Raw genomic sequence first — 144,179 nt, 5'->3', positions numbered from 1 at the left:
GTATCTGTCGTTGTCCCCCTGAAGTCCAGATTTGCCCATGGGTGCCAGTATATATATTGCACATTCATTGTAAAGCGCTTATATTATATTTTTTCCAGGGAAACCTTAAAGGAATGGGTACAAGACACACCGTATTTTGCGTACGCGTTACTGTGAGTATTTGGAAGATGCGTTGTCGAATCTAAGGCATATTAACCCTTCATTTTATCTATGTGAATGACACTAAATCCATTGATACTAGTAACAGTAACGTATATGTGAAACAGCTTATACAGCAATTAGATATAGGTGTATTATTATTATTATTTATTGTTTTATATAGCGCCATCAAATTCCGTAGCGCTGTACAATGGGTAGACAGGACATAACAAGAAGTATGTAACATAACAAATTGACTAACAGGTGAGCATGTCCCTAATCCCTCAGGTGTATGGAGTGTACGTCCCTCATCGGTTTTTATTACGTCTGCATCAATAAAATGTAATTTGGCAAAAGAATAATTATAATAAACACCTAATGAATAACCCAGCCCAGTACACTGACCCATTTAAAGCTGGGCCGGGAAACGGTCCTCCAAGTTGATGTCTGATTACAGACAGAAGTGAAATAATACCTGCAATCCACAAACCGCCATGTTTTTGCAATGCATTTTACTCCATGATGTATACATTACATTTTTATTTGTTGGAAAAATGTAACTTCTGTCTGTCTTTCCTCTTCCCCTTGTCTGGTTCTACAGAATCAGGAAACTTATTTAGAAATGTCTCTCACGTGCAGATACCATACAGCTTCCAGTAGGGTCTTTTATTGAAAGTAATATAGTATGATATTTAAGGATATTGGTGCTTTTACAGACCTGCCGTCCTCATCCTGATTATGGTGCTTCTCTGCTGTGAGAATGCTCGTCGGAAAGTTCCATTTAACTTCATACTTCTTGGGATATTTGTAAGTCTCTTGCATTGTATCGTATACAGGCAACCTATTTCGTTTCTTACTATGCATTAATCAGCGCAACCATGCATTCTGTCACTACACACCCTGTAGTCTGCATATTTTATGCAATTTGTGGAAAGTAACAAATAATGATGAGAATTAACTGATTATAATAGTAATTCTGCCTGGGCTGTGTGTCATCATAGTCACCATTGACAGGATATAAGAGATCTCTAGCTTTGTATTAAAATGATCTGATGTGATGTTTTCTAGCTTTGTATTAAAATGATCTGATGTGATGTTTTCTAGCTTTGTATTAAAATGATCTGATGTGATGTTTTCAAGTAAACATGAATGGAGATTTTTTTAAATTAAATGTATAAAATCCCTATTTATTTACCCCTGTGATCACACTGGACTGAGAAACTGGTCGATAAAATGTTCCATCAAACTAAAACATGACATCACACAGTGGAGCAACAGTCTGGCCGCTTTTTGAGTCTTGTCAAGCGTGAACTGAGATAAAGCAGCCCTTCTAGAAACTGTGTGTTCCAACCATATCATTAGGACATTTGTCTGTGACCTCCTGTGATAGCACCAACTTGCCATCAATGGAACATGGAAAAGGTTTATTACTATGCAGTATATTAATTCTTTTTTGTTTGTAATGCATTAATACAGGGGGTATTAAGTTCATCAGTCCATCATCTGGTAGGTTACTGGGCATGACTCCCCTCCTGATCTGAGATAACCATGAGTATATATTTCTTTGTGTTGTAGACGATTGTTGAAGGTTGCATGCTTGGAGCCATTTCAGCGTAAGTGAGCAAGACATCTTTTCATGTAATAATAAGAATGTTTGTGCAAGTTTATTGTCTACTTGAGGCTAGCCTTAGGCACTTACTCTACATTTCTTTCAGACTTTATGATGTGGATGCTGTGATGTGGGCAGGCGGGGCAACAGTTGTAGTCACCTTGGGGCTGACTCTATTTGCTTTGCAGTCCAAGGTAAGGAAGAACAAAAGCAAAATGATAAACTGGTATGATGACTGGTATGATGGCTGAACCCCTTCAATGGAAGCCATCTAAGAGGTGGATTAAGAATTTACATAGCAAATACGATCAGTGGTGATTTCTAAAAGCACCATAGGACAGTTCCCTGACCAAGAACTTGGCTGTTATAGTTAAATGCCATAACCACAATAGGTGTCATTAACAAAACCTCTTCCAGACAGATGGAGCCATATTCACAAACTGTCTCTGGTGGTCTGGTCACACCACCAACCCACCTTACATTCCAGTTTGATGTAAACTCCCTTCCAACGTCTCCACCCCACAAATTTAACTTAAGGGAATGGAGGGTGTGAATCCATAATGTCAATTGACCCGAAGGAAGGTTTGCAGTTGAACATTTAGACCCTTTAAATACTGCATGCTATTCGGGCCCTAATAATGAGGGTGGTCTGGCATGCACCAAAAAAGAAGTACCATATCTCTACTTCCTAAAGTCGGATGGATACATAAAAGCAGTTTGTATCTGTTGATACCCCATACCTGCCAAGACCTCTTTCCTTCCCCAGACCTCTATGTTTTGCGCCACACTCCGGTGTCCCGACTAGGTGATCAAAACAAGGACCAAAAGAGCGAAGCAACTTGGCCAAATCTGATCAGCTTTATGAAAATATCCAAAAGACAGAGGAGCAAAACTACCTATTGGCATAGAAGCCTGAGTCATACTAAAAGATCAATCTCCTTATATTAAGTGTTTATAATGGTTTGTTGAAGTTTCAGTCCAACAAATGAACTTTTCTTTTGTATAAGTATTCGCAGATACAGCTAAGTCATCAGATATTCTTTTTTCAACCCTAATTTGACATGTCCTTACCTCCTCCAGTGGGACTTCACAATAATGTCTGGTGGACTGTGTTGTGCTTTGCTGGTTTTGTTGTGTTTCGGAATGCTTTGTGCCATCCTGAGGTCATTCGTAAGTACTTCATTTAAAATGGTTTGCAAATGCTGAATATAAAATTATTTACCGTGAGTACATTTTGGGGCACAGTTAAAATAGCTTGTTTATTTCTGTAGTGATTATTGCTTCACTTTCTACCTTCCTCCCTAACTAATAAACTGATATTTGTAGTTGATACGATAATCAGCTTATATTTCCCCATTCCCCCATAACTAATAAACTGATATTTGTAGTTGATACGATAATCAGCTTATATTTCCCCAATGACTTTAGACCAATGACATATCCGTATCTTTTGTTGCAGTGGTTAAACATAGTGTATGCCTGCATTGGAACTTTCATCTTTGGAATGGTGAGTGATCATCTCTGTATGTTCTGATGTATGGTAAATGTTGTTAGAGAAAGGTCAGCTGTTTCTCAAAAGGAAAAAAAATACCCCACACTAAAAATCACATGGGGATAGACTTGCATGGCGAAAGGAGACATTCAAGAGACATTTCAAGTGAAGGCAGCAGGATTTTGGGCTGAATGAGAAGGGTAAAGCAGGGAGTCTCGTTGGAGAGGCATGATATGAGTCCGGATGGGCTGTGTCACGGGTGTCATAAAAACAACAGGTTTCCAGGAGAAAGCGCTCAACATGTTAAAGGCTGAAAAGAGGTCCAAGATGATAAGTGACCTTTTGTGTAAGTGGTAACAAGATTGTTGGTATCTTTTATGAGGGGTTATCTCAGTAATCTCATGCAAGATTTGTTTTTCTACTGAGGCGCTGTACTACCAGGCTAGGTTTATTCTCACGCACATTAATACGGTCGTATCACACTAAACCCAAAGGGGACTCTAATCTGCTACCTCCACTCTCTTCCTACATTTTCAATGAATGGCACTGAACGCTGATTTTCTTTGCAGTACTTGGTTGTGGATACGCAGTTAATCCTCGGTGGAAAGCACCGCTATTCAGTAAGCCCTGAGGAGTACATCTTTGCTGCTCTTAATATTTATCTGGACATCGTGAACCTCTTCCTGCTTCTCCTGCAACTTTTTGGGTTGTGCCGCTAAAGCTTTGAACTGCGAACGACCAAAGCTCAAGGTTTATAAATGTGTTCAGGATGTGAAGAAGGAGCGGAAACTGCAAGTTTCAAGAGGCAAACCTTTATTAACGTCAGCACTGCAAACGTGGAACATCCTGAATCTCCACTTAATAAAGCACTGTGGAACATACTTACACCCGTATCCTCACCTAATACTTTTTAATGATGTTGTGATCTGCACTTTTAACTTATTTTTTATTTCACAACGGATGGACATTTAAAACTGCTGTGAATAGCTTGATCAGAAATAATTTGTCTATATAGTTTGATCTATTAACACGCAACTACCATTTAACTCTGCAGAACAACAAATCTTAATTTTACGAATATGATTATGAAGCTGGGGGGGGTCTCTATTCAGTGCACTTAAATAGGATTTGGCAAAATGACATCTTGACGATGCTGTATTAAATATTCGGCGTTTATAATTTAACATTAAAGTACGTTACAATCCAAATGCTATCAGTTAAATGGTAACCAAAAATGTGAATAATTGTATGTATGCCAAAAAATGATGCAGTGACCCAGCTCAGAGGAGCAGGGTCACCGGAGGGAAATACCTAAAGTTCCATTTGGGTATTTAAATCCCTGTTGAATGGGATGGAACTCAGAGTCCTGTCACGTTTGATCTGACAGCTCAGGATCACAAATCTTGGCCCCAACTTTCAAAGAAGAGACCAGGCTGTCAGGGGATTTATTCCTGCTGGTGAAAAAAAAAGAACCTAAAATCTTGGAACCTAAAAGCTGGGCTTCCTGTGGCCAAAGGCATTAAGTTCCCAGGTATGGTCATTGGAATGATTATGTGGGGCCAACTCAGCACTTCTTGAAGGAGATGTTTGTTAAAGCCAGCCCTTCATAGGTCACATTAAAGTCATGGAGTTGAAGTGTCATGTGATGTTTGTATAAGCTGTAATAGTTAAATAACATCTGTACCCCTGCCCAAATGTATATTTAGTAGACTTGGGCACCAGGGGGCTCTTCGTGTTCGTCTTCGTGCTCGTCTTCGGGGAAAAAAAAATCTTCGTATTCCGCGAATATTCGCCCGTTCCTGTCTTCTCTTCGGGCGAATATTCGCGGACATTCTTCGTGCTCGTTTAATCTTCGTTTTCCTCCTGGTTGCCTAGCAGGGGTTAATACGGGGTTAATAACACATCACAGCAGCAGCAGCTGCCGTGAAGGTACGTGTGTGCAGCTCTATTGGTCGTTTCGGCAGGGGGCTGGTCTGGCATCAACGAGTGAATTGCAGAACTGCAGAATGCACTTCATTCGTTGATGGCAGGCGAGCCCCCTGCCGAAACGACCAATAGAGTTGCACACACATACCGAGGTGTACTGTCCATAGATGTTTAATAAAAGAATAGGGAATATTTTACATTTTTAAATTGATTTTGGACCACTTTACATGCCTAACATTTGCTACCTATTTACAATGGCATACTTTGCAACAACCCAACTTACTTATTGGACAGGACTGGAAAATAGCAGGACTGTCCACCAAAATCTTGGGTGTGTTGGCAGGTATGCTGATGGAAAAATGTTGGACAAGAACTAAAAAATAGCTTAGGGTTAATGTACGGTTATGTTTAAGATTAGTAGCAGTGCACTGGTTTGGTTAAAGATGGATTATGTCTAAATAATAATAATTTAATTTTAATGTTTTTTTTAAAAAAAAAAATAGGGGTTTATTTAAATGTATTTTAAAGTTAGATTTATTATTTAGTACTTGATTATATTTATTAAATGTTTATAGTAGCGTTACCTACCAAGCTATAACTACCTATGTGTATTTGCATTTTGCATACCTAGTTTAGCTAAATTAGATGGGACAGGACTGGAAAAAAGCAGGACTGTCCCTGAAAAAGTTGGGTCTGTTGGCAGGTATGTGGATGGAAAAATGTTATAGGGTGAAGTGTGAGTTATAGTGTTAATGTAATGCTATTAGTGAGTGAAGGCCAGGGCAAATAACAAGGAAAACGTCCTTGTGTTTTGTGCATTGTAAGTGTGTGTGTATGTGTGTTATGTGTGATGTCACTGTGTGTTATATGTGTTATATGTGTTATTGTGTGTGTTATGTTTGGTTGGTTGTGTATCAGAAGGAAAATAATGAAATGGAAAAGGAAATGGGAAAGGCAAATGAGTGGGCAATTGGCGACCCGCTCACCTGTTTCACCCCAGGGCAAAGCACCCAAACACTGTCAGTCTTAGACGTTTGGCAGCAGACTTCCAGAGCTCAGACACAAGGCCCTAGCGTAAGCTGGCCACTCCGGCGGAGGTAGCAGGCGTTGCCACACCGCAAACAGAGGCAGCCAGGGGGGAGAAACTGCCCTTACCATTAGGGACATTTTGGGCATGACTCTAGCCAGGAAGCGAACTGGCAGAGAAGAGATGCTGGCACCACCACCAGCAGCAGCATTGAAAAGGCGAATGAGTGGGCAATTGGCGACCCACTCACCTGTTTCACCCCAGGGCAAAGCACCCAAACACTGTCAGTCTTAGACGTTTGGCAGCAGACTTCCAGAGCTCAGACACAAGGCCCTAGCGTAAGCTGGCCACTCCGGCGGAGGTAGCAGGCGTTGCCACACCGCAGACAGAGGCAGCCAGGGGGGAGAAACTGCCCTTACCATTAGGGACATTTGATTCATGACACTAGCCAGGAAGCGAACTGGCATCGAAGAGACACTGGCACCACCAGCAGCAGCAGCAGCAGCAGAATTGGGAAAGGCGAATGAGTGGGCAATTGGCGACCCACTCACCTGTTTCACCCCAGGGCAAAGCACCCAAACACTGTCAGTCTTAAACGTTTGGCAGCAGACTTCCAGAGCTCAGACACAAGGCCCTAGCGTAAGCTGGCCACTCCGGCGGAGGTAGCAGGCGTTGCCACACCGCAGACAGAGGCAGCCAGGGGGGAGAAACTGCCCTTACCATTAGGGACATTTGATTCATGACACTAGCCAGGAAGCGAACTGGCATCGAAGAGACACTGGCACCACCAGCAGCAGCAGCAGCAGCAGAATTGGGAAAGGCGAATGAGTGGGCAATTGGCGACCCACTCACCTGTTTCACCCCAGGGCAAAGCACCCAAACACTGTCAGTCTTAAACGTTTGGCAGCAGACTTCCAGAGCTCAGACACAAGGCCCTAGCGTAAGCTGGCCACTCCGGCGGAGGTAGCAGGCGTTGCCACACCGCAGACAGAGGCAGCCAGGGGGGAGAAACTGCCCTTACCATTAGGGACATTTGATTCATGACACTAGCCAGGAAGCGAACTGGCATCGAAGAGACACTGGCACCACCAGCAGCAGCAGCAGCAGCAGAATTGGGAAAGGCGAATGAGTGGGCAATTGGCGACCCACTCACCTGTTTCACCCCAGGGCAAAGCACCCAAACACTGTCAGTCTTAAACGTTTGGCAGCAGACTTCCAGAGCTCAGACACAAGGCCCTAGCGTAAGCTGGCCACTCCGGCGGAGGTAGCAGGCGTTGCCACACCGCAGACAGAGGCAGCCAGGGGGGAGAAACTGCCCTTACCATTAGGGACATTTGATTCATGACACTAGCCAGGAAGCGAACTGGCAGAGAAGAGACACTGGCACCACCACCAGCAGCAGCAGCAGAATTGGGAAAGGCGAATGAGTGGGCAATTGGCGACCCACTCACCTGTTTCACCCCAGGGCAAAGCACCCAAACACTGTCAGTCTTAGACGTTTGGCAGCAGACTTCCAGAGCTCAGACACAAGGCCCTAGCGTAAGCTGGTCACTCCGGCGGAGGTAGCAGGCGTTGCCACACCGCAGACAGAGGCAGCCAGGGGGGAGAAACTGCCCTTACAATTAGGGACATTTTGGGCATGACTCTAGCCAGGAAGCGAACTGGCAGAGAAGAGATGCTGGCACCACCACCACCACCAGCAGCATTGAAAAATTGGAAAGGCGAATGAGTGGGCAATTGGCGACCCACTCACCTGTTTCACCCCAGGGCAAAGCACCCAAACACTGTCAGTCTTAGACGTTTGGCAGCAGACTTCCAGAGCTCAGACACTAGGCCCTAGCGTAAGCTGGCCACTCCGGCGGAGGTAGCAGGCGTTGCCACACCGCAGACAGAGGCAGCCAGGGGGGAGAAACTGCCCTTACCATTAGGGACATTTGATTCATGACACTAGCCAGGAAGCGAACTGGCATCGAAGAGACACTGGCACCACCATCAGCAGCAGCAGCAGCAGAATTGGGAAAGGCGAATGAGTGGGCAATTGGCGACCCACTCACCTGTTTCACCCCAGGGCAAAGCACCCAAACACTGTCAGTCTTAGACGTTTGGCAGCAGACTTCCAGAGCTCAGACACTAGGCCCTAGCGTAAGCTGGCCACTCCGGCGGAGGTAGCAGGCGTTGCCACACCGCAGACAGACGCAGCCAGAGGGGAGAAACTGCCCTTACCACTAGGGACATTTTGGGCATGACTCTAGCCAGGAAGCGAACTGGCAGAGAAGAGATGCTGGCACCACCACCAGCAGCAGCATTGAAAAGGCGAATGAGTGGGCAATTGGCGACCCACTCACCTGTTTCACCCCAGGGCAAAGCATCCAAACACTGTCAGTCCTTGGCGTTTGGGAGCGGACTTCCAGAGCTCAGACACAAGGCCCTAGCGTAAGCTGGCTACATTGGCGGAGGTAGCAGGCGTTGCCACACCGCAGCAAGTGCAACCAGGGGGGAGAAACTGCCCTTACCATAAGGGACAATTAAGGCATGACACTAGCCAGGAAGCGAACTGGCAGAGAAGAGATGCTGGCACCACCAGCAGCAGCAGCAGCAGCAGCAGCAGCAGCAGCATTGGAAAAGGCAAATGAGTGGGCAATTGACGACCCGCTCACCTGTTTCACCCCAGGGCAAAGCATCCAAAGACTGTCAGTCCTTGGCGTTTGGGAGCGGACTTCCAGAGCTCAGACACAAGGCCCTAGCGTAAGCTGGCTACATTGGCGGAGGTAGCAGGCGTTGCCACACCGCAGCAAGTGCAACCAGGGGGGAGAAACTGCCCTTACCATAAGGGACAATTAAGGCATGACACTAGCCAGGAAGCGAACTGGCAGAGAAGAGATGCTGGCACCACCAGCAGCAGCAGCAGCAGCAGCAGCAGCAGCATTGGAAAAGGCAAATGAGTGGGCAATTGACGACCCGCTCACCTGTTTCACCCCAGGGCAAAGCATCCAAAGACTGTCAGTCCTTGGCGTTTGGGAGCGGACTTCCAGAGCTCAGACACAAGGCCCTAGCGTAAGCTGGCTACATTGGCGGAGGTAGCAGGCGTTGCCACACCGCAGCAAGTGCAACCAGGGGGGAGAAACTGCCCTTACCATAAGGGACAATTAAGGCATGACACTAGCCAGGAAGCGAACTGGCAGAGAAGAGATGCTGGCACCACCAGCAGCAGCAGCAGCAGCAGCAGCAGCATTGGAAAAGGCAAATGAGTGGGCAATTGACGACCCGCTCACCTGTTTCACCCCAGGGCAAAGCATCCAAAGACTGTCAGTCCTTGGCGTTTGGGAGCGGACTTCCAGAACTCAGACACAAGGCCCTAGCGTAAGCTGGCTACATTGGCGGAGGTAGCAGGCGTTGCCACACCGCAGCAAGTGCAACCAGGGGGGAGAAACTGCCCTTACCATAAGGGACAATTAAGGCATGACACTAGCCAGGAAGCGAACTGGCAGAGAAGAGATGCTGGCACCACCAGCAGCAGCAGCAGCAGCAGCAGCAGCAGCATTGGAAAAGGCAAATGAGTGGGCAATTGACGACCCGCTCACCTGTTTCACCCCAGGGCAAAGCATCCAAAGACTGTCAGTCCTTGGCGTTTGGGAGCGGACTTCCAGAACTCAGACACAAGGCCCTAGCGTAAGCTGGCTACATTGGCGGAGGTAGCAGGCGTTGCCACACCGCAGCAAGTGCAACCAGGGGGGAGAAACTGCCCTTACCATAAGGGACATTTGAGGCATGACACTAGCCAGGAAGCGAACTGGCAGAGAAGAGACACTGGCACCACCACCAGCAGCAGCATTGGAAAAGGCGAATGAGTGGGCAATTGACGACCCGCTCACCTGTTTCACCCCAGGGCAAAGCATCCAAAGACTGTCAGTCCTTGGCGTTTGGGAGCGGACTTCCAGAACTCAGACACAAGGCCCTAGCGTAAGCTGGCTACACCGGCGGAGGTAGCAGGCGTTGCCACACCGCAGCAAGTGCAACCAGGGGGGAGAAACTACCCTCACCATCAGGGACATTCGAGGCATGACACTAGCCAGGAAGCGAACTGGCATTGAAGAGAGACACTGGCACCACCACCAGCAGCAGCAGAATTGGGAAAGGCGAATGAGTGGGCAATTGACGACCCGCTCACCTGTTTCACCCCAGGGCAAAGCATCCAAGCACTGTCAGTCCTTGGCGTTTGGGAGCAGACCTACAGAACTCAGACACAAGGCCCTAGCGTAAGCTGGCTACACCGGCGGAGGTAGCAGGCGTTGCCACACCGCAGCAAGTGCAACCAGGGGGGAGAAACTACCCTTACCATCAGGGACATTCGAGGCATGACACTAGCCAGGAAGCGAACTGGCATTGAAGAGAGACACTGGCACCACCACCAGCAGCAGCAGAATTGGGAAAGGCGAATGAGTGGGCAATTGACGACCCGCTCACCTGTTTCACCCCAGGGCAAAGCATCCAAGCACTGTCAGTCCTTGGCGTTTGGGAGCAGACCTACAGAACTCAGACACAAGGCCCTAGCATAAGCTAGCTACACCGGCGGAGGTAGCAGGCGTTGCCACACCGCAGCAAGTGCAACCAGGGGGGAGAAACTACCCTTTCCATTAGGGACATCTGAGGCATGATTTCAGCCAGGAAGCGAACTGGCAAAAGATACTGGCACCACCACCAGCAGCAGCGTTGGAAACGGAAAAAGGTGAATGAGTGGGCAATTGACGACCCACTCACCTGTTTCACCCCAGGGCAAAGCATCCAAAGACTGTCAGTCCTAGGCGTTTGGGAGCGGACTTACAGAGCTCAGACACTAGGCCCTAGCGTAAATTGGCTACACCAGCGGAGGTAGCAGGCATTGCCACACCGCAGCAAGTGCAACCAGGGGGAGAAACTACCTTAAACATTAGAGAGAAAAAATTTAACTTTCCAAGCTAAGAGCTGGGTAACCCAATTTGGGCAGATTGAATTTAAGAAAGGCAATCTGCTCCATCAGATGAGGTGCCATGCGTGAGCGCTGTGGACTCAGTATGTTTCCAGTCATAGAAAACACGCGCTCACTTTGAACAGTGGTTGGCGGACATGATAGAAGCTGCTGCGCAACCCATGAGAGTGCAGGCCACACACTCTTCTTTTCATCCCAGTAGCTAAGAGGATCAACATTAGGAGCAGAAGGAACTTCACAGAGGTAAAGTTTGACCATTTCAGCAGCACTACTCTCCTTTCTGCTGCTAGCTCTGTCAGATGGTCCAACTATACTGCCAAGTGCCTCTTCCCAAAACGCAGCTGCTCCACTCAGCTGTGTTGTGCTGCTTGTGGCACTGCTGCTGATGCTGCTGCTAGGGGTAGCAGACCACATCATCTCTTCCTCCTCCTGCACCTCACCCTCCTCGGACAGCATTCCCATTTTACGCTGCCAGTCACGCACCTTGTTGACCAATTGCTCCCGGTAGCTACTGAGAACATTGAATTTCAAAGCTAGCTTTCCCTTAATTCTTGGATCACAAAGGCACGCTAGCATCATTTCGGGACTCTCTTCCATTCGCTTGCGAAGGTGTACTTTTAGCAGATCCTTCAGCTTCCTGACTATGGCTGCTACGTCAGGATGTAGAGTGCCACCTTGAACAGCCTCACGGTTTCCAAGGAACACATCCATCTTGCTGCCTAGATGGGAGAACACTGGGATTACCTGGGCCAGACTGGCAGTGTTTGAGCTTAAATTTTCTGTGGCATCCCTGAATGGTTTAAGGACTGCCACTAGCTGGGCGATCACTGTCCAATCCTCCCTATTCAATGGAGAGGTAATCCCAATATTGTGCTCTGAGGCAAGATTATGGATTGCCCTCTGCTGCTCCAAAATCCTCTCTAGCATGTCTAACGTGGAGTTCCACCGTGTACTGACATCCTGACGTAGGCAGTGTACGGGAAGACCTGACCTCTCTTGCTCTTCCCTCAAAAGTTGGCTAGCCTTAACACTATGGTGAAAGTGCCCAGCGATCTTTCTGCAGCGGGACAGAACTACTGCTGCCACATTAGTTCCTTCTGACATTGCTGCCTTCACTACAAGATGGATGATGTGGGCTGCACAGCGCACACCAACAATATGACCATCTCGCAGCGCTTTCACCATATTGGCACCTCCGTCAGTTACCACAAAACCAACTTCAACATTGGTGCCCGCCTCTGCTCCCACCCAAAGGCTAAACATTTTCCTAATCGCATGCAGAATATTTTGGGAAGTGTGCTTTTCATCCATCACTTCTGCATGGAGAAGGAATGATCGGTAGCCTGCTGCAGCAACTTCCTTAGACACACCGGGCTGCCACCAGTGTGCTGTCAAAGAAAGAAAGGCATGCTGGGCGCTAGGTGCACTCCACAAATCTGTAGTGAAATGAACACACTGACCAGCAGCCTTGGAAAGCTCCTCTTTCACTGCTGCAACACAGGACCGATACAGCGAGGGGACAATGTTCCTGCTGAAAGTGGAACGTGACGGAACTGTGTATTGTGGAGCCACAGCCGCCATCAATTGTTTGAAAGGCTCCCCTTCAATCATGGAGAAGGATGCCCCTCCAACAGCAATGAACTGACCAATAAGTCGCGTTACTTTATTGGCCTGCTGTTTGGGCATCGTTCTCTTGGAGTGGAATGCCCCAAATTCTTCCAGGGTGGGCTGGGCATGCAGTGCTCCAACCTGCCTTGGTCTCTGGCTGCCAGCACTAGTTGCTGCTGCTGCTGCTGCTGCTGCTGCTATTGGCTCAGAAGAAGAAGCTGTTGGGGTTTTTCCACGGCCACCAGCTATGCTGCCTGCACTAAGTTTTACCTCTGCATCTTTCCCCAATAGCACAGCGTTGTGTTGAGTGCTGAGGTGATGCTTCATGCTAGCACTGGTAAAATGGCCAGACACTTTCCCTCTGCTTATTAGCTTCCCACAATGTTTGCACTTTCCATAGCGCCCTTCTTCAACATTTTCAAAGTGCTCCCAAATTGGGGCGCGCATAGCCTTGGAGTGTGCCTTGGGTGCTGCTCTTACTGCTCGGGGTGGATGAACAGAGGCAGAACTAGTGGTGGTGGGACTGGTGGTAACAGTACTGGCCATAGTGGGACTGCTAATTGCTTTAGATTTGCTAGGTTTTGCTGCTGCTGCTGCTGCTGGTGGTGGTGATGGTGATGATCGTAGCGGAGAAGGTGGAGGCTCAGGGGAAAATTGTGCACTAGTCATTTGGACACTGCTCCCTGAGGAATCTGATTCCTGACCACTCATCTCCTCTACTTCCTCTGGCTCATAGTCTAGCTCTTCATTAGCCAGATCGAATGGAATTCCTGCTAGGCTGGAGCTAAGACTGATATCGTCGTGAGACTCGTGACTAGTAGTAGTGCGAGCAGGAAGAATAGACTCTGCACTTGGCCTCTCAGTCTCAGGCTCCTCTGCTACCTCGCTAGGTGGAGTTCCACTATGTGTAGCCCTCTCTCTAACTGTCTTTACAAAAATTTTGTAAGGACTTGGTGGCTTGCTAGAGGTACTAGGAGGACATGGCGTGGCGGTACCAGTGGGAACAGTAGGCGCAGCACTAGTGGTGGTAGAGGCGGTAGAGGTGGGGGTGGTGGTGGTGGTTTTCCCTACAAAGGAATGAGATCGCTTTGGTTTGGGACCCCTCTGAGTCTTGCTGCTAATTTGGCTCTGCTTGGTACCTTGCATGCTGCTGGTGGATGGGGAAGATGCTGCTTGGGGCAAAAGGCACTTCTTTTTAGTCACTGGGCTGGTACTACTTGTGCTACCCTTTAACTTTGAACGTGCTTCTGGTGCTTTAGGCTTTCCGTAAAAAACCATAGAGCTTGTGGGCCTAGCCGCACTACTACTGCCTGCTTTTGGTGCCTTTCCTTTACTTGATGATCCTTCAAGCAATGCTTCCCCAAATGATAAGCGAGAGCTTGGCCTACTTGGCCGACTAGACTGACGCAAAGGCTGCATCTTAGAACTGGTGGTGGTGCTGGTGGTGGTGCTGGTGGTGGTGGTGGTAGATGGAGCTTGTCCCTCCTTAGTCCCAAAAGGAGGATCCATTTCAAATTTTGTGTTGTGTGTGTAGTGTAGTGTAGTGTAGTGTAGTGTAGTGTTTAAAAAACTATAAAAAAAAAATAAAAAAATAAAAATAAAAAAAAAGGAAAAACGAATTAAAGACAAAAAAATTAGAGGAAGTTCTCTTCAGTGCTACTGCTTAAAAAGTAAAACTATGCACTACTGCACTGTGCTGTGTGCAATCTGCCAAAATCCTAAAGTTATTTAAATTATTAACTCAAGATTAACTATTTAATAACTAGCAGTATTTTATTTTTAATTTGAATTTACACGGGCCTAAGAGCTTAGCCTACTACTATACTAGCCTAAAGCTATATTTCCTTACTATAAGTCTACCTCTAGGCAGACGCTCTCAAACCCACTAAGCTAAAGTGAGGTTAAATCAGATTCAGTATATGATTTATTAATTAATATTAAGTTATATAATATTAATAGATTAGAACTAATTTACTTATATATTATGTATTATAGATAGAAGAATATAGATTATGAATTAGAATTTAGAATTAGAATTACTTATATTATAGATTATGAATTAGAATATTATTTATAATATATTATAGATTAAGATTAAAGAAGATTAGAATTATTTTAGTACTACAGCTAGTAGCTTGAAGCTTTGCTTAGTACAGCTCGTCACAGTCAATTTTTCTTGAAAAGAATTAGAAATAAAATAAAATGTCACAGCAAAACAGTTATCTTCACTGCTTGCTGCACTCACTAGCCCAACAAGTTCACTTCACTGATGGACTGAGGTGAGCAAAACACTAAGGGTACTTTTAATAAAATTGAAATAAAATGTAAAATAAATGAGAAAATCTTTGCAAAACAGTTAACGTCACTGCTTGCTGATCAAAAAAAAACACAGCACTTATGCGGCTGCACTCACTAGCCCAACAAGTTCACTTCACTGATGGACTGAGGTGAGCAAAACAAATGAAATAAAATGAAAGATTAATTAAGAAAAATTGACTTGGTCTCTTACTGTTGCTAAAACAAAACACAAACTATAGAGCTGCAGCACCAGTACTAATAAGATTAGCTGAACTATACGCTAGTAGTAATTAATTAATATTATTACTTTTATTTATAGCTAATTTAATTAACTATTAAGATAAGAAAGAATTAGAGAATTATTGATATTACTGATTTTAGATTAGACACTAGTAGATGTTCTGAATGTCTACAGTACACTCTACACTAGTATACTATTACTAACTATAACTGACAAATATATATATTTTATAATGAATTCAATTATTAATTATATTAATTAATATTACTGATTTTAAATTAGACACTAGTAGATGAATGTCTACAGTACACTCTACACTAGTATACTATAGTATATATATATATATGACTGACAAATATATATATATATATAATATTATAATGAACTATTAAATTATAGATTCTATTAAATTGTAATTTATAAATTCTATTTAATTTATTTAAGCAGGACAGGCAATAGGCACTAGTGCCAGCCCAGGGCAAGGGCACCCCAGTGCCACTGAGGCACTGGGTGCACTGTCAACTCAACAGCACTTACACTAAAGTTGATGACAAATTAATTTTAAAAAAATTAAATTAATCAAATTATTATTAAATATATTAATTAAGTAGCACTGAAGTGAGGATGAAGTACACAGTGAGAAATGGCAGGCTAAGGCTTACCAGTCTCACACAGAACAGAACAATCTCTCTCTGTAACGCTCGGATGCAGCACAGCAGTGTTGCCAAAGCAGTCACAGCGAAAAATGAATGGATCTCTCAGGCAAGCTCTGGTCTTATAAAGGCGCCTTCAGAATTCAAAAAACAGCAGCACAGGCATTGGACGAGACCCTTAGCGTTACGTCACAAGAGTGAGCTGATTGGACAGACGAGGATCAGCTCACTCCTGTTTGAAATTTTGGCGGTTGCGCGGCAAAAACGAAGACGATCACGAAGAATCTTCGATTCTTCGTGATTGTGAGTCTTCGTCTTCGCCTACGGTTTGCCGGCACTGTATTCTGTTCTACGTTCCTTCGGAACGAACAAAAAAACGGCCTCTTCGTGCTCGTTTTCATGTTCGCCCGAAGACGAATGCACAAGTCTAATATTTAGCACCAATACCAAGTATTATGGAAAAATATGCCTAATTTTCCTTTTTCTTGCATTTTTAGAAGAGAAACAAGTGCCTGTCGTGTTCATTCTAAATAAAAATTAAACTTCTGTATTATTTACTCCTCCCCTTGATACCGCTACTGAAAGCAGAAAATATTTGTATATACACGTGTTGCACATGCTTATCAGCACTCCCACTTAAGTCAACGAAAGTTGTCTTTAGTTTTTTTGAGCAACCATGGAGTTCAATGCTACGGAGTCTATGCCAGAGAACGATTACACTTCCTACTTTCAGTAGAAAAGCCAGGGGAGGAGTGAAGTAATAAAAGTAAAACAACCAATAAACATGTTAAGTCTTAATACAAAAGGGTCTGCAGACTGTCGCAACACCTCATGTGAATTGTGTCCACCTCATTTATTGACCAAGTTACATCATTTAACCTAGAACGCACATTTTAGGTCCACACAAGCTTGGAAGCACACTTCCTGAAATAAAAAATTCTCCCAGCACTGTAAGTGGCAAAAAACAAGGAGGGATTGTTAGAGTTTTTCCTGTAATGCTAGTGAGTGGTCTCCACGTGCATCATGGTTTAGCCTAGAGTTGGTACACAGGTTCAGTATTTCTTTGGCACCCCTCTCATAACTTAAACACACGTACATACCAACACACAAACCCACTCTAACACCCACCATCTCCCTCCTCTCTAGGCTCACCCCTTACGATCTAACACCATACATTAAAACATACAATATGCACTGATACACAATCATGTTAACACCATTCACTAAACCTCCCCCAATCTTCAGAGAAACACATGTACATACCAGTATGCATTCACTTACTGTGATACGAACGCTGCCAACAGGTGGTTGGATGAAATCACAGATATCCTAAACTGAGAAGAGTTGGAAAGAAAAGATTCTCAGAAATGTATATGTTACATCTCATTTTTAATCTCAGAGAAGTCTTTTGTATAACACTACTTGGCATACTTACCTCAATGTATCATAAAATATTTCATTATTCAACTATGAAATAAAAGGTAAAGCGTTAGAAGCCAATTAGATTACATATACTTTTATATACGTTTTTATACATATATACACACAAAATGCTGTACATAATACATTTCACACAGTATAAAACCATCAGTCAGTTAAAATCACAGCACGTCATTTTGTGATTTAGATATCAGTGTTGAGTCATAACACTGTTAACATGCCTGACGTCACCCCTTTTCCATCATCAGCTCGCAAGCCTATCTGTCATGTGTCCATGATGAGTGCTGCTGGATTGAGTGCTCAGTTTAGAGAGCAAATGAAATATGAGTGCATCCATGTCCAGCAATCATGAACAGCTTCAGTAAATGCACCAGCTGTGCAATCAGGACACAGGGACTTGAGTTACTGAATTGAAATGCCATCCAGGAATTGAACATTTGGCCCCAAAAGCACACAACAAGAGTAGACAAGAACCACCTAGCTAAAAGTGATTGGCAAGACAGTCTTTTATATTGATTGCAGGAGTAGGGCCAATACGAGTCCAAATGTACCCCTTTTCAGGTCTGGTGGGAATGGTGGGGAAAGGTGAAGAGCGAGACTTAAAGTATTCTGAAGGTGCGTGACATACAAACTCCAGACACTCCATCTTCCTGGGAAGGTCTTCATCTGGTCCTGGAAAAACAGAACCAATAAATCCTTGTTACACATTACAAAGAACACCAACTTGTCACTCTGCAAAAACAAACAAACAAAAAAAACTACTTCTAGTTACATTTAGTTGGAAAAGTCTCCTTAAGCCTGTTCCATGATGCAGCTATCCATCAATACTAAATAGAGCAAAGCTAGGGCTGCACTCCAAAAGTTATGTAGAACTGAGATTCTTGAATCAACCAATTACTGTCAGGAAAACAGCGCAAAGATAAGTGGGAGTTCTTTCTATGCAAAAAGGTGGCATTTAAGTGACTATGAAGGATAGCGTGTCCCTTTAATATTTTCAAATATTCTCAACAAGCATTTGATTTCATAGTATACTGTAAGAAACTGCCGCCCTCCCCAAATAAAAAACAAACAAATCTAACCTATAATGTAAGATGCTGGATCAAAGCAGTCCTGTGGGCTGGCTATTGTAGGTATTAGCCATGTGAGAGCAGCACTTTTTTCACAATACTGATCCTGAATGAAGCCTCGGATTTGTGCATAATACGTTTTACCATCGTCCTCATCGACAACAGAAACCACATCTCCAATCTGATAGAACAATCCCTAGGACAAAAGAAAAAGGAAGGTTAAGCAGAGTAAAACAATGTATTGCTCTATATTTGTGCATGTAATCAATTTAACCTCCCACACTTTTATTTTTTTTTTGTTTTATTTTTTTGTTTTATTTTTTTATATATATACACTTTTATATTCACTTAGCATACCGGCACTATATGTTCAGCATGTCATGGTGACATTACACATCATTTATGATCTGAATTCATCAAGGGTGAACCAAAGGTTACACCAAAGCTTTAAAAGTGGGCAACATTCACCATGTAACAAAAACCAAGATTGTAGCTTTCACAGAAAACAATTTTATTTTATCTATTACTTTGAAAACAAACTACATCAAACCAGTAACACTAAAACTTACCTTATGGAAGATGGACTCGCTAGTTACTATTGTAGATACAGCTTCAGGTGCTTTAACGGGCTAGAAGGAAAAAAACGGTGAGATTTTTTCTCTTTTCTTAAACATGGGTTCTTTGTTAAAACACATTTTGGGTGATATACGCAATGGTATACGTTTTAAACCAATGTTGGCTATAAAAGCCCTATTTCAGATCTGTCACTACAGATTAGGAACATACTGTTTTTCCAAGCGTGAATCTCTAAACACATCTGATGTTACAATATACTTATGATGCCAGGAAAGCAAACATAGTGAAGGATAGGGTGCGCATTTAAGAGATTGCCAGGGAAAGAGTACGTCGTGGTAACATACTGCAGGCTCCATTCAGTGATGGTTGTAAAATATCAGTACATGGTGTCTCTTGCACAACTGAATATCCTGACTTGGCGACATTCATAAGATTTTTCGATTTAGGACTTCACCCAAAAATCTGCAGCTGTCTTAAGACCTGCTGTTTTGAGCATTTGAAATTTTCAGTGGATTTGTCTTACACTGCAGGCGCCTGTGTTAATGAACGTTTTCTGTTTTTGGGTTGGGGACCATGGTTGCACATTTTGGGTTGATTAGCCTTTACGGGTATCCTGCATGCTGATTGAGAATGATTATGTAATCACACTTAGAAGGAATTACCTTTTACATTATTGATACACATTATCTAATTCTGATTATACTGTACAGATGCTTTTGTATTAATATGTTATTCTCGAATATACAACCTTTAATATAAAGTGACCTCTGGTTGTTGGCTGATATAAACTCCCATTTGTATATGCAGCATGACAAGCTATTTAATATAAACATATACCATAACAAGATTTGAGGCACAAAGTTACACAAAATGTAGCTGTATCTTAAAACTAGATGTGGTGAGTTTTGTGTTTTTAATATTTAACACATAATATAGTCAGGAGTCATTTCCCACCTTCACAAAAAATACACAGTTGGTCCTGAGACAGCTATCTTCATAGAAAAAAAAAAATAAGATGCAAACGTACATTTTTCAGCTTAAATATGTGCCGTCTTCCTTTTCCTTTAGTAGAAACTTTCTTTTCAACAGCTGGTGCAGACTTGTACTTTGTGTTCCGGAGACGGGCAGATCGTCTGTGGATCTCCTGCTTGGACTGAACACATAATGAAATCCTTGAGAGCAGAACCACTGGATTTTAACAAACATCCATAAGCCATATATGTCATCTACGTACGCAAAGCAATTTTTACTGATAGAGAGAAGCTCACCTGTTTACTGCTGCCGCCATTACTCTGTTGTGAAGTGGAGGTACTTGCAAAACTTGGCCCGCTGAAGGCACTGCATCCACCAGAAACGCTGCTGTGATTACCTCCTCCACCGACACTCTTCCCTGTGCAGTTATTGCAGAGAATTTCTCCTTGGTTTCCCTTCTTCCACATGGAAGATGAATTTGTTTTGCAGACACTGCAAGTTGGCTTCAATCCAAGAGGCATCTGTGAGATCCAGCATGGAAATTGTAATTGAACCAAACACGTTATCTGTTTTATGGATTTCAAATAAACATCATAATAAAATGCCTGTTTATTGTCAAAGTGCCTTCGCCCAGTGAGACAGAAATCTAACTACCTGAGGACACTGTACAAATTTATGATACAATACGGTTCTACCTACGCTGTACAGCATTAGAATAACAATGCCTGGTACTGATAAATGCCCTTTTCTATAATCATGTCAATTTTACCTCGTTCCACCAGGAAATGCTTAAGTATTGTGTGGCACTGATAGCTTATTGCATTAAAAAAAATCTTAAGCGTAGGTTTTTAACATGATTATCTTTTCGGATGAAAAACCCCAATTAATATTTTCTCATGTAAAGGTATATGGCCACATGTAAAGGTATATGGCCTTACACAGGTACCTCCTAAAAGGTCAGTATAAGGCGTTTTTTTTACAAAGATTATTATAAATATTGTGCGCTTATACGGTAAACTGTGGTCATTTTAAGTTTATACCCAGCAAATATTTTGAGCTCCCAGAGAAGAGTGACAGAGGGATGGGAAGAAAAAAAAAAAGACTGCCCTACCTAACCAGGGGCATCTTGGGAGGTATGTGTGTCAGGGCAGCTGCAGCTTTGGGTGAGACTTCTTTGATATGACAGAAATCACTCTGAAATGAGGGCTCACTGCAGCGGATCCGATGGCAGAGCAGTATGTTCGAACACGCGTGGGAGAGCAACACCATTAACATTAACGTATTCAAATAGAGAAGTATGCTCACACGCCTAAAACGCTTTCGTAAATAACCCCTCTCAGGGTCGTTTATGGCTACGAACCCCCGTCCTCCAATAAGCAAAATACCACAACCCTTAATAAAAACACAACGAGAAAAAATGTATTTCACTCACTGTTTAGGAGAGAAATATCCACCTCAATCATTGCCAGCTGTAAACACAGACAAAACAGCACTTCCGGAAGCATAAGATTATCATCCGGGGCATAGAAGAATCAGAAAACAAATCCACTTCAGCGATTGGCCAAAACCATGGAGCCCGCCACCTGCTTAACCAGTAAGAGAAGAGGGCGCGTGAAAACGTAGGCGGTGTTTTCAGAAAGCTGCGAGGCGTTTCCGGAGTGACGTCACATGTTCGCGACGTGCATTGTATGTTTGGTTATAGGCTTTGCGGACTCGGTGTATAACAGTGTTTCACATAATACGGGGGTATAAGCTCCCTTTGTGCTGTGTGCTTATAACAAACGGAAGCGATCATGACCTGTGTAAAACTGATAATGTTTGCATGACAATCAGTCTTCCGGTAGTACGGGCATCAAGTTCAGTAAGAATGGTGCCCATAATAAGTGATTTCCCATTTAACCGCAGCCGGTAAATAATGCATTAAGCTGCAGTTGCACCAGATTTATTTTTTTTGTCATTTTTATTGTATGCTTGTTAACCCCTTAAGGAGCAGGCTGTGTTTTACCTTTTGTACCCTTTGGGACCGAGGCTGTTTGAACACTTTTGCGGTGCTCGTGTTTAGATGTAAATTTCTCCTCACTCATTTAGTGTACCCACACAAGAGGGGCTTTCTTCAGATACCATTTTTTTGATCATAACTAATTTCCGATAATAAAATATCATGAAGGATTGAAAAAAAAACACCTTTCTCACTTTCATATAAAAAATCTTTTACTCATCCAAAAAAGCGAATGAAAAAAACGCTAAATAGATTCTATTATTTGTCCTGAGTTTAGAAATACCCAATGTTTTTTTTACTTTTTTCTGCATGTTATTGGGCAATAAGTACAAGTAGCGTTTTGCTATTTCAAAACCATGTCCCCCCTAAAGCTGGTCATTCTGCCCCATGTGTTATTTTGGGTATCTTTATAGCTGGCCAATGCAATTTGCCCCATCAAACCATATATTTTTAAAAACAAGGCACCTCAAGGTATTTCAAATGCTGGTATTTTAACCCTTTCCATGCACTAACTCTACTACCACCCTCTTGGTGTATGTCACTTTCAAACAAGACCCCAATACGTGTCCAGCAATATCTCCCGAGTACAGTGATACCCCACATGCATGAATTTGTCGGGTTGTTTGGGAGATAAAACGCCGCATTTAGGAAGTGCGCATTTTAAATCTGGTCCTACTGCCCCCATGTCCTAAGAGGGCCATCTTTGAACCCGGCTAATTCAATTTACCCCATCAAACCATATATTTTTAAAAACCGGACACCCCAAGGTATTTCAAATGCTAGTATTTTAACCCTTTCCATGCATGAGATTCTACCACCAGCCTTTGCCAAAGTTTGTGGTAGTAAATTTTTTTTTCTCACAAATTGTACTTGAGGTATACATTTATAGCTCCAGGTATACATCACTATCAAACATCACCCCAATGTGTGTTCAGCAACATTTCCCGAGTACAGAGATACCATGTATGCACGGGTTTGTCTGGTGTTTGGGGGCTAAAAGGCCACATTTGGGAAGTGCGCTTTTTTTTCTCCCCATTTTGGTCAGTCTGTGCCTATGCCCTATCTTTGAGCTCGGCCACTCCAATTTACCCCATCAAACCATTCATTTTTTTAAAATTAGACACCCCTTGGGTATTTGAAATGCTTTTACTTTAACACTTTCCATGTCAAGATTTTTGGGAAGATACAGCGCTAATTTTAGCACGTGCTCATTATAATACACTTTATTTTCTTTATTTTATTCTTTTTGGACAATTTTTTTTTAATTTTGCTGGAACTGGATGGTTCCTCTGATGCGTAATTATTTTTAAACGTTACCACTTTTTTAAATTATTTTTAAATATTTCACATTGTGATTAGAAAGCTGGGCTCCATTGACTTGTATAATTGAACGCAGTACCTGTATTCAACCTGCAAGTGGAGCCAGAGTTCTCTAGAGCAGTGGTTCTCAACTCATGGGTCGCGACCCTGTCTTCAGTGGGTCGCGGAGGGTCAGGGCCGGACTGGAGGCATACCGGGAAAATTTCACTTTCCTGGGGCTGCCTTACACATTCTAGCGGTAATCCGCGAGCAGAAGGCTGTCAGGACCGCGGCCGCAACAATCAGGGCCATCAGGCAGCCTCCGGTCCGGCATGTACTTTAGTATTACTCCCCGACCGCAAAGCAAGTTGCTTGATTGGTTTGCGGTCGCTGTCTGTTCCTAGTGGGAGCTGAATAAAGGTTTTCTCTGATTGCTCCTCCCCTCTTCCTGCTGCAGCCCGCGGGCAGCCTTTCCACTCCCTCATCTTTTCTGAGGTTATTTTTGGGTCGCGACTTAATGACCAAAGACAAATGTGGGTCCTGAGGATACACGGGTTGAGAACCACTGCTCTAGAGGGTCTGGAGACCCTCCGGCTATCTTTTCCAACTTTTTTTTTTTTTTTTTAAGGAGGCGCCGCCATCTTGCGATTGGCAAAATCACTTGCAGTGGAGGTTGTGACCGCTCTCTGGAGTGTTCGCAGCCCTTCCTGCAGTTAGTGTTCAGTGTCGCTGAATGCCTCATGATTGAAAGAGGCAAATGCAGAATCCGCCCGTGCTGCTTTTGCAAGGGGATACTCAGGCATCATGTGAAATGCATCCATCGTATAAGTGCATGTAATGGTTGGACTGTCCCTTTAATTAAAATGTATTGACAATAGTTATTTATTCCCTGTTCAAGGCCAGTTCTCCTCTACCTGCAGGGGAAGCCCGAGGGAGTTGGGCCTTTTATAGAGCATAGTCCGTGAGCTCAAATGCTCAACTCTACTGCAAATTCACAGTTTCTGAATACCTGCTGACGTACACTGGAGATATGCAAAGCTGTAGTTAAAATGATTAATAAAAATGTTTCTTTGCATACAAAAATACTTTATCATGCCAAATGGACCCCATTATCCATTGGTCTTAAACATAGCAGAGAAGCATTGTTAATGATTTTAAGACCACTGTACCATTATCCGTGCACAGGAGGAATTCTGAGAAATGTGCGTCTCCATTGTACCCGCATACTTTTTTTGTCTGGACTCGTACAGATGCCATTAAAATAATGATGCAACATAGAAAAGCCCAGCAGGCTTGGAGGCTGTGGAGTTTCTAAATGTACGCCCATACCAAGTACTGTGTTAACCTTGATTTTGTAGAAAGGAATATATAAATGTAGGTTTTATACAGATATATCTAAACAGATCTATAGAGAGGAAAAAAATCTTTATTTTATACATAAATTGCGATATTTTCCTAATCACCTTAAAAATTATAGCGCATGCAAAAATTAATTGAAACAAATTGAGGATCGTTTACATATAAATGTTTTAATCAGACCTTTTTTTTCCATTTCATGAACAGCATTCATTTGGCCAAACATCTACATAATTATATTCTACTGTATATAAAGTGGGAATGTATCAAGTATAGATTATGAAAGTGCAAATAATGTTACAAGGTTACAGTAACTTTTTTTTTTTTGTCTATACATTATAAAATAACCGGTTTACAAAATAGGTTTTTCAAATTTTGATTTGTGAATTGAAAAGTTTGTACCTATTGTATTTTATTTTAGTTATGTACCAAGAAAACAATGTTTTTCATGTTGGAATTGGAGTAGAACAGAGAACAATACCACACAGTTTTAAACAAGATACATTCTACCAAAAGGGTTCACCACCATCTTCACACAGGGCATCGCGCTAATACAGTATGCAAGTCCAAGCGACATGTTTTCTCATAATTTCCCACCACGTCACTTAGAAGACTCCTTTTATCTATTACGCACAGGGCTGGATTATATATAAGGCAAGACTAGGCCATTCTGTTTAGAGGAGTCACAATGGGCTTTCGTGGTTACCCCTCCTGCTCCTAGATCTGCCCTACCCATTTGTCTTACAACCCATTCTCAATCACTCCCTGCCATTCCCATTTTTTCCCCCAGATCCTTCCCTTTTTTCTATGTCACGCGTGGGAACTGGCCACGGATCCACTCCCACTCCTTATAAGAGGTGGGAAGAGGTGTGGCTGAGACAAGGGGCAGGGTCAGTCCAAACAAAAGACTTGAAGGGGTGGAGAGTGGGTGTGGCCAAGCACTGCCCACCACCCAATTAACTTTTTCTTTTTTAACCCACTAAGGGTTGTTAAAAGTAGCCTTTAAGCCTAGGGGCACCAGGAATGTAAATCCGGCCCTGCTTATGCATTAAAAAAAACAGTTTATAAAAATAAATTCACACAGAACTACTTTATGGTTCTAGTGTTTTATATCAGTTCACAACAGAAAATATTTACTTTCTGGAAGAGACATAAGAGGTTCACATGAAGTTTAGAAAAATGATAAGATATCTTGAATTAAGTTGTTTTATTTTAACATAACACTTCAAAAATGATAGTTTTTGCACCTGTGGAAGCTTTTACAGAAATAAACCGAGCGGCCGCATAATTATGAGCCCGGTGCGTTATAAAGGCTGGAGATGGATTAAGACGGTAAGCTAGGGGAGTGAGATTGTAACGGTGAGAGTGGTCTTATACAAGGTTGGTTATAAACATGGTTTTGTTAGTCATTTCCAGTAGCACAGCATTAATTACATCTCAACCTGTATCATACTTCCACGAACGTGATGACAATGCATAGTGGTGGGTTTCCTGAAAGTGAAATGTTTAAGATGCACCGGCCGTAGATCCACATGCCCTTTAAATGGAAGATCGCATTTCTTCCGCACTAGAGCAGCGATCGCGCACGCCCTCGCAAACGGACTTTTTCCTATCAGCACTGATAAATTGTCAATAAAGCCAAGGCCGTGGGCGTTGTATGGAGCTTGATACTTATTGATGGCGGGATTACAGAACTAAAATGTGATTTATTAGCTGACAGCTATTGCTCCGGGAGGCTGTACGCTGTGCTGTAGCTTTTAGATGTATAGCATGCTATGCCTAATTTGGAAAGTTTAACAGGAGATATCTTGCAAACTGTGCCGTGTAACTGTTAAACCGGGACAACGTTCTGTTGTTTTTTTAGGACAGGTCAAGAATACCCACATGCCTGCTACTGTTCTTGGTCTGAAACTCTAGCCCCTGTTAGCCAGCCAGCTGGCTGAAGGTGATGAGAGTTTTAGTTTAAGAACTGATACATAATTGCATGTCACCCAGCTGCGGTTTGCTAATCCTGACTGTAAGGAGCATATATGTAAGCACACGATGTGCCTATTAATCTAATTTTCTTTAAAAAATATAATTTCTCTATAACTTTCATTTGTTTAATCCTTTAAGTGCCAGAGGGGACGGTAACACATCCCAAAGCGCCTAATGTTCAAGGTGGAACAAAGTGTTGCTCAGCCATTGTGGCTTTTTGAACTCCCGTGGATGTCAGGTAATACTATAGTAATAGTATGATGTACATTAATATTACATCTATTACTATTATCGTACATTTGAACCAATTGTATGTGATTTGAAAGTTGTCAGTTTAAAAATACTATGCATTTTACAAGCACATCGTTTGTATGGACTATATATTTTTGGCACATGGACAGAGTGCGGGTTTCCATAGCATCTGGAGTACGTTTTTTGTTTGAAGAAACATATCTGGGTGGTGGTTTATAAGTTTTAATATTCACCCAGCAATTTGCATTTCCGCAGCAAGACAGGCAATTCGGAGCGGGCCAGTGAAATAATGCAAAGTCACAAGAAACAAACAGGTGCTTGAAATACTCCTCTGATCAATGCAGCTGAATTTAAACCGTACCCGATAGAAGCTATGAATCGGTTAGAGAAAGCAGTCATATTTAAAACCGGATACCTATGCATTCTACATGCTGCAGGTGAGTCTTTGGTAAGTGCTGCCCGGCAGTATGTAAAACGCATGCGCTAAGATTAATCTTAGAGGTGGGTGAATTTATCACTGTGCCGGGCACGATTTAGGGGTAGCACTTAACTTGCATCAAACTTTTCTGCTACCATTTTCCAAGTGTTTGATCCAAACCAAGGTGAGACTGGTCAAAAGGTTTCTGCTCGCAGAATAATATATACCGCAGGGTTGGATTTTATTCTTCACAATATTTTCCATCACTACGTCTCTTGCCTTAAACTTACTAAACGTTTATGAGTCAGTTAATTGGCTTAAATGCATTCCTTATGCATATGCAGCCGAGACAGTTCTTTGATTGGTAGAGTGACCCAATATGGATAGAAACCAGCATACGAAATTGAAGTGACTGGATCAGTGTACAGAAGCGAACTGGAAACGTTTGCAGATGTTCACATTCTACAGCATTTTTTATGATCCAAGTTTTTCCTTGAAAGTAATTTGTTCCTGTAATTAAAATATAACCTTAAAAAGTGTAACAAAAATGAAGACAGTATTCATTATTAGTGGAGTGATAAAACAGGGTTTTTTCAGTTGGGGAAAATCCGAGGTACATTAGGAAGAAAGAGAAAAAAAATTCTGAACCCATAATTGAAGGTAAGTAGTATCAAACCAAGGCTACATAACGACTGCATTTCATTAGAAAGTCGAATGCACTCTACGTTATTCTTGCGTGGAAAATAAAAAGGCAATCAAAATTCAGTTTTAAACGCAGAAGAAATTCTTGAAAAGTTCAAGTTGGTTTCAAGGACTGAGAGCTAATGAAACGTCATAGTGCTCAAGCTACTAACTGTCAGTGGTTTGGGAAAGAACCTCAACACGAGGTTGTGGATGATGCACGAACGGATTTGGTTTGCTATGTTCATACCAAGTGTACTTGTTCAATCCATTCGTTTTCAGGTTCTGGAGATCTACTTGAGATGTCTTCAGAACTGTTCACACTGCTCGTGACATTGTTTGTGTGTTCGTCGCTCTGTGACACCATTTCACTTGGAGGTACATTCTCCTCAGAAGTGCTTTCTTCTGTGTGGATTTCTTGGTCTTCGTTAATTAGTGCATCCTGAAAAAGTGCATGCTCCTCAGCCAGACTCTGTGATCCTTCCTGTATTGAGGAATGTGGCAGCTGTTCATGGGCACCCAGTGGCTGTAAATCTACATCAGTTTCTGAAGTTGCAGAAGGAATAAGGGCAATACTCTGAGGATTCATATCGTGGAACCAAGCCATGATATTTCCAAGTAGATTTTCACTCATATTTGGGTCTTGACTAGAGGAATCAAGGTCACTAGATGTTGAACACAAACCACTTTGAACATCATTGAAAGGGCGACCAAGAAGGCGATCTGTTACATATGGATCGTCATTGGTGCCAAGTCTTACAAGACTCTCTCCGAGTTCCAAAAGCTCTGAGCTACTTAATGCCGATCTTGGGTTATCAATGTTTATTGGAGCTGGGTCAAGCCTAGTTGGTAGAGATGAACCTATGGCTCCTAAGCTTGCCTCATTATTGAGGAATTCTCTTGTTTCTTCATCCACGGAAAGGCCAGAGTCCTGCAATGACAGCTGAATGGCCAAGAGAATGTTCGGGTCATCTTCATCCAAAGAACTCAATGGCTGGAAGTGTAATAAATTGACAGATAAAATTAACAATGAGTTATTAAGGAGATTATTGAAGTCAACAATAAGAAATTCATGCTTACCATGGACGTGCCGTGTCTTCTGTTACCACGAACCTCCAGGGCATCTGACAATAACAAGGAAAAGCGATATATTAGTTGCAGGCAAGCACCAAGAAAAAGAAAATCTAATTTATGAGTGTCTGGAAAAATAAAATCTACACCACTGGCCAAAGCCTACACTTTACCTTCACTTCACAAAATAATAATATATATATATATATATATATATATACACATAAGATCATCTTATGTTGGTTGCAGAATTATGCCAATTGCATGAGTCGGCTATTCCAGAGGTCCTGGTATTGTAGATTTTAATTAGGGTGTAGGAAGTCAACTTTTACCAAATGTGCCTTCATTGTGATCATCGGGATCTGGAGTATTACTTCGCAAACCATGCATGTCTCCTCTGCGGCGCTGCCTGTGCCTTCTTCGGTACTGGAACTCAGCATATTCCTGTAAATACAGAAGGTGTATAGGTATCTAGTATATAGCCAAAGCATCACGTATAGGTTGTTCAATCCCAAAAAGACTCTTAATTAAGTGACATTACTCCCGATCCACTGATTTATATTACAAACCGGTTGGGATTCGAAGAGAAATGTCAGCAGCTAATTGTCTGGGATCACTTTGCATGTATGTGTTTGTATGTATTCTTAGCTCAATCTATGACGTCCTGATTCCTTATCCCCATAAGTGGTAAATAATAGAATTGCTCAGTTTTAATTACCCAGTCCATGGATAAGCAGGACTTCTTTAGATTGCAATAAAAAGTCAACTCAGTGTGGTCACTAGATAAAGGACGTTTCCATTGATGCTAAACTATATTGCGGTATATAACATTGTGTTTAATGCTCAAAGAAAAATATTTTTTTATGGGTCTTTAAGGTCATCACAAAAATAAATCTGCATCATAATGTATAGTGGAATAAACAAATTGTTAACATGAACGGGCTAAGCGATTAAGATCAGGTCCCTATAGCATTCGTGGGACAAAAGACACATATGGCTGATCATCACTGAAAGAGTACAAGTGACATGAAGATTGATGCTTTACCTCTGGAGATGAAAATCCCAAATACTCCCAATCCCAGGTTCCGCCTGCAAAACTACAACAACAAAAAAATATGTTAGAGATGAAGGCAGCAATATTATAAATAATAATCAGTGCCACATATTTCTGAAGGTCTGGGGTTACAAGTGGGGCTTGAGGTTAATGCCGTCTTCCAGACCGTGGAGCTTTTGTCGTCTAATGCTACAAATGTACGCATCCCACGCCGGGCATATCTGCCATTCCTGCCACTACAGCCAACATATTCGAAGCAAAAGTCTCTAGAAGACTAACATTTGTCTAAGTACACCAACGATGTGAGAATTCTCAGGTGAAAACACAGATCAGTATAGTTTATTGTGACCCAATGTGACCGCTGAACTTTGTGTGGTCCTTCTGTCCTTTTGACTATTCCCAGTTTTATAAAAATCACATGGAATAAGGACACGATGGGAGCCTCAGTGAAGACAAGCGGCTATTCAAAAGTCTGTGTAACCATCAACTGGCCCGGGTCAGCTAAATTCACCCCTTTTAAACCCAAGTTACCCGAAGATTTAGCCAACTAACTCATTAGAGCAGAATCATCCCCTTAATGTATTTAGTTTCAACAACTAAGCGAATGACTTAGAAAAGGTTAACAGCGAGTTTATTTATGGAACACTCAGGCGGGGATGAGCAGCACATGACTGGCGGACCTATTTCCAGAGCTCTAATGTGTAATTAACGTGTGAAAGACATCCATCTAGTATTAGAGATTATGAAACGGAAGCTAGAAATGATTCAAGTCAGCTGTTGTAAGCCCCAAGTCCTTAAATGCTAGGGTGTGTGTGTGTGTGTATACACACACACACACATACACCTTTTAATATGTGAAGGGTTATTGGTTAGTGTGTGTGTGTGTATTTTTTAGGGCATAGCATTGTTTTCTGATGTTGGAAATTAAAACACCCGCTTTTTAATTTATTACCTGCGTCTAGGAGCCTCCGGGGAATCTGCCGGAGCCACTCCTCGGGCAACTGACGCCAGAAACTCCTGGCGTTTTTGCTGCACGAGGCACGCAGCACGAATGATTTTGTGTCGTGGCGTGCGCAGGTAAGGCCTGTTTACCTTCTGGGCCAGGTCTTCAGTGACCATTTCCAGGTCAGTCTGTGGCACATAAAGAAAGCAAAATGAGCAAAACACAGGCCTTTATTTCCAGTTTGGGGATTCTAACATGGTCATATAGAAATAAACAGGCTATGGAATACTAATATATGGTAAAGCAATTATAGAATAATAACCTTCTGTCACATTTACAGAGCTAATTATAGAATTTGCATTATTTTTATCAGTTTAAGTGCTGAACAGGGTGATCAACACAGGTGCTTCAAAAATATGTTCAATATTCAACAATATTTTGCATTAAGTCAGAACCTCGTGTATCTCATTCACCTGCATTAGTTCAAATATTTCTTTCTTTGTGCTTTTAGGTTCCAAAAAGAAGCCATATGGGTAAGAACACTTGAGAATGCGTCTGGTTTTGAGAAGCTCTTGAACAGCATCTTCAATGAATGTCGTGTCTGGGCAGCCACCCTCAGCTACAACGAAACGGAAAGTTTTATCAGCCCAAGGGCTGTTTGTTACAAAAACATACACTGAGCTTCTAGATATTAACCACACAGGTATGTGAATGAAGTGCGAAGGAATGGAGTTTCACTCCAGTTGGGGGCACATCAGGGATGATCTTCGCTGGCACTCACTTTGCGCAATCCCATTGCAACATTTCATTTATTTCTAGGAACGCAGCCTTTAGTTTGAGGAAGACACATTACATGCAAAGAATGTTCTTTTAGGCGGGATGTTTAATATTCTCCCCTGGCTAATACCATGCCTTTAAAATCTCAAAATGTGGCACAATTTAAACATATTGTAATAAAAATAAAATAATGCAAACATTGGCCTTCTCTTCTATACTGTAATATATAGAAGCTTTCCATTGGGCACCCCTGATGGTGGAGAACGATACCTCTCGATGTTACCTCTATAATGCTCTATGAAAGGATAAAAATAAATACCGGGGGCAATACAGACACATAATAAAAAAATACCACTTTAAAAAACTCTCAAATACAGAAAGGCTTGACATAGCTACCCTATTAAGCAGAATAGTGCTGCAGCATTTAGTTGGTATTGGCAGATTTATTCAATGTAATGCAGTATTTTTTTACCCCTCAATCATATTTGAATCCGTTTACAATACTTAATCTAGCGTAGGGTTTTCCTGCACGCTGGTAATTGAACAACAACTCCATCATCAGTGGCCGCCGACCAGCCGTTTGTTTGGTGGAAGTTGTAAGAAGACAATGAAGAGCTGGGAAGATTAGGACGGCTCTCACCTGAAGCGTAAAATGCTAATACGTATAAAAGCCCCCAGTCCGTCGTGCTTACGTTCCACTGCACCTACAGACACGGCTTACCTTCACTAAGAGCTCGGCTCAGCTGCTCCATCTTCTCTTTGGCTGTTTTTATGAGACGTTGCTCCAGCTACAAAAAAGAAGGGATAAAAATGTCTTTTGAGCAGCTGGGGACTGCAGACACAAATATTTCAAGCTGATGTAAATGCAACCAAGGTCCGGTTCCGATTTCAAAGAGTAGGCATGTAGACATGTTCCTTTTCCATAAATACCTCCCAGACCTACAGATTATTTCTATGGGACATGTAAATCTATCGTATCTCGTATGTGATTCTGACACTTTTTGAATGATCAGATTTTGAATGAGAGTATGGTTGCATAGGATATGGACCTTTTGCTTAACATTGCGGGAGTTTACAGGTTAATCCTATACCGCTCACAACTCTATTATATTAGGTTTGCACATCCCTCCTTTTTAATTGATGGTGCTTATACAATTGTGCAGGCTAGCGTGCCGTTGACACACATATGTTCCTGCAGAGGTCAGTCTTTAAGAACCCTGCCAGTAGTGGGGAAAGTGATGGCTGCGCATGCACAATATACACATGGACACCCTGCCCACCGTGAGGCAGCACCTGCCCGCATGCTCCGTCTCAGTGAAACTTCCTTTGTTTCACTGAAAAACGCACGGGTGTAAGGGATATTATTTGCTGCACCGAATCATCATGTGCAAAAGTTTTAGGCAGGTGTGAAAAATCCTGTAAAGAACGCTTTCAAAAACAGACATACAAAGCGAGTGAACAGGAGGAAGGCAGGTTGTTCCCTGAAGGGCTGGGGAGCGGTATAAGAATGAGGGTCTGCAGCATGGTGGGGGTTCCTTGCAGGTTTGGGGCTGAATTTCTATAAATTGAGTTGGGGATTTGGTCAGAATTAATGGTGTCCTCAATGCTGAGAAGTACAAACAGATACTTATCCATCATGCAAAATCACAAGGGAGGCAGCTGAGTCTGCAGCAGGACAACGACCCCAAACATACAGCCATTAAGAAGTATCTTCAGTGTAAAGAAGAACGAGGAGTCTTGGAAGTGACAGTTTGGCCCCCACAGAGCCCTGATCTCAACATCATCGAGTCTGTCTTGGATTACATGAAGAGAGAGAAGTAACTGAGGCGCCTAAATCCACAGAAGAACTTGGTTAGTTCTCCAAGATGTTTGGAACATCCAGCCGGCAGAGTTCCTTAAAATACTGTGTGCGAGTATCTAGAAGAACTGATGCTGTTTTGACAGCAAAGGCGATCGCACCAAATATTGATTTAATTCAGATTTTTCTTCTGTTCACTTTGCATTTTGTTAAATGATTAAAATAAACTATTTGCATGTCTATTTTTGAAAGCATTCTCACTTTACAGCATTTTCCACACCTCCCTAAACCTTTGTACAGTACTGTGTATATATTATATACACACACACAAATTACAGAAAAGCAGACAATTTCTTACCCGGAAGCTATGTTCATGATTCTTAAACCTCGTGTAGTAGTGCATAAACCTGTCCAACTCCTGAAACCTTTTGTGTTTCTTTTCTGCCTACAAATGCAAACAAACAAGCAGAGTATTCACATTACACACTACGGCTTCATGGTTAAAGAGACACTGTAACAATTTTAACCCCTTAAGGACAATAGGGGTTATTACTCGTAGTATATTGCGGGACAATGGCTCTTTTAACATTTTTCAGTGTTACTGTTTAGCTGTGATTTTCTTCTTTCTCATTTCACGCTCCCACACATATTATATATTGTTTTTTTCAGGACAAACAGGGCTTTCTTTAGATACCATTATTTTTATCATATCATCTAATTTACTATAAAAGAATGATAAAATATGGTGATTTCTTGTTAAAAAATTACTTTCTCTCAATTTTTAAACAAAAAACTTTTACCCATCTGCAAAAACAAATGAAAAAACCTGCTAAATAGATTCTACTACCGTATTTGCTCGATTATAAGACGACCCTGATTATAAGACGACCCCCCAAAATCTGAATATTAACTTAGGAAAAAAAGAAAAAGCCTGAATATAAGACGACCCCAAAGGAAAAAAGTTTTACCAGTAAATGTTAATTCATGTAAACTATTTTTTTTAATAAAAGCTATGATTGAGAAAAATATTTTTTTTTTGTTTTTATTTCTTGTATTTTCCAACCTGTCCCCCAGTTACGCACATCTGCCCCCAGGCTTGCCACACCAATATGGCACTGTGGCCCATGATATGCCTTTTAACCCTCTATATGCCACTGTGCCCCATGGTATGCCTTTTGACCCCCTATGTGCCACTCTGCCTCCAGAAATGCCTTATACCCCTATATCCCATTCTGGCATTTAGGGGGTTAAAATGCATATTATGGGGCAGAGTGGCATATAGGGAGGTATAAGGCATTCCAGGAGGCAGAGTGGTATTAAGGGAGTTAAAAGGCATTATATAGAGCACTCTGCCTCCAGAAATGCCTTATACCCCTATATGCCACTCTGGCATTTAGGGGGTTAAAAGGCATATTATGGGGCAGAGTGGCATATAGGGAGGTATAAGGCATTTCAGGAGGCAGAGTGGCATTAAGGGAGTTAAAAGGCATTATATAGAGCACTCTGCCTCCAGAAATGCCTTATACCCCTATATGCCACTCTGGCATTTAGGGGGTTAAAAGGCATATTATGGGGCAGAGTGGCATATAGGGAGGTATAAGGCATTTCAGGAGGCAGAGTGCACTATTAAATGCCCCCTTAACGCCACTCTGCCTCCTGAAATGCCTTATACCTCCCTATATGCCACTCTGCCCCATAATATGCCTTTTAACCCCCTAAGTGCCAGAGTGGCATATAGGGGTGTAAGGCATTCCAGAAATGCCCTACACACACACCCACACACACACCCACACACACACTTACTTACTTACCGGTGCTTCCAATTTCCTGCTGTATTGCCGGGGGAGCGGGTTGACGTCTCATTCCGCGGCAGCCGGAAGGAGGTGGAGTTGGCAGCGGGGGTTTGTATGCGTCCGTCGCAAATACCTTCCCCGGCTGTCAGAGATCAGGAACTCTTGAACTCTGACAGTCGGGGAAGGTATTTGCGACGGACGCATACAAACCCCCGCTGCCAACTTCACCTCCGGAAGCACCGGTAAGTGTGTGTGTGTGTGTGGGGGGGCGACGACAGGAGGATCCAGGTCCCCTGCAGCGGTGCGGGGGATCTGGATCTTAGTCTCCTAATCAGACCTCTATTTGAGGTCTGATTAGAAGACGACCCCGATTATAAGACGAGGGGTATTTTTCAGAGCATTTGCTCTGAAAAAAACCTCGTCTTATAATCGAGCAAATACGGTATTTGTCCAGAGTTTAGAAATACCCAATGTTTTTATGTTTTTTTGCTTTTTTCTGCACGTTATGGGGCAATAAGTACAGGTAGCGTTTTGCTATTTCAAAACCATTTTTTCCCCAAAGCTGGTCATTCTGCCCCATGTGCCATTTCGGGTATCTTTGAAGCCGGCCAATGAAATTTACCCCATCAAATCATATATTTTTAAAAACTAGACACCCCAAGGTATTTGAAATGCTGGTATTTTAACCCTTTCCATGCACTAGTTCTACCACTAGCCTTTGTCAAACTTTATGGTAGTACATTTTTTTTGTATTTTTTTCCACACACGTTGTACTTCAGGTATAAAATTTACCGCTCCTGGTATATGTCCCTGTCAAACACCCCCCCCCCCCAATATGTGTTCAGTGACAATATTTTAACTCTTTGCGTGTGGGAATTTTTTGGGACGATACACCGCTAATTGTAGGTAGCGCTAATTGTGTATAAAAAAACGTATACATATATATACCTATTTGCACTTTTTTCGTGACAGTAGGTAATTATTTTTACATGTAACTATATATATATATATAATTTTTATTTTTTTTTTATTTTTTTTACTATACACTGAGGTTAAATGTGTATTTTTAAAAAATGTGTATAGTTAAAAAACGTCATTGCCTCAATGAAGAGGCAGGCTGGAATGGGGGGGTGAGATATGAATCACTGGTCTGTCGTTTAACCCACCGATCACCGTGAATCACAGCGATCGTGAGGTTGTGAAGCCCCCTCTGGGGCATTGCAGGCATGCCTCAATGTAGAAGCAGCCTGGAATGTCCCTTACCCGAGTTGAATCGGGTGATTTGCATCGCCGGTCTGTTGTTTAAACCGCCGTGAATTGCGGAGATCGGAAGGTTGCAAAACTTTTTTTTTTTGGTTTGCCTGGATAGCCTCACTTGTGAGGCTTCCAGGAAAACCGCGAAAACGCCGCGGTAAACGGCAAATAACGTTACCACGTACATGTACGGGCATTGTCGTCATCGCATTGCACGGCAACCCCGTACATGTACGTGGATTGTCGTTAAGGGGTTAAGTAACGTGAATAATTAAGTATACTGTAGGGAAAGCTTTCCATAAATTCATGATACTAATTGATGAGGCATGTGCTGTTTGCTATAGTGCGTAATATAGGTTATTTTTGGCAGGAACACGTAACGGTCACGTGTCTCGTCAGCAGGTATTCTTCTTAAAGCTTTCTGTGTTTTTTTTACATGCTATTAAACCTCGAGTGGAAAACATACAATGACGGAACTGCTAAGGCATATTTGCCCAGCATGATAGGGTATGCATGTAATGCTTTGTATAAGTGGAACAGAACCTTTACACCTAAGTTGGCAACGTTACATTATTTTGCATGCGTCATGACACGTGTTTCAGCGTCATGGCCCGTGTAATGCACCAACCGCTCAGGGAACATTAGCGAGCCGACACCAAGGTAATTAACCAAGACACGAGTACCGGGGAACGGATGAAGTGTAACCCATGTCCCGGCTGTCATATCTGCATGATTTCTCATTATGATTCTGATAATGATCTCGGTGTATTAAGCAGCCCCGTACCTCCACTGTCATTTCTTTCGACTGCTCTTCCACTTGATTAATAACCTCGTAGCGAGTACAGCGGTAATAGCCCCCTGTGGAAGAGCTGTGTTTCTTCCACTCCTCCAGGCAGATCCAGCAGAAGTCATATTTACACTGCAGACACAGAATGACACAGCGTTACGACCGCCGCCGCCGATGGAAATAGTCTTAAAGATGTTATAGACTTGCATCTCTTTGTAACTTAAATGTATGAAAATTCTGCCCCGTGCTTAACCTCTTTTCAGAGGTCATTTATTTGGAGTATGATAACCCGATGCAGCATTTGTAGTTGGCACTAGAGCCATACCGTGTGTCTCATATTGCATGCATGACAATACATAAGTAGTGCAACAACATCACTTATACAATATGTATTTGGAATCACGTGAGATTACACACACAGGTATATATATATATATATATATATATATATATATATATATATATTTATTCACTGATTCACATATATAATACACCCTGATTCACATATACTATTATATATTAATTATTAAGAAGCCTTGGAAACCATGTTGATTTCAGATTTAATTATATACATACACTCATTACAGACATGAGTAGATATAGAATGTTGACTCTTCTATTACCAGGCATAAGTAGATTCAGAGAATTAACTCCTCTATTACAGGGCATTACACACACAATCACACAAACAGACAAACACAGTCACACAAACACTGTGACAAACACAGTCACACATACCTGGTGCTGCCTGCAGCTTACTCTGAGTTGGTGTGAAGGAGAGACTCAGCCTATCAGGAAAGGCTTCTGAACTCTCAGACAACCAAGAGAGTTGAGAAGTCTCTCTTGATTGGCTGAGACCTGCTTCACTCAACTCCTCATTCCGGGACAAGGCATTGTCCGGATTGAGGCTGCCCGGGACCCGGAACTTAAAGTCACATTGCGTGACTGTCTCGGGCAATGTGGTCACCCTAATACCGAGAGATACATTGTCCTGGTGATTTAAGCATTTGCCGTATGCTAAAGGCATAGTGATCTATACACTAGAGTCGCTTACCTTGGCACACTGCATGTGATTGCAGCCTTCATTCTTCTGTATAGGAGACTTGCAGTTTGCGCATGGTTTGGAGTTTGTCAATAACCACAAGCAATTGGCTGCGTCCTCAAAAGCTTCGCTAACTCCCGCAACTGAACACGACCGTAAAAGAAAGAATCAGCGACATTATTGCGGTGATATTGGCGGGACGGTAAATTAACTGCAAACCAGTTACAGCGTGTTCATAAAGTAATAACTGGGGAAAAATACTCCAAGGGAGCCGTCTTTGGGATCCATTCACTAAAAGCAGAGTGAAAAACAAGCTGAGGTTTCACTTCACTATTCATTATGAAGGACAAACAGGAAGGGCTGAGCTGGCCCCGTATAATGCATAATGCAACGGGCGAGGAGAGCTTTAAGAAATCGCACTGATTTAATTATACATTATACGAAAGCAACCAAGGCCTTCCTACTGCAGAAGCTTTTCGGGGAATGGGCTTTCATAATGTATAGTGAAGTTAATGAGTTGAAACCAAGACTCTCCTATAAACTCTCCACCATCTGTCCCTTTAGTGAATAAACTCCTTTGTTACCGGAATCAGCTTGCACCCTGATGTACAGGACCCCTCAAATCCCAGTTATAGATAAACACACGGTGCAGACGACCATTCAATAAAAGCTTGGAAGATGTGATACTTACGCTCTTCTGGCTTCATTTCTGAAACCTTCTGCAGCCAGTTCTTCCAGGTTTGACAATCACAGGGCTCATGAGCCTCCCCCAGACATTCCCTATAATATATAAGAGTGTTTAAAAAAAAACAGCTATTTACATTCATTTACTTAAACCAATGCTTTACAAAAGCAAAACTGATTCAAAACATATTGTGTGACACTGTTTTTCACGAGTTGCTCCAAAGTTGGTTATTTATACCTGCAGAACAATGTCTACTTCCGATTAAATCAGGGAAAATCAGCACTTTCTATGATTTAAGAGATGTGTTTCTTGTCTATATCCTAGTAAGCACCACGTCGCTTCTTCTGATTTGTTCAGGCATGGCTGCCACCCGCTTCCTGACAAAGGCTGTCTGAACCAATCAACAACCACCAACTTAATAGCGGGGAGATAACATAGCGGGTTATTCATTTAGTTAATAAAGTCCCTACGACGTACTTTAACACACATTCTGCTTGTCGGAGCTGCTTGGGCCACCGTAGTGTCCTTTTAAGTAGAAACTTCAAGAAAAGAAAACTTTCAGTTGCATCTATAAGGGGGGTTGGGATTTGGGAGCAGCACTACAATTAGGCCGTTAATTCATTCATTTGAGCAACAAGGTCACAATATTGTTAATTCTCTAAAGTCAAAGGTATCGATGAACGACTTGAGACGAGGCCAGAAGACCAGTCGCGTATACCTGTGCACCATAGACATAGCAACGGCTTCTGCTGAACAGCCATCAGATGTTGAATGCTTTATCTTTTATACACTACTCTGGCCTCATATAGCCTCAGTTATAAAATATTTATACCTCCTTTGTCACGCAAGCAGGTAACATCCTCGAATAACACCAGAGATCCCTTAACAGCTCTTTTTGTTTCATGTCCACAAGAACTATGTGAATGTTTCCTGCAAATCCCATGATTTTAACGGAGCTCCTGTACTCCTGTTAGGATCGACGATCAATCACCCCCACTCAATGTCCCAACGCAAACTCTACACTTAAAACTTAGTTTACTTCCAACCCCTACGGTGTTCATTTTCACGCATCACAGAGTATTAAGCACCATAAAAGAAAGTTAAAGGCTATTTTCAGACCATCTACTCCGTCATCCACTTCTTTGGACAAGCGTCTGCTTAGAGCGTTACTGACTTTCACACCATTCTTGTGAAACGAGCCCCATTTAACACTCCGCTTGACAGAAGACTAAATGTACTTTCCTGCAATGGCTATTCTTCTATATAAGTAAGGAGTAGTCTGACATTGTCTGTTCCTAAACGCTAAAGAATGCTGATATTTATAGAGAAATCACCTACACTTTTAAAATAACCTTAGGGACAGACTCACCAGCAGAAAAGATGTCCTTTGCCACAATCCACGGCTGGAGCTCTCAGCAACGGAAAGGACAGAGCATCCGAGCCGGAAGTGTTAGATCCCTGCTTTTTCAGCCGAACCGCTCTTTCGCAGGCTGGGGTTGGACACCACCGGATCGCCGTGTTATTTTCAACAAATGCCTAAAACAAAAACCAATGTTCCACAAGACCGGATTATTTTTCATGAAGGATTCCCGAGGTGGACAGCAAGTGGCACTCTTTCCCTCTAGACCAAACAAGTGTTCTTGCAGTTGAAGAGCTACAAAGCAAGATAGGGGAGATAATGGGACCAAAGGGGTAGCATTTTAATATATTATCAATGTCCATCTATATAAATGTACAGGGGCAGGGGTAACTGTGTGCAGACGGTCTTAACTGGGAGTAGGAGAGGGACTGGCCGTGGCCAAACATCGCTCCCTGCCCAGAGACCTTTGGAAACGCGGCTTCATCTGGAGACCACGGGTCACACCTGCATTATTTATGCATCTCTGTAGTACCGAACAACTGCTAATTAGAATTTAACTACAGTGACTTAAAACTCATATTAAGAGCAGAGACGTTTCATTGAGATACCTTTATGTCAAACTGCAGATAGCGCTTATCCATTTCCTTAGAAACCACACTTTCTATAACATCAACCGGGACGAGCTGAAAGCAGTCGTAGGCTGGACAGAAGATGTTGTGAGCTTCTCCTTCCTGAATTTTGAGGTTTAAAAACCTGAATAAAAATAGCATTTAACAAACCATGAGATGATCTCTTACATTAAAGGGGCACTGCAGCTCAAAACATAACTATTCCATTTCTTACAGACTCCCATACCCTTTTATATGCATATTATTTTATTACAGACATAGAGAAAAGGTATTTTAATATTTATAGGGCACGAGGAGGTACAGAGGTTTGGGATTAAGATATTCTAGCCCCATTTTCACTTGGGAGAGGGATGTTGGGCCAGAGACTAGTCACCCCCAAGAACCAACGAGTCGTATTCTATGACTTACTTGATTGTCAATGACAATTATGGTAAAATAATGCACCAAAACTAATTGTTGTTGTTTTCCCTTATATTTTCTCTCTTTACAGGAAAAAAAACAGTTGTATATGATATAAGCCAACACATCCAGTATCGCAGCGTATTTATATACTTACAGGTTATTTATCTCATGTCTTATTACAGCTAACAACGATTTATTTGGTGAAAACGCCTAGCGACTCAACTGACTGCTTTGTACGGTGTGATGATTTTTTCATTAAGCGCAGAAAGGGTTATGTTAGGTGTTAGAAATCTGTCTGTCACCTTTTCACAAAATAATGAAAGTAAAACAGAGAGAAGTGCGCAAGTAATTTAAACGCTATCAATAATTTGCTGGATTGTACTAATCCTTAGTGAGAACTCAGACCCACTACCCAAAAAAACAAACAAGAGTTTTCAAACTTAGAATGTCACCAATGTGATTAAAATAGTAAAAGTTTGGGTGAGCACTATTTAATTATCCGCAAAAAAACAATGGTAACAATTTGAATGTTAAAGACACAGAACTTTCTTGCCAGCGCTACAAATGGGGGCATCTCTAGATTTTTAGTGGCCTTCAGAAAAAAAAAGCCTTGGGGGCAACTTAAGCAAAACCTATAAATTAAACATTAAGGAATAATATACAGCTCTCAAGGTTAATTATAATAATAAAAATAAGAACAATATGGGCTATTTAGTGCATATGACAGCCGAGTGCCACCCTATATGGCTACCCATTACCCAGCATTTGTCAACTCAAGATCTCCAAGGGTACAAAACCCTTGCATGCATGATCCATTGGACCTCCAATTAGTTTTAGTAAAGGCACTTTCCTGCACATTGATTGGCTGCATCGAGCACCCAATCAATGGGGATTACTGACAGCGGAAGGAATATTCCTGTATAGAACTTTATTTATATTTGGCGAGGCCGTTGGGGTAGAAGACTGTCCCTATTCATATGGTGGCTTCTTGGGCTAGAGGAATCTAGGGCAAAACATAGTAGGTTTGATTTTTTTTTTTTAGGAGTTAGGAATCCATAGAGATATAAATATCAAATATAAAAAGACAGGAACCTGCAGTGAAATTTTCAGAGCAATGATTCCCAAGCTTTTGAGATTTGTTGAGCCTTGGTAACACATTGCTACTGTATAAGCCGATTATATAGCAAATTCCATTTGAGACTGAAGAAGGACACTTTCATGTTTTAAAATATTCCATTAGTATATTATTTGACTTCAGCAGGTGAATTTTCTTTCGTTATATTAATTTTTGCTCAGTAGAAGTCTGCGTGAGTATACAGTTCCAATATTACATTTTATTTCTGCGTGGCGTAAAGAGATTTCCCTAGGGTTCAGCATTCCATGGTTTTGTCTCTGCTTCACCGAGACAGGCATATGTTAGTCTTTCAAGTGCGGAAGAAAATGCTGTTTTCAATAAACTTGTAATAAAGTGCCTTGTAAGCTTGAGGCTGCTAGAATAAAGTCTGGCCATTCTACGGAGCTGCATTTTTACATTACATTATACATGAATTCATTCCGCAGCTTTCCACCTGCCACAAAAAAAGAATATTTTTAAAGCGATTCATTATTGCTTAGAGAATTCTGAATGAAAAAGTGTTAATTGAGCTCATCTCTATACTTTTTGGATCAGGCACATTTTTTTTAAAAATTATTTGCTAACCAGTTGAACAGTCTGCGCCGTAATATAAGTAAGTAAGTAAATTAAAAAAATATATATAAAAAAGAAAAAGAAAGAATCAAGAGAGACAAATGTAATAAAGTAACTGCTGCAATACTACCAGTTGGTAGTGCTCCCTAAGTACCAAAAAGAAAATATTATAAACGATAAAGGCACAAAATATGCCCATTTTAAGATCAAGAAAAAAAACACCAAGACCATGGAGTTTAGCGATATGTAGTCCTAATTTTTAGATTTCAGATGTTCATATGAGATAAATTATGATATCATGCTGTGTTTTGTTATGAGATTAACTCCCCAAGCAGCAACAAATTAATATATTCCATCCTGGTCGATCAACCCAACACAACAACACAGCAGGCAGACATATTTGTCCATTGTGAGGTATAGACAGGGTTTTTTTTGTAACATATTATTATGTTTTTTTCTAAAGCAAACAAAAAAACAGGAGAAAAAAAAAAAAAAACAATGGGATTTTTCAGGCTGGTCTCTCTACGCATTTAACAAACATCCAAGACTTTTCCTTTTGACAATGTGGATTATATATCATATAATCTTTTTCCGATTACCAGCCGGCAGGCGGTAGCCATTGACTATCCAAAAGGTCCTTTCCATGGTGAACAGAAGATGAACATAAGAGGACACAATGAATAGGACACTCACGCTTCCCAGCACTCTCTGCAAAACTCATGTCCACAAGGTATCTCCACTGGATCTTCAAAGACCGAAATATTGCACATGCATATGCCACACTGTGGGTACAAATAATGGAAAAACAGAGATTTAGTATTAATGTCGTGTCATACACTTCACTCTACCATACAAAATACATAAAGGCCAAAGACAAAACCCAGAGTCATGTTCTCAGAGACATTTATCCTGGTTAGACCATGAAAATCATTCTATGCAACCGTACGTGTGGCCCAAGTCTGTGGCCAAAGAAAATGTGTAAAGCAGCAATAGAGTACATTTTACTTACTACCCAACTGTTATTTGATATTTAGGACAATGCAGCAAAAAGCATTCAGACTTTAAATCATTTTCCAAGCTACCTGGTGTTGGAGATTCCTATCAATCATTTATCCATAACCAACTGGAAGAATCTGGGCATTGGTAATACGGACTATCTTTTTAACAAGGGTGCATCTGCCACATATAAATGTTTAATATGAACACAATCTTCCTTAACGGGGTTTTAACTAATACTACACCTGTTATAAAAATCCTCTCCAGCGGTGTGAAAAGACTCATCCAAAGTATCAGTTGGATTTAATGCTCAACCAAACACTGTTTGATACCATAGTCTACTACCGGCTTCCAATGTACGGTATATGCACTCCAGGGAAAAGGCCTTTATGGATCAAGGTCTTGGAACTAATTTATGTTGTATTAATGGTTGGAAAGCCTACTTGCCCCGAGGTAAATTAGCTATTGCTTGTAACTAGAAAACAATCTGCGTACCCTTATTACGTACTATTTTAATGAGAAGAGCAACAAAGGAAATTGGAGGCTGTCTCACATGCCTCTACATGCATCTACACCGCGTTGCAGGATCTGGAGCACTTGGCCCTTTCTGTGAGCGGTGCAGCCGATTGCTTGGAAGGACAGAGATATAACTTTTATTATTAAGGTTTTTCTATAGTTTTATAAGATTATTATTGGACTGAGGACAGAAAGTTAGGGGTTATGTTGAACAAAAGGTTGATGGCAGGACAAACACTCCAACTTACAAACAGGACAACTCATCCTTTTCTTTCCATTCTCCTCAATGAACATGTTGCAGATACTTTAGTGTGAAGGTTAACCCATTTACTGCTAACCTCAGTAGAAGTTAAGTAAAGGTCAAGACAGCATGGCCTTTGTGTCTTCTGCACGGCTTGTTTCCATTCTACAGAAATGATAATCTAATAAAAGCTGTGATGTAAGTAGTCATGAACATTAAGCAGCATTCTCCTTCACACATCAGGTACAACACAGAGGACAACACAAGCTTTGAATTGTCCAAGGAAATGTTCATACAATTACGCGTCTGCCCTTTCAGTCCTTCTGTTGCTTCTAGAATATTTTGCTTCTAACGAACGGCTGATGCATGGTATTGAACCGAAGGGATTACTTAACGCTTGGATGCGTCCCCATTTCTGCTGGAACTGAAGAGCGTTCAAATGAACGTCCTATTTTCTGAACAGTTTCATTATTATTGACGATCACATAACTGGGCTCCCAACTGAAATTCCTGATGCGTCTGTTATAAATAACATACTGCCTTTTATATATATATATATATATAAACCTCTGTGCACTTGAAGTTCTAGTTATCAAAAAACCTGTAGGATTTTATTTTAAATTTGTAACTGGGGGTGCAGTTGCATATGAAGGTCACACCTTCCTGTTAGTTACCCAAACAAAAAACCTCAATGACGCAATACTGCTCCAAACAGCTAAAAACACAACAAAAAATGGAAATCAGATTTTGCTTTGTATCTAGCTTGTGCCTCCATTTATACAAATTTTTTTCCTATATCTTCCTATATTCTTGTTTTATGTGTATCCAGCCGGGTAAGGAAGGCAGCACTTAAAGCCTGACTATACCCTTTCTGTGCTCTTTTTACTGACTTTCTAGGAATTACTGGTGTTGAAGCTAGAATATCCAAAAAAGCTGTGGCCCTCGAGGACTGAAGCTGTGCAGCCCTGGCCTGTAGGGAACAGAACGCGAGAAGTAAATCCAGCCTCACAGCTGACAAAGCGTCGCAAGACTTAAAACTATGTGGAAATCCTCGAGGCGAACGCCGCTTCACAACGTCAGACATTTCCATGGAAAACGCTTATATAAGAATGTGGATATTTCATCAGCAGCTAATCTTTCGAATGACTCCTCCGAGGCCTGGTGCTAACAGAGTTTGAGAGTTTAATTAGAATGCAATTAATCAATGGACGGTTTAGTGATATACGTCAAAGTTTGCCGATTAACTACTTTTTAACAAACAAAATCGAAAAGCTGTCACGGTTAGAAGAATGTTTAGGAGAAGCAGCCCTTGAGAGAGCCGGTAGGAAATCTTTCATATTACAGCACGGAGAGAGATTTATTCCAGAGCAAAATCAAATAAAACACATAAACAATAATACTTATATTCTATTGTGGATGAGATTTAACATTTTTGCATCTATTTTACATATAAAAATTCTAATCTTGAGGATATGGAACAGAGAGACACTGCAGGGTGTAATTTAATAAGACATAGTAATAAAGCAGATAATATTGTAACGATGTATTGAATATTTGCATTCAGATTTCATTAGAATAACATTTAGACGAGGAAGATGTTCTACTTCAAGAGGTACAGTGTGCATTTTCTCCCCTTTTTTGTGTTCCCCTTTTTGACTTTGTGTTTCCACATTGTTTGCATTTATGTATATATTTGTTAATTTTATGTGCAAATACAAAAAAGACCAGGAAAAATTAAATTACATCAACTTGGGTTTCAGGATACATTTAATAGATGGGGACCATATGAGAAAATACTGCCATGAGCTAAGTAGGTGCTTTGCATATGGACAAAAAAATGGTGGCTACCTGCGCTAACTATGCTTCGTGCGAAACAACTCTTCTTGTACAAGAAAAATAAAAACTAGCGGGGGGGGGTGATGATCATATGGTGTGAGGAATCGGTTCACAGGGCCATAACTTCCATGTGCTGAAAGGGAACGACCCTGTCCCAGGCACCAAAAGCCCCAAATACGGCTCCGTCCGTTCATCGCGCTATAACGCACCAGTAAGTGAAACACCCTAAAGCGAGTAAATGTCTTTGAAAGAACTCATTGCACATTGTTCACGTTACTAGAAGAAAAGATTAAGGAATTAAAATGTACCCGACCCTTTGTTTGCCTCTTCTGTACGTGCTGTAGGCTTCTTTACATTATGGTCAAACCTAATAAAAACAATGGCACTGAAGAAGTCGCGCCAAGGCTCGGTGCCAGATAAATGCCTGTAAGGGTCATATCGGACCTGCAGAGAAACGGTCTTCATAACCATAATAGGTGACCATTTCCATTCTGAAACCCAATGAGCGAGGTCAGTATGTGTTATAATATAGCAGCGTCAGACTGATATCCAACATATAGGAAACAGTCCACCAAGGGCTAGATTTCATATTTTTAATACCTGGGGGGTATTTCAAGGCCATATTCTGTGTTCTGATTAGTGCAGCAGCTCTTAGAGGGTTAAACATATGGTTCTCCTGCCTTTAGTAGCTGGACCATCGCACAATCCTTAATATTAATGTGATAAGCAGCCAATGGAGGATATATTTTGATGAACTGCCTTAATTGGATCAAATAAAGATGAGCAGAAGACGTCTGTTCCTGACACGGGAAGCAGCTATAAGGCAGTCTATAAGAGGGACCAGGCCTACAAGCAATATCTCACAATTACCCTTCAGACCTTCGTGATGGATACACTCGCTATCGAGCGATGATTCACTCGCAACAGGCGGAGGTCCCTCATGATTCTATTAATACTGTGCACTGGGTAACAATAACATTTTGCTCTTGTGTTTATGATATATTACTAGGCCATCTGTTAACACCAGTTGTAGGTGTTGCGTCTCTTACAAAAAAACAATGTAAGAGCTGAAGCAGTTTAATGAAAGAAAATCAAGAACGTTGTCTATTTATTTATCGACTTCACTAAGTCTCCTTAATCCGCTCAAAATTTCATTAGTTGTTGCCCTGGGAATGAAAAGGTTTTGTGCACATCTTGTGTTTTTCTTGCATGGAAACAGCTGCAGCTAATCACTAGTCTATGCATTAGGCGATGAAAAGGTTAAAATTAACAATATATATAATTCATACTTAATTGAGAAAATATTTGATCAAACTGAAAGGTGTCTTTAGTATATGGCAATCATGGCAATCATAAAGATCACACACATTATATATAAATGCATCCTTAACGGTGTCCAAAGAAGACTTTAAATCGCTTGAGAGCCTTAGCGTGTTAAAATGCCGTCCAGTCCCACTGATTCTGTCCCTTGGTAAGCAATATAGCCATGAAAAATTAGATAGGACTCGCCAAACTTGGGGTACTTTGACATGGTGGCGTAAACAAAATCATTAACTGAAACAGAAACTGCTGTGTAGGAGGAATACAACTGGATGAGGAACAGTCAACTCACTAACAAGGTGAGCTTGGTGAAGACAGTTTAATGTCAAAAGTCATACACCATGGCAAGACTGAGCACAGCAACAAGACACAACCTGGTTACACTGCATCAGCAAACAAATGCCCGCAAAACTCAATGAACTGAAGCAATGTTGTAAAGAAGAGTGGGCCAAAATTCCTCCACAGCAATGTGAGAGACTGATAAAGTCATACAGAAAACAATTACTTCACGTTATTGCTGCTAAAGGTGGTTCTACAAGCTATTGAATCATAAGGTGTCAGTTTTTCACACACACAACTTCTCCATTTTGGCTCTTTTTTTGTTGAACAGATCATGGCACGGTGTAATAAGTTATGTTGTTCATCTGAGGTTGTACTTGCCTAATTTTAAGACCTGCTAAGGAACAAATGATTGTTATGTCCCGACTTCAAAGAGAGTGCACTTTTTTCACACACCTTGTATATAGTCAACATCCGTGGTACAAAACAGTGACCTAGAGCAACATTTACACTACATGAAAGCAATATATTCCAATATATTTATATAGCATTTTTATCCCGTGCTGCATACAAAGTACCATTACTGTAAATAAATTACTGTAAATAATTTATTAAAGGACCTGCATTTGTAGTACAAACAAATAATTCTCACATTAAACGTAGTAGTTAATTCACACATACCAGTGGTGTGTCTATGTCACTTGGAGAGAGGCTGATCTCATCTGGTGAGGTGACAGATGACCTTGTGGTACGAGGGGTACGTGGGGAGGGCAGGGTGTCCCAGGCATTGTACCCGCTAGGAGGAGGGGTCGGCATTTGGACACCAGAACGTTGGCAACAATTCTCTGGGCTGCACATCCATGCTTCAAGTAACTTCTCCCTGTCCCAGTCTTTTAAAAAAGAATTCAATATTTAGATACACACATTTCACAGTCAATCCAGATTCAGTTGACTTGGGCTAGTACGCAAAGAACATAAAAGCATTACGATGTTTCTGAGCCCTACCAAGAAGTTACACAGCAAGGGACACGGGGAAAACATTGTGTCAAGACTTGATATCAGTATTAATTTATTTGCAAACAGTTATATAGCAAGATTTAATATTATACAAAACATCTTAGAGATGCTCAACCAAGAACGGAGAGCTGCTTCATAGCCTGTCCTATGGTGCATCCATGCTAGGGCGCATTTCAATCTCCATCTACATATCCGTCTGACCCTGGTTTGCCAACTCTGATGTCATGGTAGTGACATGGATTCTGTGAATGTTTATGTACTAAAAAAGAGTTCCCACAAAATGGTAAATTTGTGTACAACAAGGAGGAGAACTGCAAGTGATGGTACACAATATAAAACAGATGGATGATGTGTGACAGTGGGGCCAAAATTAAATCACGCGTCTGGAAGCGAGCTTAAAAAGATTTAAGGAAGAAGAGAAAATGATGATGAGGAAAGTACCTAGGATTAAGAAGGAACAAGTAGAAGACAGACACATGCCCCAAGCTCTACTCTCTACATTATGTAGGAAGGCAAAGAGGTAAGTCTGGGTAGAGGTAGATGCAGGAGATTGGGGGAATAGGAGGGCGTAGGAGAGTATGAATATGGAATGGGTAGAGAAGACAATGCCACTGTATGGAGGGCACAAGGAGAAGATGTATGTGAGGGGAGTATGAGAGATCATTGAGAGATAAATAAATAGGAAGAGAACAAGTAATGCTAGACAGGTGGCTTTCAAATGAAGAACCTTCTCAGGTTGGATGCTACAGTCTCCATATATTAAATGCACACAGTGCCAGCTACTTGTCTAATAAGATATGTTAGAAGGCAACTCGTGAGACCCTTAGCCAGCAGTGGTTAAATCTGTACTAACAGGACTTCAGACACAGAAGAGCTCTAAAGGTTGGATGAGGTTAATCATCCCCACCTTGGTAACATTTCAAATAATTGATACATTGTGCTGATACAGCCCCAATAAAAAGATCACTTAATTACCCTGTTACGCATGTCCAATGTGTTGAAGACTGATAGAAGGGGACAGCAGCTTCAGGGAAGTTTTTACTAATCCAAATAAAATTACAGAACAGGCCAGATTAAATTGAAATCAATACTAACCAGTTTGGATTCAACAACCATATCACATCACCTTCTCCTTCCCTTTTTCCCTTACAGTGCTTTGTAAAAAAAAAAAAAAACATAAAAAATCTGTTCCATTGACCTTGGCAAAATCCATTGTCCTGAGGAACCCTATTGAGCTTGGCTCTAAACTCGCCTGATTTTAGTGGCAACCATAGAATTACCACAACGTGGACCTTAAGGAGGCACGCACCTGAGAATCGAGTTGTGTTCAGCCTTTAAAAATCAATAAATAAAATGTAAATAGATATATATGAACAAACGGTTATGTTCTTCAGATCTTACTACAGATTTTTTTTTGTACCACCCCCCTATATACATATCAATTTGATGACATCGTTGGTTTCTATAGATCTGCTAAATTACCCCAGCCTTATTTATGCTCTTATTAAAGCATACCTACATAAACAAGCGTTTGCTCTATACACTCACGATTCTGATCTCTGCTGCTTAGAATCCTCAATGACCTGTACATTTGGAACCAAGCACATTGAGATACCAGTAAAAAAAAAAAAAAAAAAAAAAAAAAAAAAAAAAAAATCGTGACTAACGTACCGAAGACCATTTAAAAATAAGTCGGGCGATGCAGAGCATGTGGAAACCTTCCCGATACCCATGATTCTTCTCAGAAAACTCATCTATATTCATTATGATGATGACACACAACAATTACAAAGGGAAAGAACATGATGTCTAGCCTTAGGTTACCCGGGTCACATACTGGTGCCAGGTAAGTAAGGGACAGCACAGCGTGGTGGTGTCCTCATTCTTCATGTCGCCTAGTTATCTCTCGTGAATTTGTTTCTAATAATTATGCACCAAACTGCCTAACATGCCGCGTTCTACTTTACAAAAATATCCCATGACTCACACAGTATGCTGTTTATATTGGGATTACACACACACACATATATATATATATGTTTGTCATATGATTACTGTGTGTGCCCAGTCACCTGTTCTACAGGTTATGGACATTTAAGCCCAGAGGTCTCAAAACCAGTCCTGATAATTATAAAGGCTGGCACATAAAATCTTAGTTGTTAGCACTGTACAAGCAAATTCAGGACAGTTGGCAGCTGTCATGCAACTGATTGCAAATCTATTTGTAGTTATTGCCCTGTAACTTGCAAAAAAAAACCCATAAAAACAATGGGTATTTCTAATATATTTAGCAGAATTTTTCATCATATATATTGTTTTTATAATAAATTAGATGATATGATCAAATAATGGATCCCATATACTTGGGATGTAAAAAATGTGTTTTAACTTACAAGACACCTCTGTGTTAAATTGCATTTAATAAACTACCGGCAGAACAATCTGGACTTTTATTATTATGTTTTATTTTATTTATAGCCAAACTATGTATTTGGAAGAAGAGTTACGGCTGGATGTTAATCTTGCATTCAAACTTCGACTACCCATTTGCCTCTATCTAAATGAGTCTTTCAGTATGTAAAATAAATAGCCTCCTCTGCCAAGAAATGACAATAAAATAATCAACTGTGTAGCAGATTTGACTTGGTTTGGCACCAGATTCGACATGTTATGCCATCTGCTAGCAATCTGAAGTCTCCAAAGACAGACTGCGGTAGGAGAGCCAAGAGTTATCATGAATACTCATTAATAACATTTATCAACATTGACTACTAATCATTACAGAATACTCAATGACAGATAAAATAGTACGGATGATAAAAGCAATCAATATAGCCAATATTTCCCAAAATCTGTAAACTACTGATAAGAAGTCAGCAGACATCCATATTTTTTTGTTAAAACACTTATTTTTCTATTCAGTATTAGGACAATTAAATAAAGCAAAGAACATGCTCAATTTTTTACTTCCTAAAGGTGCTGTCCCACTAATACAAAACATTAACTTTACTCTCCAATATATGTTAAGCCAAGAACCTTAGCATTTATATCCTTTTATTCTTCCTCTTTATTTACATAAAGTTATAGGAGCAGCAGTTTATCAATGCCTTCTTTTGTGCAAAAATAATCAATAAACCAAAGCTTTTCATGATTAAATGATTATTTATGGGAATGGTTTGGACGTGCAAAAGCCTTAAATTCAGCAGAGTAAGTGGAACAGCACCTTTTCTTTTTTTGGGTGGCTACCTGTATCATCTGCTTTAGAAAAGAACAGATATGGGTCGCTACATCTATCTTATTCACATTATACTGGATCGTGTTATTACGCACCAAGAAAAAAACAAGTATGGATTAGATGAGTAGACGTGATGGGATATGGACGGCATTCGGCTAATGCCAAGTTCATACTTCTTGAATTTGGCCAATTCCTTTCACAAACCCTGCATTTTACTCAAATGGAAATATAGACCTAGGCATTGTACTATACAACAAAACATACAGTGCCAAGCAAAACACTTCTGTACAAACAGGATAAAACACATTGCGTTGTGGCCAATGGAAGATGCTCAGACTGGCTGAAAAAGCTAGGGACAGCAGCACGGGCTAGCGGCAGGGTCACTTCTCTGACCTTGCTATCTTTTGGTTAATATTGTCATGGGAACTAGAAGCCATGATTTTCTCTATTCGAGTAATATTCAGAAAAGGATGCCTCTTTTATACAGAGAGACTTAAATAACGAGGAATGGGAAGGTATGAGAAGTCCTTTCAAAAAGATAAATGTCATGTTACGCATTTGGGGGGGGATTTACCCAGAATAAAGCTGAGCAAGAGTAATCCTTAAATGATAAAGTTTTAAGAATAAATGTAGACAATACATAGTCTGAGCCCCGATACTGAATTGAAATATTAGGGCAATGGAAACGGTACACAAAATATATAACGGAAAGAGTTTGGTGCACATACCTTTTCGGACAGCTTGCGCAATGTAACTTTTTTTTTTCTTTTTTAATATAAAAGGGCAATTAGAATTTTTGAAGCCGTTCTGCATTTTCAGTTTCTAAAGACAAAAGCTGTAGTGTGTATCTTAATCCGTCATGTATGCTAAACAAAAAGTTATTTGTGTTAAGATAATTCTGCCCGTGTCCCGAGCACTCAGCACCTGGCGGAGCCTCTAACCACGTGTCGGGTATTACGGTGTACTTAATTAATTGTTTATTTGAAACAAGGTATAGTTACAGACACGGAATACATCATCACACAGAGCAGAACGCTGTGCTTCTCGAATGAATGTTCCTTGCAGAAGCCCAACGCAACTTGCATAGTTCCCTGGGCTGAGTAGGATTTAATCAATCCTTTCCAATTTTAATTTTAACAGCTACTGCGTAAAACCTTAAAGATAAACACCAAGTAATGTTTGGTAGCCGGCAGACAGCGTTGTAATAATCCCAGGCGCAGAAAAATAGAAAATGGCCAGACATAGTATAATAAATCAACAGCAAAGTGAGAAAATGAATACTTTTATCAGTGCAAACAATTCAGACAAGGCTACGAAAATATTTTATACCAAAAGAGATTAACCCCGCGAGGATACTAATTTCAGCAGGAGGTGTGGACAAAGTGTAAAGGTGGACCTTGAGTTTCTCGGAGTTCCTTAAAATAAGATAAGCCGTAAAACGCAGGTCTGATGTATTTTCCCCGCGTGTTAACCCTCGATGAACCAGGAAAAGGTTCAACTCATGAGTTTCTACAGATGTTAGTGAAGAGGCATCGTTTTGTAAATTCTAGCATCATGGACTGTAAGACTGGATCATGCAGGCAAAGGAAGCCATTGGTTATTTACAGGAGCTAAAGTACCCCAAATGTGTACCCCAAAAGCCGTGATGTTGAGAGATATGTTTGGCGACATATAAAGATATACTTGTTAAATGGGTTAAATGACATTAAGGGGCAGAATTACCGTCTGTGGCAAATATGTGGATCTCAGTTGTATGATTGGTCGACAGCTTACATAGGTGAGAGTCTGGAACTAGGGTCAAAGGCTTAGATGTAATGTAAGGAAGCATTTACTTAGTAGGTAAGTAGAAGAGCCTCCCAGCATAAGTGGTAGAAGTTAATACAGTGAGGGAAATTAATCATGCTTGGCATATGGCTATCCTTAATATAACAAAAAAGACCACGGTCTACTTAAGGTTATACCAGGAGTAACGGGCCATCAGGTTCTATGTTTACCTCTAACACTAGGAAGCCTCTGCAGCTATTACCTATATCTTCTATACTCCCCTTCCAGTCATGGGAGTTGTATATAAAATGCATATACCCGATGGCTGTGAAACCTTGCCATCCTGTGTAAGACGTCCTGTGAGACAGGTTGGATAGCCCGTGGCTAGATCTGTGTAATTATACCGTTGTACACAGGGGGGGAAAAAACACTATTACTGCACAAAACTGGGTTACGATGTACAGACTTGGCTGTCAATCATCGGCGCTCACCTTTTCATCTTGTCTTGAATTACCGGCAAAGACGATTCTTTCCATTGTTACTGTATGACTCCCTCGTGCAATGGCGTACATTAGCCTGACTATTCAGATCGGTTAAAGCGCTTTGTCTGAGTACTCTGCTGCCGTTCCCTTTGCCTGGCCGTGCAGCCCGATGATTGACATTGCTTTGTAGAAGGTGGTTCAAAGACTTTTTGTATTATGTGTTGGAACTAAGTCTGTAGCCTTAAGTGTCAAATCTTATTATGGAAGCCCTGCATGAAATATTTCCTTGGAGAAATGAATCATTTGTGTAACGGGTCAGCCATGTCCTGCTGCTTATAACTAATAGCAAAGATTATGGCACTTTTGTAATAAAACTTTAAATGTTGGCGAAAACCACATGCTCGAGTTATGGACTACAACTCACATCATCTAGATTAGATATCTATATCTCTATTGTAAATATCTACATATAGCGATAGGATACAGGAAAAAAACACATTTGACAAAGCATGTTGATTAATTCCAAGTAAAACTAGCCAATATACTCATGCGAGGACGCCCCTCAGTTAAAATGCTGAATATTTCCCATGTAAAATAACCAATTCTGATATTAATATTATTATATATTATATTTTAAGGTATCTGATATATATAATAACAGAATTGCAGAATTATTGCTTAAAATATCATGTTCACAAACACTGGGCGTAAAAACAATTAAAGAAAAAACTTTGGGACGGGGGAGCTCTTATTGCAGAAGAAGCTACCTTGGGTGGGTCCGGCATAATATATATCGATAATTCAGCGGATCAAAGCCGCACATCCATGCAAACTCCATCTTTGGTGAATACGAGTTGCCAACAGGTAGCTGCCCACCTGCTGCTGATCTAGAACGGTGAATTCTCCATCATCATCATTATATAGATTTATCTAACTCCCCAGACATCGAAGGGAGAACGCTGGGGATGAGACCATAGGATAGGAAATCTCCCCTAAATAATGCCACGGGGCAAAACGTCAGATCAAGGTAAGTGTTGGATTGGGATGTCTCTGGTATTAGAACAGAAAACATTCATCCTCTCAAACATTTCAACTCGTGAGATGCTCTCCGTAAGCGAGCGAGGCTTCTGGAAAGCAGGAGACATTCCTTCGCTAATGACTTGCACTTTTCAGAAGCTGAAAGGGTGACAGGCAGCCAATTGTGTTACTGGGTTACAGCGACATTGCTAAGGCAACGTCCGGAGATCGGCCTCCATTAGAGGGCTGACTCATCCTTGGATCTCTGCTAATGCACAGCTAGATGCTGGAAGGCGGCCATGCGCAGTTTACATCATCCTTATTAGTCTGGGACTCGAGCGAAGTGCAGCTCCCTGCTAACCCCTTCCAGCTCATCAGCTCAAATGTAAAGGATTGCTATAGTTCCCTGCCAAACGGAGCCTTGTATCACACGTAGAGGAGGGCCGGAGGTTGCCGCAGACTCAATGGCTCACAGCGGTTTTAGACACGGCTGGTTTTCTCTCGCATAATTATAAGACTGAATGTTTTCGGGGCTCGTGTGACCTGTAAGGACTTCTCTAGGGCACCCGCTTCAACTAAGCACTCATTGAGTTATGTTATACTGTTATAATAAAGACCAAACCTCTATCCCCCCCTAAACATCCCCAAACAAAAACCTCAGGTCAAGGCTTATATTATAACCATAGGTCGGCACTGCTGGATTAACTATATGAAGCCAAACAGAAGCCTCCAATAATACGACTAATTACCACCATGTTATGGTCAATGAGCTTTGCTGGCAATGCTGGGAGCAATTAATAACAATTAATCATCATAGGAGCTGATGGAATGTCATCAATATTAGATATAAATCAACACTGTGCAGTGAGTTCCATCATCTCAAATACAACACATACATATAATATCGTCATATAAAACTAGGGATCTGCTTTTGGACCCCAAACTGGATCTAAAGAAACCGGATCAAAGATGGAAGCCCTTAACTACATTAACATAATACCCATTGTACAGCGCTATGGAATTTGATGGCGCTATATAAAACAATAAATAATAATAATAATAACATAACCTCTATGATATGTGCAATGTTCTTATTGACTGCACCAACTATACCTTTATTGGTATTTATGCTTTGAGCTTCTGTCATTGCCCTTGTCAGACGCCCATGGAAATACCACTACCTCTTTAGTGTTAAAAGACTTTTTATTAATTTAAAACCACTGTATGGATGAAAGGCAGTTTATCTGGCAATATAAAGTTTAGACTTTTTTTTAAATCTTCCGGATCATTGAGGAGACACATCTTGCCCATGTTTAGGGTCTCCCTCCTGGCATTAGAAGGAACTCTCAAGAAGAAGAAACAATGGTTTTCTATGATCATTACCCCTAATATCAAACTAATTTCTTTACTGATGATCCAAAAAAAATATCAATAATTTACATCTACTATTAACTGAATGAAAAGAAGAAACATCCACAAGGAAAACATAAAATCCATACGTTATTTTTGTTTGATGTTCATGTTGGAGAAGCTTGCCTTTTACATGGTCTTTATTTAAATAGCATTTATTTTATTAAATTATGCAGAAGGTCCAACATCCTAATAAGACCAGCAACAAAGGGAACATGATGTTTGGCGCATAGTACGATGACTTTAAATCACATTTTATCAGGACTTTATGTACCATTTCCACATCTCGGATGGATCACACAGATCTGGAATGGCACATCATTGAAAACCATGTTGAAAACCATATTTTTTCACAGAACACTGGAATAGTTAAAATGTGTATGAGTCTTTCAATTAGATTAGCAGACATTTCATTAAATAGCTTGGATCATTACCGTGCGCTCGGAGCAAAGCCTCTGCAGTGAAGAGCGGGGCCTGCAGCATGTCTGCTGTCTCAACAATCAACATATCCTTTAAACGCCGCAGATCCTGGGGTCTCAATCCTTCATATGGCTTAAAACATATATAGAAGAAAGCACAGGTTAAAAAACCATCCATGGCATTAATACGTATATATTATATATATATATATATATATATATATATATATATATATATATTACATAATACGTGACCTGGAGGAGGTATCAGAACCTTACCTCTCGCTTGTCTAACGCAGCATATTCTGCTTCAATATCGTCGGCCTCCGTATCCCGTAAGAAGACCATTTGGGACTCCAGCTTGAGAGCGAGGTCCTTGTGGTGCTGCTTTTCCGCACAGTCACACGGGGTGTCCTTATTTTCATTCTCAGCAAATAAATTACTTCCACTCTTCACTAACAGCTAAAAGCAAGATAAAACAGACCTAAGTATACTAACAAGAACACACATCAAAGGAATGCAATGCTTTATTATAAATAATAGACAAGAACATACACAATTATTTGCAATCCTGAAGCACCTTGCATGTTTACAGAATGCCGTGAGGGCTTGTCATATGCTTGCCAAGATAACTTCCTAAGGCAACACCGTGAATATACGACGGCACAAAGGTTCTCATTTCTCTATAAGCTAACCAGCGATGTGTCTACAAAGTCTTACCCTCAGGAAATCTAATATTTGTGTGGCATATGGTGGCACAACTAGCATTATCTGATCATTTTCCTGTGCTGAAGATACCTCAAGTTACTTAACAAGGTGGAGATGGTTTATATCACGTGGATCATAAGTACTTAAGGTGAAGAAATGAGTGTTGTGCTCTTGGTTTCCTAAACCAGACCCGCAGAGCTCACAATATGTGGCTTTGGTCATGGGTCCCTCATCCTTCTTACCTCTATACAAGCTTTCATCCCTGAGGCAGCTGCGTAGTGCAGAGGTGTGTTCTTTTTGTTATCAGTGGCATCAAGTGCAGCTCTCTCGTACTCCCCGTGATCGAGTTTCGCTCCTTTCCACTCAAGGATCATCTTCAGACATTCAGACCTCTTGCGGTCGTCATCAATGGGCCTGAGCAAGCGGTGATCAACACCTCCCTCATGGATCATCATGTGGGCTCCCATACAGAGAAGATGCATAGAACTCTCATTGTGAATGTTGCGCTTGTTTGGATTGCCGTCCTTGGCGTGAAGAAAAGCCCTGCAGTCAACAAAGATAATTCTTTTAAAACATCTAATTTTTTTTTGGTCTATTTTCACATAGTTTATAAAAATAATGAATGAAAGGTAAACTGTTGGCCTGTGTTCACCTAAGGATGATCAGAGCATTTTATGCATTGGGTATATTATATGGATCACATTTACATCAGGGATCGTGAAGACTTTGATCTTCTCGGATGACTCTAAACATGTTCGGCTCAATGAAGAAGAAAAAAAAACAAAAAAAAAAAATACTTTGAAGACAATGTAATTTACTGTTTATTTAGAAAAAAAAGTATGGAGTCAAGTAATCCAATGATGTGCCTCACAAGCTTATTCTTCACAGTTTTGGCAGGAAAAGCAACTCGCCCCTCTACGAGTATAAAGTGCTAAAATGTAAATTGATAAAAGTCATCTAACATGCCGTAAAAACATCAAACCAACATGAAATCAAGTTGATTTAAATCACAATTTCAATCCGTACTCATGATTTTTAAGTGTAAAGACTCATTCTTACTGGTAGCTATAATCTTTAATATTTGCAACCAGATAAAGATTACATACTCAGAATATTAACCTGTCAGATTAGTAAAACAGCTATATCAGAACTGATTTTAGTTTAATTGGTTAAACACTTATATTTGGGGAACGATTAAATTATTTAACTAAAAAAAAACAACAACATTATATAGCAGAAATATTCTTGTATCTTTAAAAACTGCATAATTAAGCTCTATTTCATGCTGAATAGCCTTAGAATCAAATTATATCTTAAATCTATCCAAGAGAGATAGTGAAATGTTTTTTGGGGAAAAACTATCTAAAATAAATCTGATTTAAATAAAAAATCTTTTTTATTTTTTTCCCCCATTGATTTTAACCCAACCTGCCTCAAACCTTAGTCCTTGGGCATGTCTTATATTCAGCATGTCTTGATTGATATCCCTGTCAAAGTAACAATATTCATCAGATGCTCGTTTTCATTTTTACTCTTCAGTTAAGAAGCACAAAGTTACTGCTAAGTGCTGAACAATTTTACGGGGATGACAAAAAAGCAGACACGCTGAAACATTATATTAAGCGAATGGTAACCATCGTCGTGCTTGTGACTGCTTACAGACATAAATGAGCACTCGAGTTTTCTTCCAGGGATCAGGACCCTCATTATGTCCGCCACTGCTTGTGTATGCGATTTTGTGGTATCTGTTGTCATTTGATTTGTGGTTACGCTGCTTTGAGGATTAATTTTCTGATATTTAAAAGAGACACTCCAGCCATCACATGCACCTTAATGCATACAATAGCTGCGAGGGCCCTTTAAACTTTCATACCCCTCCCAAATGCATTTGCCCCTTTCCCCACCCTAAACTGTTTGCGGTGCATGAGATGCACATCTTGCGCGAGATGTACTTACCGCCAGGCAGCTCCACCACTGGCTCGGCAAATGCTGCAGGTGGGGGGTCTATTGAGGCTTCCACGGGAGCACATTCCTGCCACAGATTGGCTGTTTGAAGCAGCCAATCAGTGGCAAGAATCATCATACCACGGACGAGGAGGGGACGCGCTCGCTCCCTCACAATTTTAAAGAACAGTTTAAAGCTTAATGTCCCTGAATATATATGAATGAACTGGGAAATATGCATAGATATGAATGAACTCTGTACTTTGTGCATTCTTCAAAAATTAAAAAACAAAAACACACCCGACACAGAAGTTGCAGCTTCGCCATCCTCTTCAGTGGTCTGAAACTTGTGGCTACTGACTGGGGGGGTGTCTGCAGAATCCCTCAATGCATTTGCAGAACGGACAACAAAAAACCTCAAGGGGCCACACAGTGTCGCTTCAGGCGAGTAATTTATCATAGTAACATAAACAAGATCTTTTAATCTTTTAAGCCGTACAACATGGATATATTTCAGTACCGGAGCGATGAGCTACACTTTGCATGGGGTTGGACAGGTCATTACTCTCGTAGAAAAAAGTGCTTGTTGGGAACAGTTTAGAAAAAAAGGAAAAATAATATGTTTTATGGTATTTTTAGCGTTTCCTGGAGAAGAGCATAAGAACTTTAAATTAAATGAAGGACAGACAACATGACACACAGGAAATGAAGAATTAATAAATGAGGCTTTGATCGTTTGTTTGGGGTATTAAGATGTCTAACGTTGTTACATAAGGGAAGAGAGTGGGAGGTGGACGTTAGCTGGTTCGCAGAGAGGGCACACAGATTATTAGGCAGTTTGTGGAAACCAATGAAGCAGGTTAGTTTTTTCTTCAGTTCCAGTTTTCTTTAGATTGGAATTTTTGTAAGTAATAGAAAGAATGTTTTTGTGAGTTGGCGGAGCCGTTACTCCAATTTTTTCCATTGGTTGGAATAGCGTGTGGCTCCGCTCATGCCAGTGCCCCTTATTTCCATTCCTATCCTAGCCGATTAAAGTCATACCCATGAATGCAGCATCAGACATGATACAGGCAGATGCCTTCTACGGTTGTGTACTCATTAAACTTTATTATTTATTCATTCATCAGAAATATCCGAGTTGTGTGTTTTCGCTGCTGCCATCTCGTGTAATTGTCCGCAGCTATCAAATTATATGTTAGATGACAATTGCGTTCCCTGCGGTTTCAAAAAATGATTAGAACAAATCCTTCATTCCATTCAGCTGCGGCTTTGAAGAGACAAATGTAAGAACCTTGCAAATGAAAACATCACTGAGGTCTATCAGTCTTCAAGGAACCAGGACTCTCGCTGCAACAAAATAACTTTAATTCTACAAACCTAGCAAAGAGTCTCGATGGGGCATTATATGTCCGTGTACACAATATATAATCTGGTTAACACCACCAACTTGTAACGCTAACACTAACTCTTCGTCAATGGTTCTGAGCTCCCTAATGTAGGGGGTGAGGGATATATGAGGTCTTCCCACCACTCATTACAGTATTCCACTTAAAGTCCCAGACCATGAACAACAAAAGAAGACCAAGCAGAGCCCTAAAATGAATTGAATACATTAAAAAAACACATATATACATATACAGGCCCAGACTGAGGCCCAATGAGCATTTACTCGGTGTGCCCCATGGCCAGGCCTGTCTGGTAGTAAGTAAGCTTATAGTATGCAGGTGAGCTTTTGTAATTTAGCAGACATACTGTTCTAATGCATCTGTCAGAAAGTTAAGTGTTGAATGACAGAACGTTTCCTCCCTTGAATGTAGAATCTTGATATGAATTCTCCCACCCGGCACTTCCAGTCTGGGCTCCATTTGGCTTTTACCCTACACTACCTCTCTAGAGAAACGGACAGCCAGAATCCAACGGCAGAATCAGCTCCACCGATGAGACCCCCAAACGACCTTTACTCCCCTGCTCTATGTCCTTTACTCTTGGAAGGTTTCCCGGAACGCCTCTGCTCAGACAGCCGACTACTGAAAACAAAAACCTTGCTAAAAAAATAACTTTTACCTTTTTCTATCCCCATTTTTAGGATCCCTATTCCAACGCAACTTGAATGGTCTTAACTAGGCACATACACCATGCTACATTAATGTCTTACTGGAAAACTCCTGGTACCTCTGGTCTGAGTTCTGTGATAAGGCACTATCTCTCTCAAGATACTTCTAGTACTGGCTCACCTGTAGCGTATGAACCTTTAAACAAACAAATACAATCCTTTGTCCAGAAGCTGGACAGCTAATCCATAACATTCCCTTTGCTACAGCTGCCCGTCAGCCTCTCCTTAACCAAAATGCTCTACATCACTGCCTTGTCTACACTGAATTTTGTTACGATCCCCAAATATTTTCCCGTTTCCACTTTACCAACCAGGAGCCTTCCTCCTGAAACTCCTTGCTCAGTATTACTCGTAACTGTTTAGAGGGAGGTGATATTTTGGATGTGATTGCTCCATTGTGGTAGCTTAGATTATAAAAACATTAGCACACACCATGATTACAGCTCGAAGACAGTTTCCCTTTAACATTAAAAATAAATGACGTATGCACCGAGTACTCCACAAACAGAATTTTTTTTTTCTTCTTCTTGACTTCCACTTTGTTGGCTTACGTCCATCACTGTATTCGTCACTTCGATCCAAGCTTACTTACATTTTTATGTAAACAGGAGGAAAGAGCAATGTTCCAGGACACAGAATTTTACCGCCCCAATAGAAGACACACATGAGATATAACATTGGGAGTTGTCAGAAAACTGTCCACGTGGCATTAAGAATTAAACAAGTAAATGACTCACCTTAAGAGGCGACCCATGCCATATCGCGAGGCATAGTGTAGTGGGGTGTTATGCTGATAGGGCTCTCCGTAAGATGTATTGGGGTCCAAGGAGTCTTTGAGCTGTGGGTTGCTTTCATAAATGTGGTAGGCTAGGTTCTCATCCCCACTGATCAGAGCTTTGCGGAACTTTGTAGTGGCGTTTCCCATGATGGATCTGTGATTAAATGTCACCGGTCTTCCTGTCACAGGTAGCGATCAGCTTCTTACCAGGCTCACCCACAGCATGGTGTTCATACTGAGCGGAGGAAAAACACCCCAAAAAATGGATTAGAAATTTTTACCAGACGTGATATTCCCCTAAGCAGTGCTTTAGTCCACTTTGCCCTTCAACCGAGTGTTTAGCTATAAACATGTGAAACGACACAAAGAAACCTCTATGAAACTTTAACCATCCTCTGGAGTGTGAAGCTTCCCCCTCTACAGACAAAGCACAGGCACCATTCTATAGATCAGTAACTTAACAATATCTCGCGCTGCGAAGAGATCACAGACTGCTTATCTTTGGGTGTTAGCGGAAAGATGCTGAGAATCTCAAGACATTTCACATTATTAGATTCCTTGAAAAATTGTTTTAAGTTGGCTAAACTCCTGCCTTCCAGGGCACCAGCTTCTTCGGAAACATTCAGAGGTTATTAAACGCAGACAGTAGAGGTCAAAAGCTGTACTTAGTGTCTGGAAGTACGTCTGGAAAGTTGATTTACAGAAGTTGAAGTTTTTCTTCAACATATTTTGTTACTATCCAGAAACGATGAGCCAGCATGAGATTGTACGTAACTGTGTAAATCTTTTCTATAAGATAGACTTGGGTTCTTCCTGGGTGACTTACATGCCTATATTCACTAAGGTATGAGCTTTAGAAACTTGACAGATACAATCAGACACAAAATGACTTTCACTGATACAGTCTCAACTAGAAATTACTTCTATCCAAGAGGATTTGGTTAAATTAGGAAAGCAAATACTTAATGTTAACAAAAGCAAAGTTATGCATTTGGGGGGAAAACATGTGCAATTAAACCTCAAGTTGGGTCGTGTTAGCAAAATCATTAAATCAGAAAGACTTGAATATGTACTGCAATTCTGAGCTTCTGTATAGAGATTGGGGTATAAAGATAATAAAGGCTATAGAACCTCTTAACTATGAAGAAATGCTAGAAAAGTTGCATTTGTTTACACGAGAAAAAGGCATCTTACAATATAATAATATTCTAAAAATACATACAGGGACAATATAAACCGCAAACTGACGGTCGGCTCGTTAATACGACTATACAGAGAACGAGAAGTCATCTATTCAGAACTGAAGGGAGGAATTTTCATCTAAAGCAGAAAAAAGGGTCCTGTAAACAATAAAGATGTTGAATTTGCTACCCACGGGGGCTGTGCTACAGAATTCAGTTGATGACTTGGACTGGATGTTTTGTTTAGCAAATAACATACAGGGGCATAGCTGGTTATAAGGACGTTATTAGTGATAGCTCGCTGATCCAGTGAGAAACCACATTGCCATTTTGAATAGGGCTGCAACTAACGATTATTTTAATAATCGATTAATCGGCCGATTATTTTTTCGATTAATCGATTAATCGGATAAAAAAAAACAATATGCAAATTTTTCGTTTATTTAAAAGAATTTAATGAACTGGATGTTAAAAAACAACTTAAAATTTACATTAACATTCTTATTTTGTTATGATGTAATAAAAAACAATATTTTCAAAGTACAAGAACCCAAACACAATATTTATGAAACAAAATAACCCCAAACATTCTGAAAAGAGGTGGACTATTACTGTTCAAGAAACTTTGCCCCAGCACTTTGCACTTTGCACCCAGCACTTTGCACCCAGCACTTTGCACCCAGCACTTTGCACCCAGCCCTGGCACTTTGCACCCAGCACTTTGCACCCAGCACTTTGCCCCAGCCCTGGCACTTTGCATCCAGCACTTTGCACCCAGCATTCAGCACTTTGCACCAGCACTTTGCACTTTGCACCCAGCCCTGGCACTTTGCACCCAGCACTTTGCACCCAGCCCTGGCACTTTGCACCCAGCACTGGCACTTTGCACCCAGCACTTTGCACTGTGCCCCTGCACCCAGTCTCTAACTCTGCCCTGCACCCAGCCCTGCCCCCACATTCTGCCCTGCCCCCACACTCACACTCTGCCCTGCACCCACTCTGCCCTGCACCCACACTCACACCCTGCCCTGCATCCCCACCCCCACTCTGCCCTGCACCCAGTCTCCCACTCTGCTCTGCACCCACACTCACACCCTGCATCCCCACCCCCACTCTGCCCTGCACCCAGTCTCCTGCCCTGCACCCCCCACCCCCACTCTGCCCTGCACCCCCACCCCCACTCTGCCCTGCACCCCCACCCCCACTCTGCCCTGCACCCACACTCACGAACCGCTCTGTGCGAATGGAGCCACTCGCACAGAACGAACCGCTCTGTGCGAATGGAGCCACTCGCACAGAGCGAACCGCTCTGTGCGAATGGAGCCACTCGCACAGAGCGAACCGCTCTGTGCGAATGGAGCCACTCGCACAGAGCGAACCGCTCTGTGCGAATGGAGCCACTCGCACAGAGCGAACCGCTCTGTGCGAATGGAGCCACTCGCACAGAGCGAACCGCTCTGTGCGAATGGAGCCACTCGCACAGAGCGAACCGCTCTGTGCGAATGGAGCCACTCGCACAGAGCGAACCGCTCTGTGCGAATGGAGCCACTCGCACAGAGCGAACCGCTCTGTGCGAATGGAGCCACTCGCACAGAGCGAACCGCTCTGTGCGAATGGAGCCACTCGCACAGAGCGAACCGCTCTGTGCGAGTGGAGCCACTCGCACAGAGCGAACCGCTCTGTGCGAGTGGCTCCATTCGCACAGAGCGATTCGCTCTGTGCGAGTGGCTCTGTGCGATCCGTGCACATAGACATGAAGAATACTTACCTCCGGAACGCGTCACATCCGTCACGTAGCTAAAAGAAGGCGGAGACTGCAGAGCGTGTAGCAGAAGCGGGGAACGCTCGCGGAGGTAAGTAAAAGGAGCCGAGTGCTCCAACAACGAATTGATCACTCGATTAATCGATAACGGAAATCGTTATCGATGATTTCCGTTATCGATTATTATCGATTTTATCGATTCGTTGTTTCAGCTCTAATTTTGAAGTCAGGAAAGATTTCTTCTTATTTTGAGGCACAATTGGGAAATGGCCTCAATGTGGGGCTTTTTGTGGAGATGATGGACTTATAACCAACCGATCCTCTGGAATTCTCGACTGTCTAAAACAAATGTCTCCGGAGTTTATTAACTCTCATTATTAACTCCGTAAAACCTGACCACCCCAATTACTGATTACCTAAACACCACCGTAAGAGACCAAGTAGCAGTTTGTTTTCAAGAATTCACGGGCAAGTAGATTCCTGGACACGCATTCCTTATTCTTTCACATAAAAAGTACCTACCTCCCTAGGCAATTAGCGGCCAAAACCATGTGCAGTTCCTAGAATTACATTATTGTTTTACCGGTTGCTCAGCTCTTCCAGGAAGTAAACAAACTCTAAATTTATGTCTGATGTCTATACGTGGCAGACTGGGCGTAGAGTGAAGTACAAAGCGTAGGACATTCTTTGGCATCTCACATATGATCTCAAATTTCTCATGTCTTGTTCATCAACGGTCAAGCCTGAACGTAACAGAGCCTGAGATTTAATGCTTTATAATGATCATAGCTGGGTATTCTCCAATATCTGCTTACGACAAACTCAGGGAGTAATCTGAACACCATCATCAAGAGCTTGACATCAGAGAAGAACCATTAGACCCATCTAGTCTACCCACAGGAGGAATCCCGCACCAGATATAGTCATAGATAAACGCACACGAAGGGATGAGTACCCATTACAAAGTCATGGTGCAGTGGGTATTTTATATAAAAGAGTACATACACATCATATATTATATATTTATATACATTTACACAACCCCTGTGTACACAGCAACATTTTCGATGTCCATCAGGGAAAGATGTGTCCCAAATAACGAATCATGACTTTTTGTTTTGTTCGTAGGGTATAATGTTACTCCGCTCTATACCGGTTTTGTGACAGCATCCCTCTAACGTACGCAAAGAACTTTGATCTGTTGAGTCATATGTTTAAACATCGCCAGCTGATCATTAATGCACATGGCATGCCCCAGATGGCAACAAAACTAAACAATTACAGACAATCTGGTCCAGAAACAATGTGGAAAAGGTCAGGTCCATCACGCTGACACAAAAGACACAGACGCTATTTCAGCCCTTTCATAGTGAATGCATCCCGTTAGCAAAAAGGGAGCAGCGGAGGACACTATTCTACACTATGTGCATTTAAACATTACGACGGAAACAAATAATATATATATTTGAATAAAGACATGTGAGAATCAACAGATGTGCAGGAATTCAAGTAAAAAAACAGAGATAACTGTTCAAAATCTGACTTTTTTATGATTATTTTCCATTGAGATATACGTTGGACTTGTTCCACTCTCGGGCAGGCGGCGTTCCTTTTGATAGCAGAGTAATGTGATCTGGTGACATGGAAGGCTTGTCATTTCCAGTTCGTAAACAGCAATTTCTACTTTACCGAGCCAACCAACGCGGATGCTGCACGGCCCGAGAACGTTCAAATAACCAGTTCTACGGTTATAATGACAGAGAAGCCGTCACTGTTATAGCACGTTCAGCCACATCCTTCTTTTACTTTTTATGGCAGGAACGCACTTTTCAACATAAATTTAAATTAAGCATCTTCCCAAAGAACACTGAATACACATTGTGTCTATGGCTGTAAACAAGGGGCAGAAATGCTGACGGGAGAAGTAGAGCCTTTTCACAATGACAACGCATGAAGGTTTGTGTCGCCGGCATTGTTAGAGAGTCCCCAAAGCGGGCCACGGACTTTCCTGCGACATTAACGCTAAATCTAAGAAAGATGATTTGCCACTTGTTTGGCTTTGATCGTATCCAGAAAGATACAAACCATATGTGTACATGCAATTGGTGGCACCATTTATTCAGGACCAATTCTTTTTTATGCCAACAGCCCACCCCAACGTGTCTATTGTCCTTATTTTAACAGTGTATTGGTCTGCGGCGTAATGTAAATCAAGTAAATGAAAAAATAAAATCTAAGAAAAAAAAGAAAGCAAAGAATAGAGAGAGAGAAAAAAATGTAATAGAAGAACTGCCGCAATATCACCAGTTGGTAGTCTTCCCTAAATACCAAAAAGAAAATATACAAAATTGTCCTTATTTTGCCAACATATTACCACCTGAGGCTTGGATAGCATATCCGTCTGCTCATAATATCTTGCCTGTTGAGTGCGAGTGAGAGTGCGAAGTTTCCTTCAAGTTACGCATCTTAAGGAAGCATTAAGTAAAATTTGCATGGAACTGACAAAGGTCCATCTTTCCCCTAAATGGTTTTAGATGATTCCCTGGGTGAAAATGTATCATCATTTTAGATGCTGGGCAAACTCGGCCTTGATGAATAGAAAAAAGTCTGCCAAGATGTAAAAAACATCACTGGGAGTGTAATGAAATAAACGAGGTTAGAATACACTGCAGTTCTCATTAGGGCTACGAGTCCGCTGTAATGTACTGGATATGGCATTGGGCTGAATGGAACGGTAAGACGAGAGCGTCGTAGGGATAGATTTCAATAAATTCACATCGTTACTCAGCAGTTTTCTTTCAGTTAGGTGATTTACGTTGATGGAAACAGGCAGGCAATTTTATAAATTGATTGGAAGCATCAGACAATGGAGTGTGTTCCTGAAACATGCTTTTCAATTGAAAAACAGAAACAAGAGTACAAAAAGTTAATACTCCGGATTGTCCACATAATGCAAACACTCTGAACATGGACTTTCTAGAGATCTCAAAACAGGGGTGCTTGTAAATCCTTTTCTCAAAGTACATGATTATTGGTAACTTGCTTATTGAAAAAGATCTATAACTTTGAACTTGTTATGTCTTCCCTCTTCCTACATAGACAGCACAGAGGTGGACCCATGTATAGCCTGGAGAGAACGGGTGCCACAAACACCAGTCCCCTGTAAACTCCCCCTTTACCAAATAAACCCAAATGCCGCCAAACGATTTGTCACACGACTGACCTATTAACACATTTAGAAAAATAATATACTTTATCTACACATCACGACATTTATATTGCCGTGTTTATTCCCGATAGTAACTCCTAGGGCTGTAGAACAATGTCATAGACTCATTCGCAGCAAACATTACGAGATGCCAAAAAATAAGAGACATCCCGAGATCAGAGAGATTCTTGTGAGCTATAAAAGATTATCCTGGAGCCACCACATCCAATCTAAGGCAATACTGGAGAGTTCCCAGTACGGACCTTTCCAGTAATTTTCTGCATATATTGTCTGTACATTGACTGACTTACACAGAGAGTAATGAAGGCAATAAGGCACTTACAGCCAGGCTGATGGCACCATAGAAAGCTTTATTATAGTGTTTTCTTATCACGCAGGCTTTGGGAGTGTAGATTTCCGCCTAACGAGATTCACTCGGGGAGCTTATACGTTTCTTTTATTGTCTGGATTTAGATCAATAACCGTAGAGAGAGTTTTTATATTGTTGCTGTAAAGATATATTAGCTGCAATATACGTGTTTATATATATATATATATATATATATATAAATATAGTTTTTTTTAAAGATAATTTATTAACGCTGTAATGCATTGATACTTAACATTTGTCTTATTTTCGACTTGCGGTCTGGCCGATAGTAACAGACTGAAACGCACATGGAGGGGCAGTGCTGGTTGCTATGCAGGTGCACAGAAAACCATCTAATGATATTGCTGGATCAGGAAGATTAATCATTCCAGATGTCACATGACATTAAGTATAAATTATGCTGGTTAAAGGGTACATTAGCAAGTAACCTCAGTAACGGCAACAATTAATCTATGTGTACATCTGTAAAGCCAACCTATTGCGTTATAGCCAGGTAGTGGCGCACAGCACCACTTATCACTAAACATTCCATATTGTTGGAACATCATGAAGGTACAAACTGGTTAAAATTTAGAGCCTAACGCTCCCCACTAATGTTCTTCACTTTCAATGACGTTAAAACCCAGAAATACATTTTTTCACAGCTTGTGGTCCCTTTTTCACATTGCTTCTGAATCATCCTGAAGACCACCATGAGGCGTTCTGCCACCACTGGTGGTCTAGAATCTGCAGTTAGAGTACCACGCATATCAGTTTAATCGTGATGTCCAGCTATAAAAGGCGCGGCAAACCGGCAGGGACGTTGGTTAAAGCAGTGTCTCTGTGTGCCACGAGTACCTCTTCCTACCGCGTCAGACTTCAGTGGCTATTTAAAGCGGTGGAGATTACTGTGTTTATCTATAAATGACACGGGACGAGCGCCCTCACCATGGATGTTCTAGAGCAAATCTTACACAAGAAAGACACAAAGCATCGCTCCCCTTGCCACTTTATAAGCAGTTTTTCCAAGTGCAAATGTAAATTAGACAAGCAGCATTTTTAACAAATATCTCACCTCCCCAGCAAACAAATGAATGCCAGCAAGAACAGATAAACGGTCATGGGGAGAATCGACGTGATCGCACAGCAAGTGTGAAAACGCCATTGGATTTATTTTATTACTATGACCTCTATGCCAGGAATACCAGCACCTAATATAATAAAATACGGACAGGAGAGCGAGGAGACCTTGTTATCATGGGCCTTGCATGGGTAGGAATACAGCCAAGCTCCTCTGGTGATGTGTATCTTATTATTATTTATTGACGTATATAGTTCTCAGGCCCTGACTGGCCCCGTGGCACAGCGGGTAAACGCTGGATATCCGTATGCATAAAACCCACACCTGGGAATTCCACAGGTTTCACGTGATGGCTCTGGGTGAAGAGCCGCTTCTCAAGGTCACGGGAGCGACACTCCCCGCGCACTTCCCCTCCAACACTGGGGCCCCCGACATCAGCTGGACCTCCAGCCCGCACCGCACAATGGTAGCCTCCGGAAGCCTAAAATTCTCAGTAAGGCATAAAAACGTAGCGTGCTGCGATGCATATCCCTTCGTCAGGCAGACCTGCGTCATCAAGTGGCCACTGTGACATGGAGTGCATGGACATTAATTCTCATAATTCTACAGAAATACGCCAATCATTTCTAATAAAATGCAGTATTTTCCAGCCATTTCTGAAACAAAAAGCTGCTTTTTACCTTTCCCAGGACATGAATGGACTGAACATATATCTCTAGTGTTTGCGCTCTGCATCATTACATATTTCCATTGTCATTAGGTATCTATTAGCCATGATTTAGAATAACAAAACCCATACCATTCAGATGGCTATAGCCGGCCGCACAGAGCAAACACTCGCATCATGTTAGACTGCACAGACTCATGGTTTCCCCATCAAATAAAATGCAATGATTTGTTGGTTTTTTTACATTTATGACAGCCGTGTGCAGGGGTTTCTCTAAGAGAACCTGCTCCAGGACTATGTCAGGAGATCCACATGGCAAAGATGACCATTAATGTGTAAAGGAGTCTGGTACGGACACAAAGAATATACGGTAATAATCATTTTTAAGAAATTAATAAAAAAAGAGGGTAAGTTGGGGGTGACATAAGTGGGCATGCGCTGCCATGTAATGCGAGCACAGTATGACATCACATGAAAGCTTTGCCCACCACCTGCGTCACAGTCTCATTCTCTCTGTACAGTGTGGTACACAATATTGGCAACTACCACCAGATCGTGTTTCTGTACATGTAAATACTACTCCCCCTCTCTTCGGGTGCAATGAAGAGTACGGTATTATCTGCATGTGTTTAGGAGTAGTGTTATTTAAAGGTGACGTTCCATTTAGCCAAAGCATTAACCGAGTTCTCCACTGTGTTCGGTAGCAAACCTCAGAAGACTGTTCTTTGCTGTAAAAGGTTTAATCACAAGAAAAGCTTTTATGATTCCTTTTTTCTATTTCTATGGCAGTGACACTGAAGCTAAATTTGAAACAATTATAGATTATAGAGTGGCGTGTCTAATGCATCTAGTAGAGCAGGTGGAACAGCACCTTTAACCTATAAATACAGTAGATATATATATTTTATTATTGTGAATATAGTTACACATTATGAAGGCATTATGAAAGGAGTGTTATCGGGTGATTGTAAGAGTAGCTATTACTCTAATAAATGCCGCTGTATCTTAATATAAGATCTTCCACCTGTTTTAAAGCCAGCCCGGGGTAATCAGGAGATGGGGGTCCGGGTGAATCACATATAGCGAGTATTATCATGTCGCAGAGGTTTGCCAACAGCGGTTATAGATGTGATTTGTGTGCTCGGATTTTACAAGTTCTGGGAACTGTGCCCTACAAGACGGCCGATCCTATAAAAGTGATTTGGGCTTTGGACAGGGACCGTTTAATCTAAATGAGTGAACATTAACCATTTAATCACCTAGTAAAAGTGTCTGTGTATAGAAATTTCCCAGCAACTGAACAGCCTGCACGAAGAAACCTTTAAAGGCGCAGTATAGGCATCATTACAGCCTAATGCATAGAATAGCTGAGAAGTCCCTTTAACTTTTCATTCTATTTCATTGAGTTAACAGAACTGGCTAATAATACCGTGTCGTAAAAATAAAAGGCATTATCGATTCAAGAGCTGACATTTTACTACTTCATAAATTCTTGATAAGGTCTCGTCATGGACTAATAATCCGCTCGGTAGCCATTTCTTCTTAAGACACAAGTGGAAAAAATAATCAAAGAAGATAATTATATGTTAACCCTATTCTTCCGCCATTAACATCTTAAAGGAAGAGTAACGCTGGTTTGTTTTACGGGACCCGTTCCCCTCGCAGACTTTGGTCGGAGAGACCCTCGCCATCATTTCAAAGGCTGCCTAAACCAATCAATGACGATCAGCAACTTAAAACTAGGGCAGGGATATAAATCTAAGGGGATCTTGAGAAAAAGGAGTTAAGATTCCTTCGCCCCAAGTTTAATCGCTAGCTGAGATTATAATTCACATATGAAGTTTATTCTTGTATGAAAAATAAGTATTTTATAGAACTGTAATATATTGGATTTAGGAAAACATGAATGACGTTCTCCAGCTTCTCCACCCCATGCAGAGTGTTTCCCTGAGAAATACTCTGCAGGGCTGCTCCGCGCCTGCCTTTAAATGAAATAGCACATTAGAAAAGGCAGAAATGGTAACGCAGTATCCTCTGCCAGAAACGTTAACAGTAGCAGGCAAGTTATTATTACTTATTGTCTTTCTTTTCCATGACTTGTATATTATCAGACTCTCCGCGGTATATAGATTGACATTCATGTCGCCTCGGCCCGGTTCAGCAAGTCTCTCCAGAGTGTAGCTTATCTTTTCCAATAAATTAGGTCTGTGACATCATTAATTAGCTTCTTGTACTATCCCTTTGTGATGAATTGAGCCTACAGTAAAATATAATGCTTTAATGAGGTTACCATCGTGACAAAGAGCAGCATCGGAGCTTCCTGACGCCAAGTGAATAATGAAATCGGAACTTAAAATATATATATATATATATATATATATATATATATATATATATATATAAATAAAATCTGTAAGGGGCATAATAATATAAGATCCTGTTAATTTCAATGTAGAACCAGCTCAGGGGCAAAAGTTTTATTGTGCATTGAACAAGGCCGATTTTACCAGACAGGCTCAATGGCAATGGTTCTTCCAAGTTGAAAGAAACTCGGGGAACTAAAATCTTTAACTCTACCTTTAACTCTACGGCAATCCCCCAGTTTACTTAATACCGCTATGTAAACAAGGAACTCCAACGATCGCCCTAAAGCTCTTCGGTAAAGCTGTCCTCAAGCTGCCACAGAATGTCCAAGCCTTTACCGGAGAACGTCTTCGCTTTAGAGAACTAACTATACAGCAAGAAAAGTTGGAAATCGCAGGCATATCATTGGCCTCGCATAGTGGGATTTATTAAATATCTGTACCCTGATCTCAAAGACCTCAATGTCTGCAGCTGAATGTTTTCAAGACACTGCAACATCTACCTTTATCGTTCTTCTGCAGGCCCTGCTACTGACATTGTGTGACCTTCACATGGTTGATTGATGGACGGTGACACACGATCATTTTACTGATCTTAAAAAGGAACGGTCTTTAATTATTTATCATGCCTTCTAGACAGTGCTCTTGATTTATCCATAATGAATGATGTCACTCTGGACTTGTTGAGTTTGCTTTGGACACCACACCTTGAAACAAAGAGATGGAAGATACTTCTGTATACTAAAGTCTGCTTACAGCAATACTGAAGGGAGACAGCCATGATTTATACCTTACTTAACATTGTCACAGCAATCTAACCATGTAAAATTAGATAGGACTCGCCAAACTTGGGGTACTTTGACATAGTGGTGACATTTATGACCATATAGTGCGACGGAATCCCCGATATTTATGCCTTAGATAGGCGTTTGTGAATAGTATTCGCTGCGCATGTTTTAATTCCTGCTCTCTTTGTAGAAGTAGTTCACCAGCACCCTTAGCAATAATCACATTATCAGTCAATATCAGGCAGTTAAATCCATCATAGCATGCAGCTTTGTTAGCTATAAACATGACATCATCTTTTCTAGTCTGACGCATCATTTTAGAAAAGAAATACTGACATTTTCTCTACCTGTTAGGCAGCAGTAGGATGGGGGGTTACTGTGACACCCAAAGCATTTCATTGCCATTGATCTTCCTCCACGTGCACTACAATTCCAAGCATCCGAAGGCTGGGAGGACAAGAAATACAGCCTACAACACTAAGCGCTACCTATTCCCGCACCCTGAAAAAATTGGGGAGCTTTTTGGAAACTTTTTCCAGATGTTAAAGTGTAATAAAGGACCTATAAGTATAAAGTGAACACATCTTAGATTAAAACGAGTGAAATCGGCTCCACCGGAACATTTCCTGCAGCTAGGTCACCGTCCTAACATTCCAAATTCATCTCCTTTAACGTCTTAAAGGTTACCATAGCAACCACCAACACAGAGGTAGTTTAGCGGCATAAACTCCCTGCAGCACAGTGTGAAGTTCGCACAGGCCCTGCTTTATGCCGCCATTACAGGACTCCATGTTTTAGGTCCTGCGGGTGCGGGTTGTGGACACGTAACACGCCAACACTCAGCGGGGTTAAAAAGGAAGATGATCCTATATGGAGGCTTATAAATGGCAAGCGAACTGAAATAAAAAAATATGAAGCAGAAAGGATAATGTGAGAAAGGCGAGAAGAAACATGAACCGACCCAAAACACACAGTGTAAGAAAAATCTAAAAATAAATGAAGTGCTATAGTTTTTGTTTCCGTTGGCGGGGAGCACGCAGCGTGTGTGGTATATATCGTCATCGGCAACGGGGTATTTCCACAAAACCACAAGCTAACCGGCACAACGAAAGGGGCACGTCTGCCAACGCATGCACTTTAATGTATATAATCTCTGAGAGGTCTCCCTCTAGCATGGAGGATTCTGTCGAGACCCCGTGTGCAAAAAGTGCTGGAGCGGAACACACGCGTCGCGGGAGCGGAACACACGCGTCGCGGGAGCGGAACACACGCGTCGCGGGAGCGGAACACACGCGTCGCGGGAGCGGAACACACGCGTCGCGGGAGCGGAACACACGCGTCGCCGGAGCGGAACACACGCGTCGCCGGAGCGGAACACACGCGTCGCCGGAGCGGAACACACGCGTCGCCGGAGCGGAACACACGCGTCGCCGGAGCGGAACACACGCGTCGCCGGAGCGGAACACACGCGTCGCCGGAGCGGAACACACGCGTCGCCGGAGCGGAACACACGCGTCGCCGGAGCGGAACACACGCGTCGCGGGAGCGGAACACACGCGTCGCGGGAGCGGAACACACGTTTGGGATTGGACAAAAAATCAGCGGGAGCAGCATTAAAAAAGCCGCCCCGCGCAGGGCTCTACTTTGGTCCACAAGCGAGTGACTTCCGGCTCTTCTAGTCGCTAAGAGTTAGTAAATTCCTCATCTATTATAGACGACGATCTTTTCCGGGTATTGCCCTTTTATCCCCTCCTGGTCTAATACTCTCTACCGTTCCAAAAATTGGGGTCACTTAGAAATGTCCTTGTTTTTGAAAGAAAATAACATGAAATGGAATATCCTCATAGGAGGCCCTTTATCACTCCTTTATCATCCCCATCACTCCTTTATCACTCCCATCACTCCTGTGTTCCAATGGCATGCTGTGTCGCTGATCCTAGTTCTAGATTAAAAGGCCAATTTTAAAGAAAAAGTGCAAATACGTTACGCAGTTAGAAATGTCCTTGTTTTCCATGAAAATGGAATGGTAGTTTATGATAAGCTGTAGTTAACCCATTCCGTCCAAGCGATGAGAGGCAGACGGTTGGTTCACTGAGCCTTCCGAGGGCCGGCTTGGTGAACGCTGTATTCGTGGAAAGCACTCCTGACTGCTGCATCAGGTATGGGTTTCTGTGTGTCTTTTAAAGTCAAAGTACATTAATATGCATTCTTTTTTCCTGGGGCCGTCAGGAACATTAAACTGTCCCGTTAAGAGACAAAGGGAGAGCGAGACGGTTCACCTGAAGCAGTCAACAGAAACTTCGGTGCTTTTGCTACATTTATTAAAACTATTTGCTGACGCAACGTTTTCTGGAACTTCTGCCAATCTTTTGTGCCCCGAAGAGCAGATTTCTTCTAACCTCTTGGGCAGAACGTGAGAACATGTAAGAGAAAGTCGTGCTGGGTTTGGAGAGATAAAACGCGTCGGGAGCCCTTTAATGCGGGATCCTATAATCCCCGATCAGACTGTATATGAAAGGGTAACGTATACAATCACAGCGGGCCTTTAATACGCTGCAGCGTCCGACACCCATCGTAAATCCGCACCTATGATCAGCCGCAAGACGCCACGCAGACGGAGCTTGTTTTTCCACCCCGTAAATGCGTTCACCGGGAGCGCAGCTATCCATCTTCCCTCTATGAGCATTGATTCGGCATTAACCTTGGGAGGACCGCCGAGCTCTCCGCGTCGTGAACCGCTCTATGGTCTTCCATCATCTACAGCTCTACTCTCTGGTGAGTTACCTGCAGCCCCCCGCCTGCTGCACGACTACAATTCCCACAATCCTTGGCCAATCCCCGATGACTGCGTGCATTTTTGCCAATGGGTGGGACATTGTATATTTTATTTATTTGCAGTAACGGATGTAATCTACAATGTGATAAAGCGGGTTCAGCAGGTAAATGAGAGTTTAATGCGTGGCGGAGCCAATCAGCGGCAGGGAAATGTTCTACCACAACCAATGAGAGCACTTTTCACGGAGGGGTATGACTTCGCTTGGGACTGTTGTCCCCAGGACCATGACTGTCGGGTGTAATAGAGGATTGCATGTCACACCAGGGTGGCCCCAACCCTTTGGAAAGACACCGCTATGTGCTGCGCGCTCCCTCCGTGAAGCGGAGAAGCCGTCGTTGCTGTCGGGATTCCCCATGAGCCGCCGGGCGAGCCGGTTCGGCTACAATCTTTCTACACCTGGCTGGAGCGGAAAGCCCCCCGAATGCTGCGATGACAGCGATGACGCGGCAAGACACAAACCTTCTCTCTGTATTTACTAAGCCGCACAGACAATACGCGGGCCCCACCTGACGGACCCGAGTACTGATTATAACATGGCATGCCAAGGGTTTCACCGGACGTCAACTGCCTCTGCATGTATCATATATTATATATATACACTGTATACTTGGGAACTATAGTTCGTGGTAGCTAGGTGGAACAGCCTCCCAGCAGAAGTGGTAAAGTAGAGGTTAACACTGTGAGGCATCCTGAATCCAACACATGGACATGCCCAAAGAATGATGGGCCGGCCGCCACGTTCCGGGCCTCCATGTCGTGACTGCTCACATCGGTGACGGCGGCAGAGAGTTGTGAGAGTTGTCAGCTAACCATGCTGTGCAAATACAGACATTTATATCTATTCACTAAAGGGAGAGCCTGCAACCCCACTATGCGTCTCCTGCTGGCCCTGTATAATGTATACATAAATCATCATCCACACATTGGTTATACATTATACAGGGGCAGCCCTTATTGCTGGAGGAACCTGTCCATGTTGGCCCTTCATAATGAATAGCGAGATGAAAGCCTTTAGTGACTGAACCCAAAACATCGCAGCCTAAACTCCTGCTTAACACGCAACACGTGAAACACACATACATCCAATAACTGGATGCAGAGTTTAAAACATCAGCAGCTGTAGATATATAGTATTAGAAAGTATATACATCCTACGCCACTATGCTGATATATAGTCCAGGCCCCCAGTCTCTGATATACACATCATATATATTATATACATTAATAGAGTGCAAGCTCACAAGAACAGAACCCTCTTCTCATTCTATACCAGTATATCTCACCTGGAATAATGTCAAAAATTATACATTATACACACACATTACATATATATATATATATTATACACCAGCTACACGTATACATACATACATACATAATATACATATCATATACACACACACACATATACATATATACCAGCTACACATATACATAAATATATACATTATATACAGCCACATACATATATCATATAGCAGTTACAAATGGCTTCTAGTGCGGTGAACGAGTCCCTGAACAACTGTCCGCATTCTGCACACAAGTCCCGATAAACATTATAAGGAAGATCCGAGCACAGAGGCGCGCGGTAACACACACTGCGGCCCCGAACTGATCAGAACCAGCACAGCGCCAGGACAATGTTACCACCGAGAACACCGATCCGCAGCCTGACACACCAACATCGTCTTATATTCAGGATATCCATATGTTACATACATGTTTACATTCCCATACCGTGTTAAACTCTATCACTTCTGCCAGGAAACCGTTCCACGTATCTAGCACCCCCTCAGTAAAGTAAATTTAACTATCGCAGCCACTGCCGTCTCCGTCACACGCAGACCCAGATAAGACTGACTACTATATTCCATCCAGGGCACATCCCGGGTATCACCGCAGCCCCCGATACACTCCCGGTCCACCCACGCAGGGCAGACCCCCATGTGACAGCGGCACATACCCGTGCGAGACAATAACACACACGCTCAGCACTCACAGTCACAGCACTGCAGGCTGGTGTCCAGAATCCACGCAGAGCATCTCGCCTCCTCGGGGACCACCGGTAAATAAGTGGCAGCCGTCTCACTGTGCCCGAAGCCTGGGGCCAGCCATAGCCCCTCCGCCAAACAGCACCGCCCCGGTGACAGACACGGGGCACACAGAACGAAGCAGCGACGGCAGCAGCAGTAGAGCCGGGAAACTAAACAACAGACTGAGTCGGGGCCCCTGTACCCGGAACAACAACAGCGACCCGGAAACCTGGACGGACCCGCCTACCGAATGCCCGCCCTGTTGTGTCTGCCTCCAGCCCACACCCACTGCCGACTCAGTGTATTGACAACCCGAAGCTTCTCGGACCACGCCCTCTTATGGGGGGCTGTCCACCAAACAGTCCCGCCCTTCTGGGAAGTGCCTTTCACCAAGCCGGGCCAACCCTCAATAGGGAAGACTCCATCCTCTTGGGAATTGTCCATTGAGAAGACTCCGTCCCACACGTCCGTCCACTGAGTTGGCCACTCCCCCATGTTATAGACCCAGCCTCCTGATTGTGCCCATTTCTTAGACTTCACCTTAAGCCCCATCCCAGTGTACAATTCCCGCCTCTCGATTGCGCCCACTTCGTAGACTCCACCCAATCCCCACCCATGTGTGCAAGCCCCGCCCCGTGCAGACGTCTCTCGGTACCGGACGTGTAGTCTGTGAAGCTTGAAGTATCCCAGAGCACGTTGGGGTCTCCGCTTACAGGCGCCAGGTAAGTAGTCGCTTGAGGAGAGGAGGAAGCGGTTTGCAGGGTGTGAGCTTTCCGCAGGCGAAGTGCGGGGCTTCCCAAACTGGGGTAACTGCTTCAGGCCCGGAGGGGGCGTGAGCCGCCTGGCAGCCCACGGGCTCTTGTTTATATATTCCGTGCTGTGTTCGGGTACCTGCCGCCGGAATCAGAGCGCTGCGGGGAGGCGGGAGTAGTGTGAAACCGAGCATACTCTCGGCGGTGATGGTTAAACGTGCAGATGTGCGCCATATAAAAGCCCCTGTTATTCTGTTCTGTAGTTCTCTGGATTGCGAGTAGAACCTGTTGCATTAAGTAGCCGTATCTTTATTTCTCTGTGTTCTCTGACGTCATTCTAGGGATTATTTTTTTGCTACTTATTCGTATTAATGTTAACGTTATTATGTTCCTGTCTTTAGTTTCTCCCAAACCATAAACAGAAGCGACCCATTCACCTCCCTGTGTGTATTATAGGAGAACTGGCGTCAATCACATGTGTGATATATATATATATATATGAGAACTTTCCGGGCACTGGCATCTATCACATGTGTACACACTAACATATATATTTGTGTGTATGTTTACGTGTATATGTGTACAACTCTTTGGGTTTGCCCCCGAGTCTCAGGTTTTTTCCCCGGTCTCGGGGTGAAGCGGAAGATTCTCAGGGTCATGCAGTCTGGGGGCCCCTTCCTATACCCTGCCAAGATGGTATCAGACTCCCAATTGGTGCTTTTGCTTCCAGTAATGTTATGGCCGATAGTCGAGCTTGAAAACAGGTGACTTGGTGAGTCAAGGTTTCCACGAGCCGTTTAGGGAACACATTTGGTGAGTCGCTGCAGAGAATCTTTGTGTGGGGCTGTTAAAGTGTTAATATTTCATGTGCCATTTAGAAAGTTCCCAGTTCTGCGCGCATGTACAGGTGGTCTGACCCCCCCCCTTACTGGGGCGAAAGTATGGCATGTAGGTAGAGGGTCAGATTAGGGCTGCAACAACTAATCGATAAAATCGATAATAATCGATAATGAAATTCGTTGGCAACGAATTCCATTATCGATTAGTTGAATCGATTATTATCGATTATAAAATGAGGGTTTTTTCAGAGCAAACGCTCTGAAAAATCCCCCTCATTATATAATCCGTTTAGTCTGACTCACCGTCTCACAGCAGCAGCTCCTACTTACTCCCCCTCCCTGTAATCACTGTGACAACTGGCCCCGCCCCTTCCTTCTCCAGGCCAGAACCACATGGCTGTGACACTCATCTAACTGTAAGTATATGTACATTATATATATATATATATATATATATATATATATATATATATATATATATATATATATATATATATATAATGAGTATCTGTGTATATATATATATATATATATATATATATAATGTGTATGTGTGTATATATGTATGTAATATATATATATATATATATTTGGGCTACTGAAAGTTAGGGGAGGTGGGGGTTAATTTAGGGGCAGTTATGGTTAGTGGGGTGTTTAGGGTTAATTTAGGGGCAGTTATGTTAATAGGGTGTTTAGGGTTAATTTAGGAGCAGCTGTGGTTAATGGGGTGTTTGGGGTTAATTTGAGGCAGTTGTGGTTAATGGTGTGTTTAGGGTTAATTTAGGGGATGCTGTGGTTGATGGGGTCTTTAGGGTTAATTTAGGGGATGCTGTGGTTAAGGGGGTGTTAAGGGTTAATTTAGGGGCAGTTATGGTTAATGGGGAGTTTAGGGTTAATTTAGGGGAATCTAAATCCTGGGGGCAGTGAAGTGACATATCTGGGGGTATAAGGCATATACAGTATATAAGGCATATGTTGGGAGGCAGTGTGGCATGTCTGGGGAGGACGGAGTGGTGTATCAGGGTGTATAAGGCATATCTGGGGGTAGAGTGGCATATCTGGGGGTAGAGAAGTGGCATGTCTGGGAGACAGGGTGGCATGTCTGGGGAGGATTGAGTGGGGTATCAGGGGATATAAGGCGTATGGCACAGTGGCATATGTGGGAGGCAGCGTGGAGTGGCAGATGTGGGAGGCAGCGTGGCATATGTGGGAGGCATTGTGGAGTGGCAGATGTGGGAGGCAGCATGGCGTGGCATATGTGGGGAGGGCAGGGTGGCATGTCTGGGGAGGATGGAGTGGTGTTTCAGGGGGTATAAGGCGTATCAGGCACAGTGGCATGTGGGGGGTAGAGTGGAGTGGCAGATGTGGGAGGCAGCGTGGCGTGGTATATGTGGGAGGCAGCGTGGAGTGCTGTGGTAGGCAGCGTGGCATATGTGGGGGGGCAGCATGGCATGTCTGGGAGGCAGCGTAGCAAGCCTGGGCTCAAATGTGCATATATTGGGGGGCTGGTTGGGAAATAAAGACAAGAAATGTATTATCAAAGTTTTTTTATTCTGCTGTTTGTATTTAACATCATTTGTTTAGTAAATTATTTTAAATAAATAAAAAATTTACATTCATTTTTTTTATCCGATTAATCGATTAATCGAAAAAATAATCGGCCAACTAATCGATTATTAAAATAATCGTTAGTTGCAGCCCTAGGTCAGATCTCTCTTCTAGGGAGACGCTCCACCATCACCCTTAACATAAAACATATAAATCGTAATTAATATGTCCCGTTCTAAAGATAATAAAGATATCTCACAAAATATATATAATAAAGTATTGGACGATACATGAAATATTTGGCAAATCTATATCACCGATCTGTTTAAATATTTAATGAATTAGAGAAAACATGAATTCACTTAAAAGGCTGATAAATAAAGTTAATAATTGATGTGTGCAGCACGCATCCGCCGAGTGCTCTCCTCTCCATCACCTCTTTCACGTACACTCGTGCACTGTAACACCACAAGTAACAGACACGCTAACATCATATGCTCATGTACACACATGCTAACACCATACACTAATACCCTCTGTACTGATATACTATGTGTGTGTGTATATATATATACACACATACATATACACACGTTTGCACTGTACATGTTTCTGAGTTGTTACATGGAATGTGATGTCTTTTATTTAAGAAGGGGGATGTTGTGTGAAGAAGGGGGATTTCTGGGGTCCCCTCAGACCGCGCGTGGGGTTGATTCACGCGGACGGAAGGCATATTCTTCGTGTACAGTAAATCGCGTCTGTCCCCGGGTGCCGGGCGTGCTGTCTGCTCTGCTCACGGGAGTGGTTGACATGTTTTTCCTGTCACAGGAAATATTCACGTAACTCTTTTCTTTCAGCTGCCAGCATCGCTCCGTCACTAACTTCTGTCCGCAGCCAGAAGAAAAGCGCTGGGAGCATGTGAGATACGCAGCGTGACGGGGTAAGTGCGCAGGGATAACACACAGGGGCGCGCAACACACGGCGCTTCCTGCGTGGGAGACATTAAACACACACGGTGTGTGAGTGTGTATATAACATATATATATATATATATATATATGTGTAACAGAAATCACACTCCTATCATACCCAGATTCCAGCATGTACTGGCTGACTTAGCATGATAGGTGGGTGATTGCTGTTAACAATTATATATGTATAAACTTCCGGCATTTTAACCCTTTCTTTGTTTTCTACAGGCCACCAGAGCCCTCTTTTTATTCCAAAGTTGCCATGGGTAACCCCGCTGACGGGGAAGATGTCTTTGTGGCGGTGATCCGACCAAAGAATCCTGGAAGTCTTAGTTCGAGGGAGTACAGGGCGAAGCTGTATGAAGTAAGAACGGTTACAGTCCGTGGTCAGCTTCATCCGGATCGAGCTATCCTCGTTATTTGCCCAGAGCTTTCAATGAGCCTCCGGTTATTAAAGCTGGGCTTTTACTGTCGTATACCGGTCCCTCAATTTAATATATGTATATGTCTATGTATATATGTGTGTGTGTGCGTGTATGAATGTATGTATGTATGTAGGTGAGCGTTCCCCTTTGTACACATGGTATTTGTGAATAGTTGGTGCACACACAATCCAGTGTGGGATTAAGGTGACATCGATAGTGTTGCAGGTGAATGTTTTCAGTTTTGTGTACATGCTTTCCGTGATGTAAGCCGCGTTCTTATCTTTTATCACTAAGCCTGAATGTTTCCACCCGTAGATATTAATGATAGAGGTTCCGGTTGAAGGACAAAAGAAAAAACGAAGGAAACTTTTGCTGGAGACCAAATTACACGGAGATAAAGATAGAACCCAGGAAATACTGGACTATGTTTTAGAGACCACTAAACCTTCAAATCAAGGGGTCAAAGGTGAGCAGGAACAGCATGGATTTGCGTCAGCGGCCAGTCTGTTTATAATCCCCGGCGTGTGATGTCTATGAGCCGGCTGTTTGTTTATTGAATTTGCGGGGATGTAATATATCGATGTACAGTATATACCGGGGTTTATATGTAAAAGCTGTAAATCCTGTGAACGTATGTTTTTGTGTAACTCGGAATGTGTTTCTGTAGGTAAAAGAGTTGTGTTAATGAGGACGTTTCCGCTGGATGGAGAAAATGCTGGCCGGGAAGCGACTCTGTACGTGGTCCCCGCAGCTGCTAAAGGTGAGCAAAGGGAGTAAGTTCAGCTCTGGGGCTGCGACTCACTGTGGCCCCTGAAATCATGACGTTAATGCAAAGTTAGTGATGAAGCTCTTCTCTTCCAGATAATGCTAAGAGTGCATACGCCCCGGGCAGTCCTGTGTTCTACTGTCTGCAAGATATCATGAGAGTCTGCAGTGAATCGAGCGCTCATTTTTCCACAATCACCGCGCGGATGTTAATCGCTTTAGACAAGTGAGAGTTATCGTTTTAGAACTTGCGCTTTTTTGATTTATTGTCCAGTTTTATATTTAGTGTCATGTGGAAAAAATGAAGCAATGTTTTTACTTTTAAATAGTCGGGTGAGTTCACATTTGCAAAATGATGATTGTGAGGTTGTTACCCGAGCGGGGCTTAGGAAATAGGTTCCTGGGATTTGTCTGGCTTTGCGTACTTGGAAATACCTAATCTTAATGTAGATCCGCAGCCTTGGCGTAAGACGGTACCGCTACGCTGTGTGGACCTGCTAGGACCTGCATACACACGCATCTAGTCCGGGCCACCAGATCATAAATGCGCTCACAAAACGTGCAGTGAAAGAATTTGGCAATATATATATATATAATGTGGGCATATTGTATGGGCGGTATAATTATTATCATTATTTGGTCATACCATGCGCTTACCCTGTGTTCCCTGTACAGGTGGCTCGATGAACAGCACACACAAACCTACGCCATCGCCGCGTTATTCAGGCCTTCTCCCCTCGAGCGAATAAAAACCAATATCACAAACCCAGCGTATTCCTCTGACTCCGGACAGTCTGACAACTCGCTACACATGGGCTACACCGCTCTGGAAATCAAGAGCAAAATGATGGCGCTCGAAAAGGCAGACATGTGCATCTATAATCCTCTGTTCGGCTCTGATCTTCAGTATACCAACAGGGTAACGTGATCCGTGTGACTTTAATTCAAACATTCTTGCCAGTGTGTGTGTGTGTGTATATATATGTGTGTATATGTGTGTGTGTGTATATATATATATATATATATATATATATATATATATATATCTGTGGTGTTATTGTACACATTGGTTAGATCAAGGTGTGCTAGACCTAGCCTAACGATTAAAATGTTTCTCTACTTTCTTACCATGTCCTTTCAGTTAAGCAGGACATATACATAGGGGTAGAGAGGAACCATCACATTCAGACTGTCTATAGCGGGCCTTTTACCAATATTTATTACTAGTAACTGATTCAAGGAAAGTTTTTTAAAAAAAAGAAAGGGAAAAAAAAGTTCTGGTTTTTAGATTTGCACATATTATTAGTCCAAACTACTAGTCAAATATCTTGACTCCTTATCATATTTATAAGAATGGCTCAGTATTAATTACCCAGCTGGGCACTCTGACTAATGAAAGCCTATGGAGGAAGGGACTCACAGGTCTGTAGATAACATACGTTTATTGCAGCAGCGGAATTCCATGTTGTAAATGTGTTTTTTTATTTTTATTTATTTTTTATTTTTTTGGTTCTAGGTTGATAAAGTTGTTATAAACCCATATTTTGGCCTCGGAGCACCTGATTATTCAAAGATCCAGATACCAAAGAGAGAGAAATGGCAGAGGAGCATGAGCAGCGTCATGGAGGACAAGTATGTTCCGTATTCATCATATAAGAGAAACGTTATGAAGGCAAAGATCAGTTGGTGAAAATGGAGTGCATTAAAGCTGCTGTTATATCGCAGAGTCCCAGTTTCAGACTAGTGAATTCACAACCCGTTTCTTCTGTAGTATATACACTCCGATATTTTCATGTGAATGTAACCTTTTATACTGCTAAAGAAATCTATTGATCAAAAATCTTAACATTTTGTGGAAGAAAAATATGTGAAAGGTCCACATGATCCAATAACAGAATTGGTCACTAGTCCCTTTATAGTAATAACGTGCGGTTCATTATAACTATAGTTTGTTTGCAGGCTCTGTAAATGCGTTTAGTGTCTGCACCATAAAAATATTGTTTTACATGAACTGAAATGATATAGATTTATATATAATATGCTTTACTGCAGAGAGCGGCAGTGGGTCGATGACTTCCCTCTGCACCGCAGTGCCTGTGAAGGCGATACAGAACTTCTGGCCCGGTTACTGGATAAGGGCTGTTCTGTTAACCAGCTCGATAACGACCAGTGGGCACCCATACACTACGCTTGCTGGTGAGTATCGCTGAGTGTGTTTGGGTTATTTCTGTATTTAAATAGGGCTGTGGTTTAAATGTGAAGCTGAACGAAGCAGCATTGTGTCCAGACATGGCGTTACCCTTTACTCTAACCCCACAGGAGGTGAAAGACCACCCTAATAGACTGCAGCAGTTGTCTCTGCTATTCAGTGCTGGGGTCCGGGTTTCCCCAAATATTGATTTGGTGGAAATGGTAAAAGCTACCTAGAGGACCAGTGCGGTTTTGCCATCTTCGATTTATAGATAAATGGCCTACAAGATGGCACCGTATAGACATGCCAAGGCAGGGTTACACCTAAAGCCCCTGGAGTGATTACACCGGAAAGGTCCCTTCAATTATTTCTTGACTTTAGCAAGTATTTCTTCCCCTTTTTCTCTGATTTCAGCCTCTTGTTATCTGTTTCGTTCTGTTTTATTCTTTTCTCCCTTTTTGGTTATTTGTTTTGCCCCATATCTTTGTGTGCCTCACTTGCTGACATCTTCCCTTTGCCTTTTTTATTTTCTTCCCCTTTTTTTCTTTAATCTTACTTGTGATGTCATTTCTGAGAACGCAGGATCAGTGAGGGAGGTTGATTGTGAAACGTGATCAGATCGACACTTCATGGGGCAGGTGAGCGATGGGGACCAGTCAGGATGGCGGGGACCTGGAGCAATTGGTCCCTGCGCTCCACCGTTAATCCAGACACTCACACTACCTTCATGGGCTGTGGGCACGCTCTAGAGTTCAGACTTTCTAGGGAAGAGTGTATAATTCTTCTTTCACTCTACAAAACGGCAGAAAGGCTTCCATTAAGTATAATTGCAGTGGCCGGTAAAGACATTAATCCAGCGCTGGCTGAACCCTGATCCGCCATCTGTGGCCCTTTTTCAAAGACAAATTATTCTACCCCGTGGATTGGCTGGGATGTATTAAAGCCAAAGAACTTAAAAGAAGGATTTTACTTGTAAGCATACCAGTGAACCCTAGATATTACTCGTCAGCATATTCATGGTGCGTTCCCGTACACATCATGGTGTACAGGTACATTTTTGGCAGGGGACAATTCTCTGGGAAGGGGTAACTGTGGGACTTTCATTATCACTCGAATCAAAGGAAGACCGGTTACTATCTTGGGGACAGAGGATAATGTTGGGGGAGTAGGTAGCATGGTGTATTTTGCATTGTCCAGCTTGTTGTAGTGAAATGTTATGAAATATTAGATTTTTGGGGTTTTTCCAACTAATTATTTATGTTCAGGTTTGACTATAATATTGGCAAGCATTTGGAGTATTACTGAGATTGTGTGACGCATATGTAATGCAAATAGTCATTGTACAACGCTACGGAACATGATGGCGCTGTTCATGATGATTTCTGTACCTTCTGTACTAACGTTCAGGCACAAGATATCTTTTATACTTCATATCTATATTTAGATCTGTGCTGCTTAAATTACTGCTAATAAAATCTGAGCACTCCATTGGTATTTATACGATGATTTGGAGAACTGCGGCTTTTTAGTCGCACTGATAAAGTACGTTAGATTATTGTACTTTAATATGAAAAATCAGGGTTTTGTGATTGCAGAGGTCCTGTTGGAAATAATGTTTTCAGGCAACATCGGTGACGTTGTACTTGTCGCCCTACCAATGAAGATTGCATATTACAGTACAATAATCAGTACATTAATAAGTACTTTACCTGTATAGTACTCTTTACCTGTATAGTAAGTTCTTCACAGACTGATGTTTCTGAAATGCCCATATTTTCTGCTTTGTTGTATTTATCTTCCATTGCCCTGTATTTGATGATCAGCTCCTTTTATCGTCCTCATTTTTCATATTAATGCTCTCCATTTTCACCAGGTACGGCAAGGCTGAAGCCACAAGCGCGTTGCTGGAGAAAGGAAAGTGTAGCCCTAACTTATTAAACGGACAGCTCAGTTCTCCGCTGCATTTCGCTGCTGGGGGAGGCCATGCAGAAATCGTACAGATTCTCCTCAATCATCAGGAAATAGACCGGGTGAGTCCGCAGTTCTGTTTAGGATGTAAACTAGATTATGCAAGGCTTTCATTGACGTGTGGGTTGGTTTCACGTCCAACTATTAGGGTCACTTGTGTTCACCCATTCTGCTGATGTTATTGTATGGTTTATAAGATCACAGTTGGTGTTGCTTGAATGCTTCCCTCCTTTATACATGTGTATGTGTGTTCTGTTCGTACATAACAGGCCTCTTCTAATATGAAGACCCTATTTATTTTTATTGGTGGTGGGCTTTGTCGGGTCAGTATTGTTATATCACAAAAGCTCCTCTGCTTGTATGTAGCAGCATGGAAATGGGGCTTTATACACTGTAGTAACTGGGGGGCAGTAGTGAAATCTCTAGCTAATTTCACAATACCGCTCCAAACACACGTTATTCTGGTAACCCGATGTGTAAGATATTCCCCGTACTGTTACGTTCACAGCACATCACTGACCAGCAAGGACGGTCGCCTTTGGACATATGCGAAGAGAACAAGCAGGGCAAGTGGGAAGAGGCTGCTCAGCTGCTAAAGGAAGCCGTCAATAAGCCGGTACTATATATATTATTTTATAGTTGAATAATTTTTGGAGTTTTACAGTCAGAGCTGTATTTCCCGTGGACCTGCCGCAGTATTCCGGAATACGTCGCTGGTTGTGGTACTGCTGTGAACTTCAGCACAACAGATTGCTGTTAATCTGTTAGGGTTGATGAGTTGAGCTCCTCTTTACAGAAACATAGTATTTGACGATCCGTTTGGCCGATCTAGTCTGCCCTCTTCCCAGATGTTAAAACTTAGACCTTAATTACTCCTTCCTTTGATCTTAGATTCAGGATACCTTTTATATTTATCTCATGCACGTTTCCTCACTTCAACCTCAACCACTTCCTTACGTTGCATCAATGTAACCCTCTGGCTTTAGATTTTGATGAATAATTGTTCTAATATTTCTTCTCCTCCTGTAAGCTGTGAAATCCCTTCATGCATTTAAAAGTTTCTGCCACATCTCTTCTCTCTTTCACTCCTCTAAGCTATACGTATTGCACTCTTATGCAGTAAAGAACTCTAACAGGACCTCTCCAAGAAGGGCACAAATGTGTCTTCATAGTGCAGCCTGCAGGCAAATCGGCCGGCCCTCGATCTTTACCTTTCATGGCCGCGTTCGGTGGGGCAGCGAATTGGCTGTATTAATAGTGCAGAGCGATCACTCTCCACCGGCATTCATTAATATGTCTGATTTCAACCTCTATTACTGCATAAAACAAAGCTGCTTATTAGCATCGGAAGCATATTAAAATGTTGTCACCATAAATAAACTTGGCGTATAAGGCTTTGCGTCTGATTTACTTAACAAGAAAAAACCCCAACCCATTAAGGTAGCGTCTTTGAAGGTTAGTATGAACTTTCTCCACCTCTGCCACTCCTTCGATGCTCGCAGCTGTTTTGTGATGATAATTGTTCATTTTTACTTGGATCACATAAAAAAATGCATGATTATCATCAGAGCTCCAGGCGGGGGAATAACCTTCATTCCAAAAGATTTGGTAAAACCCGGGGCTTGTCCCTTTTTATTATTATTCTTATTTCTGTTCCGTGTTGCTGGGTTGTAATCAACTGTTTAGACGCTTTTTTATTACCTAATGTTGAAATGACATGTGCCCCCATGATTCCTGGGAGTTGCGATTTAACAATAGCTTTGGCATCTTTTGTGTTTGAGTTACAGTATGGATTTTGTGTCTTATTTTACGTTTCAGTACGAGAAAGTGCGTATATATCGCATGGATGGGTCGTACCGTTCGGTGGAGCTGAAGCATGGGAATAACACCAGTGTTCAGCAGATTATGGAGGGGATGCGTCTGTCCCAAGAAACCCAGCAATACTTCACCATATGGATCTGTTCAGAGAACATCAGTAAGAATGCCTTTAACAGACATTTCTTAAAATATTAAGCCATTCATTGGCACGTGGATTCGATTGATGGTTCAGAGCAATGGTCTGAAAGAACAATTACACTACATCCGTCGAATAAGTTTATCACTTTGCTAACTAGCATCTTTTCCTTTCATCGAGGTCTCCAGCTGAAGCCGTTCCACAAACCTTTGCAGCACATCAGAGACTGGGCAGAAATAGTCTCGGAGTTGACCAATCTAGACCCCCAGAGAGAGATGCCGCAGCTCTTCCTCAGGAGGGATGTGAAGCTACCCCTGGATGTAGAGAAGAAAGTAAGAGGAGACGCGACATACACTGAATTCTCTTTAATGGGTTTGTTACTGTTAGCTGTAAGGCTGCCATTTCACGCTCGGGCTCAGGAAAGGTGATGAACCCACGTGCTCCCATATTGGAGCCGCTTACAGAATGGCAATAGTACGAGGAAGTAAATGAATGATGTTTGGTCGAAGTGACCGTGTGGCTATGGAATTGCTCCGGTTACTGTGACCGGTGGCTACTGTGTACTGACAATCTTATGGCAAGAATATCTTTTTAATAACTAAATTATGTTAATAATTTCCCATTTCTTGGAAGTTAATCTCTTCAAAGCTCCCCTTTGTCTCCCAGCAATAACCTTAATTTGGCACATGATTATTCTTTTACGTTTCCTGAAGCAGTAACACAATAAGAAGCTATTGCGACACGCCTCTCTAACAACGGTATACGGAGATGCAGAGGAAAGCTGGCGATGAAAGGGGGGGGCCTTAATGGTTGCCATTTTTTTCTATTTTTGAACATGGGCTCTTGGGATCTATATGGGGTTGTGTACCTCTGAATGTAGTTGGTGTATAGCAAAGGTTTTTCATTAGCCTGGTCTAGCTTTCTCTTCCTAGAATCTCCTTTTAAAGGCGTTTCTGCCATAAGGGCAAATGGCAACTATCTGCCCCTTTTAAAACCCTTGATACCAAAAGCCCTACCCTGTCATAAAACAAGACACAGTGTTGAAAGGCCAATAAAGGCACCATTTGTATGTGTTTGTTCTCTTATAGATTGAAGATCCTCTCGCCATCCTCATCCTTTTTGATGAAGCTCGGTACAACTTGCTGAAAAGTTTCTATCCCGCGCCAGACGCGAAGCTCATCACGTTGGCGAGCCTTCTTCTGCAGATTGTTTATGGGAACTACGAAAGCAAGAAGCACAAGCAAGGGTTCCTTAAGTGAGCGTCTGCCACTCCTTTTTTTTTTTCCTCTCTCTCTAAAACATATGTTCAGAATTCATTCATTGTAACGATTTTTCCCCAGTGAAGAAAATTTGAAATCCATAGTACCGATCGCTAAAGTGAAGAGCAAAGCCCCCCACTGGACAAACCGAATTCTTCATGAATACAAGGTATGAGCTGTGGTCCCTCTGCTTCTAGATCTATCCTTTCTGTTCACTGTGTGTCGCACGTATGTTATGTTAAACGGTATTACTAGTGACTTGGCCCAGGGCAGCCCTTGAGTTTCACACCCCTGAATTAACTAAACCCAGTTCATTCATTTATTCTCGGTAACTTCTGGGGGAGCGCCATGAGGTTCGCTTTACTGTTGTGAGGTTCGCTTTACTGTCGTGAGGTTAGCTTTAGCCAATACAAAGAGATTTACAATGAAGTAAAACCCGTTAAAGTATACATGTCTGTGAGATCAGTGCTTAGGGCTCTGAAATAACGTTAAACTGATACATACAGCATTTAAGGATCTTACCACCATCTTTGCTAGAATCTGAGTACGAGTGAAGGTGTGAGCAAGGAGATGCACCATCTGCAGCGCATGTTTCTTCAGAACTGCTGGGACATTCCTACATACGGAGCAGCGTTTTTTACGGGTCAGATATACACAAAGCCGACCTCCAGCAGCCACAAGGTCATTCAAGTGTATGTTGGTGTCAACATTAAAGGCCTGCATCTCCTTAACCTGGAAACCAAGGTAACCGAGAATGGACCTGAGTGCCTTCCACCTGTTTAGTGCTGTACATATATATCGACGTACATTCTATAGACCTGCTTTTTACTTTATAGGCGTAAATGCCGTAAACATGGTAGACTTGGTGGGATCTTTCTGGTTTGAGGTCCAATTGTAACCTCTACAATCAAACGTTGATTCGCTAAACCGACTTTTTTTGTGCGGGAATACGTCACGATAGAGCGCGAATGGTGGCTGAATGCTTAACTAGTTTCTCGTTGTATTCGCAGGCTTTGCTGATCAGTTTAAAGTTCGGAAGCTTCATGTGGCAGCTGGGAGATGCAGATATGTGTTTCCAAATCCATAGCCTGCAAAATAAAATGAATTTCATAGTTCACACTAAGCAGGTAAATATCCTGAGAGTGAAGAACATATTTTAAAGATTTGACCAGTAGTACTACTCGATTTCCAGGAGCTTCAGTAACTCGTGCTCCCGACTAAAGTTTTTTTGAATTTATTTTCTACTTACATGCCATGTGTTTAAACTCTGTCTCAATTGCTTGTATGTTTATATATTTATATAATTTCACACACATGGGATCTATCAAGTACATATCAATTTCTTTTTGCCAGCAGCATGTAAGCTCGTGACCCAGTTGTTCCTTTGTTTTGATGAAATACATTAAAAATAGCAGCAGTAATAGAGTGATTGTAAAATACGTCCGGTGTACACCAAAGCCGTTCATTGTGCTTCCAACATGCTGTCTTAAATCATATAACCGTATGGGCTGACAGTCATTTATTTTATGCACAGGCCGGCCTTGTGGTGAAACTGCTGATGAAGTTAAGTGGTCAGTTTTCCCCGGCAGATCAAAGCTCGACGGAGTGCTACGGTTATGGTTAACGGATGAGCGCCTGCCGCCTTCCCTGTCATGTGTGGTTCCTGCAATAGACTCATCGGAAGATTTTTATTTGATGCGACAACCAGGAGGCCAAAGATTATTCCAAACTTAGAAACCTTTTTTGGTATATTTTTATATGTCCATGAAAATAATCTACTCGTCTGAATGCATTTCTTTAATAAAAATGTTTTATTTATTTAAATAATAATAATAATAAAATGTACTTTTTTTTTTAAAAACAAATTTTTCATTATGGATAACGTACAACCATTGACTTTTTGGGGTCTTTTTCTGTTTGCTTCCACTTGCTTTGGCTGAATTTATGAACTACTATAGCTGCTAAAAAGGCTTATTTGTTTCAACCGCCTGTTTGACCAATAAAGTCCACGTTCCGTTTTTCTTTGTATCATAGTGAGAATGTATTGTAACTGCCTTTTACAAGTTTGGTTTAGGTAAAAGTAATATTTTTTTTATTTAGTATGTTGATACGCTGTTAAAATCATATTTTTGTTACATATTAACCCTGTATATTCTTCCTTGCTGTGGTAGAGTGTATGCAGGGTACTCTTGCAGCAGGACGGGACACAGAAGGTTAAATATAAAGTCAGCTTGTCAGTAATCGACAAATAAAAGAAAAACTATTCCCTTCACCCACCGTGGCTGTAAAGCTCGCTTTCGTAGATCTTCTATTGGAATCCATCAGGTAGCGTCCAGACCCAACCTAGAGACTTCACACCGGCTTTTCCCGGGTTCAAAACTCTTAAAACCCCATGATCCGCCTGCGCAGCGCTGACAGAATTTTAAAGGCCAGACTCCCTGTCCTTGTTTGGAGGCTTTAACCCCTTGGTGCCTTGCTTGGAGGAAAGGTTAATGCACTCCATCACACTCATCTACTCCCTATTTGTTAAGAATACCAAGTTTAGGATTCCAACATCTTTGTAATACATGCGGTTTTACGTGGATGCCCCTGGCTCGCGCATGGTGTTTGTGAACAATGAGCCAGCAATACATCTTACCTTTTGTTAGTACAAATTATTGTTGTTCCAATACTTATATCTGTAGTAAAAGCTTAGTCCTGACTACTAGATACTATTATTTTGAAGCTATGGAATTCAGTCTTAAATAGTATAAAATATTTGGAGGACTTTAATTACCTGATCATCACAACCAGCCATCTGTGATTTTGTGTTTTTGCCTGTGTTGGGGGCAAAAAGACAAGTTCTTGGCAGGGTAATTGTGTAATAGAGTGCCTAGTGATTCTGTTGAATGCTTGTGGAAAATTTTATTTTTAAGTACAGATATTGGTATGTTCCAATAAACCTTTATCTGCAGACCTTGTCAGTCATGTGATATTCTTGTGGTGCCTTCCCTGCTCAAACACCACACTGACTTCATCCTTTATGGCAATGCTAATAAGGTCTGTTCCGCCATAGATTTTCATAGTGTCCAGGTGCGTGATTATGGCTTATTGTTTATGAGTTATTGTTTACCGCAGGCAGTAGAGGCTGGAGCGGAGCTAGAACACATGCAAATGGTGAAGATGCAGCTTTAATGTGACAATAGTAATAAAATAATGCGTTTCTCTTTGAAACGGAACTGCCACATTTTGTATATAAATTATAACCGGCACGGAAAGCAGTCTCTTAACTTTTTTGTTATTCCATTTCATGGCTGTCGAAAGCATAGTTTAGTTTCCCTTTATTTTAATGACCCCCTGGTTGAATATTCCACTGGAATCCCACTTTCAGCCCATCTTGCAACGTGCACCCTGGACTCTGGATTTAGCAGAATACTTTGGGGTGAGGCAGAAATGTAAATTGTGTGATTTGCCAGCAGGGTTGCAGCTGTTGCTACACAACAGAATGCTAAAAAAAACATTGTGTGCACACGTAATAATCTTATAATCTCCCAGATTCTATCGGTACAAAGAAATGTTGAAATATCTGACATGAACATCAAGGTCTGCATTCACAGTAACACCTGGGGTGCGCAAATACTCTGGTTTTGTTGTAAGTATTTATAGACAGTCTGCACAATGATAACCATAACACAGTGGTTCTACACTATTACACTTTGGGCAAACCAGATACACAGTGTCAACCCCTGCGTGAGGTTTAGGTCTTTGTTAAAGTGGGTGTTCTGAGCGTATTGGTGTTAAATAAGGATGCTGAGCACCTTCTTCTCTCCTTCCTGGGCCAGCTGAGGTCATGAAACCTAAAACCACTAATAATGGGAGACCATCAAGCCAAACTTCTTCATGAGGAGAAGAGGCAGAAGACCGAGGCCTGGTAGGTGTGAGCCTCGCAGTCTATATCCCATGGCAGAAATCTGTCACCAATGGGAAATCCACTACCAACATGGCTGACTATGTAGTGGGAATGGATATAAAATCTAGTATGAGCTCTGTGTGGAGTCTGGAAACTGAAAAGAAAGCTGCCTAAGAATAGGTTGGAGTTTTTATTTTCCAGTTAGCCTCTTCTGCCCAGCTGTGCAGCAATCGAGCGGTGCGAATGGCAAGAAATATTTATTTTCCATTATTTTCACCAGCAATGTGTACTCTCGCCAGCGTGTATTGCCCACTGACCTAGAGATTGTAATGATTTTTCACACGTTCATTTTTGTTGGCCATAAATTAGATTTACAGGGACCCTATCACAACATGTGAAAATGATTTTATTATATATATATATATAGACCAAGGACCTGCAATCATAGCTGGTTCTCTCCACAGATAAGAAATCTGCTTAGTTCCTCCGCCCTTTTTTTATTTTGTTGGATGGCCTTTTGTATTCCAATGTTTTTCTCGCTTTCTCCAATGTGTCTCCTCTTTTGTCTGTGTGCTGTGTGTTACTTTAAGAATCCTAACTATTCCACCGTCAGCAGAGAAGAAAAGTAAAATAAGCTCATTTACATGAACATTTTTCCCGCTAGCGCTTGGTTGCCAGGCTGAGGATAATGTGTGTTGCTGACACATACAAGAGGAGCGTGCGCTGCATTAATGGATTCCCAGATCAGCAACAATACTTGTTTAGCAGGTAAACAGCTTTGTCGCGGAGCCTGTGTAACCGGGCGTTTGGTCCGACACCTCGTACTACATACTAAGCAAACAGTGCTAGGTAACTGGGTGTTAATGTACATTGGTAACGGTGCTCTGCGGGTTTGGGCAGGGCTCAGATCGTCCCCGCTTGCTGACCACATGCACCGTCTCCGCTCCTCATTACTCTATGGACGGGTCACCATAGTGACGTCTTCAGCTTGTGCTGGCTCCGCTTCGGTGATAATGGGGATTATGTAGTTTATGTCACTGCCTCCTACATTTCCCTGTCACCAGCCCCAGATATACAGATTTGTCATTTAAAGAGGCTCCAACGTCGACATATTCGGTGAGTAGGAGAATATAGTGTTAATTAGACTGCGTTGTTATTCTGATGGTGGGCTTCTGAGGGTCCGGCTCGTGAGTTTACGATCTGAAAGATTGTTTCAAGCATATTGGCTAACATGCTCCTGTGATGGGATTCCTATACAAACCTTGGGAGAAACATGAAATATACCGCAAAGCACTTTATAAACTAGCGGTCTGACAATGGCGACAATATTCACTAAATTTGTGATTGCAACAATTTATAAAGCTAGATTTACACCTATTATTTTACGTGATGCTTCTGCTCCGAAGTGCTGCTTTACTAGGCTTTTGATCATAGATTGTAAAATCCTTTTAGGAAGCAATTTGAGTTTCTGTAAATCCAACTCATAACACAGTGCTGGATTGGGACCCTTGGGGGTCTAGGCGCACACAGGCCCTACCGCATTCGTCGACAAAACTTAACGACAAAAAAAGGCAGAAAGACCCACAAACAAACAACTGAAGACACCTGCAGTAAAGGCCTGGCAAAGCATCATGTCCATGCGTTCCAGACTTCAAACAGTCATTGTCTGTCTTGACAAAGTATAAAAAATTTACATTTTATTTATGATTCCGTTGATTTGTCCAATTATATTTGAGCCCCTGAAATAAGGGGACTGTGTATGAAAATGGTTACAATTAGAGTTGGGCGCTGGCCAAGTCTTCGTGTTCTTCTTCTGGAAAACCCTTGGTGTTCCATGAATATTGGCCGGTTCCCATGTTCGTTTCGGGGGCGAATATTCATGCCCGTTCTTAGTGTTCGTTTTTTTTCTTTGTTTTCTGCTGGCTTTCTAACAGGGGTTAAAATGGGGTTAACGAGGCAACAGTTAGCAGCAGCTTTGGCACCAGGATTTTTAAGGTCTGTAAGAGCAACTCCATTGACCCTTGTAGCAACTCCTTGACCTGATGACATGAACCTGGCTTCTCCTGTGACCTTGCATTTTACTGTCTGTTGATTCGACTTGATAAGTTATCTGCCCCATTGACCCTTGGACTGACTCTGATGCTGCTACTTGTTTGAGCCCTGTGGACTGGCCCCTGCGGGCACTACACCCCCAATACCTCCTCCTGAAATCTATTCCCCATAGCACACGTCTGACGCCACCAATATCTCACGTGAGCAATGGGGCTATGTTCATATAGATCAGGGGCGTCCAACGTGCGGCCCTCCAGCAGCTGCAGGACTACATCTCCCGTAATGCTCTTTCAGCTATGGGGCTGGCTGAGGAGTATGGGAGATGTAGTCCTGCAGCAGCTGGAGGGCCGCACGTTGGACGCCCCTGATATAGATGTTTAGACATGGGATGAAATTTTGAGGGTCATTTGTTAATTATTTAATGTTAAATGCCTTATCCTAATATTGTTTTCACTTTTGCAACAATTCATTGGATACGAACAAGGAAATGTGGCTACAATGCATTTACCAATTTTCACCTTCATTTTTGCTGCATGCTTTGCATTGATAATAAATGAACTTCATGCAAAACAGCCTTCGACGATCTAAATGCTGAAGGTCAGGGGTGATTGCCATGGAATGACACGGGTGTTCTCACATCCCAGCCTTTCTTTTAATGTATCGCCCAAATACACTAGCAAATGCAATCACAAAATGTGTATATAACAGATTTACCTGTTTTCTTTTACAGGTTTTAGAGAAAACAATCATTAAACTCATGAACCTCTGGGATATGTGAGAACTATGACAATGTCCTCAGAAGCTTACAGTAATACGGTCACCAACCTGAATGCTAAAGGTCTATCCGAAATACCAGCAGACGTTTTCAAATGTAGGTATTTAAAATGTCTGCAAGTTGACAACAACGCCATAACAACGGTGCCAAAAGAGGTGACCCATCTTCCTGAACTAGAAATATTGTCCATCGAAGGAAACGCCCTAAAGTGTTTACCTCCTCATATTGGTCTTCTTCCTCTGCTTCAAGCATTAAATATAAGTCGTAACCACTTAACCTGCCTTCCAGAAGAGATAAAAAACCTGAAATACATCAAGCAACTGTTTGCAACCCATAATAACCTTACCCATCTGCCGCTGGCCATGGGAGACCTCAAAACGCTCCAGATACTAGGATTAAGTGCCAACAGTCTGAAAAGTCTTCCAGACTCCATCAACAACCTTAAAAACCTGCATGTGCTGAACTTGGATTCCAATCAGATGTCGATCCTACCAAAACCCCTGTTTAAATTGCCACATCTTGTCAAGCTGTGCCTGTCTGGAAACCAGATAAAAAGTTTGCCAAAGGAAATAGGACACCTTAAAAGCCTACGTGAGCTTTCGCTCAGTAACAACCATCTCACCTTTTTGCCAGTTCAGTTATATAGTTTAACCAACTTGGAAGACCTCCTACTTGATAACAACAAGCTGACTGCCATATCAGATAAGATTGAGAACTTGCAGCAGCTAAAGGTGCTATCCATTGGCAACAACTTACTCACAGGGATCCCAGAGAAGGTTTGCAGCTGTGTCCTCATGGAATATTTGTCCCTAAGTGGTAACCAAATACTCACACTCCCTACAAGGATTCATAGACTAAAGAATTTAAAGGAGCTACGTATTGATCGGAACTCCTTGGGGAGTCTGCCAGAACAGTTGGCTCATCTATCAGATCTGTTGGTGATTTCGTGTGCAGAGAATAACTTGCTTTATGTCCCAATTGAACTTAAAAACTGTGTACAAATAACCAAACTGGACCTGAGTGGTAATAAACTCTCGGAGATTCCTCAGGCATTGACTTCAATGACTGAGTTGTTGTATTTAATCCTTAACAACAATGAAATTGCGGAGGTTCCTGAAACTATAATATACGTTAAAAAACTAAAACATCTGGCACTAAGGGGAAACAAATTGGTGAAGTTCTCGGTACATATCTGCAGTCTGCAATATCTAACCTTCTTAGACCTCTGCGAAAATAACATTAGCCATGTTCCTCCAGAAGTGGCCAATATGGATTCTCTCTGTGAGCTTCTGCTACATTCCAATAAGCTTACAAGTTTCCCACCTGAACTGTGCGCTTTAAACAATCTTCAGAAAGTCGACCTTTCAGACAATAAGATCCAAAGCGTTACCGAGCAAATCAGCCAACTGCAGAAACTTCAAGACTTAAATCTTTCAAATAATTATTTTAAAGCATTTCCACGTCAAGTGTGTACTATAAGATCACTGGAAACCCTGAAAATAAGTCAACAAAATGGATTAAAGGTAAACAGAACTGCATGTTTGCTGATGCAATGCAATCCTCGCTCCTGACATCATATCACACACCATGGTGTCCAACCAGGTTCAAGGGCAGCAAACCTTCTGGAGTCTTAACAATTCTCTAATTACCATATATATAGAGTTAGCAAGATTATAAAACTATAGCGGTGATTGTCAGATAAATTTTTAGAATACAGTCCCAAAATGTAACATTAATTCTTAATGGGGTTTATTTATCATAGGAACAGTTATCAGGAGAGTTGTGTTCCTTGTCTTCATTATTCATCCTGCTGAAGGAAGACCTTGGCTGGCCCTGTATAATGCATAGTTAAACCAGTGAGATTTCTTCAGTTTTCTCACACATTGAGTTATACATTGTGCAGGGCCAGCTCGGCCCTGCTTGCTGGGGAGACTTGTCAATGTTTGTCCTTCAAATGAATAGTGAGAGGAGTGAGTTGAAACCACAACTTTCCTGCAAACCCTCCTTCCAACTCTTTCTTAAGTGAATAGACCCCAAAGTGGATTTTGCATATTATCAACTCATACAAAATATCCGTGTGACGTTGGCCTCCATACTAACGCCCCTAGAGACTTGTCTACCTTGCATAATGGTTTAAACAGTGATGTTATGAAAGGGCTTCATAAATTAAATTATTATTCTAATGGATCTTGCATGTGGGCCATACGGTAGCAGAATTAACAAGAACACGTTTCTTTTGCAGTTAACTGCTTTTCCAGAAGATCTTAGTAATCTAGCTAATTTAAAGAGCGTTGATATATCAGATAACGCCTTCACCATCATACCAAACAGTATTGGAGAGATGAAGAACTTGATTCAGATAACAGCATCTAACAATCACCTAAGTGTTCTTCCTCCATCCATTGTCTCCATGACCGGTCTTCAAAAAGTCTGTCTTAAAGGTAAGTGTCTGCACATGAACGTGATCTGGTGACACCTTGGAGTCTTATACAATGATTGCGAGCTCTAAGGGGGTCACCGATGAACTAGTTCATTGTTTCTACAAAATTTTGGTGAAACTCTGATTTTCCATTGAAATCAGATTGCTGGGGGGGGGGTTGTGATTATAACTATATTTTCTGGGAAAAAAGGCTCGCTTGGAAAAAGTTGCCTCTAGATTTGTTGTCACACAAATTATGATTATTTTTGATAGTGTATTTTGAGTGTTGTATTCTAAAAATGATGGTTGATGTTAATGACCATCGCAATTTAAAATATACTGGGCTACTACTGCTGATAGGAGGAACATTTGTTTTGGTTCATCCTGTGGGCTTAGTTGGAAGCTGATGGTGGTCAGTTCAGGGATCTCCAGGAAGAATCTTAAAATATAGTCCAAAAAGTAAACGGCACCCTGAAAATGCATCATTATAATTTTGTATATTGGTATTCAAAACTCACACAAGATCCGAACAGTGTGTCGCAAAACAATTGTTAAACGCACTACATATGAAGCTTCATAAACGCAATCTAGTGACCGTACAGTAAAACTTTCTCCACGATTAGGTTTATAAATCGTTTTTAAATATATAAATATTTTTCAAAAGCAAACTTAGAGGAATTCTGGGACAATGTTGCTGCTTCATACTCATCCATCTAATGCTTCATAACTTCAATATACACTACTGTTCAAAATTTTGGGGTCACTGCTGTTTTCGTGGAAAACAAGGACATTTCTAGCTGTCACATAATTGCAAAAGTGTTTTCTAACGATCGATTAGCCTTTTAAACTTAAACACAGGAGTGATGGGAGTGATAAAGGGCCTCCATATACCTATGAAGACATTCCATTAAAAATCAGCTGTTTCCATCTACAATAGTCATTTACAACATTAACCCCATCTACACTTTTAATGGACAAAATTTGCTTTTCTTTCAGAACCAAGGACATTTCTATGTGACCCCAAACTTTGGAACGGTAGTGTATTTGCATACCTGGGAACTCTCCAGGTTTTGCCCTGAGACTCCGGGAGAAGTTCTGCTTCTCTGATTCTCTGGGTTGATACCCACGTTTTCCAGTTCCCGGGAGCAGGATCCTTATACTCCCCACCCATTTCTCCCTTAAATAGGGGGGTGTCCCATGATGTCAGTGGAAATGGCCACCATCATCAGCTGGTACCGCCCAACGACATCAGTGGGACCACCCACTCATGTCAGGGGGGTAGTCCTGGCCACGTCCCGCAAAGGTAGGCTCCAAGTAGCTGGAGCTCAAAAGTTCCCAGATATGTATATTTGCAAAAAAGGTCTATGAGATAAGCCGGGCTTTTTTAAAGTTAGAATTCCTTAACATACAATATGATCTGTGACAGGAAACCGCTTAAGAGTCCTGCCGCGCGACATGCATCGTCTCCACAATCTGAAGGAGATAAATCTGGATAACAATCCCATGTGCAGCCCCCCGCGCCCCGTGTGTGAAGGGAAACAGCTCTATCCTATTGGCCGCTATCTTCACGGAGCCGACGTCAGGGAAGGTCTGTACGGTAACGTATTGTGCTGATGCTTTATCATATATGTAAAGATCAGACCCTATTAGTCCCCATTTCCATTGGTCTGATATATAATTCATCTAAGGGGGTCTTAATGTTAATTCTGAATGCCCCCCCTCGTTGTAGGTAGAAGGAATACCTGCCCATCCCCCAGGCTCTTCCTCTCCTTATAGCGGGCAGGGGCACAAAAATAACTCTGATACCCACCGGCGGGGCAGTCAGGTGCAAGTCGGGAAAAGAGTTGCCTGGGTGGGCGCTGACTGGTGAAGCTGGGATGGGTGGGATCGCTTGCCCACACTTTTGTGGTTTGGTAGCGATTGTCATGTGACTTTGCCACACAATTTATATATATATTATTTATAAAGGTTTTTTGAATGGTATTTGCTGGGCATGCGCTGAGTTCTTGCTTTGTTTGCACAGAGAAGATTATGCAGAAGGTATTCAGAATGGTCTCCTGCAACATCGATGTTGAAGATTTCATTTTTTTCTGTAAGAAACTGCAACTTAAAGACGAGGAGATCAAAGTATTTGTCAAAAGCAGGTAGGGAGTCAGATCTTTATTCACATATATTTCAGGACATTAATATTTTGGTGTAACAGGTATCTAGTATGCGCAGGTCTCGACTGGCGATTAGGGAAGCCCTGGCCCTTTAAGGCATGCGGCTGCCTGATGGCGGGGGTGAGGCCGGTGGCAGAAAATGTCAGCGCTTTCTATGAGCACGGGCTTCTCGTTTGAGCCAATGAATAAAATGCTTGGATTTCACTGCAATGTTCTTCCTGCATCTCAACATCAAGCAGGGCTGGTCTTAGTGCCAGGCGAGCCTCGGCCAGGGGGACAGTCAATCCAGAAACTGACCCCAATGTGCAGAAGCTGGTCTGGTTCTTCACAGGGGGGGAGCAATCGAAGTCCCCACCGTGATCTAATCCTACATATAAAAAATACACGGGGTGTACTGTGATAGGACTTCTTGTCTTTAGCGCTATTTGGTCGGCGACCAGCCCTAACACAATGGTATCTAGTCCAGACTGCGATGAACTGGTATGATTGTACACAACCATCTTAACATGTTTCTTTTGCAGGACATTGCAGCTCCCTGACAAAATCCTGCAGGCTCTGACCCTCTGGAAGAACAGCAGACAGCCCGGGGACGCTCCTGCGCACGTTACTGATCGCTTGATTCGAGCGCTCGTTATGTCTGATTTCCACGACGTTGCACAAAAAGCCAGAATGATTAAAATTGCAGCGAATGCAATAAAATTCTGAACATCAGCCAAGTGCAAATAGTTCTAATACAATCACATCAATCGGCGGGACTTTACAGGATCACATGTCACAACAGCCATATATATATATATATACATATATGTTTTCCATGATGTTTCTATGTAATAATAAACCCGTGTATAAACACCAAAACCTAATGTAAGGAGAGCACGTAAGGAGAAAAAGGTATATACAAAGTAAATCTTTATTAGACAATATGATTTAAATACATATAAAAAATATATATAATATAAAAGCATCTCGGCACCAAGACACATATAGGAAGGTACCTATGAACAAGGGCACAGGACTACAGGAACTAGGACCAACCCCAACGTACGTTTCGCTGCAATGAGCTTCGTCAGCGAAACGTACGTTGGGGTTGGTACGTTTGGACTATCACCAGGCTTTTTTGCTGTTTTCAGCCTCTTCTAGGTTTGGTTAGTAACTTTTGAGCACCGATGTACCATTGCTGTATGTTATTTCATGTGTTCCTTTTTACTTTATTGCTGTGGTCATCCTTGTGTTTCTTATTTGTGCCTTCATATAGATACGTATTTCCATCCTAGTGCCTGCAGTCCTGTGCCCTGAGTCTTGGTGCCGAGATGCTTTTATATTATATATATTTTTTATATGTATTTAAATCATATTGTCTAATAAAGATTTACTTTGTATATACCTTTTTCTCCTTACGTGCTCTCCTTACATTAGGTTTTGGTGTTTATATATGTACAGTGCACGTATCTCTACCATGTTTGGTAGTTTGTTCGTTTTTGGTGATTAATAAACCCGTGTATGTAACGTGTGCCTGCGATACAGCTTCAGTCCCAAAGCCACGTTTCAGACCCACACGTGATCCAGAGCGCCCCTTGGTAGAGTGGCGTTGCAGCATATATACCGGTATACATATATCCCTTGAAAGTAATTGCCCACTGGGATCCATGTATAAAGTGGATATAGAGGCAAAGGTGATTATTGTTGACCTTATTTGCATGAGCCTACCCAGAATCCCTTGTGGTTGTGGCCGCACCATGAGATTTCTGAGAGAAAAACAAGCCTTCTGGCTTGTCTGGTGTCTGTAGATGAGTGTTTAGTAATACTTCTACTACCCCTAAATTTTAGTGAAAGGGTTTTCCATCACCTTTACCCACCATAACTTATGTAATGGTATATATATATATCTATATCTATATCTATATCTATATCTATATCTATATCTATATCTATATCTATATCTATATCATAGATGATATCTATATCTATATCATAGATGATATATATATACCGTATTGGCTCGAATATAGGCCGCACTTTTTCCCCCCACTTTAAGACTTTAAAGTGGGGGTGCGGCCTATATTCGGGGTCTAGCGCCCAACGCCCGGGACATGCAGTCCCGGGCGCCGGGCAGGCAGCGGGGTTAGGATACAGATCCCCCGCAGCGGTGCAGGGGACCTGCATCCTACTCCCCGATACGCTCAGACGGGGGGGGTGCCGGCACGGGAGGTTGTCTAAGCGCATCGTGCGGATGCGTTTTACCTCTGCACCCCCCCCGGACTTACCGGAGCAGACTCCCGGGTGTCTTGCGGGGTCGGCGGGGGACGTCTACGCAATACAACTTGTAAAAAGTTGTATTGCGTAGATGTCCCCCGCCGGCCCCGCAAGACACCCGGGAGTCTGCTCCGGTAAGTTGGGGGGGGTGCAGAGGAGGACAGTGGTAGCGTATCTCGGGGAGGGAGGACAATGGCAGCGTATCTCGGGGAGGGAGGACAGTGGCAGCGTATCTCGGGGAGGGAGGACAGTGGCAGCATATCTCGGGGGGGACAGTGGCAGCATATCTCGGGGAGGGAGGACAGTGGCAGCATATCTCGGGGGGCGGGGGGGACAGAGTGGCAGTATGTTTTTTTGGTGCTTTTTTAAAGAAAAAAACTTTTTCTTTAAAAAAGCACCAAACTTTTAGGGTGCGGCCTATATACGGGGGCGGCCTATATCCGAGCCAATACGGTATATATCATAGATGATTGATATATATATATCATAGATGATATATATATATATCATAGATGATATATATATATATATCATAGATGATATATATATATATATCATAGATGATATATATATATATATCATAGATGATATATATATATATATCATAGATGATATATATATATATATCATAGATGATATATATATATATATCATAGATGATATATATATATATATCATAGATGATATATATATATATATCATAGATGATATATATATATATATCATAGATGATATATATATATATATCATAGATGATATATATATATATATCATAGATGATATATATATATATATCATAGATGATATATATATATATATCATAGATGATATATATATATATATCATAGATGATATATATATATATATCATAGATGATATATATATATACACACGCGCACACATTTGCTAGCAATTCCCCTACAATGTATATATAACGTCATTTACTGAGCTGCCGTGGACCCCATTTGGGGTGACAGGTCCGCTCTCATCAAGCACATCATCTTCGAACATCGCTCTCCTCACAATGGAGGCAAGGAATGAAGCAGAGGGAAAAACAGCTTCTGGCCAACAGCGCTTGGAAACCCCAGCGGTGATTTCTGAAGAGGCTTCCCTGATTGAGCTATACATGGCACAGGGCCCAGCTGTGCTTCCAGAGATACCATATTTCCCCCCCAAAATTTTAATATTAATTTAGGGGAAAAAAAGGAAAAGCCTGAATATAAGACTACCCTAGTAAATATTAATTCACGTGTAAACAATTTTTTCATATTTAATAAAAACTATGATTGAGAAAAATGCATTTTTTTTATTTCCTATCATTTGCCAACCTACCCCCAGTTATGCACATCTGCCCCCCAGATATGCCTTATACCCCCTTATATGCCCCTCTACCCTCCCCCGTGCTCCAGACTCCCTGGCATTCAGTGGGGGCAGCCTGTGGATGTCTGCCCGCAGGCGCTCCGTCATAGAAGCCCCGGCAGAAGGAGGCTGTCTACGCACATCACACAGACGTTTACCGGCTGCCAGAGAGGAGGATCCAGGTCCCCTACAGCGCTGCGGGGGATCTGGATCTTAGTCTTGTAGTCAGACCTCTATTTGAGGTCTAGAAAAAAAGCTTGTCTTATATTCGAATAAATACGGTATTTATGTTGTTTCGTGAATTCGGGGTGAACCACAACTCAGCTGCTTTAGTGAATAAACCCCAAAAAGTATAAGGAGCCCTACTACCTATGTGAATAACAATGCAGAGTATATACCATACAGCTGCACTACTTTATCTCCATCACTCTTATCGAACAGCCAGAAGTTACAAACATAGACTGTGATGGCAGATAAGCCGCGTTCGGCATCTAGTCTGCCGAACCTACCCGCAGAGACTCCCACCATAATCAGTCGTTGGACTCATCTTAGATTCAGGATAGCTTTATGCCTACCCAGTGCGTGTTTAAATTCCCACACTGTATTAGCCTGTACCACGTCTGCTGAAAGGCTGCTTCTCTTACCAACCACCCTCTCAACAAAGTAAAACTTACATTACATCTAAGCCTCTGACATATATATATATATATATATATATATATATATATATATATATATAAGTAACCGCACATGTAATGAGTTAAGCGCCCTGCGTGTGTGTAAGAGCGGGGCTTTCTTGTATATATTGTTTTATTTGACATTTTGCAACAATAAACGAATGCAACAATTAAAAGGGGGCGGGGACTAACCGCCGCCGCATCACTGAAACAACGCGCTCTCCCTACATAAGTCTAAAGTCCTGTTACTAATAAAGCTCACGCTATACGGGCGCTCATTGGATATATACAGGCTTTACGGGCGCTCATTGGATGTATACACGCTATAAGAATACGCTTGTTCCTCCCCCTCAGCCGCTCACAGGCCTGATTCTGGCATCACCGCCTCATAGGTCTCCGCAGCGCAGCGGATAAGAGCGGCCGCTGCTTACGTCAGATAGTCAGACATCAGTTCAGGGGATTCTAACCAATCAGAGCGAGGTACGGAGAGACTGCACACCTGCCGGTACTGTTACAGAGGAGGAAGCCCCGCCCCTTATTACAGTATCCCTCCGCCCATCTCTGTGTGTCTAATTCTGAGCAATCCCTCCGCTCTGTGCGCAGCCAAGTAAAGCCGTTATTCGTAGGCTGGGGTAATAATCGCTGATTCGGGAAGCCGCTGGGGATTCTGGGTGAGTTATCGGGGCTTTGTTATTAGGTGGGGGCGTGGTTAGTGTTTGACAGCAGACCCGCGAGGACCCACCCCCTACCGCCCCTCTCAGGCACAGAGCAAAAGTGGGCTGAGTGCAGGACACTCCTACAGTGCGCGCCGGTGCTGAAGGGATTCTGGTGCCATCACTGCTGCAGCAACTCAGGTATGTACTCCTCTAATCACATGTAACATGCATGTAATCATATTTCACTTTGTGTGGCCTGTCAGACCTCTGAGGTCTCTTCTTTAGATGGAGAGAGAAGAACAGACCTCAGAGGTCTCTTTAGCTTGTGTGTTCTTTCTGTCTTGGCCCAATAAAAGGTATCGGGACTAAATACTCCTTTTTCTCCTGGGCTAATATGGAAATATCTAATTCTCCTTCATTGGCGCACTGAATGGCATTAGATTGCAAGCTTCTGGGACTATCTAGGTCTGTTCTCCAGGCATATTGTACCATGTGATGTTTAAACCCCACTCGCTGTATAGACACCATCTGATTCTCAGCAGGGGTGGGTGGCAGCCGTGGTAGTTCCTGGCGCTGCTCCTGCCTTGTGTTTTCCTTGGCCTAAAAGACCCTAAACCTGTGATCTCTTTTACCTGACCACAGTGGAGATGTTGGCGAGAAACATTTGGGGTCTCCAGAGCTGCGCGGAATACTCTAGGGAGGTCTGACCAGAGAGTGACAGAACTGTCCGTCTGAGGACTGGCTGGGGGTCCGGCTGGGGGTCTGGCTGAGGGCTGGCTGGGGGTCTGGCTGAGGGTTGGCTGGGGGTCCGGCTCTGACTTTCCCGTTCTAACACATTGTATGACGCCCGCTCTCCCGTGTTTTCCGGTAGGTGGCCATGTTGGTGAGTCTGTGGCAGGCAGGGGGCGCCCTGTTTGAAGAAGCGGTGGGTGGCAGCCTCGCCTCACGTATTCTGCTCCCCTGCGCGTTTCTCCTCAGCCTGGCCTACCTGTCTAAGCTGGCCTTCAAGCACCTGCAGACCGTGGACACAGAGAACGCGGTAAGCATGTAGCGTGTAGCGTGATCACTTACCAGTTCTTTCCCGGGAAGGAAATTGATTGGATCTTGGTAAGGAATCCAGGATCCCGGGCGGTTTGTATATGTTTGTGGGGGATGGGGGAGGATTGAATAATTTCTGGTCATATCTGAAATATTTTTTGTGCCCTTCAAACAAAACGTATAAGAATTTAAATATCGAGCCGTCATCTCCAAACCTTCATCATCGAGCGTCGGCTCGGGGCCCTCATCCATCCGCGGGGCCCTTGACTGCCCGGGAACATGATGAGATGAGCCAATGCCTGAAAGAACCGCGTCTCACCACCATTCTTAATCATTTTTGGGTGACTTTGCCTGCTAACAAAGTCCATTCCTCAATAGACTTCCATTAGACAGAGTGTCCGCCTGAGTGATTAAGACCGAGCCATTCTAATCTTTCCCACAGACAGCCTGATAAAGAAGTGTTTGAGTTTTCTTCTAGAAGATTTGACTCGGATAACAGCTAGAACACGTGCAGATGGCTAACATACAGTATAATGAAACATTATATTCTACAAAAAGTAGAAAACAGCACATTTTGAAAACATTTTCTAGGATTTGTCTGAAATGCTACCTTCTTCCTTTTTATTTTTTATATCTCATGGCTGGAAATTCATGATCTTCTGCAGGGGAGAATTAGCTTTGTTGTTTCCCCCCCCCAGAGTGGGGGGACCATTTAATGACACTTTGTGCCGACCGCTCTCAGCCACGCCGACACTCTGTGGCACGGAGCGTTATAACGCGTCCTACCGGTGTTCAGCGAGACGGCGCTCCCTCGCACAGAGTATGAGCTGCTATGCTGGTGGGACAGGGTCATTTGACCCAATTATCTGTCTTTTCAAATGAAACATAAGCCCAGGGGCCAACCAAACACTTGCCCTGTGTGCCCTACGGCCAGCCAAGGGCCTGTAAAAATTGTGAAATGCATGCCTTAAGTTAATGTGTGCACAGCTATCATTACTCTCATAGTTATGTGCGGAAGTAATTATGTGTGCTATATACAGTGTATGTAATATATATACGGGATATACTGTATATAAAATATATATCCAGTGCTGATAAGCGTTTGTCGCATCGATATGGAAGCTTCTGTGTGTAATTTGCTGGCCGCAGTTAAAATAGTGGAAGAATTGTATGCATCTGGAACTGTTTCTTTTTCCTCCCCACAGAAAGCCCCACCATTCATTCCGTCCTTTATCCCTTTCCTGGGCCACGCGATCGCTTTTGGGAAAAGTCCAATTGAATTCCTTGAAAATGCGTATGAAAAGGTAACAAAAGCCTCCCTGCTTCCCGACATTATTATTATTAGTAACTGGTTCATCTATGACTTGTGTCCAGCGACATATTCTGGCCAAGGCTGGTCTGGGGGGCAATCAACCCCCCCCGGACACCTTTTAATACACATATATGACATCATAATCGTGGCACTTATTGTACCTGAGACACCGACCAAGGAGGGTGAGCTGTTTGGGGGGATAGGGGGCGCTGCTTAAGGTTGGGCCTAAAGGGGCCCCTAAAGTTTAATACATGACGGCTGGTGTCATGCCCCCCTTTGCTCATTTTCTCTTCTCCCACTGATGGAAGGGTTAAATCGGGTTGATATCCGCCGCTGTCTGCTCTTACCGGGTTTGTCTTTCTCTTGCAGTATGGGCCGGTCTTCAGTTTTACTATGGTGGGCAAAACATTTACCTACTTGGTGGGCAGCGATGCAGCTGCTTTGCTCTTCAACAGCAAAAACGAAGACCTGAACGCCGAGGATGTGTACTCGAGGCTCACAACACCGGTCTTCGGGAAAGGAGTTGCTTACGATGTCCCCAACCCGGTGGGTGAACGCGCTGGAACCTGTCCTCTGGGGTCTCGTAGGAGCTTTTACAGGGATAGTGGTGCCCCAAGGCTCTTAATTGCTGATCTTTATGGGTTCTTTGGGTCCAAACGTGTTGTTCGTCCAATCAGAGTTACATTCTGCTCCTATAAATTGTGGCAGCAACTTAACCCTTAAAGAGGTAGATTGGGATCACCTGCTGGTTCGGGCAGACCGAAGGATCAGCTTTGGGTATATGACAGGCAGGACGTTTATTTTCGAGTGATGTTTCTACTCCTTTAAGATAGGATTGTAATAACGTTAAACCCGTTGTAAATTATCCAGTCCGTTGTGTTCATTTATTTTACATTTTATTTGCAGATCTTTTTGGAACAGAAAAAGATGCTGAAAACAGGACTGAACATCGCTCATTTCAAAACCTACGTGAGGATGATCGAAGAAGAGACCGTGGAGTATTTCAAGCGCTGGGGAGACAATGGCGTCGGAGGTAAGTCTTCTCATAGAGTGAGGGCACTGGCGTCGCTCATCTCATATTGGGTGGAAGTGCTGCTTTTTCATTAATAAAAGAAAGTTCTGAGACGGGATATAGGATCAGTTTAAAGAAACGCGCTGGGACTTGGGACCGATCCAAATGGGCTAATCAGTTCGCTAAAACCTTTGGCTGCTGCTTTTATTTCGATGGCTCCTTGATGATTTCAACAGTTATTTGCTTCGTGATAACGTCGCTCCATGTTGCTTTTTCTTTTCCTCCTGAAAACACATTGTGTTTCTTGTCTAGATTTATTCGAGGCGCTCTCGGAGCTGATCATCCTCACAGCTAGCCGCTGTCTACATGGGAAGGAGATTCGCAGCCAGCTGAACGAGCGCGTCGCGCAACTCTACGCAGATCTGGATGGAGGCTTCACTCACGCTGCATGGCTGCTGCCCGGCTGGCTTCCGTTACCCAGCTTTAGGTAGTTACTTCGTATAACATCAGTGACATTTTATTATTATTATTATTATTATTTAAATAATTTGAAAGGCTTTTCTTTGATAACTTTTGTCAAATATATTATTGTATAGAATCTCCAGCCTATGTTTTTATTGATCCATTTTTGAGGGGATGGCTATTACTGTGATGTCATTAGCTCTGTTTATCACAAATCAGTAACATACCAATATATACATATATTTGTTAGTGACCATTTCTTGCATGTAAAATATCACTTTTCTGGTTTCTAGGCGCAGAGACCGAGCACATCAAGAAATCAAAAAAATTTTCTATAAGGTGATCCAAAAACGCAGGGAGTCTGATGAGAAAGAGGATGACATGCTGCAGACACTTGTGGAAGCCACATACAAGTAAGTTGTGTCCTCCATACATACATAGACTCACACTAACACACCACTAACCGTGCGAAGCCTCTGCATGTGTTTCATGCAGCTTACCCAGCGAGGTCATAAAATGTGATGTTATATGATGCTGCTCAACCCCGCTTCCTCCTGGAAATTGGGGCAATAAAGTCCAGGTGTCAGCCTTACCTCTTTATCCCTACTCCTGGAGCATGCCTCGGAGGGGGATCTGCCAATTGCAGGCAATCCAGACACCTTGATGACACTCTTGGTAAATCATGCTTATAAAAGGAAGTTAATAAATCTTTGTGGTTTTCATTTGAATCTGTCTCATTTCCAGGGATGGTACCCCACTGAACGATGATGAGATAGCAGGTATGTTGATCGGTTTGCTGTTGGCTGGGCAGCACACATCATCCACCACCAGTGCCTGGATGGGCTTCTTCTTGGCCAAACAAAAGTCTTTCCAGGAGCAATGCTTTGCAGAGCAGAAAGCAGTCTGTGGAGAAGATTTACCCCCTCTGAAATATGACCAGGTGAGTCAAGTCAGGTGCTCTTGGGAAGCTTCTTCTTTCTGGCAATAAATTTAGGTTTTGGGCAAGGTAAAGGAGGATACTACTTTCTATTAATTATTACACTTGCCAATAACACAGTTATAAGATGCCATAGCATGGCTAAACTGAAAGGTTGAAAATATTTGGGGTAAAGTACCTCAAGATCATTGTAATGGGCTGGGAGACTTTCTATACATTAATTGCCATGTTTACACGAGTACACAGAGTTATGAAATGTTTTTTTATGCATAACCCCCAATGTATGTTGTCTTTAGCTGAAAGATTTACAAGCCCTGGACAGATGTATCAAAGAAACACTGAGGCTGAGACCCCCCATTATGACCATGATGAGAATGGCCCGGACACCCCAGGTTAGTAGGGATGGCTTTCACGTGTCTGCAGGACATGAGCCATGGTTACGTTCTAGGCTGCGGGGGGCATTGGATTCTTTAATATAAACCTACCCTTACAATGTTTTGTGTCATGTTAAGACTGTTGCAGGCTACAGTATTCCGCCAGGACATCAGGTGTGCGTTTCTCCCACTGTTAATCATCGCCTAAGGGACACTTGGGTACAAAATACTGATTTCAATCCAAACCGGTACCTTCACGAAAACCCAGCAGCAGGAGAGAAGTTTGCATACGTACCTTTTGGAGCTGGTAAGGCTGCTATTGTAATGTCTGAGAAATATTACAAAGTGAGAATTTGTATAAGTTTTGTTAAATTATACTTACTGTATATGTTGTATGAACTCCCCGATGATTAATGGGCAGGTAAAATATAATATGTAGTACAACTGCCATACTGACAAATCATGAGGTCCCTGCATAAAGGAGCTTGCAGACCTATTTTCTTAAAAGTTCTGTAAGATAGGGGAGAGATGAAATGGGCTTGAGGATTGCATAGTAAAGGAGCAGCCCTGTATATAAAACCGTAAGAAATTTGTTTTCCCCCCAAAAGTATTTAATTTGGTTTTCTACAACTACAGAATAGCTATACATTTTTATTATAATAAATGTTCTCTCCCTGTTTCAGGTCGTCATCGTTGTATTGGTGAAAATTTTGCTTATGTTCAAATTAAAACAATTTGGTCCACAATGCTCCGCATGTACGAATTTGAACTTGTTGACGGATATTTCCCTACAATAAACTACACCACTATGATCCATACGCCAAACAACCCCATCATCAGATACAAGAGACGGGAATGTTAAGAACGTGAACTTCAATTGCTAAACGGATCCTAATTTCTAGTTTGAAAATTGTATATTGGAGGGGGATTGAAAAATTGCACCTGTAAATGTTATGTATTTTATAAAATGAATGTGAACGGGAACATATAAAAATCCTTGTGTACATTAATTTGTCTTTTCCTTTCAATGTTTGAATTGATCTGTTGTACATAAGTTGCATTAAACAAAAAATTTTTAATTTTTACCGTGTGACGCAATTGTCCTTTGGGGAAAAAAAATACTTTGAGGTATGTGGCTTAAACGTGGAAATTCTTGAATAACTTTCCTAATAAAAGTTCTCGAAGCATTACTTTAATATATTTGTACACGTGCACAAACACAATATTCAACTGTAGACAGAAAGATGAGATGAAAGAGGCTGGGCAGCGAGGAAAGAGATGTTTGTATTGTTATAGCCTTTCCGTTTGAAAAGCAAGAATACGTTTCATTCTCGGCTCAGAGTTTACCTCTCTACTTCCCCACTGGATGAATACATTTCATTCTCAGCTCAGAGTTTACATCTCTACTTCCCCCCTGGATGAATACATTTCATTCTCAGCTCAGAGTTTACCTCTCTACTTCCCCACTGGATGAATACCGTATTTGCTCGATTATAAGACGAGGTTTTTTCCAGAGCAAATTCTCTGAAAAATACCCCTCGTCTTATAATCAGGGTCGTCTTATAATCAGACCTCAAATAGGTCTGATTATGAGACTAAGATCTAGATCCCCCGCAGCGATGCAGAGGACCTGGATCCTCCTGTGTTAACCCCCCCCCCCAATTTACCGGTGCTTCTGAGTCCCCGGTGCTTAGTCCGGGCTGCGTGTAGAGCTCTACGCGATATAATCGCGTAGAGCTCTACACGATACAATCGCGTAGAGCTCTACACGCTGCCCGGACTAAGCACTGGGGACTCAGAAGCACCGGTAAATTGGAGGGGGGACATAACACAGGTCCCCTGCATCCTCCTGTGTTATGCCCCCTCCAACTTACCGGTGCTTCTGAGTCCCCGGTGCTTAGTCCGGGCAGCGTGTAGAGCTCCACGCGATTCGCGTGGAGCTCTACATGCTGTCCGGACTAAGCACCTGGGGCTCAGATGCAGGGGACCTGGACCCTCCTGTGTTATGCGCCCCCCCCCAACTCAGAAGCACCGGTAAGTTTGGAGGAGGGAGGGGGAGTGTTAAATGGGTGGTGTAAGGCATTTCTGGAGGCAGAGTGCTCTGTGAAATGCCTTTTAACCCCTTTAATGCCACTCTGCCTCCTGAAATGCCTTAAACCTCCCTATATGCCACTCTTCCCCATAATATGCCTTTTAACCCTCTAAGTGCCAGTGTGGCATATAGGGTTAAAAGGCATATCATGGGGCACAGTGGCATATAGGGTTGAAAGGCATATCATGGGGCACTGTGGCATTTAGAGGGTTAAAAGGCATATCATGGGGCACAGTGGCATATAGGGGGTATAAGGCACTTCTGGGGCAGATGTGCATAACTGGGGGGCAGGTTGGAAAATAGAAGGAAATAAAACCAAAATATTTTTCTCAAGCATAGCTTTTATTAAAAAAAGTGTTTAAATGAATTAACATTTACTGGTAAAACTTTTTTCCTATAGGGTCGTCTTATATTCAGGCTTTTTCTTTTTTTCCTAAATTAATATTAAGATTTGGGGGGTCGTCTTATAATCAGGGTCGTCTTATAATCGAGCAAATACGGTACATTTCATTCTCAGCTCAGAGTTTACCTCTCTACTTCCCCACTGGATGAATACATTTCATTCTCAGCTCATTTACCTCTCTACTTCCCCACTGGTCCGATTTTTGGATTTTGGCCATAACCTAGAAAGCTTTTGCATCTTTTTTGCAGCTCCACATAGAGCCACACAGGGAGCATTCAGAACAGTAGACAGCATTTGACTCCTGAGCCGCCATAATTTTTGTGCTGTTTTACTAGATTTCTATACAGTCCTTTTTGGGGGAAGATGGTAACGTAACGAATCACCCAGGCGTTGCACACACAAAAAAAAACACAAAACTTTAAGAATCTTATTTTTGTGATCACAAATCTTCAATTCATATGATGATCCTCATGAAGGAAATACCGTATATTCTGGCGTATAAGACGACTTTTTAACCCCAGAAAATCTTCTCAAAAGTTGGGGGTCGTCTTATACGCCGGAATATACGGTATATATATATATATATATATATATATAAAAGGAGAAAATATTGTAGAAATGTGACTTAAACAGCCATATTTATTCTATTTAAAAAAGGTGGACTCTTGCCTTTGTTCCCCTGGCAATGGAGACTCCTGTCTGTCTCTCCAAATATAAAAGAAGGAACACTGGGAATATGGTAAGCTGGACCAGATGATATTCATTGGACACATTGACCACGTATGTTTTGGTACATAACTGGGTCACTTGAATTGACTTTTCCTCCCCGGCCAAATATTGCCAGCTCTATAACTCAGACAGGTGCACTTACTATTGCCACATACCTTAGAAGAGGTTGGTACTGAAACGTCAGCATGACAAGAGTCACAACGACCCTAGTTAAATTGCTATAAAGCCATTAGTAATGTTGGTGGGTACACTGAACAAGAAAAAGAGGTACTAAAAGTGAACACAAGCAGCGAAAACAGATTGTTCTTCCCAAAGGCGATGATTGAGAAAGTGCAAGCTATAGGTCATGGTAATGCATTTAGTAATGAGTTTAACTGTTTTTTGTCCACATTTAATCATTTTGTTTTGAAATAGTATTAGGATATATCTGAGAAACATTGGTGAATAACCCATTGCAGACACAAATTGATAAAGAGATGAAATTTATTTCAGTACCTTGACAAAATACCCATAAAATTCGAAGCTCCTACCATTACAAAAATAGGTCTCTATATTATCTTCATTCCTCTTGCCAGTAGCAAATATCTTGACAAGACGGTTTTTTCAGCCTCTGTGTAAGGCCTCCCGTTCCCCCAATACATAAAAGCTCCTTTCACCCATTTGATAAATACATAAGTTAATCATTTAAATTAGAAATCCACATAATGTACAAGAAATTTAATGGATGATTTTAAAACAAAAACACAAAAAACGCTCATATACAGAAAGTCCAGACTGCGTGATTTGCCATCGTGGATAGAAGCCTGGCAAGTGTCCGCCTGTATTTACCGGGCTGTCAGGCGTCTGTCTGTTGTACCGGGTTGATGTTGCCGCAAATAAATACAATGCAGAATTACAGAAGCAGCACAGACTTACAGAAGGCTTCAAGTATTGCATGGATATTATCTTCTTATACCATGGTGTGTGCTGTTATTTACAACAGATCCTGTACAGGAGAAGAAAGCGATTTGGTAAATTTGCTTCTGCTAGGGTAGTACTTTTTATCACATGTTATCCCTTTTGAAGAACAGAATGCCAGGGTTAGGCTGCTGTCCTGGATTAGCTGCCTCTCTGTCCCACATGGACTGGTGGGGGAAATGCTCTGATCTCCGGAACAGCTCCTACATGGCCACCTCATGATGCTCTGCAGCTCAGGGCCATGTGCGGCATCTTCAGTAAAGGTAGATGGTGGCAACACCTTGTAGCCCTATCCACAGCCCACCCCTAGCCACACACCCAGCACTGGTGTCCCAATTTAGACATCAAAGAAAGAAAACTCATCAACAAAACAAAAGAAAGGTGGGATAAAGTCTCAATAGTCAAAAGCTAGGGTAGTAAGAATAGAAGGGGGCTGTTAGTCCTCTAAGGGAAATTCATTTCTATAATTGCTGTAACCATTAGCCCCCACATCTAGTCATCACCTTCTAGACCAGAGTATCGCCACCTCGTAAGATGTAACCATTTCTAAAATCGGACCCTATATACAAGTGTACTAAAGTGGTAACCCTATCTTTCTAACCCAAACCAGGTCAACTTGAACCAGCTGAGAAAAAAAACCTAAACACTCAACACGCATTCCCCCGAGACGAGGCTGGGCTTTGCCAGGAGAATGGCCAAAAACTCAGCTTCATTTATGTTTAGCCTGGCTTCACTGGAAAAACTGTATTTAAAGAAAGAGGAGGACAGTAAAAGGTAATGGACACTCTGACCGCAGACTGTATTTGGTGTCACATTTCAGTTGACGGGATATTGAAGGTGTAAACTGAAACAGGTATATCCAACCAAAACGGCATCCCAGTAACAGCTCCACTGGAGCCATGCACCTATCTCATTTACTGCGAGTTCCATAAGTGTACATTACAAACTATAATCATCCCATTGCACCGGGACATATAGCGCCACCGCTGTCTCTCACCTGACTGCACACTTCCTAGCCGCTTTTGCAGGGCTTCCAGCCGGGTAATGTAATCTGTTAATGCTCTGTCGGGGTCATAATGCTGAAGGTGGGAGCACGGACTCAGATCCGATGAACCAACGTGATACCTGTGATGAAAGCATCAAGATCGGGAAACTGGGTTTGAACTGAACAGGCAAATTCAGGAAAAGGGGTTATAATTAACCGAGTCCAACAAAGTAACGTATTAGGTTGTGATTAAACAAGAACATATCTGAATTCCTCATGGACCTGTAAGCGATGACCTGGTAAGATTTTAATTAAAAGTGCAGTAATAGCGGCTATGGGTGACGGGCTATGGAAAACATGATGCCAGATGAGCAGAGTCACATTTCATCAAAGTCCTGACCCTCATCATCAATTACGTCAATAATAATGAGGACTCAATGAGCCATTATGTTTGAAATAAAACAGAAGTTATCAGTTCATTCTCTAAATCAATACTTCTAGTTTCAGTCGGACAAACAGGTAACCAATAGATAAACATTGCACTTGATGTATAGGCATTAACAATCAAAGTATTCTTTGGTCATTGACCGTGCTGGTTGGACCATATCAATGGCGCTTACAGTAAAAAGAAAATCTTTCCAAACTTTTCACCAGAATATTTCTTCCCCCATTAAAATGACTGTAGGTGAGAAGTAAGCAGCTCTCCTGGACAGCTAATTCTGTATCCAGAATGGTAGATTATAGGGAAAGCACTCTATAATTATTATAATGTTAATTACGCCCCGCATAGAGTATACTTAGAATATATACATAGAGTATACCTCCCCTTTCCCGGTGCCTTTGAAGGCAATGCTGTCCCCCCTTGTATACCCTATCATTGCAAATGAAATGGCAACTTTATCGCCTTTACCCAGACAAAGAAATCACAGCAGCTTATTACTACCTGACCTACATTAAATCATTTTTAGCACTAGCTCCAGAAGCTGTAAGTAAATACGTGACCCCGGGGGTTAATTACTGGATTAATAGGTGAATACCTATGCTGAGAGTTCACAGTGGACTGCGGAGAGTCAAAGTCTGACCGAGAGCGACATGATGAATGTCTCGGGTCCCCGTACGGATGCACACTACCGGCTGGGAAGTACGGGGAGTCTGTCCTTGGATCAGATCCTGGAAAAAAAAATACCGGCTATAGCAACGTACTCCAAAAACAGACAAACTGAGCCAAGGACTTAACAGCAAAACAAATGAAACATTTCCCTCTATATTTTTATCTACAAACATCTAACACTTTGTATTAAGGGGAAATCTCATCAAAAAAAGTGTTCTCCTTGAGCATAAAACCAATTGCTGTAGGTTAGAATTGCCAAAAGATGGTTTTATCTCATTTTGTTCCATTAAACTTCCTTTTATCTGCAGATCTGGAGGCTGCCACTGTTTTATGTTATTTAAGTGATATTTTGGGTGACTTTCCCTTCTCAAACACCACATAGAGCTGATTCTTTATGGCAAGGCTAATGAAGACCGTTCTGGCATGGACTTTCAAAATGTCTGTCTGGGTGATTACAACCGAGCCATACTATTGTTTACCACAGACAGTATCATAAGAAGTCAGGGTAGATTGGGCTAAGGTAAAAGCTACAACACATACAAATGGCTAATATACAGCTGCCTAACACATTATATTATACAAAACTTGAACTATTTAGAAAAAGAAAACAGCCCAAAACATATCTTTAACATGATACTAGTAATAAAGAAATGAGGAGAGTGATTGTTTCACCTGTGGTTAGCCCAAACCCATTCCTATTCACTATAACACAGCTTGATACAGCTGCTTTCTGCCACCGATGGACTAGGAACTTCATCCTGTATTAAAAAAAGAAAATAAGTACATATTATAGCAAGTAAAATGCCTGGGGGCTGCCTAATTTTCAAACGGAGGATTTATTACTATGTTTTCTTATATCGGGAAAGCGAGCCGGCACTCATAATCCATAAACATCATCATAACCGGAATCAATCTGTTCTACTACAAGAAAACAGTATAAATGCTGATGCCCACCTTGAAATGGCTATTGAAACCCTGACAGCAGAACGAAAGCGTGTGAAGGCTCTCGTATGATTAGTAATGCGCTCTAGATCCGTGTAACGGGGCTGGCCACCCATTCTAGCTATGAGGGCCAGCGTGGCCTCCTCACATTCCTGGAAGCCGCCAAGCAACAGCAGCAAGTACTTCTTCTGATACACCAAGGCTTTCCTAAAGCTCTCCGAGCGGAGGTACTTTCCATAGATTCTCTAGAAGAGACAATAAATCACATCGGTAAGGAACATATAAGAAATATCCAAAGAATATAACATACCTTTCATTCCTCCCATCCTAAATATAAGGGAATACAATACAAAGATCATCACACATTCTTACTTTTAGTGCAATATTTTCAGACTCCCGTCCCAGCTCCCGTTGGGAAGTTTCGTTCTTCAGCTCAGCTTTCACTTTGAGAAGTTCAGCTTCTGTTTGTTTCAATGATTTCTGGAGCTGAAGCTTCTCTTTGTTCCACATCTCTCTTTCCGACACAACGAGCGCATCAATGTTAGGTGCATTGTCCAGGGATGATCTAGAAGACTTGGTAGGAACAAAAGATACAAATCACAATCTACTCAGTAGATTCATAAAACAGTATAGTATGAAGTAGTGTTCATAAAACACTTCTGCTATAATGTCCATACACTTTGTAAGGTAACTTCCAGACCCTGAGGAGTTCGACACAAACTGCCCTAAATGTTCTCCTAATGAACTAAGGTGTTGTAGCTGTGCATGCCTACCAACTGTCCTGCTTCGAGTGGGACACTCCCAATTCTGCCACTGCTTTTTGAGACAGAGGTAGCGCACAGCAGGACAGCGGCATTTGGGGCCACAATTCTGTGCTCTCAATTTAATTCTCCAGATTGGAGATCGGGGGCACGAGCCAATGCACCCTAAGCATGTACAGAATTGGGAGCATGCGTAGTAGCACTATCAGTTTGAGTGACACCAGTTTGAGTCTACCACCCCACCTCTGCCCCCATCCAGATTCTCCAGGTTGAAGTTAGGAGGTATGGGCGTTCAATGTACAACCACCCATGGATGGTTGAAGAATAATAAATCGTAACATCTGCATGTTGTTGGCAGGGGGTTGGAGAATTAACCATATCATCTATCAGCAGCACCCAGACTGCCTTCATGGCAACAAGACATTATCCCATAATAATCAGGCACTTACAGGATCACCCGATGTTCCCCATAAGCGGTGGCGACTGGCCTCATCTTCCATCCTTAGGAGGGCATTGCGGAGATCGTTTTTTTCCTCCGTTAACCTGCTCACATACCCTGTAAGCTCAGCATTCTGCGTCAGAAGTTTCTCCGTAAGAGAGTTTGTAGCGTTCCCAGAATAAAATGCCGGACTCTGAAAGAAAGGAGAAGAAAACGTAGCATTGTAGAGCGCACAAGATCCACAGAACATTATTTTTAATTTCCATCTGCTTCCTAAAGATTTAAAAATATATTAAAGATGTGCGTTTTCTACTTTGTAATGTTTTTGTTAATCAATGAATTGTACGTTGATACAGATGAATTAATTTATGTTGGATATTTCCAAGTAGGAGTTGTTTTTTTTTTTTTCAGTGATCTGTCTTTTAGAGGGTTTTTTGGACTAAAAATAAAACAGAAGGGCTCTTACACTGTGCTTCAAACAACCAATCGGTTATGTGAAAAAGGGCCACAAAGGGAGCTCTGAAGAATGCATGTTAATGACCTCAAAGTAATGTAATATGTATTATTTTTTGAGGCTGCATGGGACACGGGAGCATCCTTTCAAAAAATGAGCTTCCTATGGGACATTCAGTCATGACAATATCTGGACAGATCCAGACGGATTCCAGAAGGAATTTGAATTTAAAGGAGCTCAGGAGAAAAGACAGACTGCAAAAAACCAAGGGTTATATTCTAGTATCAGACACCGCCAGCCTGGCATGCTTGTCATGAATTCGGCCACATTGTGTTGTATGGCACATTGTAAGTCCCCTCTCTGACACAGCCTTGTCACAATAATGTCTTCTGAACACAAAAACACGCAAGCGCCATACAGAAACAACACTGCATGTGCAGGACCTCACCTGTCCTTGAAGAGACAAAGCGGCTACTTGTTCAAGATGGGATATAACGTCTTGTAAGGAGTTTTCTGACCAAGCAAAGTCCTCATCATCCGCTCCATCAAATAATATCCTGCAGGAGAAAAACAAACATACATTTTGTAAAGTGGGGTACACAGAATAAATGTGTAAGAGGTAACTGCACGTTACTAGGTATATTTCTAGTGTCCTTCCACTGCAAACACCCCACTCACTGCAATGATCCATGAACTAGGAGTCCTTATTAGCCTAGAGTTCCCATTGGAACCATTACTGTTACCTTGTATCACTATATATTTAATTCTGCAGTCAGTGTTCACCCATATTATCACCCGAGATACACATCTCACTTATCTAGAACTACTTGTTAGATGCTGAAGACCACCACATATATGACACAGAGAACAGCTGGAGACACTATATATACTATGCCCATGCAAGCAAACGTAAACTTTCATGTAAATGTATGTCTTTGACCCTGAATATGTGCCGCACCACATGATACAGATCCGAGTGAAACATATTTGGGGAAGACGCTGGTCAGATCTCCAGCACCGGATTCTAAGCTCAATTGGCTTGCAGTGAATACAGACCTGCTTGGGCTTCCTTGATTCTAGACTTGGTCACAAACGCCCAACCCGCACCCACTAAATGTAGACAACTACTACTTTCCAGCAATGTAGTCAAGTAACATTTCATTTTTTTTGTTTCTGAATATGGTGAAATAAACCAAAGCCAGAACAGACAAAACCCAAACAATTTGTAAAGAAAAATAAATGAAATACAAGTTTTAGGAAATGGCAATAGTATTGGTATCACAAGCATACTTCAATTTTTCATAATTTTGACTGACATAATACTATAGAAAATCTTCTCACCTTTGCCTTGCTTTGGTTGCCAGCTGTTTGAGTTTTGTGGACACCTGGATCAGCCTCTGTTTAATGCTTTCGATGGTGAAAGACGATTCTCCTAGAACTTGGCCATCGCTGAATGCACTCAGACGAAGCTTATGTGCTCCTTCTTCTGCTGTCTGAGACTGGGCACAACTTTGTGTTGGAGCAGTGATGGTCTTCCATCCAGCCTGAAGCCATTAAATACACAACAAACATTTGAGTTACTCCAACACCCTGCGTCTTGAACTTCTATTTACTTTCTCGGAGATGTTGCATTATAAATTAAAGCATTACAGACATTACTCAGAAGGGGTGATACGTTCTGGAGAAACACCAAGATTATATTTTTTCCCCCAGAATTGGCTTGACAAACACGCTCAGTAAAACTGTTCCCTGAAAGCCACTTTGTCATTGTTAATAACCCTTAAGTTGAACAGAACTCTAACAAAGACAACGGTCATCAGCTCAGATATAACCGGGAATCTGAATTTATTATCCTTCCTGAGTTTGTGTGTGTGTGTGTGTGTATAAACCTTCCTGAAACTTGGTTACAGCGAGACTCTATGACTTGAGGAGGATCTGAATCTTCTATATCAGAAAGACCACAAGCTGCCCACATGGTTTGGGCATTAGATTACATGAATTAAAATATGTAGAAAAGCTATAAAAATAAACTGAAACCACATGTTCACATAAGGTTTGCTGGTGGAAATGTATGCAAACATCTTATTTGCTTATTCATTTAAACTACCAAGACCCTAAACCAACTTACGTCATTTCCAACCAACTCTTTTCTTTCAGCCAAACTTCCATCAGCCTCTCGACGACCATTTGTTTTAAGCTCCAGAGTTGTTTCCTTCAAACATGTTTCATCTGGTTGAAGTTTCTGGACCAACGCGGCTCGATTTAATTTTTGCTGAAGATCTTCCACCCTGGACTCCAGTTCCTTTATCTGTTTGCGTGCCTCCTTTGCAGCCTCTTGTTCTGCTAAACATTTGCTAGCGTGATTCTTTCTTTCCAGCTCAATATCATGCTTCAGTTGTAAACACTCCATTTTAGAGCTTTCCATCTCATTTGTTAACTCTACAATATGATTATGCTTGGTATCCAGTTGACTATGGAGCTCTTTCAGCAAGTTCTCCGGTGGGCTGTGTCCAGCGGTTTGTGAGTTGTTCTCATGGTTTTGCATCTGCTCCTTTATTCCTCTTGTGTATTCTAAAGCATTTGCCAGTTCAGCTGATCGCGCTTTTTCCAGTTCAAGAGACACTTGGAGCTCTGACGCTTTGCTCCTCTCTTGGGAAAGTTCCGTATCATGAGCAATTTCCATGGACGCGATTTTCTCTCGAAGGTCTTTTGCCGCCAGCTCTTCTGCTTCCAGACGTTTGCTAATCTCCACACTCTTCAGCTTTTGGTTTTTAAGCAAGATTTTCAGGTCCTTAACACAAAATTGTATTTAATGAACACAACAAAGAGTCTGCCAGATATCCACATCAAATAATTAAGAATCACAGTCTGATTATACAATCACTAATAAAATTATGATTTTTGATTACACTACTCCACAATGTGAATTTAACTTAATGACATGAAAGAAAAATGTCCTCTTTTTATCCATAACCAGTCTGTCGCTGCCCCCCCCACCGCCATCCATGCCAGTGCATCACTGCCTACTACCAGTCTGTCGGTGTCCCAACCCCCATCCACACCAGTCTGTAATTGCTCCCCACCGCCATCTGCCCTGGTCTGTAACTGCAGAAAATCAGGCCTGTGATTGCTACCTCCAGCTCCTCTTTTGCCCGCTCCTGGCTACGATCTCTTTTGTTTTTCTCTTTCTCCAAAGCCCACTGTAGCTCCCTGACTCTCTTCTGCTCAGTTGCCAGTGTGTCGTTTAATGCATCCAGTTCATTTGTACGCTGCTTGAGGCTCGCCCTGTAATAATAATATGAATAAAACAAATAAAAACACGATTACACTAAAAAACAAAAAAACAGCAAGTTGGTAAACGCAATAGCGTTTCACCTCATATACTCACAAGCGCAAAAACCTCTGTAATACCGGCGAGTGTGATACCGGCGAGTGTGATACCGGCGAGTGTAATGGACAAAACCAATATAGAAATTCAAAAGGAAAAAACCCAGCAGAAATGGCACAGGGGAAATCACGCAGATGGCTGTTTATACATACAAAGTGAGATGCTAGTGTCTTAGTAACTTTGTACCTGAGAGACTCCAGTTCTTTAAAGTGCTTGTTCTGCTTATTTAGTGAAGTTTCCAGCTCTATCTTTGTTAGTTCAAGTTTCTTGCTCAGATCCGCCACCAAGAGCCTTTCTGAATTCAGTTGTTCTTGTAGCTCGCTGGCTTTTGCTTTTACACTGTTGAGCTGCAAATGACACTCCTGATTCTGCAAATGCTGGTCTTGCTTATTTGTATCATCTGTCAAAGAAATAGATTTTTTCATAATGTTAATACTTGTCTGCGAGTTCATCAAGGTGAATATTAATGGACTTCAATGAGGACAAGCAGCACAGCCCAACTTAGCGAGAGCCACCAGAATTTGGCTACAGCAACGTGGCACCAGACTACCATCATATGGGGAGATCATCGAAACTACACAATGAGAAGAACGATTTCCAACTAGATGACCGAGCTTTCAACATTCCGCAGCGCTGTACTAAATTTCTTACTGATTTTGTTTGCTGCAATTGTATATAGCCATAAAAAATTAAACCGGACTCTCCAAACTTAGGGTACTCAGATGTAGTGGGGGAATAATCAATATATGGCCACATAGTGTGGCAGAATCCCCAATTTTTTTCAATGGCAAGCACTGAATTATTACTTTGTTAATTAATAGAACATATAAGATACCTTTGCTTTTTGAGCGACATGGTAGGTCAGTAGCTGCATTACTCCGGAAACTGATTAGCTGCGATCGGAGATCCTGAATTTCGAGTAATAAGCTTCTTCTATCTGCATTCTGTATGCAGTCCATTGCATTTATCTGCTCCACGCCCTGCAGAGATTCATAATCTGATTAAAATGATGATATATACACACAAGGATATTAACTGGTTAACCCACTTATTACTCGATAACACAGAAAAAAGGTCTACAAAAATAACTATTTTAAAAAGGGTACAGATTGGCATACCGTAGATACAAACCCCTAAAGATCTGCTCCTGCATCTTTAGCTGATGACTTATCTAACTCCATTAAAAAAAAACACAGCCATTATTTCAATCTCTCATCCTTAGGGCCGATCTATAAAGCCCATGCCTTTCCTTATTCTAGAAGCATAAGAACGTTATCCTAACGTTCAGCATGTAACCGGCATTTGAATATACAATAATTCAAAAGGTGAATAAAGTTAGGAGCGAATGTGAAATTACTGAGGCAGGCCGCCTCGATATATTTAAAATCACAAACGTGTGAACAAAGCATCCATGACCTCAATCGCACGGGGAGTTTGACAGCCTCAGGACTATTTACTCCAGCAGGCATTTTAAAGTAAAGGCTTGTACCCATCTTACCAGTTCCTGAAGCTGGTGCTGCATCTGTTTCACCAGCATTGCTGCATCACAAGTGCCCAACGTATCCAGCTGCGTGCGGAAAGCCGCCATGAAAGCCTCCTGCTCCCGGCAGAACGCGTCCTGGACGGCGCAGAGAAGCTCCCCTCGCCAGTCCGGTGCGCGATCAGGAAAGTCTGTGTTTTCACCATGCTATAGCAGGGAGAAGGAAAATACAGTTCAGCCAATAATTAGGTCGCTGATAACATTAGCTGAGGATTTATCTCCCATTAGCTGACATTTGAGTGTATTCAAATAACCTTAACTTGCTACTTAGATTATGAGTTATATTCTAGGGATACAGGGAGAGTATTGTCTAATATTTTATTAACAGGTTATGAAAAGCTCCCTTTCTATACATATCAGGGTTATTTTCTGCATCTATAGCCTTCTTAAAGTGGAAGATCTGCTCGCCGTTCATTTTTCTGAGCGTTCGTACCTCACATTTATTTTCAATCTCCATCTTCTCAATCACGTCTTTCAGACGAGCAATAGATTCCAGAAAAGATTTTCGTTCTTTCAGCAAAGATTCTGGATCTGCAGGATACGACTGGATATTCTGCTCGGCAAACGCGGATTCCGTCAGTGACAGCACCTGCATTCCTTCTTGATGAACGGCTCTTAGCAAATGCTTTAAAAAAAAAAAATTTAAATAAATAAATATTTTATCATATTTCAACAAACATTGTTAGAACATCGTGTTGCACTACGATCCAGGTCAGGCTTACCATAGTATCTACTTGGTATCTGACATGGCAGTAATAGGGGTAAGCGATGGGCCTAAATTTATTCTGGTACATGGTTTAAAGAACCTAGTCGTACTCGTCAGTAGGTTAAGGCTACAGAAGCTTAAATGCCATCTTGCTTGGAAATGAATGGGCTTCCTCCAGCTTTGGACACAGCGAGTTTATCTTATGAACCGGAGTGAGAACCCCAGATCTTTTGTTTACCTTTATCTCGTATGAAAGAAAATCCGTCGCAACGTCATCATCGGTGCTTATTCCTTCTGGAGCGGGCTCAACGCAACGCAAAGCTGCAGTACCTTGGCTGCATTCTATGTCTAAAGAACAGAAAGTAACAAAACATGTAACACGTATGCAAACGCTCCGGCTACACTGATCAAACTTAACAGGAGCAACTATTAACATCATACATTTACCAAAACTAAATGTAACTTTGGCCTTTTTATTAAATGACTTCTTTAGAAATGGTATTTGATCCAGATCCAAAGATATATTCATTTTTGTTAATAGGGTTTATCAGACCTTATTTAAAACATATTTATCCAATAAACATAACTAAAAGAGACAGACAACACTAACAATTCAAGGGACAACACAGCTATCTATGCATTTAAGTGCATGCGATGGCCGGAGTGTCCCTTTGACATATGTGCATCTAGTATCTACGTAAATGGATTCATCGCAATTGGGACTGATCGGATGTAGAGTGTGTGATTATAAATAAGAATTAGTTCTGCACACAATATGGTCTTCTTACCAAGTGGTCCATGTCTCTATAATGTCATATATGTAATGTAAACAGTAATAGGTTTCTCACCACTGGAAGCTGCATCGATGAACTGGTATGAAGCAGGGAAGGTTGGTTCTGGGACAGGTCTTCCCTAAGAGAAAGGAGAAAAAAAAAAAAAGAACAAAACACTACATATCTAATGAAACACATTGGTATTTTCTTGCCAGCGTCTCAGGCAATCTTATAAAAAACGCTCCCAACATCTCTGTACTTGTGATGAGATTTATAACACCTGTTAGGTGTGAGGTTTATTGGTGAAATATCTCCCATCTCACATTATCAGCACAACTACTCAACATTTATACAGACTCTTTACTGAGTCGCCCATACTAGTATATTACTAAAAATGTTTGGCTCATGGCAATGCGGCCACTTTTTCAAACTACACTGTGGATTAAAGAGGCCTCATTAAGTCAGGTTTCTCCTTATAGGAGACTCAAGCTGGTCCTTCATAAGGAATAGTATCAAGCAAACATTTAAGAAATATCAAAGATTTAACTAGGTTTTATGCAGGGCCAATTTGGATCTTTTGGGCCATTCAGAATGTTTCCAGGCGCCCTTTTCAAATTAAATCAATTTTATAAATTAAGGAAAAAAATTTAGCCAAATAAGCCCATCAGTGTAAGTGATCAACAGTGCTTAAGGACAAAAGACTATTGTCCTTGTGACCATACCTCTCAGCTCCATGCTCATCACACTGAAACTGTAAAAGATTAACAAAAATACATTAAAAAAAACAGAAGCCTTACTGATTTCATTTCTTTGATCACAGCTTTCAGGGCTTCACACTCCTCCGTTAGAGCTTGGATGGCCACGTAGTGCTCTTGTCTTAAAGAGTCAGATTCCGAAATGTGCCTAGCTTCCATGTCAAGGATTTCGGCGGCGTGAAGGTCTAGCATCTGGTTAATTTTTTCTTTGTACTGCTCTACTATTTCCGTAACTTGGTCAGCGGTGCTGCTCATTTGGTCGGCCTCCAGCTCATTCTGGATCCCTTTATCTAGAAGGTGGACACGTGATGTTTGATTACTGCTGTTAACACTCGAGGCTGTGTCTGTCTGTGACGAGGAGGACGTCATGTCAGAGGCAGTCTGTCCTTGGGCTTCCGCACTATCCAGGACATCCGCCGCGTGTTTATCCACCTCTGCCCATTCTTGGTCTCTTTTCATGTAAAACACCAGCCGGTCTTCGGCTTCGGTGAGGCACTTCTTCACCGTGCACAGGTCTTCTTCTAAGAGGGCTACTCTTGTCTCTTTAACCTGACAAAGATAATGGATAGAATACTTAATAATAATACAAAGTTATACAGTGGCAAGACAGGCCTTCTCATTCAACATCAGCGCCTGACCTCACACATGCTCTACTGGAAGAATGGGCAAAAATTCACACAGATCTTGTGGAAAGTATCTTGTATGAAATAAGAGGATTATGGCATCATAATATTTACAAAATTATCAGCCACAGAAGCGATTTCCAAATGATCTGTACCTTGTCACTTTATTTTCTTGGTGTTGCAGTTTCTTTGAGGCATAAAACATCTTAAGACGTTTGTCATACTTTTTAGTGCACCAATAATAAGGTATAATGTATAAGGTATAATCAGGTGAAAATAAAAAATTGCAATGAAGAAGAATGCTGAAAATAGCACAAAAATCAGATATTACTGCAGGTATAAAAACTGAAATAAACCAAAACGCGCTCAGGTGCAATAAATCTAAACGTCCAAGGCTTGATATTTCTTGAAAAAACTTTCAGCAATACAGAAAAAATAATATAGTAATATAGTGATAATATCACAATAAATTATATTTTTTGGAGCTTTTTCTCTTCTGTTAAGAGAGTGTTTTTAGGATACACGCACATTTCTGTTGCTGGCTGGCACCGGTGAAATGTGTCAAGGTGACTCTGGAGAACAGATTACAAGCCTTTTCCAGGGAATAAGAGATACATTTGATGAGCCTTATCCTTCTGGTGGTCTAAGATCCACATTTAGTAAAGCTGAAGCTGGGACATCCTCCTTAAAATCACTATTGCTGATTTGACCATAACGTCTAAGGCAGGGGTGTCCAACCTACGGCCCTCCAGCTGCTGCAGGACTACATCTCCCATACTCCTCAGCCAGCCCCTTAGCTGAAAGAGCATTATGGGAGATGTAGGACGGCCGCAGGTTGGACACCCCTTGTCTAAGGAATATGCATAGAAAAGCACAAAAAGCATTCCTTGTGATAATATCACACAATCTTCTAACGTTCATGCGTTAGATTTATTGCTCCTAAGCACACTTTGGTTTATGTCTGTTTTAGTTCTTGTGTCACTTGTGTGGTTATAGGAAGACACACAGCATTTTTTGCAGCTAAGTGTCCAGCGACACGCTGGGGTCTATTTGTTTTTTCTTTATTACTGGGAGTATATATTCTCTGGTGATGTCCATTCACATTCTTATTGTCGGGTCCTTACCATCAGCTGTTCTTTCAGCTTCTCCGCCAGCTCTCTGTAGTGACATAACTCTTCTTTGGTGACCGTTGCCTCTGCTTTCACGCTTCGAAGTTTGTCTTCCAGTTCATCTACAGTTCTGCTCTGAGGTTGCTCAAAGCGGCTCTGTGAAGACACGTCATTAAACAATGACTGGACAAAGTACATGCCACAAACGCCTAATTGGCAAAGTACTTACTAATGGTGCAACATTTATTTTAAAATAACCTGAATAACAGTTTAAGGTAAAAAAAAAAAAAAAAAAAAAGAATGCTAAAACCGGGAACAGCGGGGGTTCTGGCGTAAAGCCGTGCATGCGGATACAATTTTGCTTTGGTGACTGATCACTTTTACTATTGCACCGGAATACAATGGGCTTTATTATGAGTCTATTAGGAAGATTAATAGAAATTCTCAAGGCACATCACAGAAGCATTTTTCTTCTCTCTTTAAAGGACAGTTGGAGCACGGCTCGGCCTACATGCACAAATATCCCAATGCATTCTATCCTACAGGCTGTGACAAAGATTCAAGTTCGCCATGAACATGTGAACCTCCTAGACAGTGTAATGCGCCCACAATTAGAAAGAGGCACGGCCGGGCAGTTCCGTGTTACTACATAGAGCATAGAGAGGCTGGAGGGACATCTGTACATCTTTAAAACAGAACAGATATTAATAAAACCACATGGGTTCTAATTTGATGAATCATTGATTATATACATGTATTTATTTTGTACACATCGACAGGGATACAGGGAAAGAGTGGTATTTAAGTTGAAAACCTGTTCACACAGAGATGGGCTCATATACAATCAAATTGTATTTGATTACTTTAACCTCCAAGGTGTGAAGCATTGCCCTGTGGCCCCCACTGACTCCCAAAAAAGAACCTTTTACCTGCGATTGCAGAGGCTCTCCCTTTTCAGGCTGCTCCGTTACGCTGATCGTCCGTTTCTCTGTAATACTCTGCAACTCGCGTAGCCTACGTTCTTTTTCTGCAGCTTGTTGATTTGCAACGACGACATTCTCTCTTTCCACCTCCAGCTGCTCATGCAGGTCCGCCAGCTGCTTCTCCAGCTGCAGCAACCGCAGAGACAGCACCGATAACTTTGACCCTGTCTCCTCGCCTTCCGCGGGGGCAGACGCGCAGGTCTGAGTGCCGATAGACTCTTCCTCTGAAGAACGATCGGCCCTCTGCATCAGTTTAGTATGCTGCTGAATGGCCTTCATCTGAGCTTCACTCACAAGAGCGGCAGCCACCTTTTCCCTGAGCGTATCTTCCATGGCTATCATCATTCCATCATGTTGGTCACTCTGACACTTCACCTGTTCTTTGAGCCTCTCCAATTCACTTGAATAATGCAGAATTTCAAAATCCTTTTCTGCGATCACTTTCTGAAGTTCTTGTACCTGAGACGTCATGTGGTTTATAGTACTCTGCAAAGCCTGGTCAGTCAATGCCAGTGTACTCCCTTGTATTAAAGTTTCCTGCACAAGACCGCCGTCGTCTCTGCTTCCTAAACTGGATGCTAAATTGCTATAACAGTTCCCTTCAAAGGTCTCTAAAGACTCTGTCTTTTTTATGGGCATTTCTTCTCCGTGTGACAATTTCCTGAGAAGGTCTTGTACTACCCCATTCAGATGGTTGACCTCTTCTGTGCGTTCAGTCAAGAGCTGTGCTTGACTCGCATACTGTATCAATTCATTGTCCTTAACCTGAATAACTTTTGTAAGTTCTTGTAACTGCGATTCCAAGTTGTTTATTACACTCTGCATGGACTCCTGCATTGACGTGTAAAGAGCTTGCCTAGCTAAAAGCTGAGCCGTCTTATCTTTTAGGGATTCCTCCATTTTTTCTACCTTGGCTTGGATGTCTTCAGGCCGATCTCCATGGTCTCTGCTCTCATGTACTTCTACTCTAATATTACTTTGAGCTGCTACAAGAGTTTTAATTTCCTCGTTTGCTTTCTCCAGTTCAGTCTTTGCTTGTGTCGCTTCTTCTTCAATTGTCTCTACCTTCTTTTTCAATATTTCATTTTCTGATTGTAAGGACTCTATCCTCCCAATAAAATCCATAGATACCTTTTGTTTTACATCAGCCAGGTCACTTTGTAGATTCTGTATGATCCTGTTTAGCTTCTCAATCTCCTGGACCTGCTTTTCCAGTATGGTTGCTTGATCTGCATGTTGTGCCAATTGGGACTCTTTTTCCTTAAGTGTCCTCTGAAGGTCTTGTAGTTGGGAGTCCATGCTTTGTATTGAACTTTGCATGGTCTCTTGAACAGATGCAAGCAATGCTTCACTTGCCAAGAACTGGGCTGTTCTTTGTTTTAGCTCTTCCTCAATATTTTCAATGTAGGCTCGGTTACTTTCTGACCCTTTCTCTTGAGCTTCACTTGCAGAAACATCTTCTCCTTGAGTCCCTTTGTGAGTCTGTTTTAGGAGTTCTGTCTTAGTAACTTCGGCATCACTTAACTCAACTTTTGCAGATAACATTGTTTTCTCTCCCCTCACTGTTTCAAGGTGATGTTTAGAACTTTCGGCATCTTGCGTTCCTCTTGGGGGCGGTAGAAACACTGCTGGTTCTCTGTGTTTCAATTCCACTTGAAGTTTCTGGATCACCTCATTTAAATGCTTTATAACCTGGGCTTGCTCTTCTAGCTCTCTAACTTGAGTGGAGTAATGTAGCAGTTGACGGTCCTTTTCTTGGATAATTCTCTGTAACTCTTGCAGTTGGAACTCCGTGTTCTGTAAAGTTGGTAAAGTCTGATTGTCACGAGACAGATCTTGTCCATCTACTTCCAACTCCATGATACCGTAATCGTTTTCCGGACTGGTCTCTTTTTTACCGATAGCCTTGGTGCTTGTAAGGCCTTTTTCAGCGGGTTCCTCACACGCAGCATTTGCAAGTTTCAACTCAGTTTCACACAATTCGGTGTTCCTGCGTAAAAATGTCTCCTCGGTTAAGTCTTCGGTCATGTACAGGTGTCTACCCATATCTTCATCCTCGGTCATGCTGGCAAAATCTGAAGATACCTTCTGCCCTATCCTTGACAGTTCGTCTTGAAGTTTCTCGATGACCTCGTTTAGCTTTTCAATCTCCTCTTCACTGTTCTTTTTCAAACGCTCTTGGTCACTCTTTAGGCATTTTATATGACTTTTATACTCCTTAATCTGTTCGTTTTTCTCTTCAATCACCTGAAGATATGTAAATGATTTATCATACTGTTAATTTGTAATCACATACACATAAAAAAGAAAATCTGTACAACAGACCAACAGATTCTTCCGACATAATTTTACTGCCGGAGAAACAATTAACACGACCAGTGCCTACTTATCTTTTAAGGTGGACGGCTACATAACATACAAGAACAAGAGTTGAGAGGATGGAAAGCTACCGCATTACACATAGAACACATCGCACTACAGCGTCAGTAGTGATATACCAAGTTACCAAGCTCTGAAAATATTACGTTTCTCCTTTAACATCAACATCATAGAATTCTAGACAATTGCTAGCCATTTTTCTGAATACTCACTTTGTTATCGGTTGCAGCCTCGAGCTGTGTCTGTAGTCTTCCAATCTGTTCATTGAGTTGATCTATTTCCTGATCTTTCAGCCGCAGCGCCTCTTGAAAGTTTTTTGGTTTTAAATGCGGTCCTTTAACCTCAGACCCACCGGCTTGCTGTATGTTTTCACATTCCTCCTTAAAAACAACAAAAAAAGCTTTCAACCGGGGGCTCTAAGATCAGAGACATTATCAAATCCATTTTGTGTCCTGAAGTTCTGTACCTTCTAGTCCCCCAACTCTTAACAAAGGCTGCCTGAGGGGAGAAATAACTTAATAAAGGAATAACCATGCAGACCCTGATAAGAGGATGTTAACAATGCTGCTTTGATGGCACGCAAGATGGATTTGTGAATAATTTTAATCCATAAAACACCATTACCTAGGTTTATTTTGTCTACAGGACTGGAAAATTAGTGTTTTTTTGTGAAACGTCAGAATTCTGCTTTTATGAAGACGTTTCCCTCCTGCAAAATAATACATATAGACATCCAAAACAGCAGAACATGCTTTCAGAATCCATACTAGGAATACGAGTGGATTCATACAAGAGGTTCTGGTGGCTGCAGCGTTTATGAGGACAAAACCACAAAGGCTATTTGTTTAGAAAGCTCTGAGTGCAGGTTAATTTAGAGGGTAGGAGGTTTGCTGTAGGGACTGTCAATGCTTCAGAACCCACAAGAGCATTAAAATCTAGGTGAAATGTGTTGATGTCTGCTGGGGAGGGAAGACTTTATATATTTCTCCACATAAAGTCGATTCCGAGAGGACAACCTTCTTAGGCGTAGAACTACATGGCATATGAAACACCACCTAAGGCTCAGCTTAAATATAAACTAGGTGAGCAGTCATGCAGATCTCGAAGGTCAGATTACGTGTGCTAATAGAAGAAAGACTATTCCAGCTCTGGCCTTTTTAGTGGGGAAAATGCCTTATGTTAGTCTCAGCATTTATATATTTTTTTGAAGGGGGGTTATTTGGCTCAACTGTGGTTTCTAATTACCATCAAACAATCTTGGGGCACCAGAGGAAGAAAAGGGCCAAGATCTACAATCGACAAAGTGTGATGCAAACCAACAGAACTGGCATGTTAATATTAACTTGCTAGCAAATGAAATGCAGGAATCTGTAATCACCTTTAACATTGTGTTCTCGTGTTCCAGTCCCTGCAGCCGCGTGGCTGATTCTTTCCTCTGGATTTCCAGTTGCATGTGGAGCTGCTGGACCTCTTCATTTTTATTCTCCAGTTCTTCTCTGAATTGTTCGAGCTGCTCTTCCAGATTTGTTATCTTGATCATCAAAGTGGAGAATAAGAAGTATATAGACAATTGATCCAAACACAGGCAAGGCCACCCAGCAGAGGAGGTAGATGCTAATACAACAAAGTAATTCAAACATGCATGGAGTAGGCATACGTCTTAAATCTAAGACGAGACGAAGAACTGATTAAGGATTCTTTACATCAGGACAAGTGGGCTGACAAGATGGGCCAAATGGTTCTTATCGGCCATCAAATTCCATGTTTCTGTGCCAAGACCAATTTTAAAAGTGCACAGTTCTCAAAATTCTCTAAGTGTTGGCTCAGATACATCGTGTAATTGGTTTGCAGATTAACTTTACCTGGTGTGACGGTTCCTAGAGTCACCCTACCCTTCCGCTATTGTTGCCCTGACTCCCAAATGTTATCCAGTGACATGAAACTATTTAATGTGTTATTAATAAAAAATTATATTACTGCCTTATTTTGTAAAAGTTTGCACACGGCACACTAAGGTCTGAGAGATAATCTAATAAAGATAATGTGCGCTCTTTATCTCCCAGATTTAGTGGTGCCGGTGTCCTGTTGTATTGCCCGCCCCCCCCATGGTGTCCCTTCCTATAAAAGGCGACACTTGTCTCATAATAAACAGTTATTCCTTTTGTTGTACCTAAAGACTAGTCTTGCCTGGTTATTTGGGTACTGGATAGCGATATCCCTTTACTTTTCTTGGGGATATTGCCTACGGATTGCAGGAATTATTGTCCTGAAGGGAGAAGTCGCTCTTGGTGGAGAGGGACAACCTGAGGTCCCTGGTCGGTCCGTCACAACTGGTAAATGTGCTATTTTAAAATATAATATGAATAACCCCCTGGTGCAAGCAGATTTAATATTTTATAAATAATCCAGCAGCTCACTTCTGCGTAATCTATTGATAGGTAAAGTCACAGGTTCATCGTGAACACCCTGTTGAGTATCGTTGCCACATTGTTGCGTAATTCTTTACAGGATAATATTGTTTAGCAAGAGCTTTGTTGCTGACCCTTTTTTCAGAATATTTAAAAGGCAATGCAAATTAAAAGTGTTATGTGGTAAACTGATGATTCAAGGGCATCATGGTACTGGCGCTGAAGTTAAAAGGTATTATTTACCTCATTCTCCTTTCTGTCCATTGCTTCTCGTTCCACTTGGAGCTGCGCTTCGAGGGGCATTTCTCCTTTCACTCCTATTACCAGTGATGTTCTTCTATCGTGCACCTTCAGGAGGAAACATTTTTGTTATTACAATTATAAAAATAGATGCTTGAGTAAAACTTGTGTTTTCTTGTGCCTAAGTATTCATTCTTCTTACTCTTCCTTCTGAGCCAGGCGAGACAGATCAGCCTCCATCACAGACATGGAATAAATAAATGTACTCTTGCCAGCAATGCCCTCTTTACCCAATAGATTCCTTGTCCGTTCTAAAGCATGTTCTGTAAGAACTGCTGTGTAAATGGTTGGTTCTATATAAATGAAAGATAATAATATGGCCAAATAATTGTGGAAGTCAACCCAAGATGGCTGTACTTGGTTACTTGAGACCATCTTTCATTAGACTTGTTTGTTTACAGCTTATCTTTTTCTCAGTCATATGTTCGGACCCGGTTCTCTTCTCTACGATTTTGTTACCTTCAGCATGTTCCTAATGTGCAAGAAATGCTTCCTCAGGACTGAACATCATGATGTTTTGTATATGATACCATTGTTAGATGCTATATAGACGTGCCAGGAGCAAAGCTGGTCCCTGACCAAATAGTACCCCCTTTGTCTCACCCACACAAACATGTCATATCTTATTTTAAATTCAGAACACCAGCATGTGCCTGCAAAAACCAGGTTGTGGAGGCTTCCCTGCACCCATGTAAGGTGGTAGCAGACCTGACTTCTGACAGGCTCTGCCGCTAAGAACAGCAAGGAACATTACTTTGAAATCAGGTGCTGCACTAATACTAATAGTATCATACTGTCCCAAAAACAGCACGGAGCCCAAGAGCGAGAATGAATGTTTTTAAATGATATAAAGAGCAGGATAGTACCCTCTGGAGGCTGTCGGTGCTAACAAGCAGGGCTTGCTCGAGTTCTCGGACCCTGCCTTCCAGCTTCTCAATTTCTTCGTTTCTTTCCTGGACATCCCGCTGAAGCTGCTCCTTGGAGAGTAGAAGCTCACTGCATTTATCAGACTTCTCCTTAAGATGATTTTCCAGCGTTTCAACCTGGGGTAAAAAAAAACACAATTTCGTCAAATATCCGCACAGATACAACAAAACTCACTGAAACATTTCTTTGACGGTTTCTAATGTTCCCCAAAATATATGTATACATTCCATGTATTGTGGGACCGTTGCCAATTATATTCATTTTTACATTATTATTGCAAACTCTATAGACACAGGTGGAAACCGGTATTATAGCCTAAACTTCTTACGTGAGTGCCAATATAGGAAGAAAATGAGATATGTTTGGGCAAATACATTCAGACACACAAAGGGTGACCCCTATACACAATAACCGGCGAGGATAAAGACACAGCTATCCACACAAACAGGCTGGTAGCCCGATATGCCATTACATTTTGCTATTTTGTCAGAACTTTACTTAGGAAAAAGAAATCTGATGTTATAAAATATATTATACTACTTACTAATCCATGTTAAAAGAAAACCTGAATTAAGGTTAATAAACATTACTGAGTCGTACAGTTTTGATAACAGAGAACCTCCATTTATTCCCTGAATAAAATAAGTCACAGGCCTCGGGTTATATGGTTCAATAAACCAATTTGTACTGGAAACCTGGTAATGCAGCTGTACAGACATGAAAATATTCAGTATATAACAGTTCCTTACCTGATTGTGTTGCTGATCGCTAAGAGGCTGACACCTCTGGGGCATTTTAAGCTGCTGCTCAAGCTTCTGTATTTCTTGTTGAAACACATCTCTTTCGTGTTCTCGATCAACTGCCTGTTCCTATAGAACAAGAACCAAAAAAAAAAAGAGTAATGTTACCAGAAAAGTGTCTCGCTGCCAACCTGGCAATGATAGTGAAGGCTGCTCCTTCTACCTGCTGAGAAACAGGAACAGGGTAAAAGCTTTGGAATTTATTCACTAAAATATGAGTTTTGGTTAAGATGAAATGCTTAGAATCCTTAAAGAGTTCAAATGATTCACCTGCAAACTCTCTTAAAGAGATCATCTGTGACATTTAAGAGGGTTATTAGACAAACAATGCTGTGGATCTATTTGTAGAATATTAACTAACTCATAGGCTTCTAATTTAATAATAATAATTGGTTAATTAATGAAAGTGCAGACCTCAATGCACCTCTACTGAATACTCCTTTCTGTAATTACCACCAACCCCCGTGAAAAGGTTCCATGTTTTCTCCAGCAGCTACAATAGTTAAAACATCAAATATGTGCGACTATTTAAATGGTCATCATCATTCATAAATAATTTTATTTAAGGCTTACGTCTAAGAATTTTCGTGTTTTCTCGAGTTGTTTTTCCAGAGCCAGATTTTTCTGCCGGAGGTCCTCCAGATCTGCATTCTTCTCCTGTTCCATTTCAACGTAGCGATTCATCTGCTCATCCAGCTCGATCTCCAGGACCTTCACCTGCTTCTGGAGGTCTCCAGAGTTCTTCTCCGCTTGTCTCTGAACCTCTATCTTCTCCTGCAGCAGCTTCTCCGTCTCTTCCAGGAGCTCTGTTTACAGAAAAGGTCACAAAGTGTGTCAGGCTTTCTATGGAAAGGATCGAAGATTCTCTGTACCCAGCCACACCAAGTGCCAATGTTGGGGGAAAAAGTGGATTTTATTGCCATACTGGAACCATTGGCCAGCTTCTCGCATACCCTTGATGATCACTAGTATATTTTATAGTTTTAATCACATTACATCACTAGCGACGTTTGTTTGCTCCCATTTTTTACATGGGACACCTACACAAAAAATCTAAAAATGAAAAGGTAAATTTATTTTAAATAATCTCAACCCTGTGAAATATAAATATATTATTCGGATTTTTTTGGTGCTATTTTACAACCACTGTTTGTCAAAGCAAATCAACATGATAAATAAAATCATTTTTTAAAATGTAGTCTGTGGAACACTAGAGATCCCATAAATACGGACCTATATGTAAATTACTACCTATATATTCTGTACGAATATAAAAGCCACCAGTCTCAAATGTCCTTTTCTCTTTAATATAAACGTCTCTAGTCTTTAGGTGACTCCGGCTTCCTCTACGGTCCAATATAGCAATAGTAAAATCCCCTTTTCCCCCCAAGCGTTGTGAAGGCAGGTGATACATTCGTAGCGCCTGCCCGGGGTACTAAACATGTCACTGTCTGCCGTTTATAATGATCACCAAGTGCCGTTACGAGAGAAAAGTACCTTCACAAAGATAATTAATATGAAAAAGACAAGTGAAAGAAAATCACCAGATACTGAATGCAATTTTCTTATCACTATTTCCAAAAGTCCTTCCATCATCTTACAGAAAGCCCTAAAACTGCAAATCTTTGACATGTAAAAAAAAAATCAACACTTTTTTGTGTGTGTAAACCGATTTATATAAACCGTGATGTCACGGATAACACGCTCATTCAGTGATTTCGTATGCCGTTTATGAACAGATAAGATGATGGTTATTCATGTATCAATGCAATGTTAGCGATGATGCACAGGAAAGATCAGGGATTCCCAGATTAACCCCTTGCTTGCTAAAGGGGCCACCGACACCATAACTTGATTTATTTGAAAAATGTAGCAGATTTGAGTTAGTATTTGTTAGTGCAGGGAATCAGAAGGCAAAAGCCCAGAAAAGCCAAAAGGTTAATTAACACCAAATCCATGTGATTAGCCACCCGATTGAGACTGGCCATGCGGGATACAAACACACCTTCTTTTGGAGCTGCAACGACTGCAGCATCTACTAAGCCTGGGAGGACAGAAAACAAAACAAGGGCAGAGTAATTCACATGCCGTGATGGTTCTTCTGCAACATGATAATGTGATGGAAAGAGCGGCAGAAAGGAGAACGTGGGGTGAATTACGACAGAAAAGGCAAGGTGACGGTCGCCAAGAGATGCAGGACCCCAGCTACACCCAAAGCTATGGATCCAGAATTATAATCCAGGAGAGATTCTGATTAGCCTGGATCTAATCTGTAAACTGACTTACCTGTTCTGGAGGACGAGACTGGCACACTGGTCAGTATTTATTAAAACGCTCGTTAACACATTCATATAAACATAAAGAACGGCAAAAAGAAGGAAGGATTGTAACACTGAACCAGGGGGAGACTATACGTGTTTTGGGAGAAAGAGACAAGGACATTTATAACCCAGGAGGGCAAAGTCTTTTAAAGAATAGGCAACAATTCTAAGGTACGAAGGGCTTCTATTGAGGGAATTTAAACAGGCATAAAGCTCTCCTGAATCTGAGACAAGAACTGATTTAGGTCGAATTCTTAACATCTGGTACAACAGGGCAGCTGATCGGGACTGTCCCACCGTCAATAGAATAGTTGGGAGGTATTGGACGAGAGAGACATTTTGAAGGGCTTTAAGAAGTATGGTCACATAAGTGATAATGGGAAATCAAGGCATGGCTTGTAATTAAGTAGGTCTATATAAATGGGGATCCCCCTCCCCCAAAAACATTTTTATACAAAGTGAGAATGCAATTTTTAATTTATTACCAAGACAGCAAAACATGAATTATTTTGGTCAAACAGAAAGTTTACGCTTTACATTCAATACATTCCATTTTTGGCACTCCCCAAAACGCCTCTAGGCCAGAACACAATTTTTCAGACGGTAGGGTAATCTGTTTAATGAAGCCTAATATATATATATATATATATATATATATATATATATATATATATATATAGTTGTAGTAAATTACAATGGGATAGTGGCTGTCAGTCTGGCTAATGTTCAGTATTTATACATTTAAAGAGCCAATAATAAAGTGTCACATTATAAGATGGGTGCTTCTATTCATATATTGCCAAGGATTAGTTATCATATTGGCATTTCCATTAAATAAGTCTATAATACAGCTACGATCCAAGTCAGCCAATTAACGGCTCAATCAGCATTATGCTCTCTGCCAACAGTCAATGGAGATCGATTACATGTTTAATAATCAGATTGTATTACAGTTTCACGGGACGAAGGTAAATCTAATCCCATAAGAGAAATGCATGATTCTGCTGCACAGGTACTCTGTGCTCTGTAATATAAAGTGGTTTGCTGGGTGTACAGGAGTCACAAAATGACATCTTGTAAACAGGAGCCACTCCTTGGTTTATGATTGTAAACGAGTCATAGAATTATAAAGGTAATGAAAAGATACATACGTAACTCAGCAGGTGCTGCGTCGGCCTTCAATGCGTTCTTCTGTCGGGAGAGCAGCTCCCTTTCCTCCAGGATCTGTTGTCGCTCCAGCTCAAACTCCTGCAATCTGTTACCTGTACTTTGCAGCTCCTGTTCAAGATGCCGGACGAGATCTGTTTTCTCCTGCATTTGCTTTTCAAGAAAGACTCTCTCATCTGTGTATCCATCGAGGAGGCCTGCGGAGTACAGAGGCTGAATGGGATGAAGGGCATAGGATGCTTCTCCATGAGGTCTGCCCAAGCTGATGGGGACATCTTACCAACACGACACTTTATCAAGGGATCCGATTAACCAGAACGTACAATATAACACCATCTACATAAACCAATGCTTGCCCAAGTTACATTCTGGTTTATTTCTCATGGATAGGCGTTAAACCTACTAATATTGGAATTATTTTCTCAACCAACCGTACCATCGCGCTATTCAATAGCAACACAATGCAAAGATGCACCTGTCAAATTGTCTGCTTTCTATTACATTGGATTTGACACTTCACACAGTGACTATTATTTTAGCACTTCTTTCAACGTATGGGTCAATTGTCTTACCTGATAGATTACCAGTTATAGAATCTGGTAGAACACACGGACCCTAAGAGCCACATTTGAAGGTGACCAAGCAAAGCAAGCCTATCATCCTTAATTAAACTTCAAAGACATGCTCTCTAATTATACATGAATGAGTACATAATAAAACACATGTTATAATTAGAGGTACGTACACATATCATAAGGCTTATCGGCTATTAATAAACTTGGGATAAATATTTACTTAACAAGTCCCAACAGGTTTACAGTATTGTGTCAGAATTCCAGCTGTCAGATGTCCGTGTCGTAATTCCAGGACACCAGGTGACAGAGCTACGATACCTGCTATAGTAACAGTGTTTCCACAATAAAAAGAGCCCCACAGGGCATGCCATAAGCTTTTTTTGCTGGAGGCAGTAATATGAGGTTATTGTCAAAAAACATTAAACTAATAAAGAGCAGGTGACCTAAAACCTTACGGCTATTAACCCTTGGAGATCTATAAGAATGTAAAACTCATAACTATCCTGGCCTCTTCCATGTACTTCCACAACAAGGCGAAGCAGACAGCCTCTCGTCCTGCTGTAGAACTACTAAACCAGGGTAATGCAGACAGATCCACAGAGAAAGAGAAGTGCAGTAATGCTTCTCTTTCTCCGATGCGCTGTCTGCATTATTCCGGCCTGGTGTAGTACTTCCGCAACAGGACAGAGCCTCAGCGCATTACACTGGGACAGCTTCTACCCCATTCCTTCAATCGGGGGACAGGGGTGCGCCAAGACTCCCCCTGATGTGGAAATATCACACCAGGCTAGGATAACACTGCGGATAACCAGGACAAGCAAACCACCGAAAAAAAGGAGAAACAGAACAACAAGCAGAGCGT

The 144,179-nt window shown here is 41.9% G+C and overlaps 7 protein-coding genes across 8 annotated transcripts in view; 4 read left to right on the top strand and 3 right to left on the bottom strand.

Annotated features, from left to right (window-relative positions):
- LOC128496825 (protein lifeguard 1-like) overlaps positions 1-4,447 on the top strand; it is a 9,044-nt gene extending 4,597 nt beyond the window's left edge. For both annotated transcript variants that reach the window (XM_053466630.1, XM_053466631.1), the window contains exons 4-10: positions 99-152; positions 855-945; positions 1,714-1,751; positions 1,854-1,941; positions 2,828-2,917; positions 3,207-3,254; positions 3,809-4,447. In XM_053466630.1, the coding sequence (XP_053322605.1) occupies positions 99-152; positions 855-945; positions 1,714-1,751; positions 1,854-1,941; positions 2,828-2,917; positions 3,207-3,254; positions 3,809-3,958 (559 nt within the window). In that variant the 3' untranslated portion in view covers positions 3,959-4,447. The remainder of the gene's footprint in view (positions 1-98; positions 153-854; positions 946-1,713; positions 1,752-1,853; positions 1,942-2,827; positions 2,918-3,206; positions 3,255-3,808) is intronic.
- A 12,969-nt stretch (positions 4,448-17,416) lies between these two features.
- Positions 17,417-21,525, bottom strand: GATAD1 (GATA zinc finger domain containing 1). The gene is made up of 6 exons (XM_053466616.1): positions 21,446-21,525; positions 20,310-20,534; positions 20,069-20,194; positions 19,035-19,094; positions 18,478-18,661; positions 17,417-18,070 (listed from the first exon to the last, which is right to left on the bottom strand). Exons 2-6 carry the CDS (start codon positions 20,532-20,534, stop codon positions 17,880-17,882), a joined length of 786 nt encoding a protein of 261 aa, XP_053322591.1. The 5' UTR covers positions 21,446-21,525; the 3' UTR covers positions 17,417-17,879.
- A 6,011-nt stretch (positions 21,526-27,536) lies between these two features.
- Positions 27,537-79,849, bottom strand: ANKIB1 (ankyrin repeat and IBR domain containing 1). The gene is given in 20 exon segments (XM_053466790.1): positions 27,537-29,069; positions 29,072-29,119; positions 29,399-29,510; positions 30,112-30,163; positions 31,073-31,251; positions 31,537-31,682; positions 32,562-32,628; positions 33,997-34,083; positions 37,470-37,604; positions 38,527-38,657; positions 39,206-39,294; positions 40,569-40,735; positions 41,168-41,312; positions 43,971-44,059; positions 49,147-49,355; positions 57,825-57,942; positions 58,089-58,271; positions 58,760-59,060; positions 63,312-63,587; positions 79,608-79,849. Coding segments are annotated over 19 exon segments (3,276 nt in total). The 5' UTR covers positions 63,500-63,587; positions 79,608-79,849; the 3' UTR covers positions 27,537-28,239.
- A 425-nt stretch (positions 79,850-80,274) lies between these two features.
- KRIT1 (KRIT1 ankyrin repeat containing) lies at positions 80,275-94,590 on the top strand. Its single transcript, XM_053467956.1, has 18 exons — positions 80,275-80,363; positions 83,638-83,720; positions 83,980-84,115; positions 84,492-84,642; positions 84,844-84,936; positions 85,038-85,167; positions 85,617-85,860; positions 86,458-86,573; positions 86,994-87,137; positions 89,006-89,162; positions 89,609-89,716; positions 90,919-91,075; positions 91,235-91,386; positions 92,143-92,309; positions 92,395-92,482; positions 92,851-93,057; positions 93,324-93,440; positions 93,848-94,590. The coding sequence occupies exons 3-18, from the start codon at positions 84,014-84,016 to the stop codon at positions 93,935-93,937; spliced, it is 2,223 nt and encodes a 740-aa protein (XP_053323931.1). The 5' UTR covers positions 80,275-80,363; positions 83,638-83,720; positions 83,980-84,013; the 3' UTR covers positions 93,938-94,590.
- Positions 94,591-98,977: 4,387 nt separating this feature from the next.
- LRRD1 (leucine rich repeats and death domain containing 1) lies at positions 98,978-104,321 on the top strand. The gene is made up of 5 exons (XM_053467308.1): positions 98,978-100,552; positions 101,272-101,470; positions 102,875-103,036; positions 103,472-103,592; positions 104,132-104,321. The coding sequence occupies exons 1-5, from the start codon at positions 99,038-99,040 to the stop codon at positions 104,313-104,315; spliced, it is 2,181 nt and encodes a 726-aa protein (XP_053323283.1). The 5' UTR covers positions 98,978-99,037; the 3' UTR covers positions 104,316-104,321.
- A 4,276-nt stretch (positions 104,322-108,597) lies between these two features.
- Positions 108,598-114,775, top strand: LOC128497035 (lanosterol 14-alpha demethylase). The gene is made up of 11 exons (XM_053466885.1): positions 108,598-108,753; positions 109,427-109,594; positions 110,799-110,897; positions 111,275-111,451; positions 111,812-111,938; positions 112,230-112,404; positions 112,673-112,792; positions 113,124-113,319; positions 113,613-113,708; positions 113,829-113,997; positions 114,374-114,775. Exons 2-11 carry the CDS (start codon positions 109,433-109,435, stop codon positions 114,550-114,552), a joined length of 1,500 nt encoding a protein of 499 aa, XP_053322860.1. The 5' UTR covers positions 108,598-108,753; positions 109,427-109,432; the 3' UTR covers positions 114,553-114,775.
- Positions 114,776-117,775: 3,000 nt separating this feature from the next.
- AKAP9 (A-kinase anchoring protein 9) overlaps positions 117,776-144,179 on the bottom strand; it is a 91,128-nt gene continuing 64,724 nt past the window's right edge. Inside the window, exons 24-50 of the mRNA XM_053467674.1 lie at positions 142,727-142,939; positions 139,828-140,060; positions 139,204-139,323; positions 138,394-138,570; positions 137,471-137,575; positions 136,198-136,350; positions 135,032-135,199; positions 132,387-134,687; positions 131,473-131,613; positions 129,768-130,274; positions 129,046-129,109; positions 128,436-128,545; positions 127,925-128,116; positions 127,450-127,638; positions 126,787-126,931; positions 126,138-126,351; positions 125,698-125,848; positions 124,692-125,354; positions 123,905-124,107; positions 123,012-123,120; positions 122,120-122,302; positions 121,282-121,482; positions 120,922-121,154; positions 120,640-120,725; positions 119,894-120,026; positions 118,869-118,996; positions 117,776-117,899 (exon numbers count right to left, since the gene is read on the bottom strand). Coding sequence (XP_053323649.1) covers positions 117,856-117,899; positions 118,869-118,996; positions 119,894-120,026; positions 120,640-120,725; positions 120,922-121,154; positions 121,282-121,482; positions 122,120-122,302; positions 123,012-123,120; positions 123,905-124,107; positions 124,692-125,354; positions 125,698-125,848; positions 126,138-126,351; positions 126,787-126,931; positions 127,450-127,638; positions 127,925-128,116; positions 128,436-128,545; positions 129,046-129,109; positions 129,768-130,274; positions 131,473-131,613; positions 132,387-134,687; positions 135,032-135,199; positions 136,198-136,350; positions 137,471-137,575; positions 138,394-138,570; positions 139,204-139,323; positions 139,828-140,060; positions 142,727-142,939 — 7,166 coding nt within the window. The 3' untranslated portion in view covers positions 117,776-117,855. The remainder of the gene's footprint in view (positions 117,900-118,868; positions 118,997-119,893; positions 120,027-120,639; positions 120,726-120,921; positions 121,155-121,281; positions 121,483-122,119; positions 122,303-123,011; positions 123,121-123,904; positions 124,108-124,691; positions 125,355-125,697; positions 125,849-126,137; positions 126,352-126,786; positions 126,932-127,449; positions 127,639-127,924; positions 128,117-128,435; positions 128,546-129,045; positions 129,110-129,767; positions 130,275-131,472; positions 131,614-132,386; positions 134,688-135,031; positions 135,200-136,197; positions 136,351-137,470; positions 137,576-138,393; positions 138,571-139,203; positions 139,324-139,827; positions 140,061-142,726; positions 142,940-144,179) is intronic.

This window comes from Spea bombifrons, chromosome 5 (genome assembly GCF_027358695.1).
Source record: "Spea bombifrons isolate aSpeBom1 chromosome 5, aSpeBom1.2.pri, whole genome shotgun sequence".
Lineage (NCBI taxonomy): Eukaryota > Metazoa > Chordata > Amphibia > Anura > Pelobatidae > Spea > Spea bombifrons.
This window is presented reverse-complemented; position numbering and strand designations above follow the sequence as displayed.

What these genes read in the sequence shown, in the direction of transcription:
- GATAD1 (XM_053466616.1), bottom strand. Translation starts at nt 20,534, where the DNA reads ATGCCTCTTGGATTGAAGCCAACTTGCAGTGTCTGCAAAACAAATTCA. An exon ending in ATGGCGGCAGCAGTAAACAG is followed by an intron (nt 20,195 to 20,309) that starts GTGAGCTTCTCT and finishes TTATGTGTTCAG; the next exon opens with TCCAAGCAGGAGATCCACAG. An exon ending in ACATATTTAAGCTGAAAAAT is followed by an intron (nt 19,095 to 20,068) that starts GTACGTTTGCAT and finishes TTTTCCTTCTAG; the next exon opens with CCCGTTAAAGCACCTGAAGC.
- KRIT1 (XM_053467956.1), top strand. Translation starts at nt 84,014, where the DNA reads ATGGGTAACCCCGCTGACGGGGAAGATGTCTTTGTGGCGGTGATCCGA. An exon ending in ATCTTCAGTATACCAACAGG is followed by an intron (nt 85,861 to 86,457) that starts GTAACGTGATCC and finishes TTTTGGTTCTAG; the next exon opens with GTTGATAAAGTTGTTATAAA. An exon ending in AGCAGCGTCATGGAGGACAA is followed by an intron (nt 86,574 to 86,993) that starts GTATGTTCCGTA and finishes GCTTTACTGCAG; the next exon opens with AGAGCGGCAGTGGGTCGATG.
- LRRD1 (XM_053467308.1), top strand. Translation starts at nt 99,038, where the DNA reads ATGACAATGTCCTCAGAAGCTTACAGTAATACGGTCACCAACCTGAAT. An exon ending in CGGAGCCGACGTCAGGGAAG is followed by an intron (nt 103,037 to 103,471) that starts GTCTGTACGGTA and finishes TTGTTTGCACAG; the next exon opens with AGAAGATTATGCAGAAGGTA. An exon ending in AAAGTATTTGTCAAAAGCAG is followed by an intron (nt 103,593 to 104,131) that starts GTAGGGAGTCAG and finishes TTTCTTTTGCAG; the next exon opens with GACATTGCAGCTCCCTGACA.
- LOC128497035 (XM_053466885.1), top strand. Translation starts at nt 109,433, where the DNA reads ATGTTGGTGAGTCTGTGGCAGGCAGGGGGCGCCCTGTTTGAAGAAGCG. An exon ending in CCGTGGACACAGAGAACGCG is followed by an intron (nt 109,595 to 110,798) that starts GTAAGCATGTAG and finishes TCCTCCCCACAG; the next exon opens with AAAGCCCCACCATTCATTCC. An exon ending in GGGAGACAATGGCGTCGGAG is followed by an intron (nt 111,939 to 112,229) that starts GTAAGTCTTCTC and finishes TTTCTTGTCTAG; the next exon opens with ATTTATTCGAGGCGCTCTCG.